This window comes from Tenrec ecaudatus, chromosome 2, assembly GCF_050624435.1.
Source record: "Tenrec ecaudatus isolate mTenEca1 chromosome 2, mTenEca1.hap1, whole genome shotgun sequence".
In the NCBI taxonomy this organism is placed as follows: domain Eukaryota; kingdom Metazoa; phylum Chordata; class Mammalia; order Afrosoricida; family Tenrecidae; genus Tenrec; species Tenrec ecaudatus.
Genome location: NC_134531.1, coordinates 37955770 through 38099948, shown reverse-complemented (window position 1 = coordinate 38099948; position 144179 = coordinate 37955770). Strand labels below are relative to the sequence as shown.

General features: G+C 42.9%; 1 protein-coding gene and 3 pseudogenes across 1 annotated transcript; all 4 read left to right on the top strand.

The window, feature by feature from the left end:
- The first annotated feature begins 34309 nt into the window (after nt 1-34309).
- LOC142439950 (L-aminoadipate-semialdehyde dehydrogenase-phosphopantetheinyl transferase pseudogene) lies at nt 34310-35981 on the top strand (annotated as a pseudogene).
- A 135-nt stretch (nt 35982-36116) lies between these two features.
- Nucleotides 36117-36397, top strand: LOC142439949 (non-histone chromosomal protein HMG-17 pseudogene; annotated as a pseudogene).
- A 5402-nt stretch (nt 36398-41799) lies between these two features.
- FYB1 (FYN binding protein 1) lies at nt 41800-143951 on the top strand. The gene is made up of 16 exons (XM_075543011.1): nt 41800-42964; nt 95465-95621; nt 110723-110769; nt 112822-112841; nt 113312-113346; nt 113920-114040; nt 117868-118027; nt 118528-118672; nt 121942-121964; nt 123516-123582; nt 125812-125949; nt 127791-127816; nt 131954-132020; nt 135303-135402; nt 135838-136000; nt 143914-143951. The coding sequence occupies exons 1-16, from the start codon at nt 41827-41829 to the stop codon at nt 143949-143951; spliced, it is 2445 nt and encodes an 814-aa protein (XP_075399126.1). The 5' UTR covers nt 41800-41826.
- Nucleotides 80526-80872, top strand: LOC142440754 (ragulator complex protein LAMTOR3 pseudogene; annotated as a pseudogene).
- Nucleotides 143952-144179: the final 228 nt, after the last annotated feature.

Sequence of the window (144179 nt, the reverse complement as noted above, 5' to 3'; positions counted from 1 at the left end):
GTAAATGTATATGATGTTGTTTTGTGGTATTAGTGATATTCAATAATTTCCACATTTTGTTGAATCACCTTTCTTTGGAAAGACACAAATAAGGTCCTCTTTAAGATGTTTGGCCAGGCAGCTGTCTTCCAAATTTTGTGACAAAGATGAGCAAGTGCTTCCCGTGTTTCATCCATTTGTTGAAAGATCTCAATTTATCTCCCATCAATTCCTGGATCTTTCTTTTTCAGCAATGCCTTTAGGGCATCTTGGAATTCTTCCTTAAATACCATTGGTTCTTGATCACATGCTATTTCCTGAATTGGCTGAGCATTGAACAATTGTTTTGGGTTTAGTGACTTTGTGTACTCTTTCCATCTTCTTTCAGTGTGTCCTGCATCATTCAGTATCCCCCCCCCCATGTTGTTGTTAGGTGTTGTCAAGTCACCAGAACAGTGCTGACCCTCCTCCATCGTCAAGTCATGGCTGTTCTGCAGCCCATTGCTGGTACACACTGTGCTCTTGGTAGTCATGCGGGTGATTGGACCAGCTTTCCCGCATCAAGCTGGGTCCGAAATGAGGCGTGCGGGTGAAAGGAAAAGAACGAGAAATACAAAGTATGGGACTGGGAGGACGACAGTCTGATGGACTGAAGTTCCGAGTATATTTGAAGTTTGGTTTTTATACTCTTCTTACGCAGGAATGGTTACAAAACAAACATCAAAGAATTTGTTTTAGAAAACATTCTGAACCTCTTATCTAAGCAGGTGTTACTTAACTAGGCACACTTTCTAAACACTTGAATAATAACAGCACTATATTCTAAGATAAGCACAAGGACATGCAAGGTTCAAAAGAATCTTAAAGGGGTCTTAAATAACTGAGTTATCTCGCAATGCTTTTAGCTGCAAGGTAAACAGAGGCACAGGAGACTAGTCACCCATCAATAAACACCTTGACCAGCAGACCTCCTACATAGTCACTATCTCCCTCTCTCAGGGTCTCCTTTTGTGGACCCTTTACTTTACCAAGCATGAACTCCTTCTCCGTGACTAGTTCCTGTTAATAACATGGCCTAAATATGTGAGTTGGAAGCCTTATCATTCTTATTTCTAAGAAGCTTTCTGGCTGTACTTCCGAATCAGATTACTCTGGCCTACCAACGTATGGTTACTCTGCTTCCCCAAGTCCATGATCCGAAGGCATCAGTTCTTCTCTGGTGTTCCGTATTCATTGTCCACCTTACCCTGTTTTACATAGGGTTCTCTAGAGAAACAAAACCAGTACACTTATAATAATATTTATATAAGAGAATAAGTTTATATAGGGAGCAGGAATATCACAGCTAGTTAGTCCACACAGCGTTGCCGAGGGCTCAGTTCACGCTCTTTCTCGGAACAGTTAATATCCTGGAGGTCCTTCAACTAGCGTGGGCTGCTGGTCAAGAAAGTAGAGATCAGAATCCGCCCGCAGGCGAGACAAGCAGGGTGGGGCAGCCACCGCAGGAAGGTGAGAAGCTGAGGAGCAGCAGCGGTCAGTAGCACAGGAGCATAGTGAAGTGGTTCCAGTGGATTCTCAAGAAGCTTGACGAAGCAGGTCTTGATGGAACCTCAAGTTCTATCAATGCACACACAACAAGGTGACACGATCCGCAAGTTGGATAGGCCCACAGCAGTGCAGCACATGGTTGAGACAGGCAAGAGAGCACTGGTTTCATCACCAGGGAGAAAGAGGTTAAAGGGCCAATCTTAGAAAGCCATTTATCTTGTCACCCTCCAATCAAACTACCACCTGAGTAAATTCTACCCTTTTTTTTTTTTTAAAAGGTATTTCCAATGAATAATTAATTTGTTGGCATTACAAAACAGTGTCATGTAATATCCATGGTCATTTCTATCCTCAAGGTCATATTTTCCAACCACGTATACTTCCTCTTTGTTTTCCAGCTTTGCATCCCAATTACTAGTAATTATCAATGTATCTTCATTGCATTCTAAAAAATCAACTTCAGAATACAGACATTGGCAAAAATATTCCATATCTTAATCTTTGGCATTAGTGATTGGTGAGAAAATTTGAATGATAGTCATATTAACTAGTCTTCCTTTAGGGCATCTGGATATTTTCCTATCACTGACAGCATTTACTTCACGGTACATTTTGAAATGTTCTTTGTGATAATGAAGGCGACCTTTAATCTTTCATTCCGGCAGAGTAGGTCAGACGATTGTCCAGTTCAAAGTAACCAGTACCTGTTCATTTCTGCCCACTAATGCCTGCTATTGATTTCATTTTTTCAATCATTTTTTATATTTTATTGGGGGCTCATACAATTCTTTTTTTTAGATCAGTTTATTAGGGGCTCATACAACTCTTATCACAACCCACCCATACACCAATTGTGTAAAGCACATTTGGACATCCATTGCCCTTGTTTTTTATTACTTCCAGTTTTCCTGTATTTATACTCCTTACATTCTCAGTTATGATTTTTAAGGGACATTTGAAGCTGTTTATTTCCATTTTGAGTCACGCTACATCTGCAAACAAAGGGCCTAAAAGATATTTCTCTATCCTGCCATGAGAGCATCTCAACGCGAGGGGACAGCTCTCTCCCCAGAGGCTTCTGTGTTTATCTTACAGCAGTCTGTCGGGCAATGTTCTACTGCCGTCGGCAACGTTTGGGACTCTTTTCTATTTCTCTTCTTTTTCTTCTTTCTAAGAAGTAGATCACCAGACCCTCCTTCTTGATTTGTCTGTCTGAAAATCCCATGAAACTAGTCCACCACCGATGACCCTGCTGGTACTGAAAATACCACCGGGCTAGCCTCCAGCATTATAGCAGAGCATGAGCTACTACAGTTTAGCAAAGTGACAGACAAGTGGTTGTGTGTGTATTCACAAACATCTTTCATCTCTCTGTGTCTCTTTCTGCCATTATATCTTTTGCTCAGAGATAGACTGCTAACTTACTATTGCTAATTGCTCTACAAGGTTCTTTGCTCAAAGCTAGGAGCCAGACTGTATTGTTTAATGATACCATTCCCTGTGTTCCTACAGCTTCTTTTCTGTCTGCTATTCTGCCTACAATCACTGTCAAATTCTATCACCTATGAAAAAACCTATTATAACTTGGATGATCCAATTTAAGATAGACATCCTCTCCCAGGCATTCCACAAAAGATTGATAACAATGTAGCTTCATGACCATAACCCAGCTAAATAGGGACAACTAGGAATCATGGATTCTATAGGTACTTTGACTTATCTATCTCAGTTTCCTATCTGTGCTTATGGTACCCTTTCACCCATATAAGAAGGATTTGGAGAATTATTAAGGACCTGAGTTCTTTGTCCCCAGCTCCATTTCCCACACTTCTTACATTGCTTTCCTGGCCTCACCTCCTACCTAGGCCTCAAGTCATTTTCAGACACACTGCAATACACAATAATTTCTCCAGCCTTGACTCCTTACGAAGTGCTTGAGATATAGGCTATGTAACGAGATATATTCCATGGAACAGTCTTTAGGTTATGAACTTTTTCAGACTTTGGGTATTTTTTTTGCCCCAAACAACCTTCACTTTCTTGAGAGCAGAGATTTTTTCCATTCCAATCTGGGGTCAAGCATTATGGTTACGTGCTCCCATATGCATTGCCTAATTTAGTCCTTGGGCTGGAGGTCTAAGTGGTAAAGTGATTTGTGTAAGGTGACACAGTTATCCTCATGGCAACAACTATCTAGTCTGGTGGCTAGAGCTGTTAGACTCTGTGAGCTAAGCAATGTTTCTGTGAAATTGTTGCCCTAGTAAAAGTTGTTGTGTTTCTGTCCCATTTGCCCTGACTCATAGGGATCCCCTGTATAACAGAATGAAACGTGGTCCACTCCTGAGCCGTCAGGATCATGGGTATCCTGGAGCCCATTGCTGTGGCAATTGTGCCAATCCATCTCACTGGAAGTTTCCCTTGTCTTCACTCTCCGTTTGACCACTCCCAAGGAATACTTCCTAATTGATATGATTCTCTCATAATCATGTTTATCGTTCCTTCTTTTCCAATCAATATTGGGGCATAAACTTGACTACATTATCTTTTTAAAATAGACAGATATTTGTATCAGATGATGCTCTTCTATGAGAATCATTGGATTCTTATTATGGTTAATCAGTTATTTGCTCCCTCAGCTAATATTCTAGACTGGTATTTTCAAGATGCTCTGCAGAGTCCTAGAGAGTCCATGGAGGTGCCTCAGAACTTTGAGATAAGGGCAATGGGAGGAGGTTCTAAGGTCCCCTCCCCTGCCTCTACTAGAGTGACTTAATGAAATATCTGGTTGCAGCGAAAACATGATTTCAAAGTATGTCTTCCCACAGTTTTTAAACATTGAAAATCTGTGATAGCCCAGTCTCTGAGTTCAAATAGTAGGTTGTTATGGATGTACTCTTAGCAAAGAAGTCAAATGCTAGCTTAATCATTTCTAGAGGCGGAATACATTAAGGCAGGAGGAGACTCCAAATATTGAGCTTCCAAGTTCTTGCCAGGACCTCCTCATATTCAGCTGCAAAACAAATACATTCACTTCACCAACTCTGTACCATGATGCTACCGAGTACTTCAAGCACTTAAGTACTCCCTCTGTTGATCAACGATATCACTGCCCTTCTTACTCACCTGCCTGGAGTACTAACAAAGAGAAATCTGAAAGATACCATATTAGAGAAACAGAGGACTGCACTTAAGGATCAGAAAACTAGTAGTCAAATTCTACTTAAATTTTTCTAAATGCCTCTGTCCATCAACGAAATAGATATGGAAATCCCTGCTTCATACTTTCAGTCGATATTCAGTACATGTTTTCTAAATAAATACATAGACGGGTGTGTGATTGAGAGGATGGATGGATGGCTGAGCAAACAGGGTGATGGATGGTTGAAAGATAGCCATCGATCACATCTAAAGCTGTGTGACATACCATTCACAGTACAGGAAAAATGGATCGTTGTAATTCATTTACGTTTACTGACCATTGCAAATAAAGAGCTCCCCAAAGGAATATGACTCAAGACAAAGGAAATTGAAGAAGCAAAATTCTCTAAGAGCCTAGTACCAAGTCTGGGCTGATCTTGGCAGGATAGTTGTTCAAGGGTAGATTTTGAAGGACAGACATACATAGACATTTGCTAAGGAATTTGGAAGCTAATGGCAGTTTTCATTTGCATCAATATTGGCTGATCTTTTGTAAGGAAAATCAGAGACTCTGAGTTCACAGTACAAGAGGTCAGAGAGTGATCAGAAAGCTTTCATTTCAAAGTTTTCCCTGTGCAGTAATGTGACTTTGCTCCTGTACCCTCACCGAATAGTATAAGCAGGTATGGAAATGCTCTGGCCTATTTCCACAAAGACCATTCCATTTCTCTGAGTTTATTCACACATCCTTAGGGCAGATGATCTTGTTTTCTGTATCAAGTTTCCTCTTGTTGCGATAGCCGATGACCACAAACTCCAAAGACGTAGTTGCTTAAAACAACACAAATCTATCTTCTCATAGCTCTGGAGATCGGGTTACGGAATGGCTCTCACTGAGCTAAAAGCACGGTGCTGACAGGGCTGTGCTCATTCCACGGGCTCCAGGGAAGAATCTATTTCCTTGTCTTTTCCAGCTCCGAGAGTCGGCCCACATCACTGGGCTCATGGCCCCCTTCCATCTTCAAAGCCAGCAGTTACCAAATGAATCTCAAGTTGCATCTCTCTAACTCTGATTCCACACAAAAGTACCCTTGCATTTACATTACACCCACTTAGATCCTCAAACATGATCTGCCTGTTTTAGGATCCTTAGCTTAATCATATTGGCAAAGTCGCCTTTGCCGTGTAAAGTAACATTACTCATAGGTTCCAGGGATTATGATGTTATCGTATGTGAGTGTGGAGCATTTTTCTGCTGGCAACACTACAGGGTGCGTTTGGTTCTATTGGAAGCAGTACAGAGTAGTTCGGCGATCAACATTAGTTGCCCATTGGAATCATCTGGGGAGATTTGAAATCTCCAGATGCCTAGGCATCTTGCCTAGATCGAGCCATTTAATTGGATGTGTGGGTCCAGTCATCGGCAGTTTTTAAAAGTATTCTGAAACCATTATCTTGTGCAGTTAGGTAGAGAACAGCCGATGGCTTTAGAAGAAATGCTGCGGACTTAATTTTGAGTACCTCTTCTTTCTTTTATGTCACTCTACCTTTCTAAATCCCAGTGTCCTTACTTCACTGTGGGACGGATGCAATGATCACCTTAGTGGTATTGGAAATATCAAATTACATAACACACAGAAAGTCCTGCGTCCCCAGGCCTGGATATGTTAATCCCATAATAAAAGGTAGCTATAATTATTATTTTGTACAGACATGGAATGAGGGATATCATTGTTGACATGAACTGTATTTTTGCTGAAAGCAGACAATATCAGAAAGATGTTTTCTTGTGTTTCATTGAGTGTGAAAATGCATTTAACCGTGTGGATGATAATAAATTATGGATCACATCAGAAAGAATGGGAATCCCAGAACACTTGATTATGTCCGTGTGGAATTCGGGCAGAGACTAAGAAGCAATTGTTTGAACAGAACAGGGGCTACTTCACTGTTCAAAGGCAGGACAGGTGTTTGCAGGTTGCATCCTTTCACCTTACGAATTGAACTAGCATGCTTGGCAAATAATCCAAGAAGTGGGCCTGTGTGAAGAAGAACGAGGGATCAGGTTTGGAGGTAGACTCATGAACTACCTGCAATAATGTGGTTCACACACGCTTGCTTGCTTAAATTAAAGAGGAGTTGAAGCATTTATGGTTGAAGTTCAAAGCCTTCAGTATGGATTGCACTTTCATAAGGAAAACAAAATCCTTCCCACCTAAAGCAACAAGCAACATCTTGATCAAGGGAGAGAGAAAAACAAAGTTGCCCTGCTTTCACTGTACTTAGATCCACAGTCAGTGCCCAAAGAAGCTTATTTTGTTGTTCGGCCCCATAGAGATGATTTTATCTTTATAGTGACCCAGTGCACCACAGAATAAAACACTCCCTTGTCCTGCACCATCCTCATAAGTGTTGTTAAGTTGGAGCCCGTTGTTGCAGCCATTGTGCTGGTCTATCTCATGGAGGGCCATTGTCTTTTCCATTGCCCTTTACCTCTGTCTCTTCTATTAACATGAATGCAGAGACAGTGGCAATAAACGCAGTGCCATTCCTCTTGATTATGTCATTCCTGGTGTAGTAAAACATATCTTTTCTGATTCAAAATGGCCAATGGCAGTCCATGGCAGCACACCAAGGCCTAGAATATTGATCTTTATGCGTTCAATTTCATTTTGAACGATTTCCAATTTTCCTAGATGCATCCCTTGAACCTTCCAGGTCCCAATGATTAAATGATGACTATAGCTGTTGTTTCTCATTTGGAGTCGTGCCCCACCAGGAAATGAAAGTCCTGACGCATTTACCCTGCAGATTTTACTCTAGCTGTGTCATTGTGGTGCATTCTACTCTGAGAAAGCAGTTCTTCCTCAGTCACATTGCGAATATCCTCCAACCCGAGGGGCTTGTCATCTGGCACTGTCTCTGACAATGGTCTGCTTCTATTCATGAGGTTTTCAGGAAGTAACACGGTTTCAGTGCCATCTGTGGGGTTTCAGTGGCTAATTCCTCTGATGTAGACAGCTTATTCCTTTTTCATATTCTGTTCTGAGTCTAGAAATTCTGCTGAAAACAGTTTACTTTAAGTAAATCTTCTGGTGTTTGAAATACCAGTGACAGCACCTTCAACATCACAGCAATTAACAAGTTACCACAGTATCAAAAAGGTATTTCAAGATCTTGAAATACAATGTTGCCTGTGTTAGGATAATGTCTATCCACATTCAAGGAAACCCAGTTAATAACACGATTCAAATTGATGCACAAAGCACTACAGCTAATGATGAAGAAATTGAAGAATTCTACCAATGCGCTCAGAATTAAATTGATCCAACATGCAATCAAGATGCATTGATAGTTCTGTCCTTCTCTCTTCCTCTCTCTCTCTCCCTCTCCGTTTTCTGCTTCCTCTCCCTCTCCCATGCGCATGCGCCATACGTTCTTGTGTAAAAAAAAAACATTGATAATTATCAGGAATTGGATTGCAAAAATCGGAAACAAAGAGGAAGGAACAGTAGTTGGAAAACATGGTCTTTGTGATAGAAATAAAGCTGAAGATAGCATGATACAGTTTTTCAAGACCAACAACTTGGTCATAGGAAATACCTTTTTCAACAACGCAGTGACTATACACATGGACTTCTCCAGATGGAATTACCCAAAAATCAAATTGACTACATCTGTGGGAAGAGACAATAGAGAATCTCAATGTCAGCAGCTAAAACCAGACCAAGGGCTTACTGTGAATCAGAACATCAATGCTATGTGAAGAAATCTGATGGTGCCCAGCTATCAAAAGATGTAGCATTTGGGGTCTTAAAAGCTTGAAGGTAAATAAGCGGTCATCTAGCTCAGAAGCAACAAAGTGCACATGGAAGAAGCACACCAGCCTGTGCAATCATGAGGTGATAAAGGGATCAGGTATCAGGCATCATCAGAACAAAAAAAATCTTACCATAGTGAATGACTGGGATGTACACTGGTACAGATAGGAACTAGAAACACAGGGAATCCAGGGAAGATGATCCCTTCAGGACCAGTGGTGTGAGTGGCGATACTGGCAGGATAGAGGGAGGGTGTGTTGGAAAAGGAAAACTGATTACAAGGACTACATGTGACATCCTCCCTGAGGGATGGACAACAGAAAAGTGGGTGAAGGGAGACGTCAGGGCAAAATATGAAAAATAATAATTTATAAATTATCAAGGCTTCATGAGGGAGGGACAAAAATGAGCAGCTGATGCCAGGGGTTTAGGTAGAGAGCAAATGTTTTGAGAATGATGAGGGCAATGTATAGATGTGCTTCACACAATTGATGCATGTATGCATTGTGATAAGTGTTGTATGAGCCCCTAATAAAATTATTTTTTTAAAAAGAACATCAATTGCTTATATGTAAGTTCACATTGAATAAAATGAAAAGTCTACAAAGAAAAATTTGACCTTAAGGATATCCCACTCAATTTTCAGAAACATTTTAAGAACAGATTTGAAGAATCAAGCACTAATAACAGAAGACCCGATGAGCTGTGGGCTGACATTAAAAATACCATCCATGAAGAAAGCAAAAGGTCCTGAAAAAGACAGGAGGCAATGAAAAGCTTAAAGTGTTTGTTGGAGACTCTGAAATTTGCTCTTGGTTGTCAAAGATTTCATTTTATTTAGATTCACAATCAATGCAATAGGAAGCAGCAGTCAAAAAAAAATCTCAGAAGATGCATTGCTTTTGGCAAATCTGAAGAGGAGTTTTATCTTTTAAGCCTCTTCTTTAACAAAAGAGTGGTACAAATGCTTAAATACTTAGTTTGATGTTCAAGTCAATGCACCTGAAAAGTAAATCTTAGTGATCAATTTCTTGAAAAATCAACAACTGCAAACCCTAAGGAGCACAGTCCTATTCTGACACACACGGGGTCACCATGAGTCAAAGTCAACACGACAGCAGTGGGTAGATTTAGGAAGAGAGTATTAGCCCTTAAGGAGCAAAGATGCCATTTTGAGGACTAAAGTACACCTGACCCATGGATCCAACAATTAAAAAATCAGACAACAGAGTGCATTGGGCAAATCTTTCACAAAAGATCTATTAGAGCTATTAAAAACCAAAGATGTCCTCTTGAAGACCCAGGTGTGCCTTATCTAAACCAAGGACTCTCCCTCTCTACAGACTGCATGCCAAAGTTGGACAAAGAGTGAGAGAGACAGAAGAAGAATTGATGTCTTTGAATTATGCTGTTGACGAAGAACCTTAAACATCAATGGACTCTCAAAAGAATGATTAAATCTGTTCTGAAAGAAATGCAGCCAGAACACTCTTTAGAAATGAGACTGGTGAGGCTTTTCTCACACACTTTGGACATGTTATTCAGGAGAGACTAGCCTCTGGATAAGGACATTATGCTTAGTAAACTAGAGGGTCGGCAACAAAATATGGTCTTCAATGAGAGGAGTCCACTGAGTCAACGCAGTGGCTACAACAATAGGCTCAAACTGCATGATTGCTAGGGTGGTATGGAATCCGAATCTAGCCACATAATTTTGAATTTTATACAACAGGCCATAGATATCCTTCAACCATAAGAAATATAATTGCTCAAATAATTTATCAAAGGGTGAAACTTAGGTGTACCCTCTGTTGTCAGACTAATCTGCTTACATTCTCTGATAATGGGTGCAGTTCTAGTGAGCTCATGCTTGCTGTCCTTCATGCCATCCTGAGAATAGGCTTCTTGGCTTTCCTCCTTTTGTTGCCACTTGATTCCCATGGCAGAGACTGGGTCTGCTAGACAAATCAGTTCGGCATCACGTGTGTACAGAAAGTCTCTCAACCTGTGGAATGTTGTGTATCTACCCCCAGTCCATCAAACTCGGAGTCCTCTGTATCTTTTAAAGCTCTCCTTATATAAGAGGGTGGGTCACATGATTAAATACACTCAGATGGACCTTCACGGTCGATTCCAGCGATCTACCTCTTGTAAAAGCAACCATTGGAAATGAAATGGAGTACAGTTCTACTCTGACACACACAGGATCACTAGAAGTCAAACCAACTCAATTGTTTGAGTTGTAGTAATTGGGGAGTTTTAGTATGAGAGTGTTAGGTTTTCTTAGTCCCCAGGGTCCCTAAGTCCAGAAACCTTCAGCATCCTATCAGCACTAATATTAATCAGCGCCTGTGGTGGCAGCTAAAACCTGTTCGACAGGAAGGGAAAAAAGTAGGCATGAGGCCACTACATCTTTGAGATGCCCCTGGTCTATGCTGCTTTGTTTTTACACATACCTGAAACCATACAAATTTTATGGTGAGAGTATTATATTTAACCCAAATCCCAAGAGTCATCCATTGTAGTATTTCATCTGTAGTTTTTTTTAAGTTTCCAGAATTTAAAAAAAAAAGGTGGAATGATTACATCATGAGTGAGAAGTCTAGTTTCATTAACTTTAAGAAACAGAAAGGTAAAAAAAAACAGATGAGAATAATCTCATATATAAAAAAGTCTCATACATCTTTTATCCTGGACTTTCTTGGCTGGTCTCTCCTGTTACCTGCTGGCAAGTCAAGGGGGAAAGTAACTGGATTAAGAAATGTTACTCTGGCAATTGAAAATGAAAGTTTCAGGTGGTTAGTATTTAGAAACTGTGGTAGTTACATAATCTGTTGTCAATTTGAGACTTAAGAGTGAAGGGGTGGAGTTTAGGCTGTCAATTAGGTCACAGCTTGATAACTTCATTTGGAAGCACTAAGGAGATGAATAGCTCACTGGAGGCCGGACACATACTCACTTCCTGCGAGATATGCTTGCTGACAAGACACATGGAGCTACACTAGAGCCCTGGAGCTAGAGGAGCCATGTGAAGACCCCTGCCAGCGCTGAGATGCCTCTACCACTATTGGATCCACAAGACTTTGCACCCACTGGCCTGTGATCTTCCTGCATTCAGTGTCATTGCATGTGTTTCATGGGTTCTGAAGAGGAATTTATAGATAATATAATTTTGGACATGTGGGTTAACATTGGACTTATGGACTTGATCTGGTCTGGGCTGGGTTGTTTCCTCAACATCAACTGCTCTTGTCTATAAAGTCCTTTCTTATCCACATATGCGTCTCCCAGATTTGTTTCTCGAATCTACCCAGACTAGCACAGAACCACTCGTGCCCGCTGGCTCTTTTTCCTCGTCCTGCAGCTGCAGTCCCGACTCTGACAGCATGTTACTATTGATGACAACTTCCCATGTTTTTGTCAGATTTGCTGGAGTGTTTTCTAATATAAAATAAAAACACGATGCATAACCCCTTTCTTACTCAGACTCATTTCCCATCCTTGCCTCCCAAAGGAAATCTCATTCATGATTTTACCACACCTCTTCTGAGCTTGCTTCTTCACTTGTCCACCGGGATCACTTCTGCCCGTTCTAATGTGTGTGATCAGACGGAAAACACCAGGACGATTTAGAGGTTGAGCATTGCCTTGGAGAACCGCTGCAGCTAGTTAGAGGCAGGAAGTGGTAGAGGCAGTGAACTGAGGAAGAAGGGTGAAAACAGATTCAAAACCGCTTGAGAGATGGAAGCATCAGGGTGTACTGGTTAGATATGAACATGTGAGACAGAGCAAGGAGTCTAAAGCTGGCTCTTCACCCAGGAGTTCGTCTTCCATGTAAATGGATCACTGAAGTTGGTTGTGCTGAATATGAAACACCTGTTGGCCGGTCCAGTGAGCACACTTCAGCAAGAGTCCAGCTAAGAAGATTAGCAGGCAAGAAGCAAGAAGGGATGTTTTAGCTTTGACTACAGATTCATGAGAAGAGGTGTGTGTGTGTATGTGTGTGCGTGTGCTTGTGTGTAGTGGGGCTGTTCACAAAGGAAACCAGCTGTCACTGAGTTGATTCTGAGTCATGGCAGCCCCAGGGGTACAGAGTGGACCTGTGCTGCGTAGCGTTTTCATGATGATTTTTTGAAGGAGCTAGGCCTTTCTTCTGAGATGTCGCTAGGTATATCTGAACTGCAAATATCCAACTAAGCATGTGAACAGTTTGTATGACCCATGAACTCCAGGCTCTAAATGAGTAGCTATAGATTAGGGGTGCATGCTCCAATATGCCCTGCTCCTCTATAACCATGCACCCTCAGCCAGTCTCTGGTGAGCACTGCTCTGCGTGACCAGGTCAGGAGAGACTTGAGTGGGGAGAGGGGCCAGGCACCTGGGTTCACCTCCACTCCTGAAACTGGCCTGCATCAAGTGTTGTTTCTGAAGAAAACCTCATGTCCTAAGACTCCGTGGAAGGAATTCACATCCATTTTACTTTTTCAAGGAGCCTGGTGGTATAGTGGATTTCCTGTTAGGCTGCTAACCACAAGGTCAGCAGTTCAAACCCACCAACCACTCAGGAGAAAGATGAGCTTGCTGCTCCCAGGGAAAGGAACAGCCTCAGAAATGGGTCTCCTCTGCCTTAGAGGGTTGCTGTGAGTCAGAACTCACTCTGTGAAAGTGAATTAAACCTTTTCCTACTGTGAGTGCATCTTCCAAATCATACAAGCTCAGAGGCAGGGAAACCTAAGGTGTTCATGCTTTCCTGAGGACAATGAGGAAAATGATCGAGAGCCAGAAGGAGGTGAGTTAAGAAAAATAGAGAAAAGTCACCTCTTTCCCATATTCAACAGGAGCCAGGTTGCACCTGGCAGATTCGAATCTCTCTCGGATATGTGCCCGGTGGCTGGTTCTTATCCGGCTTGCGTGGGGGTTGGGGAAGCTTTTCAAGTCCAGGAAATAAGCAGAACCCGCTTCTTTTCTTCTCTCCTCCAGTATACATTCTCATTCTAGCTACCAACGATTTCTGCTGCAGTATACATTCTCATTCTAGCTACCAACGATTTCTGCTGCAGTATACATTCTCATTCTAGCTACCAACGATTTCTGCTGCAGTATACATTCTCATTCTAGCTACCAACGATTTCTGCTGCAGTATACATTCTCATTCTAGCTACCAACGATTTCTGCTCACACACAGTGAGCTCACTCTGGGAATCCGCACTTTGAGAGAAGTGTGATGGGAATACAATGGGCTGCAAGACAAAATTCTGAGCCAAGTACTGTGCTAGCGGGCGGGGCATGGTCACCCTGGTGAAGAGTGGGGTCATTGAGCTTACTTACTGCTCCTTAGTCGAGAGGGTGGCAGGGCCGACACTCCAGCCAACCCCACTCCCTTGCTGAGCAAGCAGAGGGTAGCAGTCTTCCCTCTACCCGACCGTGGTGCCCAAGCATCCTCACTGGGCACTCAGATCCCAGGAGTAAAGGAAGCTCCGGGGGCCTTGTTAAAGCCCAACACAGAGCCAGAATCTCCACATCCAAGCACACTCATGGTTTTATTCTCTGAACCACTCCCTGGAGCCTTTAAAAATCCACAGCAGGGCTAGCATGGCTACTGGGACCAGATCTCCTTCCCTTGAAAGGTGGCGAGTTTGGTCCTTGACTGGCTTTATGTTATTTACTCCTTTCAGAGATAGAATGTTAACCTGAATGTTGTTAAGTTGGAGGTAAATCAGCTTTGAGATTGCTGCTGCTGTTGCTAAACACGATGTCCTTCTCCAGGGGTTGATCTCTCCTGACAGCATGTCCAAAGTCTATAAGATGAACTCCGATCATCCTTGCCTCTCAGGAGCCCTCTGGCTATCGTTACGATCTTGAAGAATGTGTAACAACAACATTGTGGCTGTGAGCTGCCATCAAGAGCCTGCCAACTCACAGTGAGCCCAATGTACAAAGAAACAAAATCTCTACCTGCATCTACATTGTGTGTCCCCATAATCAGTGGCAGATCAGACTATTGTGATCCATTCATTGGCTTATTTCTGATAATAGGTCATAGGTCATGAGGTCCTTCTTCCTAGTAGGTCTTTGTTTCAAAGCGCTACTTAAAGCACCTGTCCAGCACCATAGCAACCTTCTAGCCTCCACTGACAGACAGGTGGTAGATGTGCATGAGGTACGTTGGCCAGAATTGAACCCTGACCCCTCGAACAGAAGGCAAAATTTCTACCACTGAGCCATCAATGCGCCACAGAAGTAATCAACAAAGCCAAACTTAGTGCCATCGAGGCAATTTTGGCACATAACCACCCCATGGGACAGGGTTTCCAAGGCTGTCCTATTGATGGTAACAGGTTTCCATATCTATCTCCTGCAGCGTGGCTGGTTAGTTTGAACTGCCAACCTTCTGATTAGCATTCCAGTGCTCAACCACTATGCCACCCGGGCTTCTTACAAGAACCATAATATGTGCAAAATGCTAATATATACAACCAAGAAGCATGTATGATGGGCCAGTCCCTCCAGGTAGTAAGTCTGCTGATCAGAGAGAACTAGAGTAGGGCTTCTCAGCCGAGGGTAAAGGTAAAGATGGAATAAGACAAGATGGTAGAAAGAATGGGAATGTGTTATAAAGACAGAACTTCTGACACTGAGCAGATGGTTGATGCTGGTAGCAATGAGATAAGAGTAACTAGACTTCCCCCATTTCCCACTAAGCCCTTCCATTTACCATTTCTCCTACTTTAGGATCTGATTTGCTTGTGTCACACAATAGTGCTTCATGCGGCAGGAGAGAGAAAACATACTCACGCGCACAAAGAATGAGCCTTTCATGGCGATGGTCATCATTTGCTTAGAATTGCTCTTGTGGAGGGAACCAAAAAAATAAAGCTCTGAATAGTTCTTAAAACAGCTAGACACACTGAGATGTTAGCTCGGAGTCTGTAGCAGATGTAATGTAAGACTGGACATTTTTCTTAAGAAACATTTGGACAATTTTATTTAATTGCTCTGAGTTCCCTATCATTTTATGGAAAGTTTTAGTAACTACAAAAATAGTAAGTCCACAAATAACCCAATATTGGTTTTCTACGGAAACATAATGCAAGTAATTATTTCCAGCTTCCTCTTCTATTGACATTACCTTGAATACAATTATATGTATTCAATTATATGTAGGGGTATGTTGGGTTTTTAAAAATTATTTTTAACATTTTATTAGGGGCTCATACAACTCTTATCACAATCCATACACATACATACATCAATTGTATAAAACACATCTGTACATTTCCTGCCCTAATCATTTTCAAAGCATTTGCTCTCCACTTAAGCCCTTTGCATCAGGTCCTCTTTTTTTCCCCTCCCTCCCTGCTCTCCCCTCCCTCATGAGCCCTTGATAATTTATAAATTATTATTTTGTCATATGTTGCCCTATCCGGCGTCTCCCTTCACCCCCTTCTCTGTTGTCTGTCCCCCAGGGAGGAGGTCACATGTTGATCCTTGTAATTGGTTCCCCTTTTCCAACCCACTCACCCTCTACTCTCCCAGTATCACCCCTCACACCCCTGGTCCTGAAGGGATCATCTACCCTGGATTCCCTGTGCCTTCAGCTCCTATCTGCCCCAGTTTACAACCTCTGCCCTATCTAGACTTGCAAGGTAGAATTCGGATCATGGTAGTTGGGGGGGAGGAAGCATCCAGGATCTGGGGGAAAGCTGTATTCTTCATCGGTGCTACATCGCACTAGGGGTATGTTTTAAAGAAAAACATACCCCTCCTATTTTTATCCTTTCCTGAAATGAAAAACGTGTGCTGTGTGTGTGTGCATACACACATATCCACTCCTGCTGTATGAAGACCTCCGGTGATGTAATGATTCTTTGTTTAGCTGTGATCAGCAAGGTTAGCATTTGGAAGCTACCAGGGCCAGGTGCTCTGAGGGAGAAAGATGGAGCTTTCTACTTCCATGTAGAGTTAGTCTCTCCGAAACACACAGGGGCAGGTCTGCCCTGTCCTATGAGCTCACCATGAGTCAGAATTGACTGAATGACAGCGAATGTGCTACTGCTGTACAGTGCTTTTGTTTTTAAGTCTCGCCTTAATTTGCTGGTTCGGAAAATCAGTTGTGTTTATCCAGATTCACTCATAGCAATCCTAGTAGACGGAGTAGGATTGACCCTCTGGGTTTCCAAGCATGTGAATCTTGACAGAAGTAGAAAGCCTCACCTGTCTTCTGAGGAGTAACTGGTAGTTTCGAACTAATGACCATGCGGTTACTAGTCGCATACATAACCAAGGCTTTTGATATCACCAAGGATTCTAATCCGGAGCCTACACTAAAAATGGATAGCAATGTTTTCACTTTTACTTTTATTGCTAAAAAGTCACATAACTTAGAGGGGTATGTGAGAAACAAATGGGATTTCTATCATCATCATGCTAAGTTACCAAATAATTGATTCATGCATATAATGAATATGCATATAATTCATGCACATAATGCAAACAATATTTTTGTAAAGTATAATAGATACATAGGGCAAAATGCACAAACCATAGCTATAAATGCTCAGAGTGTAGCTCAATGATGTGCCCAGAATGAAGATACCCAGGGTCCGGCAGCCAGGTCAGGAACTAGAAGGCTACCAGTCTCCCAAAGAGCCCCTTCGAAGCCCCACGATTTTTCATTAACAGGCTATGCGCACTCCTGTGCATGGGATTTTCTCGTCCATGTTTCTCGTGGGTGTTACTGGGAAGGTTTTGCATTTGGAACTAGATAACATTCAAGGAAATACTATTTCCAGGCCTGGTCCTACCACCAGAATCCATTGGAGCCTATGTGTTCATCCTAATATTGACCAAAATCCACATCTAACAACAATTTTTAAACATTCAATGATTCAAAATATATTCCACTAGTGAAAAAAAAAACCCTGCACGATCTTACAAACAAAAAATACGTAATCAAAAGGTTTTGAGAGCAAGCTGGTATTTTCCTTTTGAGAAAAAGGTTTATAAATAATACAAGTGGAGTGTTTCTTACACAATAATAACACCAGCCCAGTCGCTATTGCTTTTCACTTGTTCTTACTCAGCCTTCCTTCTTTCCAGCCTTCATTTAGTCCTTACCAGTAAGCTTAGCTGCTCATCCAAGTCAAACAGTAAATAAATGAACTCCGTTTTTAACTAAGTTCTTCTTTCTGCACACACCTCTTCTTCCCAACATTGAAAAGCAAACTTTTAAAAATGGTATGTTTTTATATATAGGGGATGAGGAGTATACATTTCTGGGTTAAGCATGGAAAATCATAAAGCAAAACCAACTGCCCCACAAACAGGGAAACTATCCTGTCCTATAAAAATTAATTCAATATATATATATATATTTTTTAAGCTACTCCTGTATGCCAGGCAGTGTGCTAGAAGACAGAAATAAGACATGAACTAACCACATTTCCCAATTTAGGAAGTTCAAAGTCTCACAGAAGAGACAGACTTGTCAAAAAAAAAAAAGAGGACCTGATGCAAAGGGCTTAAGTGGAGAGCAAATGCTTTGAGAGTGATTAGGGCCAAGAATGTACAGATGTGCTTTATACAATTGATGTATGTACATGTATGGATTGTGATAAGAGTTGTATGAGCCCTAATAAAAAGTTTTTTAAAAAAGAGAGAGAGACAGACTTGTCTCCAACAATTAAAAATTACTAGAAAAGCCAGCGGACTCCCTAAGTAGCCCAGAGGGTTAACTGGCCTGGCTGCTAACCAAAAGGTCAGAATTCCCAGTCTACCCAGAGGTGTGTCATAAGGAAGCCCAGAAAATCTACTTCCAAAAAGTCAGCCATTTAAAGCCCTAGGGAGCTCAGTTCTTTTCTGACACAAGCGGCCACCGTAGTTTGAATTGGCTCAACTGAAAACTTGTGGGTCATAGGAAACCAGAGGAGGGGCACTCATGCCCAGTCTCGGGGGACTGAGCTAAGGAGGAGGTGATGACGAAGCCAGGCCCCGGAGCAGGAGCAATGATGAAAGACAGAAGGAGGAGGCTCAGTCCATGAAGGCAAGGCGTGCTGCTGGGTTTGACGGATTGAATGATTTAATTGCGTTTTTGACGTGACAGAGAGATTGTAGGAGTGGAGGAAAAAGCCAACAAGCCATATTCCAGACTCCCATTAGGACCCTTTCACGGTCCATGCTGGATGTTCCACATTGGCTGAGGTCTTCCTTAGTGCTTCTGTATCTACACAGGATAATAACTTCTTCCTGTGCACTTAGCTCATACCTGGTTTGGGGTTTTCTTTACATTGAGTCATATCCATACTGACGGCTGAAATGCTTGATCTTTATCAGCAAGTGCTTCAATTGCTCCTCCTTTTCAGCAATCAAGGTGGGGTCATCCGTGTATTTCAGGTTGGTAAAAAGCCTTTTTCCAACTTCTTTGATTATTTGCTCAACACACAGATGGAACAAGTATGGTGAACGGCTACAACCCTGACACGCTTTCCTGACAAAGAAGTGGTGGGAAATTTCTTTGAGAACATAGCAAATGGGAGGAATAAAGAAGTAAAAGAGCTGAACAGAATTGTAAATGGCAGCTCGAAAAGATCAAGTAGAGTGGTATAATGAAATGTGCAAAGCCTTGAGTTAGAAAGCCCCAAAGAAAATACAAACTCCACGTATCTCAAGCTAAAGAACTGAGGGAAAAAATCTAAGCCTCCAGTTGTGATATTGGAGAATTCCCTGGGCAAAATATTAAATGATACAGGAAGAATCAAAGAAGATGAGACAAATATAAAGTCTCCATAGCAAAATGAGTTGGTCAACATTCAACCATTTCAGGAAGTAGCAAACCATCAAAAGCCAGTGATATGGAAGTCACAGGTCCAAGCTCCTCTGAAGCCGTCAATGGAAAAGAAACTGGTGGAATTGAAGGAAAGCTAGTTGAAATGTTTCCACAGGTTGATGAAGCCCGGGAGGCCCTCACTCACTGATGCCAAGACCTGACCCACTGCCTGGAAGAGAAGCATGTTTGTGTCTATCCCGAGCATCAATAATATAATCTGCGAGTGAAATGCTGTTGAAAACCATTCAACAACAGATATAGGACTCCATGGTCAGTGAGCTGCCCGACATTCAAGTTAGATTCAGAAGGGACCTATGGTACAGGGTCATCATTGCTTATGTCAGATATATCATGGCAGAAAAGCAGTAGAAAGATGTTTCCTTGTGTTTGACTGACTATGCCGGGGCACTGGACTGTGTGGGCCATAACAAGTCTGGATAGCGACAGCTTCTCATACTAACAGAAGCATGGACGGAGCGGATGGACGGAGCGGATGCATGCGGGGAGAAAAGTGGTCGGTCATGCCTGTCCACGATCACCAAGCACCGGAGAAGAAGCGCCTTGACGGGCTACCTCTCTAGGCTGAGCTGGGTGCTTGACGCGCTCCCAAGTGCTCAAGCATGCTTATGACGAATCCATGGGTGACTAACTAACAGAGTAGACGATAGGCTCAAACCTAAACCAAACCCTGCGGGCCCAGGTAACTCTGACTTATGACAACCCCGGGAGTGTCCCAGAAGAGCTGCTCCCCCAGGGTTTTCCGTGGTTGTAGAAATCAGAGCCCTGGGGTGTAGTGGTTATACATTGGGCTGTGAGCTGCATGGTCAGCAGTTTCAAACCACCAGCAGCTCCAAGGGAGAAAGACTGGGCTTTCTACTTGTGTAATCAGTTGCTGTCTCTGAAGCCTACAGGGGGTCTCTATAAGTCAGGGAATATTTAGGGAAGCATATTGCCAAGCCACATTATGCTGTATGGATTCAAACCCTCCCCCTTTCTGTTTTTAGCTGAGCACATGCCATATAAACCAGGGGTCCTCAAATTTTTCCAACAGGGGGCCAGTTCACTGTCCCTCAGACCCAGTTGAACAAATTCCTATGCACTCTGCACATATCTTATTTTGAAGTAAAAAATCAAACGGGGCCAAAAACACCCGGCGGGCTGGATAAATGTCCTCGGCAGGGCGCATGTGGCCCATGGGCCATAGTTTGAGGACATGTAAGCCATCCATGGACCAGATGGAAGATAAACCTGTTACCATCACATCCATGTCAACCCTTAGTGACCTTGCAGGACAGAGTAGAACCACCCCCCGAGTCTCCAACGCTGGAAATCTTTACAGAAGCACACTCCCCTCTCTCCCTCAGACAGGCTGACTGTGTCTTCCGCCAACTTGTCATGATCAAACAAGCCACGGCCACCAGACACCTCAGAAGGAGCTGAATTTCCCAGTTCCCATTTGATACGATCCTATTTTGTTCCAGTGGCAGTTTCTTAGCATGGGCTTTCGTTAGAATGCTGCTTTGGGGAGTTTGAAGAAAGGCTAACTGTGAACAGAGGATGGTCCGCCGACCTTCAGGTGGAGGTCGTCATCCCTGACTTGGAGCTTCTCCCAGAGCTCCCTGAAGTCAGCCAGCACTGGGGGCCAGGACCAAGGACCTTTCAGCTCCCAAGCCGTGTTTCTCAGAGGTGGGGGAACTTTGTTTGGGGAGGAACTAGTGCATATGTTTGAGGGGAATGTCAGCAGAAATTCCAGGCTGAATAGACACTTTTTAGTTCCCCTCTTCCTCTCCCTGATTACTCAATATCCTCAGGGCATAATGGAAGCAAAGTGAGCCTGGTTGGGGAGGGAGGGTCGGGAGGGAGGGTGGATTACTCAACTATGTCCTTGGGGAAACCCCTGCCAGGAGCTGAGAAAGGCCACAGTCCTGGGAGGACTTCATGGACAAAGCAGACACAGGAGCCAAAAATGAGGGTGGGCCCAGGCCCTGGCCCCTGCCTCACAAGAACCACGCAACCAGGCCATCCCTCCCACCTATTCTTCAGGGATCAGGTAACAGCCACGCTCAGGTGACTCCTTTCAAATAAACGTGCGCATTTTATAGCAGGTTAGGCGTGCCACCCCAGGGTGCTGGCAGCGCAGACAGTGCAAGCGACAGTGCAAGGGGAAGGAAGGCGTGTTCTGAAGGGTGGGAACTATCTAGAGAGAGATGGGGCCCACACTGAAACTCAGGCTGATGAAAACACTGCCCGGAAGGTGCCTACCACATGGTCTTTCCCAACTTAGTGTGTGTGTGCGCGCGCGCGCGCACCAACACCTGGTGCCTCTGGTGCCCACAACAGTGACCAGATATATGGCCCTGCCGACCCGGAGAGCTGGGTGCAGGCAGCCATTGTGACAGAGTGCCCATCCATCCTGGGGGGAGGAAGGTGGAGCTGCTTCCCATGCCATGGAGCTGGGTCTGGCCAGGGTGGAGCGAGCCGGGGAATTTCCACCCAGAGAAGGGAACAGGGCTACCTTGCTGGCAACCCTGCCTCTGGCAAGCGGACAAGCCCGGACAAACAGCCGTGAATCAACGGAGAAAGCCTTTCAGAGCAGCGGTCTCTCCCTTTTTGCTGGGAGCCTGTGGCCCTGTTATAAAGATCGCTGTCTCTTCCGAAGGGTTCGCAAGGCCTCGCCCTCCCATCTGGACCATTCATTCAGCTAGACTTTATGTGAGCTGGTTCCTGGGTTGTGCAACGAGATAACCCATTCAGCTACTGGCTAAAAGAGGTTGGAGGTTCGAATCCATCCAGAAGCAGCTCAGAAGCCACACCCTGGAAGTTCTAGTTTTGAAAACTCCCTCCTTGAAAACTTCGCCCTGGACCCTGTGACCGCTTTGCAGAGCAGTCACACTGACATCTAGTGGCATGAGGACAAAGTACACGTGATTGCTTTGAAGGATGGTCCAGAAGTGGTGCATGACACTTGTGGAGCCCGGTGGCGCCGAGGTTCAAGTGCTTGGCCACGAACCCAGGAGTCCTCAGCTGCTCCACACGTGAAAAATGTGTTTCCGTAAAGATGGGCAGCCTTGGAAACCCCGTGGGCCTGTTCTCCTCTGTCCTGTAGAGTCGCCACGGAATTGACCCAGCAGCTCCCTTGCCCTGCAACATGGATCTCACGTCCATAAGAGAGAGCGGTCAGGGGAAACAACCGAACTCCGTGCCTTAGCCGGGGGTGGCCGTTCCTAAGAATAGGAACAATGCGGGAAGAGTGGGGAGAGAGGACGCCTGGATTCCTGGTAAACCTCGGGCTGTGGTCCCAGAGCCCGGTCTGCGCTGCCGTTTCCAGCTGGGCGGCCATGCACCCGTGGTTCCCGTTCTATAAAATGAGGGTAAGAGTTAGGCTTCAGGACACGGAGTGGGGATGCCTGTCAGGGTCCCAGCCTGGCCCCTGGCACAGCAGGAAATCCACAAGGGTATCTGTCATCGGGGTGACTGTATTTATAAGCCAATTGCTGCAGAAGCTGGAAATTGATGTCCGGGCACAACAGGCCACCATGATGAGAAGTCGGAGACCCAGAATCGGCAGGTTGACTCTGCCCTGAAGGAGCTCTGTGCCTTTGGACAACTGGCTTAACGTGCGTTCTTTCCCAGGAGCTTAAGGGCTCGTGTTTCCAGGTTTGTTTGTGTTTCTTTCTTTGTCAAACATCGGTAAACACTCATGCTGATGGGGATTGTCCCTAACTTTGTTGTTGGCTTTCTGCGATGACTTTGGCAGAAGTTGGTGAGAGAAGACCAAGGATAAGACTGAAAAGTACCTCGGGCCTCAATGGCTCATAGTCATTTTGCATCCCAACATGACCAGGGTGGAGGAGTCCTGGCGGCCTACTGGCTACCGTGGGGCTGCCAACCGCAAGGATGGAAGTTCGAAACCAGCAGAAAGATGAGCCCTTCTACGCCTTCCAAGAGCCAGTTTCACGCTGTCCTATGGAGTCACTGCGAGTCAGAATTGACTCAATGACAGTGAATTTTCACCTAGGTTTTATCCTGGGGTGGTAAAAATTCATGAAGCAATCTTGTGTTTTTCCTATTTCACCTCAAAGAAAACCAACCAAAATACCTGATGCTACCCAATCGGACAATAAAGTCAGTTTAGTTAAAGACAGGGGTGTCCATGACTCCCAAGCAAGCTTTTGTTTTTGTTCCATGTAACTGTTTGATGCTAGTCCACTGCTATATCTTGGAGCTGAAAGTAAGTAAGTCCCCTCACAGTAGGTAACTGAAAACCATTAAAAAACTCTTTCAAACCAAGCACAATTTCAGCTAGGTGGTAAAATGTGTACTTATCAGCCAGGTTTCATTAGAATGGCATCATCTCTTCCCTCCTGAGCCGTTTCCATTTTCCATTTCCAGTGGCTGCAATTCAGACAAAATGTGTGTGTGTCAGTGGGGCCTGGGGTAGGGAGGTGGGGGTGGAAGGGTAGAGAGGCTACTAGAGGACACTATCAAGCCAATTTTCTCTCCTACAGAGTTTTCATATTATTTAACAATTCTTCAAAAGCTAGTTTTAACCATTCTTCCTCTTAAACATTTTGATTAAAACATACTCTTATTTTAAAATGACAGATGATTCCTTTTTGTGGCACTTTTAGGCTTTGGGAAAATAATTTCACGTTTAGAAAATCATTAGAAGAGAGTGAGATTTTGATGTCTTATTGCTTTTGATTCTTGCTCCTTTATCCAAACAGAAGACGGTTGTTGTTTTTTTAACATTTTATTAGGGGCTCATACAACTCTTATCACAATCCATACATATACATACATCAATTGCATAAAGCACATCTGTACATTCTTTGCCCTAATCATTTTCAAAGCATTTGCTCTCCACTTAAGCCCTTTGCATCAGGTCCTCTTTTTTTCCCCCTCCCTCCCCGCTCCCCGTTCCCTCATGAGCCCTTGATAATTTATAGATTATTATTTTGTCATATCTTGCCCTATCTGGCGTCTCCTTTCACCCCCTTCTCTGTTGTCCATCCCTCAGGGAGGAGGTCACATGTAAATCCTTATAATCAGTTCCCCCTTTCTAACCCACTCACCCTCCACTCTCCCAGTATCACCCCTCACACCCTGGTTCTGAATGTATCATCCACCCTGGATTACCTATGCCTTCAGCTTCTATCTGCACCACTGTACAACCTCTGCTCTATCCAGACTTGCAAGGTAGAATTCAGATCATGGTAGTTGGCGGGGAGGAAGCATCCAGGATCTGGGGGAAAGCTGTATTCTTCTTTGGTGCTACATCACACCCTGACTGACTCATCTTCTCCCCTAGACCCCTCTGTCAGGGGGTCTCCAGTGGCTGACAAATGGGTTTTGGGTCTCCACTCTGCACTTCCCCCTTCATTCACTATGGTAAGATTTTTTTTTTTTTTTTGGATGATGTCTTATACCTGGTCCCTTTGGAACCTTGTGATCACACAGGCTGGTGTGCTTCTTCCATGTGGGCTTTGTTGCTTCTGAGCAAGATGGCCGCTTGTTCACCTTTAAGCCTTAAAGACCCCAGACACTATCTCTTTTGATAGCCAGGCACCATCAGCTTTCTTCGCCACATTTGCTTATGCACCCGTTTGTCTTCGGCAATCGTATCATGGAGGTGTGCAGCCAATTATATGATTTTTTGTTCTTTGATGCCTGACAACTGATCCCTCCGGGACCACGTGATGACACAGAAGACGTTATTTTTAATAAACATGTTGCCATTGATCTGGTTGGTACCGTAGGCTAGGCAAAATCATAACCGCTTCCCCCATTGCACTTGTTGAAGTTCATCTTTCCTTTTCAAGGGTTATACATTTTCAGCTCCAGTCAGGGGAGCAATAAACACTTCCCCAAGGCAGCAATAGACAGACCAGGTGTCCCCAGGCCCCTGAAGCCACTGAATGAATGACCCGCATCACTGACTCAAGGCAATAGCTGCTTGGGGCTGGTATGGGCTAAAAGAAACTTTACAAAGCGTTCTACCTGAACACTTCCCACCCCCCACCCCCCAGAACCAACACACACCGACCAAACATCCAGAAAAGCAAATGGAATTGCCTGCCTTCCGTTTGTTGCTTCCCCTGTCCAGCCCGTGGCAATGCAAAGCCAACCAGGATCATTTCACCTTGAGCCCTGCCTCCCCTAGGTCTTTCCCAATTTCCTTGCTCTTCTCAGGTCTTTATTGATCACAATTATACTTAAAAAAAAAAAAAGCAAACTGACCGTCTCGAAGTAAAGTCTGATTCACAGAGACCCTCCAGGACATAATAGAGTCTCTGAGGATGTAGCAGAGAGCAGAGTTTCATCTTTCTCTCTTGAAGCTGCTGGTGGATTCAAACTGTTGACCTTGTGGTTAGCAGCCCCATGCTGAACCCACTAGTGCACCCAAACTCCTGGATCTTGACCAGTGGGTAAACAAACTCTTAGATAGGAATTAATTGCTAGGGTCAGGTAGGGAAATTTTAGATCAGAATACAAAGCTATTTTGTGTGAGCCAAGAATTTTAAACTTGAATATGTAGAAATCATACCAAACATTTTTGGGTCGTTTTTTTTTCATGTGTGTTTGTTGGTGTTATTGTTTGCAATGGATAATTCCTGTTCTTTAAGGGGGTGAACATAGACTTTGGAGTGAGAACATTTGAGTTTAGTTCCCATTTCTACTGCTGCTAAAGCTTTGGTGGCTCAGTTTACCCTTCTATAACTGCAAAGATCTGTCTTGAAAGAAAAACAGTCAGAATTCTCTTTAGAAGCAGGATGCCGTATTTCATCTGGCATACTCTGGGCATGTTCTCAGGAGAGACCCGTCCATGGAAAACAACACCATGGTTGGTAAAGCAACGGGGCAGTGTAAACGAGGAAGGCTTTTAGGGAGATGATGAACACAGGGGCTTCAATGATGGGCTGGTATGTACCAACAATTGTAAAGATAGCACAGGTCTGGGAGAGGTTCGCTATGAGTCAGAACTAATTTCACGGTACCTAAAACAACTGCAGTAATAAGAATTAACCAGGTTTTCAGATGCTCAAAATGAAATATTATATGTCAAATGTTCTTACTTTTGTTCCTTTTTTTGCTTGTGTGATAACGTCTTTTATAAAAAAAACAGTTTTTATTGGCATTTCATCCATATAGCATACACATCAATAGTTTAATCATACCAAGATGAGGTGTACAGTCTTTACCACAATCAAGTGTAGAACATTGTCTTCTTCTTTGTACTCACTGTTATTCATATAAAATTTTTTTCAATTTTGGCAAAAATATACACAACCAAACATTCCCCAGTTTTCTTTTAAAATGTGATTAATAAGAGAAGTAACAGTAGATGAAAAATGCTAAGCTTTAGAATTATCTGCTAACTAGGGAGCTGTATGGCATACAAAAACTATATCTGCAGGGGTAATGTTAGTGTCCCTTGTGCCCTGGGTCTAGTGATTTTAATAGAGCACAGTCTTTAAAGTTGATAGGGCCAAAAAGTTCCGTTCTAGAATTAGCCCATAAGCAAAGGGTCACCCGAGCTCTCAGAAAGCAATGCGTGCATGCGCTTAAACGTGCGTGGGGGAATGCGTGGGTGAGTGTCAGCTCAAAGCAGGGGAGACCATGAAGAGGCTTGAAAAGATGAAGGGTGGCTGAGTGTGAAGAGGGGGGTGCACACCCTGGGCAGCGTGGCGTCGCAAACAGCACAGTTTTCATCAGAAAAGGTGGGACCAAAGTGAAAAGCACCGAGATGAAAGTGTGAAAGTTGCTCATCTTCTCGGCAGTCTTGTTATACTCGGCACCAGAGAGAGAGAGAGAGAGAGAGAGAGAATGAAGCAACGTGTGAAGTGATTCTATTACTTCCTCCTGGTAACTCACTATTGAATGCATTTTCTTCAGCTTTCAAAAGGAGGAGAAACAGAATGGGGAGTTGAGGGCCGGAGGAAAGTGTCTGCATTGTCATCGCCTGTTCCGTGAAGTTCCAAAATACTATCCATTTCTGCTTGAGAAAGCTCCCACCACCCTCCATTTCTGATTCGAACTTAACTCTACTTAGGTCCGACTATCAGCTCTACCTCCCTTGAGGAGCTTGTAGAAGCCTCCTTCTTCTTCTCAGCAGTTCTCCGCACACAGCAGGAAGGAAGTCTCTAGAAAACCCCACAGGTGGCCTCATCCCTCCTCCCCCAGCCTGCTCCATGGAGACCAGGCACTTTCAGTTTCTAAACTTCTTGCTTTAGAGCAGAGAAAATTGTCCATTGTCTGTGTGTCTCCATGTTGGGATGGCCATGATGTCTGTGAAAGCCAAAGGAGAAAAAGGGAGCACAACATTGTGACTTTATTTCACCCCAAATGGTATTTTGGCCAGCAAGGAGGTTTATATCAAATTTTCTATTTTTAGCAAAGTGAATTTTCTTTTACTGCTTTATATTTTTTATCTGTTTATGAAAATAGATCGTCAGAAACAGTTTTTTACATTAAACTCTCTTAAGGCTAAGGTTAGGCAATTGGAGGTGCAAGGAAAATGAAAGAACATGTATGTTCATTAAACAATATCATAAAAACCATATAAGCCACTTGCAAGCCACAAATCAGCCACCGATGGAGCTGCCAGGTCCGTGTTGGACTGCTAACCACATGGTTGGTAGTTAAACATCAATTGTTCAGACCCACTAGCGAGGCTCTGGAGGAGAGACTCTGATCCTATCAAAATTACATTCTATGGTATTTTCAATCACCTCATATGCATGTGAAAGTTGTACATGGAATAAGAAAGATCAAGAAGAATTGATACATGTTAATTGTGGTGCTGGTGAAAAAAATGTCAAAAGACCATCAACTTCCAAAAGAACAAACTAATCTGTCTTGGAAGAAATACAGGTGGAAGGCTCCTTGCAGGCAAGGATGGACAGACTTGATCTCATTTCCTTTGAGCATGTATTCAGAGAGTATGGTACATGAAAAAGACCCTCGACAGATGGATGGACACAGTGGCTGCATCAATGGGCCTGAACATAAGAAAAAGTGTGAGGATGGCCCAGGACTGGAAAGTGTTTCATTCTATTGCACATGGGGTCACTATGGGTCAGTATGGACTCAACAGCACGTGACAACAATTCTATGGTGCAGTTCGACTCTGTCATATAGGGTCATTCAAGATGAGCCACAATCAACTTAATGATATATTCACAATATCTATGAAAACAATTTCCAAATTCTTTAGAAACAATATCTAATTGGGGATATTTAGTTATTACTAATTTTATTGCTAATTTATAGCTAATTTGCAAAGTTTTTACAACTGAACCAATAGGCAACATCATGATAAAAAGAAAAATGGCTGAAGTTTTCAAGAATATTGCCTTGCTTGGATATACAATCAATGATCATGGAAGTAGCAGTCAAGAGATCAAATGATGTATTGATGTATCTGAATTATATAGTACTGGTGACAAATATTGAAAGTACAATGGACTGCCAGAAAAAGACACAAGCCTATCTTGGGAGAAGTGCATCAAATGATGCTTGGAAGCAAGGCTGCTGAGACTTCATCTCAAGTACTCTGGGCAGGTTATCAAGAGAGACCAATCTCCAGAAAAGGACATCATGTTGGTAATGTAGAAGGGCAGCAAAAAAGAGGAAAACACACAGTGAGATCAATTAGGACAGCAACGTTGGAAATTGAGTCAAATATAGCAACAATTGTGCGGATGGTGCAGGGCTGGGCAGCATTTTGTTCTGTTATACATCAGGTTACTGTGCGTCAGAACCGACTTGACAGCAACTAACAACAGCAACATCCATGGGAAAGGGCTTTGAAAAGTTCATTATCTTTCAATTGCTTGTTCCCATGGACTTTTGGAAGTCCCTTTGAACAAAATTGGAAAACAAAAATAAGTAGATTTAAGACTGTGATTATATGCTACCTTCATCCTACTTTACAGTCTCTATATTCTATTATTCTATAAGCATCAAGAGATTGAAAATGTATAGAAGAACAGCTTCACAGTTAGACATAAAATTGAATTTAACTTGATCTAGTCAGGCTTAAACCCTTGGAGGGCATGACAAAGTCAGAAGTGTGTTTATACAAGAACTGTTTGGTAGGGTAACCAGGAGGGGAAGACTGGAAGTTCTAACTTGTAGAGTGATGGCTAGGTTTTAAGCTCCTGGTCTTAGACTGAGAGTCTGCAAAAGACCTTTTCAATGAGGATGCAAAATGACATATCATTTGGAAGACAGACAACCTCCACTGACTTTTACTGCTTGCTAAACTAGCTTGGATCCTCAACTCCAATTCATGGGGGTGGGCAGGCAGAAGCACCCGGAGGTATGAGGAAAGTGTCTAGAGTAGCAGGCATATGGGATAAGCCAGTCACACCTATTGAGGTTTATGCAAGGCATTCAGGCCAACCTCCTAAAGGGAAATGGCCAAGTAGACAACCCCCAGAAAGACACCCTTATGGTAGGTGCTTTCCTCTCACTAAGTTATACCTGACAACACAGGATTATTGGGGCCAAGGCCTGCAGGCTGCAGAAGTTGTCTGTAGTCCCATTGCCATCTTCACAAGTCACAGATAAAAATATGTAGGGGGTCCAATTTCTTGACCAGTGGCACCACTGCTGCTCCCACACCACCTCCTCTTTCCCATGCCCCTGCCCAGCTTCTGCAGCACCAGCTCCTACCCCAAGAACTCAGTTTTCAATTTGTGGTGAGAGACAAGTTCCCACATCCTGTTGAAGAGGGGCCTGGTGCTGTCTCCATTCTGAGGCTCAGGCAACTGGAATCCACCCCACCTCATTCAGAGTGAGCGAGCCCTTGAGAATAGATCCACGATGGGGGTTCCACAGTGCCCTTTAAGAAGCTAAGAAAACCATTCCCAAGTATCATCTGTGTGACCAACTGTGAGGAAATTCAATTAAGTTTAGCCTGCCAGCCAGTATATTTTAATGCACATTATGGAAATAAATATGCCAGGACTTAGGGGAGTATGTGTTTGTTGGGGTGGGGGAGGGACTGTTGCTGAGGAGGAGGAAAGGCCAAGTTCCTGCTTTTACAACTCTTTGGGGAAGCTAAGTACCTCAATTATAATTCACTAGCACATAAACAATGAGACAGTATGAACCGGAGGATAAACAATGTTTATTGCTGCTTCCTTATCTGCAATGCAACTTTGATTGGGGAAAGGTTTTGTCACTATGTTTTTAGCCAGCTTCCATTAATCCTGTTTTTACAATGAAAAGTAATTAGAAGAGTCTTATTCTATTATTTTTCTGACTATAAAAAAGTTTTAAGAAAGGCTATTTTCAGATCAAAACATTTTCTTTTTCTTTAACTAGCTATAGCAGATCAAATCGTTTTGTGGTTTTTTAAAAAGAGAAATGACAACTGATGTGTGTGTGTGTGTGTGTGTGTGTGTGTGTGCAAGGGAGTGCTTAGCAAAGGGGTGGAGGGCTTAGTTATGGGAACCTATTTTCCTTAGTCTAAGAAATACAAACCAGTGAGTCTTGTATGAACAGTTGTAACTGTTTCCCCATCAAGTCTGATTCATTTTCATCAGCCTTCTTCCCGCCTCATGAGACGCACTGATGGTGAAGCAGGAACACATTGGACTGTTAACTGCAAGGTCAGCAGTTCAAAACCACCAGCACTCTTTGGGAAAAAGATGGGGCTTTCTAAAACTGCAAAGAATTGCAGTCTCGGAAACCCACAGGGACACTTCTACCCTGTCGGGTCGAGGTACTATGAGTCAGCTTCGATTCAAGGGCAGTGAGTTTGGTTTTTGTTTGGCTTCCTGCCTCAAAGATGGTAAATGTCTGTGACTCTGAGAGGAAGTTTCCGTTTTCTCAGTCTCTTTACTGTGCCCTCTGGTCAATCCTTGGCACAGAGCATTCTGAATGACATGAGATCCCATCCCCAGGGAAGCTGAGTCTTCCTATCTAGCCAGCTCCCTGCTGCAGTCTCCTTCTCTCGTCGACATGCCCTGCCCACAGCCTCTGAAGTCTTGAGCTAGAGGAGGCCTGGCTTCCTGCAGCCTCTTCTCCTTTTGCGCGTGCCCCCCTTGTAGCTGTGATGTTGGTGGACCTGGGGTTCTGCTGTGACAAAGATGGCAGTAATGGAAACCAGGATTGCACCTTGAGAAGAACTAGCATCTCATACCAAATTAGCTACTGCTAATGGAGGCCCGGTAATGCAAGAGTTCAGCCTTTGGCTGCTAACCAAAAGGTTGGCAGCTCGAACCCATTCAGTAACTCCATGGAAGAAAGGTCAGACTGCCATGCAGAGAGAATTCTGGGTTCAAACCACCAACATTTGGGGTAGCAGACAAATGTTTGACCGCTATGCCATCTCGGGTCCTCCCAGAAAGATGGCCATGCTAGGGGGAAGTGCTACTCTGTCACATGGGGTAGCTGAGAGAGGAAAATTGACTCCATGGCAGCCAACAACAGGAAGAGAATGGTGTGCTCTCTTCAGATAACAATACAAAAGAAACCTCAGGTGGGTTAAATTGACCAGTGGGTTTCAAAATAAAATGAAACTATTTTGGATAAATCATTGTTCCCTCACTGCCTTCATCGTGATAAGCAGCAAAATGATGATTACAGTGAAACGAGGTCATTGCGTACTCCTTTTCCATGGGCTCGCTCCAGGGGAGAACAGCGCCTCCAGAGACATGGCTCACTGCACTCTTGCTGGAGTGCTAACGTGATTTTAGGCTCGCTGGTTAGCCAGGGTTTGCGGTACTTGGTTCCCATTTATATTTTCATTTATAGTAAATGGCTTCAAAGTCAATTTAGTATAAACATACCCATTAAATTAAGTTTTCAAAGACTTGTAAATTTGGAAATGATCTCCAGTGGAAGCCTGTTTGTACTGCTTAGTTTATGTGGAGTTGTTTGTGGGTTTCAAAGCGCTCTGTATGACTTAAACACAGCTGAAAGACTTCTGGAAAGGGACTCTCAGCCACAAGCCTTGGCACTGTTGATACTTGGGACCAGAGAATTCTTTGTTGTGCAGCACCTCTGAGCTCTGCCCACTGGGTGCCAGTAACATCCCTCATGAGCTACAATAATAAAATTTAAAAACCTCTCCAATTATTGCCAAATGGCCCCCATAGGGCCAAATGGCATGAATTGAGGACCACTGGATTTGCTTAATATCCAGGAGATAATAAAAATAATATATATCTTGAGGGTCCAGGAATAGAGGGAATGGGGCAGGGAAATAGGGAGCTCATAGCATTGATGACTGATAACTCCACTCGATGGGGCTGAATGACAAAATTGCATGTGAATGGATATATTGAATTGTGTAAGCTGTAGCAGGGAAGAAGAAAAAACAATTGTAGGTGAAAAATTAACAATAAGGGTTCCTGTGGGGAAAGGGTAGAAAATGGAGGATTATGGGGATCTGATATCAAGGAGTTAAAGAAGAAAATGTTTCAGAACTGATTGTGGTAGCAATTCTACAATACTGCTTGATGTGATTGAACTGTGGGATGTTAGCTGTAAGAGTGCCCCCAAAATGATTAAATTTTTTTTACAAAGAAACCTGGGGGAAAAAACATGTTTTATATATGTAATAAATTCCTGTTCCCAATATGAGTGGCAAGGTAGTTCTAATTGTCCTTATGAAAATATGTAGGCTGCTGTCTAAAAGAGGAAACACATCAAGTTCCTGATGCTTGTCCTTAGTGCCGTCTCGGTATTTCTATACCTCTGAACTTGGTTCATCCTTTTTATGCAAAGTCCCGAAGGTAAAAAGACTTTCTGCAAACTGAGATTGTCAATGAGAAATTCAGAGAATGTAGCTAGAGCATTTTTATTGCCAGCTATCTTCCCAGGGGTTGTGCCAAAGGTGATAAATTTAAACCAGTGGCTCTACATGATTCAAAGGAAGGAGAAAATAAAAACATGGACGCTGAAGGGATGGATTTCCATCAAAAGACCCTCCCATCACATCTGTGTGACTGTGTAGGGCAATGTCTGTAGGCAGTCTAGACTAAGAGATATGCAGGTCCATGATGAGGAAATACACTTAGCTCTCCCTACTGGCAGGCTTCCTATCCCAGGAATCCACTCATAGCCGACTGAAAATATTCAGGGAAGAAATGGCTCCTAACAAGCAGCTAAGTGGTCAAGGCGGCCCCTCTAGAGCTCAAAGGGTGCATAAAGTGCGTTTACACGGCTTTAGGGATCATCAGCAATCTGGAGAGTATTTAAAGTATATAGGAGGGTCTACATAGGTTGTACATGAACAATACTCCATTTTTCAAGTGTATTGAGCATCCATGGGTTTGGGTAGGCCATGGGCGGGGCTGGGGGTGGGGCAGTGCTCGAACTTACCCTTCACAGATACTGAGGCTATCTCTGATAACAAAATGCTTCACATCACTGAGGAAGAGAGGTTTCAAGTGCTTTGAGATAAAACATTGTTTTCTGTAAAATATTCTCCCAAATCCTTACCATTGGAGGCCTTTCAGATGGTGAACAAAAAAAACAAAAACCAATTCCAATATACAACAGGTCCTGCAAATCACTATGTACCAACACAGGTCAATCACCTCAGTGAGGTGGGAGGAGTGGGGACTGAGTTAATGTTAGAAATATTTAACATCCGGAATTGCACACGCACCACAATTGTCATTGATCCTGCACTGGCCATTACCGGCATGTATCAGCCGACTGTCAGCCCTCAGCAAAAGAGGATCGCCGCATGATTTCCATTTATACCAAAAGTACACACACATATCTGCGCGTACACAGCTCAACAATGTCCGTGATAAGAAATGGACGGCCACAGTTGCCTCTAAAGAAGGGAATGGGTAGGGGTGCCGTCTGACATATAGTTTCCTGCAGGTCAGTATTCAGACAAAAGGGAGCTTGTTCATAAGTATTCTAGAACAGGGACGAACTCACCCTACCCTGGGCAAAGCAGGGATCTGTCACTCTAGGACTGAAGGACGAGTTCTGGACTGGAAGTAGATCTGCTTTCCTTGCCACCATGTCGTGCGTGGCACATTATCCCCTCCTTCTGCTCTGGCCTAAAGTGAAAGAGCTCCGGGGAAGAGAGTGGACTCCATCTGCAATGGAAGCAGAGGAGGAGGAGACCCACTGCGCTTGTGTGGCTTGTCTTTCTCTGACTCTGACCGCACTCCAGGGCCGTGAGGTTCGTTTTGGTGGACCATTAGCATTCAGAAAGAAATCTATGGTTAAGATGGATTGTGGGTCAGGGCATTGAATGCTGCAGTCCAATAAATCCGTTATCAGTGAGCATGACTGCTAAGGAGTCAGTATATGATAAGGTAGTTGTCGGGGTGCAGGCTAGTGATTTGCCAGAGAGGAGTAAACTGGGGATGTTTTTGGTGGGCCTTGCTTAGATAGGAATGGATTGTTTTTCCTTTCCTGACCTTACAATATCCAGTGGGAAGTTTCAGAGTGTAGAGAAAACCAAACTCAAAGGTAATAGCTCAATTGTGTTGCCCAGTGGTATCGTGGTTCCTCTGAGACCCATTTAAAAGTAGGGTGTAACATGTAAAATGAAGATTGTAATGGAAGTATCTGGGTGCCATCTCAGCCAGGAGGTCGCAGCGAGGTCCGTTTTCGGTGCATGATTTACGCTGCCGACTGCTTCTGCTTGGGGCCAGCCATGGAGGGCGTGTGCTGGCCCTCTTCCTGCGGTGCTCTTCTTTTCTTTGTCAGAGAATCATATCATGCATTTGTATTATTTCGTATTAGAACTTCTTCTGTGAAGCAAAAAGTCCCCAAATGAAGGCTCTTCAGGCATCATGGGAACAGCCAACAACCCAAACTCCCTGCCATCAAGTTGATACCAACGCACAATGGCACTCTGGGACAGGAGAGGAAGCTGCCCCTGGAGTTTCTGAGCCCGTCACTCTTTACTGCAGTAGAAAGCACTGCCTTTCTCCCGAGGTGGTTTTGGCCACACAGAGCTACCATCAATCTAGCCGAAGGAGAAGGAGCACATTGGCAGTAGATCTTTGCCAGGACTTTCGGCAGCCATGGCTGGTCACCTGATGGTAAGGACACCAGGTGCAGAGAAGCTAAATATCCCTTGCAATTATATTTGTTTGCAAAGGACTGCAAAAGGAAAACCAGTTCTGGCAAAGGACCCATTGTATCCTTATCCCAATTTCAAGTTTAACATCTTCCATCAAGGGAACAAGAGCTACAAGTTGAGTTGGATATAATGAAAACTAGCTTTCCAGTTCATGGGTCAATTCCAGAATCCCTTCATAGAGAATATTTACCAACAAACAGGGAGAAACAATCAGAAGCTGTAAGAATGATTGGATCCCAGTGGAAATGTTTTATAAATATTAGACATTGAAAGAAAGCATGGAAAATGCTATTAGTTTTGGACTAGGATTTGAATTGCAATGATTTGAATTTAATATATCCCCATTAAATCTGGAGCGTAGGCCAAGCTTGTAAAGAAACTAGTCTATTCCTTGATAAGAAGGAGGAGAAAGAATGGTCATTTTCAAAAGGCAAAATAGATGAACTCCATTTTGCTGCAAGAGCTTCTTAGGAACCCTGATGGTTCTAAGCATCAGGATGCTCCATTTCAACATGATGCTAAACCTGCCCAAAGGCAGCTTAAGATTCTGACCTTCAATGATTGACTAACATCTATTGTTCTCATGTACTGGTAGGGTAGTGGTTCCATCCACATTGGGAGAAAGATTGTGCTTTCTACTTCAGTAAAGAGTTACAGCCTCAGAGCGCTGTGAAGAAGAGCAAGAACGACCCTGGATCGACCAAACCTGCACGCTGCCGCTGTGGCCACCATGCCCAGGAGAGAGGCCGAAGTAGATGCTAAGGGCGATAAAGCCAAGGTGAAGGATGAACTTCAAGCCTATGTGCTGAACCTGCTCCTCCCACACCATAGCCTAAGCCTAAAAGGGCCCCTGCCAAGAAGGGAGAGAAGGTGCCCAAAGGGAAACAGGGGAAGGCCGATGCTGGTGAGGACAGGAACAGCCCTGCAGAACATGGAGACGCCAACACAGACCAAGCACAGAAAGCTGAAGGCGCTGGAGAGGCAATTTTGATAGCTGTGTACTTCTGGTGACTGTACACTTTGAAATACTGTTTCTTATCAAGTGCTATCAAAATGCAGAATTTTGTTTTTTTAAAAAAGCTATGTTGTTAGCACACAGAACGCTTAGTTGTTGTCTTTTAGAGGGTGGGGCTAATGTCACTCATTGGCTGTGTCCAAAACTGGATGGAGTGAAAGACAACACCATGCCCTGCTAGTTTTGAGAGACTCCCTCTGGGTTCCCAGGAGAAGGGATTCCCTGACATTGACCCACATTAGCCACCTTGGCACAGACACCTGGTGCGAGGGGGAAAAGTACAGTTTTGCTTTTCCTTCCTCCACACCTTGTTCTCCCTCTCTGCCTTCAGCACAGACTTGACTGCCATGAAACAGACACCTGTTGGGACCTTACCTTAAAACACTGGTTGTTAGGAAGTATATCGGGCGAGGTGGACTTTCCAATGACGCCGTCCTCGTGGCATCCCTCAAAAGGGCAGCGCTCCCTTTGTTCAGACGGCGGATCTTCAGATTGGTAATTCTGCTGTGCCCATTTCGTTCTCTGAATGTCAGCGTTGGCTCGGGAAAAGTTGTTAAGATAACATGCTGAATGTGAAGTGTCCACCCTCACTCTAAACTCTCCCCATTCGGAGCATCCGCTGAAGACTTCAGTGGGTTTTACAGTGGCTTTCTGGTTTGGGTAGCCCATTGAAGAAGGGGGTTTGACAGCTGCTGTATGCCGTTAACGATCGTCTGCCCGTGTCGTGCCTGAATACCATGATTGTTTGTGAAAAGTATCTTTAATAAAGCTGGATACAATTTGGGGGGGGGAAGAGTTGCAGTCTTGGAAACTGCAGGGGATAGTTCTTTACACCCTGTTCTGTACTGTCACTATGAGTCAGTATCAACCAGATGGCAGTGAGTTTTGGTTTGGGCCTGTTCCTATGACGTGTGAAGAGCCTTCGTTCTGAGACTATTTTTACTTCACAGAAGAAACACTACTCTGAAATACTACAAAATCATGATATGATTCTCTAACAAAGAAAAGTGAAAACATATATATTCATGGAAAAACAAGTAGCTAATATCAAGCTTTGTTTTTCAAAACAGTTGAAAAGTCACCTAAGTAGCTAATATCAAGCTTTGTTTTTCAAAACAGTTGAAAAGTCACCTTACCTATCTAAAAAGGGCAGACTTCAAGTTCAAGGGTTGCTCAGTTGATCTCTTTAGTCATACTCTAAATCACATTGAATTGACAAAATAGAAACAGGTGCTAGAATTATAAATATATGCTGTGGTAGGGGTAAAATTAGAAAATGGAAACATTCAGATCCTATCTTTCAGAGATTACTACTTTCAAATCTTTATGCATCCTTTTAAAACTGTTTCTTAGCAAATGAGATTTCCCAACAGCGATCTGTTGTAAGTGGGAGCACGTTTGCTTTTGTTGTGGTTGTTAAGCATGCATCCACTCTTCAGAAAGAGCAGTCAATAGAATTCTGTGGCATAACTTCCTCTGGTGGTTTGAAAGTTCTCCATTGTGTGGCTGCAAGAGGGTGCTTTGGGTCGCTGGTACCAATGTGCAGATATACTTGACTTGAGCAACCAAGGACACTTATTATCCCACTTACAGCAGCTCAGAATTGCCATTGGGAGAGTTTTTTTGGCTTGCCCATCCTTAGCTTATTGGTTTTGCTTCAGGCCCATCCCCTCCTGGTCACACAGGTGGCTGCTGCAACTTCCAGCTTTTCCCCAAAGTCCTCAGAAGTTGTCCCCTCTCGGTTTTCCTAGACTGAGAAAGGCCATGCCCAACACAATTAGCTTCTGTGTGGTAACGGGGACCCCAGTGGTCAGGAAGAAGGTGAGGTGCAGGCGCGGGTGAACAGCATTAGGGGAAGCCCACGCTGGGGTATTAGGGAGCTGTGACACGTGACTCACTCTCTCCTCCCATGCTTAGACATTTTGATCTTTCGATTGCTATGGACGGTGGTGCCGCAGATCTCCTTGTAACTGAAGTGGAGGTACATACTTAAGTACATCCCTCGGAAAGTATATCCAGAAGTAGAATAGCTGGCGAAAATATCTGTAGAGATTTTACAGGATTGCTGGTCCCTCCGCTTTAAGGCTGTCCAATGCACACTTCCAGTTGGAAGCCTATGAGGCCCCCAATAACACTCCCTGGGCAATTGAAGTGTTTTGTGTTGCTTTAATTTTTGGATAGATGTGAAAATTGGTGTCTTTTAAAATTTTGTATTTCATTAAAATGTTGTTATCGCTTAATGTTATTGGTTGTTTGTATGCCTTCCTTGTGAGCTGCCTAATCCCAGTCTGCCTGGTTTTATTTGAGCAAATAGGACTTGATTTAAAATTGGAGCACAGTAAATAAGATGCCGGGATCATCATATCGGTGGCAGATGGTTGGAGTTATCATAAATATCAAGAAGTACAATAATTCATTTTATTAGTAAACATAAAATTGCGTGTAGGTTATTAAAAGTACTTATTTTTGTAAAAGAGAATTGAAATGTTTTATCACTTTTGTTATTCAGCATGTCCAAATACTAGATCTAGGCATGGTACATATCATGCTTTTAAAAAAATCAAGTTGTGTTTCTAATAAAGGAGGTATTGTTATCCTTAGCATGAGTATAATAGAGATATGATATCTTTTTACAATAACGAAACTAAATATTATGGAATTTTTGTGAACTAGGGGGAAAAATAATCTGACCACCTGGAAAAGATCATACTCAACAGGTGTCCTTGGTCCTGCTATCTTCCTGGCAGTGACCTTCAGGAACAGCTTCAGGGTTTGAGGAAAACAGAAAGATAAAAAATGGTAAAGGGAGAACCTAATGCAACCCAAGTGGAACCCACTGCCCTCAAGTCTATGCCAACCCATAGGGACCTGAAGGACAAAGGGGAACTGCCCCGCGGGGTTTCCGAGGCTACAGGTCTTTACAGGGGCAGAGAGCACGAGCTTCTCCCTCTGAGGACAGCCAGACGGCTCCAACCAAACTGCTGACCAAACACTTGCTGGACTCTCATCACGAGAATCTACTAGGTTCTTATCCCTACTTTACAGGTCCTGCTAATAAGTCAGAATGCAAATTAATTCCCAGGTTCTTTCCAGAACATCCCCTTCCAATTTCAGCCTCGGTTTCTTCCCCACAACACCTTCATCCTCTCACAATTGCCCTTAAGAATGAAATGGGATGATACAGATGAAGCGTGCAGGGCATAATTAAGGACACACACCTATATTTTAGGGGATACTTCTTAATCTTATGAGCAGAAATAGCACAGGTGAGTGCAGAAGTCCCTGACGTGCTCCATGAGCTCCGAGGAAAGAGCAAATCTTGCCCAAGGAGAGAATCTGGTTTTCTGCTATTTGAGCGGCGTCTTGAAAGGTGAATTGTGGCCAGGGCAGGCGAAAGTGGAAAATAGGAAAATACTTTCTGGGTGAATTGTAAGCATGAAAAATAGAAATTATTATGGCCACATATGCATGTTCAATGATTTTCAAAAATCATTTCTAGGTTTTAGATTCTTAAGTATTTCTTTAAAAAATCTAGAAAACTGCAGCATTCCCCCCCCCCCCCCCAGGAAGAACAAGCATACCTTTAATTCCTCCAGATTAAATGAGACTTGAGAACCAGAGACAGGTGACTGCCTGATTGCTTGCTTCATAGTACACTTAAAGTATTATTTTTATTGTGTTTTGGGGGAAAGTTTACACCGCAAATTAGGTTTCCATTTAGCAACTTCTACACAGATGGTTCGGCGACCTTAGCTAACATTTTCCACATGTCGGCATTCTCTTTCATGGTGTTCTGGTTGTTCTGCTTCTAGAACTCTAGTTTCCCTGTCCCTTTATCATCTCATTTTTGCATTAGAATCAGTGCTGACGGGAAGGGTATATTTGAGAGCAAGACCACAGAGAATGAGGGCTAGCCTGAAAATCACTGACGCGACTAGCAAAGAGAGTCCAGAAATGGAGTTTCCAACCAGCACCGCCGCCTTCCCCTTCCCTTCCTGATTTGCCTACGGATCATACCCTCTGAAAAGAATCGTGTTGATGCGCAAACACAGGCTCCCAGCTAAGTCTAGGCAGAGTGGAACCAGTAGCGCCATGCATTTACAAGCAAGTAGAAAGACCCATTTTATTATAGTAAAGCCTGTGAAAGTTGGACCCCGGGAGAGGAAAGCTCAAAGGTTTTCCTGGGACAGAAAGCAATAGAAAAGAGGCAAGACTGCCCCTGTCAAAGGCGGAAAATTTTCGAGACCCGGAAAAACAGGAAAGTCCGGTGGAGTTGCAGCTCTCACAGGACTCACTGAACTGTTTTAAAAACAGTGTGATTCTGCCACAGCACCCTGCTAACAAGCAGGCCTTCAGTGTGGAGGGGATAAAGAAATATCTTTCATGCTGTGGTCCAGCCAGATTTGTAAGGTAGAATTAGGTTCATGATAGTGGGGGGAGGAAGCATTAAAGGGCCAGAGGAGCATGGACGTGGGTACAGATCAGAGCTGGAAGCACAGGGAATCCAGGATAGATAAACTCCTCAGGACCAATATTGAGAGTAGCCATACCAGGAGGAGAAGGGGATGGTGGGGGAGAAAAGGGGAACCGATCACAATGACCGACCTATAACCCCCTCCCAGGGGGATGGACAACAGACAAGGGGATAAAAGGAGACATCGGACAGTACAAGACATAAAAAAATTATAAATTATCAAGGTTTCATGAGGGAGGGAGGAGGAAGGAGGGGGGAAATGAGGAGCTGATCCCAAGGGCTCAAGTAGAAAGAAAATGCTTTGAAAATGATGATGGCAGCATGTGTACAAATGTGCTTGACAATAGATGGATGTATGGATTGTGATAAGAGTTGTACGAGCCCCCAATCAAAGGATTATTTTTAAAGAAATCTCTTTCAAACCACAGAGAGAGATCATTGAACGTGACGCTGATATCGAATGCACCAACCTAGATGTCAGCAGAACTTACTTGCTGTTTTATGTAGTTTCTTTTTAAGAGTCTTGTGTGAAAGAAGGCATTTCTTAATCACTTCCATATTTTTCAAGTTAAACCCACACGCACACAAATGGGGAAGGGGGACATACCAGATTAGAATCAATCCAACACGATACCCAGAGAAGCAACCAGAGGAAAGGGGAAAGGTAAAGCTGTTACTTCAGCAAGAACGAAATCGGTCTCAGACTAGCAGAAGAAAAAGTCAGTGCAGAGAAGTCACCCTCCCCCCTTCGAGAAATTCTCACAGCTTATTTTGCCATAGAGGAAGATAAGTGTTACAATATCTTGCTAGCCAATCAGCAGCGCTGCGGGCCTCAAACCAGGAAACCCTTTAAAGTATAGTATCTTACCCTGTGCAAGTAAGACTTCTGGTTGCTCAGCTAGTTTTTGTTCCTTATGCTTCTAGGATGGAAAGGCAGATGTGAAGTCTCTCATGGCGAAGTTTAATTCGGGGGGCAACCCCACAGAGGAGGTCCCCGTCAACAGCCGGCCCTTCAAAGTCTCCGGGCAAAGCTCACCGTCAGGAATACAAGCAAAGAAGAACTTATTCAACAACCAAGGAAATGCCAGCCCTCCCACAGGACCTGGCAACGTGCCTAGATTTGGGGCCCCGAAGCCACCTTTGGGAGTGAAACCTTCCGAGGACAAGCTAGACATGGACCACAAGCCCTCGTTTCTAAAGCCCACTCCTGGAGCCAACCAAAGGTTTGGAGGGATTGCAAACTCTCCCAACAGAGACCCTGAGGTGAAAGTGGGATTTCCAAAGCCTGGCGGCCCCAAGCCCATCAACTTGCCCAAGGAAGAGTCCAAGCCTGTGCTTCCCCGGCTGCCTGGGAATAAGCCACCTCTTCAGAGCTTAAGTCAAGACAGCGACTCCAAGCCACCCGGCCTAAAGCCCAGGGCTGTTCCTCCAGTCCAGGAAAATGAACAGAAAGAAGGTTTCCCAAAACTGGCCGGGGTCAAGGGCAAGTTTATGTCAGCCTCTCAAGAACCTGACCCCAAACCCCTTTTCCCCAAACCCCCCTTTGGCCAGAAATCGACCCTGAGTTCCAGTGCCTCCCATGAAGATGAGAGCCCCACTAAGAATCTGTCTCCGCAGAGAGGACCGCCAACTCCCCTAGGAGCCAAACCGAAGCCTGGCCCTTTAAAACCCGCAAGAGAAGACCCAGAAAGCAAGGACCACAGCGGTGTCCATTCAGCAAGTTCACCTTTCCCCGGAGTAGTTCTGAAACCAGCAGCACACAGAGGACCTCCTGGGCCTCTCAAAAATGCCGAAGAAAAGAAAGAAGAGAGGAGAATAGATTCTGCTAAGAACATCTTCCTGAGCAAAATGACTCAGGAGGAGTCAGCCCCTGGGGCCACTCCGGCCAAGGTCCCTAAGGTACCTTCTAAGCTGACGGTGGGAGGGCCATGGGCCCAAAGCCAAGAAAAGGACAAGGGGGACAAGACCCCAGGCGTCCCCAAGCAGAAGCCATTGCCTTCCTTGTTGACCTTGGGCCCCCCTCCACCCAAACCCAGCAGACCACCACATGTTGACCTGACCAAATACCGAAAGGCCACCACTGCAAACAGTGAGTCTTTGCTCTGTTTCCACTTTAATCTGTTTCTTTTCACAGCAGCAACTGTTTCAACTTCAGGAAAAAAGTGACCAGGCATCCGTCCATAGCTGGTATTTGTGAGTATGTGATGAATTTCCTTCGGTATTTTTTTTATCCCCCTTTGGTAGGGCAGGTATGAGAAGGTAGCTGGCCTTAGTTCTGCGTAAGACTTCTGCGAGCCAATGATTGGGTAGCCTGGTTTGGGGATGAGATACTTCCATTTGATTGATAAATGGCTTTGCGTAATGACCAAGTTTTCATTTACTTCCTTTCTTGAGTTTCATTTCTGTTAAATGCCATGAAAATGTCGATACCATGTGGTAAGCAAAGCTCGAAATAAATTACCAGAGGCAACTTTGCTCCGGCTTACCATCTCATTCAAAGGATACTTCCCAGTGACCCGAGGCATCCTTGCTTGTCACGAGCGAGCAGTTCTACTGGCCTTTCGGGCCCAGAGAGGAAGGATGCTGCCCAGCATTTCACAGTGCACAGGAATGAGTCTGCAGAACTGTCCGGCCCCACCCGTCAGGAGCACTGACGTTAAGAGATCCTTCTCCGAGTGATGTTTAGTGTGTGCTTAATTCCCCATGTGTGTCGTCGGGCCCCCTGTTCAAGTAAGAGATGAGGAATCTGTGGCCGCCCTTCCTGTGGCCCACTTCGGCTATTTTCCCTTTCGCAGCCCTTTGGGGACAAATTTTATCTCTGACTCCTAAAGCAGCAAATAAGACAGGATAATAAGTCAACATGTTTTCATTTGATTACAGAGGCATTGGTTCATGTAACATGATCAACCGTGAATGAGTTGGGGAAGCTTTCTAGTCCTGGAGAATGATAAGGAAAACAAGTTCAGCCATGTCCTGCTTATATTTGGGGTAGATCGTATGCAAATGTCATGTATTGGTGAGGGAGGGGCAGGGAAGGATGCTTCTGGGTCACCTTACCACACGAGGGAGGCACTTCTCCTGACAAAAAGATGGTCTGATTAAAAGCACATGATACCAGACCAGGCGGCATTTCATTCACGGGGTTCTCCTGAGTCAGAAGCAACCCCACAGCAACTAGCAGCAAAACAAGTCCAAGCCTAACACTTGTAAAGTCTTCGGTTTGTGTGTGTTGTATAAACATTTTTGTTGTCTTGCCTTCCTGGGATCAGGATTATTTCTCGATGGTGTCAAATCCTCCATTAGTTCTCTCAAGTAGAACCAAGTCTGAAATGGCCCCGTGATGATCTATCTACCCGAAAGATCCAGCCTTGCTACACGCAGGTTTTCCTGCTCCTCCGTGACCTTCTTATTCCAATCCTGGCTCCTAACTCAGAACCCTTATGCTTGTGAGACCTTGAGATGTCTATTTCTTCCGAGCCTCCGAGAGAAAGCCAGGAGCCCTGGGAGCACGGTGGGTCACCTGTTGGGCTGCTAACCCATAGGGCAGCAGTTTGAGAACCACCAGCTGCTCGGAGGGAGAAAGACTCAGCTTCCTACTCCTATCAAGGGTTCATCTCGGAAACCCATGGGGCTAGTTCCACAGGGTCCTATGAGGGTCCCTGTGAGTTGGAATTGACTTGATGGCAGTGAGTTTTATGAGGTTCCTTTTATGAACCATTCTCTTATTAAGCAGAATTTTAATAAGAGAGTTTTCTTTCATATCCTCCATGGTTACTTCCACCCCATGGATCTCGTGGCTGTTGTCTGCAATCATGCTTTTAAATGAATGTTAATTAAGTCATGTTTCTTCTTTGTGCAGTGGCCACCAAGGTAGGCCTGGCAAAAGCTCCGTTGATTTTCAAGGCAGTAAAGCAACTAAGAACCGAGGCAGAATTGACAAGTGGGTCAATTTTATCTTTGCCGTCTCTGTTCGTCTCCCAAAATTGCCACAACAAAAGACCACAAACCAAGTGGTCATAAGCAATAGATCTGCCCTCCTGTTTCTGGACCGGAGGCCTCTCAACTCGTGAGCATTCTTTTTCAGAAGGCGCTGGGGGAAGATCTTATCTCCCAGTTTCTGATAACCCCAGGTGTTCCTTCGCTTGTAACCCACTCTCTCTGCGGTCACATGGTCGTCTTTTCTCTGTGTCTGTCTTTGCGCCTCTTCTCTTCCTTATTGAAAGACAGCACTCAGCTTAAGACACACACCTCCAGCTTCAGTCAGGCCTCAAATGGACTGACAATGTCTTCAAGGGCAAGTTTCCAAGTGAGGTCATTTTCAAGGGATCTAGGGGGGACCACTTCAGCATATCTTGGCAACGTACCCTAATCCTTCTCCTTCCCTTCTGCAAGACTTGTCTCCTCCTGATCACCAGTACTCCCTCCGGTGCTCCCCTGTGCAGCTTGGGTTCCACATCCTCTCATCACTGTGTCCAACAAAACCCCAACAAACCCCGATTCTTAATGACATTTGGGTGCTAAGCTCCACAATAAGCCCTTTGCGCTACATCCTCCAAACATCAAAACTGCATCCCTTTCCATTTAAATTAATCTCAGCTTGGTGTCAGAACAGACAAATCGGATCCAGGCCTCTGAGTTCTGAATAACACCCGTTTAAAGCAGTCGCATTTTTCAGAAACATGTGGGGGGTTTTATTTTCATTTTTAAAATAGAAATTACCTTCTTCTTCTTAAATTAAGTAGCACAAAATGGTAAACAATGAAAGGCTTTTCATCATTTCTGTCATTTACTTGGTCTCCAAACCCCGTGCTTCTTCTGCCCCGTGGAAACCACTCTATCATTTCTTATCTGCCCATCAAGACTTATTTGTGCTTACACAAGAAAATACAGTGTCAATCCAAATGCCCCTGCACACCGACGCACACTATTTACACAGGATCTAGCATATAGCATATTGTCTTCAATGTCTGATCCTGAATTTAAAAAAAATCCTGGTTAATCTTTCTGTAGTTTAGTAGAAAACTGATTCTTTTCCAGAGCATAATAATATTCTGATAAGTGAATGGCTAGTCTGATTGAAAATTTTGCACAATTTTTAACCTTTTACTATCAGAAATAACGCTGTTAGAGAATAGCAATGTATACACAGGCAGTCACCAACGGAGGACAGAGTTCTGTCCTGGTGGCTCCATCATAAGTCGGTTCTGGTAGAAGTTGGATTCCTCTGTGCGGCTCAGCATAATGCGCCAGTAGGAGACTACATGGAAGTCAAAAAAGAAAAAAAGAAGAAGAAAAAGCATTTGTTTTCTGAGCACAATTGAGTTTATTGACCCCTAATGTCTTTACTGTCATTTATCCCAAACCATTAACATTCCTCTTAGGAAGGTTAAATATATTCCAAAATTCATGTTATGTGATAGCTGGATAGTAGGCCACATAGTTGACAAAGAAGCAAATGTCATCAGCAAAGCAAAAAAATTCTGAGATTCTACTATTTATTATAAGAGAAACTTATGAAATATGCCCATGTATACACGTAGGAGTGTATCGTATGTGCTCAATGGCGCCTAACAGTAGCAAGAAGCGTGGTTATTGCCCTCAGTTTGCAAGGGAGGCTTGAGGCCCAGAGATGTGATGTCCCCCAGGTTATGCACTTGAGATTCAAGTCTCTGTCTCCAGATTCCGAGTTCAGGCCTTTGGTCACTCATCACACTGCCTCGCTGTCACATGGATGTTTGCAAACGTTTATTTTCAACATTGTTGTTAGGTGCTGCTAGTCGGTCCTGACTCACAGCCACGCTGCGAATAACAGAACCAAACATTGCCCAGTCCTGTGCCATGCTCACGATCATTGTACATGAACCATGCACATTGAATGTAAACATGCGTGCATCAGAACAGATGTGTACAAACATATTTTAGTAGAAGTCATCGCATTTCATCCTCACAGTAGCCCGCGAAGCAGGCAGGATCGTGGGAAGGAGGAGAGCGTCTCGGCCAGCAGAGCAGTCTCTCCTAGACCAGGGCCTAACATGGAAGGGTTCGTTTCTTGCCGTCGACTGTGGTCTTCACAATCGGTAGGCCTGGGTTTTCCATGCCACTCCTTTATCAGCAGTGTAAACTTTGATAAATTGCTTCCTCTATCATCATCTAAATGTTCTCTGTCAAAGAAGTCAAGAGAATGCTATTTATTTCACATGTGGCTGTAAGATAGTAGGATAAGGGGGATACTACTTAAAGTGCTTAGCACACTGGCTGAGGTCCTGTTGTTTGGTACCGTCCAATGGGTTCCAACTCAAAGCCACCTCATCTACAACAGGACGACACACTGCCCAGTCTTGAGCCGTCCGCACAATTGCGATAGTGGAGCCCATTGTTACAGCCCCGGTGTCTGACTCTCGATGACTAACGCGGTGTCCTTCACAGGGACTGGTTCCTCCTGATAACATGACCAAAGCCCATGAGACGACGTCTCACCAATGTTTCCAAGGAGCATATTCTCGCTGTACTTTTTCCAAACAGATGTCTTGGTTCATCTGACAGTTGATGGTGCTTTTGAGACCTTTCACCCACACTGTAACAGAGGCATCAATTCTTCGACAGTCTTCCTTGTTCATTGTCCGGCTTTCACGTGCACACGAGGAGATTGAAAATACTATGATTTGGTCAGGTGCACCTTAGTCCTAAAAGTGCCATCTTTACTCTGTAACATTTGAAAGAGATCTTTTGCAGCACATTGGCCCAATGCAGCACATAATTGTATTGCTATCGGGGTGGTAAAATAAGTGCTTTCCATAATTTCATTACTTCTAATGGTACGAAAACTTTACTCTTAACCTTATAAATGTTCATCATTTTATATATACTATGAAAGTTTATCTAGGAGCCAGGAAACTACATTCAGCGTACATATAAGAAACAAATTAACATATGTAAAAATGATGACAAAAAGTTCAAACAACTGAATAGACCCAGGTTTATCAGCAGTAATACCTGAAAATTTTACCCTTATATCCCCTCCCCCCGCTTGTCAACCCAAAGTGGGTGGAGAACACTAAGTGATGTCCAGGTGATACTAGATACTGGCCACCAACAGATTTGGTCACCTCAAATGGACTGAGACAGAGAGGAAAGCTGTTGGGTTTAGCCAGAGATGCAGAGAGCCCACACAGTCGGAATTGATGGCTTCCATCTCAAGAAGCTGGTGTCAGCAAGGTCAATGGTTTCAAGGTCATTTTTTCAGGGTTTATTCCCATCCCTCCTCCCCATTACCCTGTCATCTCGGGGAAAATAAAGAAATGCGCTCAATTTGCTGTGGATCTTGATCGGTCACTTTCAACAAAGACACTGCAGGGACTGCTACAGACCCTAACGTGCCCAAAGCTTGCAGTTTTGTGTCAATCCTTAAAATTTTATCCTTCAAACGCTTCAGGCTGGGTGTTCATTTTCATATAACAAAGCATCAGGATAAATTATTTATTGTATGGTGTGATTAGAAAACTTACCCATTTGTTTATAGGAATACATATGATAAAGAGAAGAGATCATGTGCTTTAAAAATAAAAACTGATTCTATCTTACATGTGTCTCCACTGAGATTATATAGTTACTGGTTGTAGCAAAGTGGAATGTCTTACTGGTGAGATTTACTCACAGAAGACTTGGTTTGTAATAGGCATAACTATAGCATGGCTCAAATTGATGAGTGCTTTCACCAATCGCCCAGTTTTTCTAAATTGTAATATTATTTTCTTAGACCTCTACTTCACTCCTTTCTTTCCAAGTTCACATCCAACTCTTTAAACCTCCTCCTCAGAGATACCTGCCGTATTTTATTGTCTTCATCCAATAGAGTATGCATTTCAAGTAAGTTTTGTTCATTCAGAAATGCACAACCTACATGAAAGAGCTTCAAAAATGTTTGAAGAAAAGATTTCATTCCCGTGTATACTCGAGGATAAGCCAAGATTTTTCAGCACATTTTTTATGCTGAAAAAGCCCCCAGTTTTTTGTGGTAAAATAAGGTGCCTTGGCTTATTCTTGAGTAGATAGCATATATATACGCTATACTTTTCAAGAACTTTTAAAGGTGCACGTTCCCCCGATATCTCAGGAGGATTACATGCAAAAAAGAAGCTCAGAGAGGGTGGGCAAAACCTCCATTTCGCTAAGCAGGGCCAGGGCTGATCCTCATGCCTCTCTTACTCCATTGTATCTCTCATAGAATATAGGCTGTCACAAGATGATAAATCATGTGGAAGTGAAAGCCACAATATCTCTATTCCTCTCCCTCTCTCTGTCCTTTGATTTAAAATGATTTTGTTTGTTTTCGTGACAAATACCACTAGATGATCCATGAAGACTGAGACCAGCTTCCTTCCCATATCATTTGGAGCAAGAAATGATGCAAATTCTTACTAGATTTTTAGGCTTGCCCTCCCATAAAAATCCAGTTAGAATTTAGACCAAAAACTCTGCATGTGTTAGTGCTTAGCAGTGACCTTAATAAATTAGATAACCCCTGTCCAATTAACTTGTACCTCCTTGAATATAGCTTAGATGTGGAATGACTGATACACACAGCCTCTCCACTGCAGCTCTATCTACTCCCAGTTCACTTCCTTGTAAACCATAAGCTTGAAAATAACTTGTTATTCAGCTTAACAGGGAGCGAGTCACCTTGTTTGTTAATTTGTTTCTTTGTTTTCTAGAGTCATTAAAAATGACAAAAGCCCAAACTTTCCGAAGCCCAAAATATGAGCGTGCTTGTTGACACACATTTCATAGGGTTCCTTTTGGTTCCTGGACTAGTCATTGGGGTTCGATGCCAGAAGGCTTTTTCCAAAGGCCCCACAGCGCAGAGGCAGTTTCAGACCTGGAGGGACATTCCTCTGGCGTCCTGACTGGAAGTGGAAGGTCACTGAATGCATTGTGGTTCCGCTGCAGGTGGTCACACAGCCCCCAGCTCAGTGTTCTTCCTCTTTGATTCTCTGAGGTCCACACTTATGTTCAGCCCCAGCCCAAGCTGAATCCATTTCTCTTGCCTCTTTGACCCTTGAAAAGACAGTTTTCCATAAAACTCCTAGCTCTTCCTTCTATTCTAGGTTGGAGAAAACCGCTAGCTCCACCCAGGAGGCAGTTTGGTTTACGGTGAGGGTGTCCAGTTAGCTCAAATGTGTGACGCCTCCATGTACAACAGAAAGAAAGGCTGCATTCCGGCTCTGCACCATCAACAAACAAATATCTTAAAATGTCTAAATAACTAAAATTACATCAACTTAGTAAAATGTATGCAATATCAAAGATTTGGTTGCCTGTAATATAAGTAAAGATTTTGGGTCACAGTAGCTGAGTTATCTTCAAAGTATGAAATGTACCATGATAGTATGTACTAAATATCTCCTCTGCCATCAAGTACAATCTGGCTCCTACTGACTCTATATGAGATTTCCAAGACTAAATCCTTATGAGAACAGATTGCCAAATCTGCTAATGGTAGGTTTGAACCACTGACCTTGTAATTAGCAGTTGAATGCTAATCCTGCAGCAACTTTAAGATTCCATTTGATTGTATACGGTATGTAGGAAGATGATAGTAAAATGATATAAACACACTGTATTTGATTCAAATTGTTCATTTCCTAAATTATTCATGTAACCCACACAGATAAAAATAAAATTGTACAAGGAAGAGAAGTTACAGAAACAGCAATGTTTAATAATCAAAACTAAATACTTCATGATCTTTACAATGTCTTTTAGCTCAAAGAAAGTTCACTCTAAAACATAAATCTTTTTCTTGTTCAATTTATTGGTCTTTCTGCTTACGTAAGATCATTACATTTTCTTTAGCTAGGCAGATTGGGGCAAGTGTGTATGTCAATGATCAGTCTGCTCAATGAGCAGGTATAGTTAGTTGCCTTGCATAATACAACCTGCTAAAATCATTTCCAAGTCCACTCAAATAAAACCCTTTTTTGGGGAAAAATAATTGTATTTCCAGAATCTGTACTTGGCTCTAAGGGTTCATCTTTGCCTTGATGAAAACAATTTTTAATGTAACTGTTTCATATGCTAAAAGCATCTCTTTGTACATGTTGTTTTGCTGGTTGGTTGGTTTTCCAAACAAGAAGAGATTGCCTTTAGTAATACAGGAATTTCTCCGGTAATTGAAATAAAAGTATGCCTCGAGAGCAGAACACAAGCTACCTGTTTTTACAAAAGTATCTGGAAATGTCCTGTCCTTGGAAAACAAGCACAAACATGAGAGTCCGATGATGACGCTGAGACTCTGGACACCATGCTCGAACTTCAGATTATTTGCTTCTGGGTTTGTCGACAGCGGATGGAACTGGAAGGAGAAGTGAATTGCTCCCAAAGTTGGGTACATTCAGCTGTGATCTTCACTCCTCGTAAATAACGCTGCAAGAGACCCATCCCTCTTCCGCTTCAAATGCCACCAAAGAGGGAAGGAAAGATTAGATTTCGTTTCTTAGTGCTATCAAAGTTAGAACAAGCAGCGCACACCCAATAGGAAAATAACTGAAAGTGAGACATCTGCTTCAAGAAAAAAAAAATATGAACAGAAAAACCATAGGAGGCTTTTTTTTAACCTCCCTCAAAGTGAGCACTGTGCCATGTGGTATCAGCTATCTGTATTTATTACAAGAGACCACCCCGTCTGCAGCTGCGCTGCCGCGGCCACACATAACGGCTTCTCCATTTAGTGACATTCTCCGGGCGTGTTGTGTTGGGGGTGGCCTGGGTCTGTTAGGGAAAAGGAGTACGGGGAAAGATCCTTGCCCCGGATACCGTTCTCTTTCTTGGTGGTCTTTAAACAATTGTTTGGGCATGTCATTCACGTGTCCATTCAATGTTTCAATATGTCAAAGACAGCTGTGCAGGTGGTCTCATACTTCTCAGAATTGAAAGGTAGCTGGCTGAATTTTATTTGTTAAGCAACCTGTGGGATCACAAAGGGATCACAACCCACAGGTCGAAAACTGCTGGTCTAGGAGATGAGAAAGAAAACTCTCTCTCTCTCTCTCTCTCTCTCTCTCTCTCTCTCTCTCTCACGTGCACGTGCCAGATATAACAGTGCCTTCCTCCTCAGCTATTTTTCAAAGAAGTGTTAAGTGCAAGAAGAAGGAAGCGAGTCTAGAAGTTCATTTACTCAGTCATGTTTCTCTAAATTAAAGAGAGTTGTCCAGACCGAAGGTAATAAGCAAGCTAATGAGCAGATCACCTCGTTTGCTCTGTGCAGGAAGGGGCTAGGTTTCTTCCCAGCTTGGGGTCTTGGTCCTCATGGGGAGGCATGAGAGTTTTCTGGCTGAGTGGAGTTAAACCAGGTCGCCCCTTCCATATCTTTTGCAAGATCTCTGTCTACCCGTTGGAAGCCGTGGCTTTCTCCGAGAGCCCTGAGTGCTTACCTAGTGTTCGCATTGTGGGGGTGGTTAGGTGCCATCAAGTCGATCCAAACTTACAAGGCGCCGATGGACAACAGAACACAACACTGCCCGGTCCCGAGCCAGCCTCGCCGAGGTCCTTATGTTTGCACCCATGGTGGCAGCCACACGGTCAAGCCATCGCGTCAAGGTCTTCCTCTTTCCGTTGCCTCTCTGCTTTACCAAGCGTCACGTCCTTTTCCAAGGACAGGTCTCTACTGTACCGCGTCCAGAGTGCTTGAGATGAAGTCTCACCATCTGTGCTTCTAAGGAGCATTTGGCTGTACTTCTAAGACAGATTTGTTTCTTCCTCTTAAGTCGGTAGAAATGAAAAGTGAGGCAGCCCGAACCACTACGCCGATCAAATGGCATTACACCCTCCTGTTCTTTTTCATTTCATTCACATCTCCTGGGGTTCTTTGTAGAAAGTCTCACTCTTTCTTTCCTTTCACCACCATAGCCCCAAACAAACAAACTCACTGCCATCAGAACGCTGACTCACAGCACCCCCCAGGTGCATTTCCAAGACTAACTGTTCACCAGAGTAGAAAGCCCCAGTCTTTCTCCCAAGGAGCTGCTGGTGGTTTCGAACTGCTGACCATGCAGATCACAGCCCAACTCATAACAACTATACCACCAGGGCTCCTGTACCTCCACCATCAATTTATTTGATCCTTCCTCTTCTCTTCTCTCTCTCTCCCCCCTTCTCTCGCTCTCTTGATTTCTTCAATCATGTTTTGGGGCGGGCCAGTAAAATCTCTCAGTGAAACCCACAGAAAACACTGAGCTTTATGGAGTGGCACGACCAAAGTCATTGCTAGATGCCGAGCCACTGGGAAAAGGCAAGAATTCCTGGGTGGTGCAAACTGTGCTCAGTTGCTCTGTGAAAAGGTAGAGGTGCAAGTCCACCTAGAAGAAGCTCAGAAGAAAGGCCTGACAGTGTACTTCCAAAGTCATGAGTCAGAGAAAACCCTGGAACCCATGTCCACGCTGACACACATGGGGTCACTACGAGTGACTCAGGATAAGCTTGACAGCAGCTGTTTGTTTACCTTTTCTTACATAGATTTACTCTAAACTTCATTTTCTTATTCAAAGGTCTCCTCCTCGTCTCTTTGAGGATGGAAGGTGTCTGTGGGAATCAATGGCCAATAGGAAGGAAGTGGCTTTTTTGATGTTGATGTTGATAGCCATTCTGTTACTAGAAATGGACTGCGGCTGATCAGAATATACCCAGAAGCATTTGGTTGACCCACTAGCAGTAAAGAAACAAGCACAGATCCTTTAAAAAAAAAAAAAAAAGCAACCAGAATGCTGGAGGACCACAATCCTAGCCCATGTCATCACCCTTGTTCCTTCGAGGGCCACATTCACATTTGTGGAGAGCTCCATTCAGCATCAGAACTCGTGAGAAAGTCTAAGGGACAAGAGGTATCACTGAATCCTGGAGAGTGGCTTTCTTCTACCATACCTGGGATTTGAAACTTTCGGGTTCGATTCTGACTTACAACTCTACAAGTCAAACTATGGCTCACACGTACATCTCCATGAATGGATCTCCTAGGGGAAAGATGACCAGCCTGAATTGTTCTGGCCAGCGAAGAATCTGTCGTGCATTCAGAACGAGACAGAGAGCAACTAAAATGGCCTTGAGCCAGAGGTTCTTGAACTTGACGTTTCATGAGAACACCCCCAAGCTTTCCATTTCAAGATACCTCAGATAGAACCTAGAAATCGAAATATTTATTACACTCTCCCACCTGATACTAGCCATTCGTTCTTAGAACATAGTTGGGGAGCTGTAACCAGTGAGAACTTGGGCCAGGGTGGATGAAGCAGGCCAGAGATGCTTTCAAGACCATAGAACTTTCTTTCCAAACAAAAAGATGCTGTAACGCCCAGACAGGATACTAGAAGTCAGTGACTATATCAAAACATGCAAATGAGTGGGTAATCTTTTTAAGCAAATGGGCAATATCCTATGGTTGGTCTTAAAAATTTGCTTGGTTAGGAGAAGTGCAAAGGTAATACTATTCAAATGTTTAACAACGGGGATGACATAGCTCCCAGCATTCAGGGGCTCAATATTAGAGATTTGGACATCCACGGGCATGTCAGCCATTAACTTTGTTGTTGCTGGGTCATGAAAAGACTGGTTTTATAAAACCATGAACTATGTGGCGAGAGGAAGCTCATAAGTAAGTATGGCCTATGCAGGTACAGGAGAGGGGTTGAAGGCCTGGGAAAGAAGGAGCCATAAATGGAGGGCGGTAGAGGTCAGAGTCCGGAGCACAGGGGTCCCTCCTAATGTAAGTGATACAGGTAGCTGTGTAGTGACATAATTTCTTGTCAACTCGGTAGAGTGAAGGGGTGGAGTTGAACCTGTCAGTAAGGTCACAGCCTGAAGATGCCTCCTGGTGGGCGTGACCTTCTCATGAGGGCGCTGGGAATTTCCTCTCTGTTTTCCTGGAGGCAAGCCACTCTCTTCCTCTGCCTTGTCTTTTGAGGACAAGCCAAATGGAGCCACGAAGATGGCAGTCAGAGTCCTGGAGATGCGTCCACCACCATTAGATCCACAGGACTCTCCACCCACCACCCTGTGCTCTTCCTGTACCTGGCATCACTGCATGTGCTGTGTGGGTGTAAGGAAGAATTTATGGGCTAGTATAGGACTTATGGACTAATATCGGGTTTATGGACTTGATCTGGACTGGGCTGGGATGTTTTCTCAATATACAATTGCTCATTGATATAAAGCACTCTCTTATACACAGATGAATGTCTCTGGGTTCGTTTTTCTAGCCAACCATGACTAATGCAGTAGCAGAGGCGGAAGGCACAGGCGCTTCCCACTGGGTCTCTACTTGCCTGGTAGTAGACGCTGCCTCTGCGCTACACAGCATCGTGTGACAGTCTCCTCATCTGATGGCTGTTGTAACTGACAGCACCCCTCCAGAGGTTTCAGGGAAAAGGCATTCTCCTCCAGAGTTGGCCAGAGCAGAATTGTTTTCTCAGGAAAAAGGAAACAAACTGTAGGCAAGCCAGCTCTCAGCAAAACAAACCAGACAATGCGCGTTTCCAAAGGCTCCTGCTTCACCTATCCGCCTCTCATTTCCTCATTTAGATGTTCTCAATGCTGGTCCAGGCAGGAGGGTGGCTGTGGCCCAAGTATCTTCACTTACAACTGGAAACAACCTAATCTCTGCGTTGGACCTATTAGCACCCATTCCAAGGATACTTGCATTTTACTGGGGCCTGGCTGGCATTCCCCGCACCACGGGAGACCACATGCTGTGCAGGAAGCACAGGTGAACGGTCAAGTGGCAGCTATAGCAGCCCCTGGAGCAGCTCGCGGGCTTGAGCGAGAGCGACCAGCTGCCCATCGGCCTCTGGCAGCAATGCTCCCTACAGAAGAACCCCCAGAACCAAGGACGCGCACCCTGCCTCCCTCCTGTTCCTTCCTCCCTCTCTCTTCTCTGCCTCCTTCACTTTCAGTCCCTTCCCTTCTGCTCTGCGGTGGCTTGAAGGTCTGTTCAGCTCAGGATTTCCACATGGCACGTGGAATTCCTGCTCATAAGGTTTAAAGGCCACACTGAAAGCCACTGGCCCTCCTCAAGGGTCCCCTGGTGACTGGAGTGGAGTGTCCTTACCATTGACCTCAAAGCTACTTTCCAAAAATTATTGGCTCTAGTGTTTCTTTTTCAGACAAAAATTACTCGATGCCCCCGGGGCCCATACAACTTTTGTGACTTTAGCCCTTAATCCAGGATAAATGGTCAGGATCTGCCTTTGCTGCTCTCATGGGTCATTGCAGTGTCTTCAGGGGACAGAATCACCCATTTTGGGAAACACCAACCTCAAAGTTGACAGCAAGAACCCACCGTCTTCCTGACATATAGGCATTCTCTTCCTTTCCCACTTGCCCCCATTTCTGCTTCATTTAACCAAAAACAAAGCCAAGGCCATCACGTTGAATTGGACTCATAACACACCCTATATAAAGTTTCTTTGTAGGAGGAGACAGTCGATCTTTCTAGGAAAAGACATCCTCATATTTCTCCCTCAGAGCACCTGGCGGATTTGAATCACTGCCCTCTGAGCAGTAGCCCAATGCCTAACCCACAGGGCCACCAGCACTGGGCAGCCTTTCTCACTTAGGACTTCCTCTAATGCACCAGTCCCACCAAGCATTCAGCCATTCACACAGCTCACTGAACTCCGACTCTGGTCCGAAATCAGCTGCATAGCAGAAGCAGCAGGTCATGCAGCTGAATCTCAGCTCTAAGCATGAGTGGAAACCCAGAGCCTTCAGACATTGGAGAAAATCCACACTGAAAGAAGGGACTGTAAAATCAGCAAAGAATACAGCTTATAAGTAAGAGAGCAGCCATAGAGATTTAAGAAGATATGGCTGTGTGTGAGAATATCAAGTTGATGTGGCGGTAATGAAAATCTTTTATGTTGTGTTTAAACCAATAAGCAGGCATGTAATCTAGCAGCTGCAACAACTGTATACATCTTGACTCATATGGTTGAGACCGAAGGCAGGGAGAGATTGGTGCCATCTAGCATGCATCGCTGGGGGGCTCTTTTTTCCTTTAATAAATATGATTAAACTTCTGCCAAGCAATAGAGTTTCTATGATGTGCTTCATAACTGGTAGGGTATACCATTTTAGAAAGCACTTAGTATTTAGGAACTGTGCTAAGTCTCTTTTATACATTTCTATTTAATTGTGACAACAATTGTATGGTGTAGTTTACATCTGTTAGCTTCAATAACAAATGATAAAACAGGCTGAGAGAGGCTGACAATGTTCTGTGATTGAGCGAATGAAAAGACAAGCCACACTTTTAGAGAAAAACATTTGCAAAACACATACTGATAAAGAACTGATATGTACAAACAACTAAAAACAATCGCGATATATATTTTTAATTTTGCATTTCCATTTTGTTTTACAAAAAAACAATAACGAAAAATACAATAAAAATCAGCTAAAGATCTGAACAGACACCTCACCGAAGAAGAGGCTGACCCTATAGTGTCACTTTGTGTCTCTGAGACGTTATAGCTTCTATGAGAGTAGATCATCCCATCTTCCTCCCTGGGAGTGAGTTTGAATCGCTGGCGGGTTCCAATCACTGCCTTTGTGATTAGAAGCTCATTGCACAGCCCATGGAGCCACCGGGGTTACTTCTTTTGAGATACAGAAAAGACAAAGCAAGCAGGTGAGTGAAGCAGATGGCACCAAAGAGATGCCAAGCTGCATGAAGATGCCTTCGGAGCACGAGCTCGATGTGACAGCACCTTCCCCAGGCTGAATCTGGATGGTGAGCCCCTAAAAGTCAGGCTCGGGAGAAGACTTATTAAAATCCTGCCATATGCAGACGACACAGCATTGTTTGCTGACAGTGAGGAGAACTAGAAGCCCTTGTTTTGAAGATCAAGCATCGCAGCCTTCAGTGTGGATTACAACTGAAAACTCATACCTTCAACACCAGACGGTGATTGTTAGGTTTTTGGTGCCAACATGGCTTCCATAGGAACCTGTGAGCGGAGTTTAGCTTAGCTTGTGTGGAGGGCGACTGGGATAAATGGCTCTCTGAGGCTGCCTCTCTTTTCTCTTTCGCCTGGGAGGCAGGCCACACACACTCTCTCTGCTTCACCTTCCTGTTAGCAGGCCGCTGGGAGGCCTGCTGAAGACCTGCGGGAACCCCGGAGCTACTTGGACAAGTTATCAGGAGAGACCAATCTCGGGAGAAGGGCAGCATACTGGGTAACGTGCAGGGGGAGCGACAAAGAGAATTGACACAAGCTGATTGACACAGTGGCTGCAACGAGAGGGTCCAAGAGAAGGCCAATTATGAGGGTGGTGCAGGGCTGGGCAGTGTTGAGTTCTGCTGTGTGTAGGGTCGCTACAGATTGGAAATGACGTGACAGAGGCCAATAACAACAACAACCAAGGTGGAGAAAATACATTTCTGTTTGTTAAAGCCAACCCCTTGTGGTATGTCTTCACAGCAGCCCCAGATAAAAAAGGTGCTGATCAATGGCTAGAGGAGCTTTCATTGCTCAGCTGCTAGCCTGAAGGCCAGCGCTTCGAACCCATCGGTCATTCTGTGAAAGAAAGATGCGACAGCTTACTTCCATACAGATTTAGATCCTAGGGAACCAAGTGGGGCAGCTCCACTCTTCCCAAGAAGGTGGCTGGGAGTCAGAGGGGATCAATGGCGATATTGGGGGGGGGTTGTTTTTTTTTCTTTTTGAGTTTTTTTTGAGAAATATATCTGTGGGGATACATAAATATGGCATTTAATAGGTTACACGTGTCCTGATTGGTCAAGGGGCTTATACTTAGATTTGGTATTTAACTTGTGATTTCACCAGACATTTTCATATTCTACTAGCTGAAATTATGCTATTGATGTACTGTATACACTTGAGTATAAACCAACCCAAATATCAGCCGAGGCAACTAGTTCTACCACAAAAACTGCATTAAAAATATGCTGAAAACTCAGCTTGTACATGAGTATATATGGTATATTAAAATGCTCATGGTTACTGAATTTCTGTACAGTTAAATATTATCATTAAAATGGATAAGAATGTATAGCTAGAGCAAATACGTACGGCCTTTCTGTCTAAGCCACACTGCATAACGAAGACAAACAGGAACTCTCTGTCACTCCTGGTAAGAATACAAAATGGTATGGCCACCTAGGAAGAGAGTCTGGCAGGTCCTTCGCATTCTAAACAGACTCACCACGTGGTCCTGCAGTCCTTCGGCTAGGTGTTTATCCCAGAGAGATGAGCACTTGCAGCTACCTAACAGTACAGTGGAGACCTTTACGGGCACATTTACAGTAGTTTTATTTGTAGTTGCTCCTAATTGGAAGGAAGTAACCAGCATGCTCGTCACTAGATTAATGGATAAATAAAGTACGGCGCGTCCGTACAATGAAGTATTATCCAGTCCTAAGAAGAATTGAGGTTTTCAGCTAAGAGGAAGCTGAAGTAGATATTGCAAAATGGAAGATGACAGTCAGAAAAAGCCAACCTACTCTGCTGGGTGATTCTGACACCAAAGCTGCCACAGGACCGAGCAGGGCTGCTCTGGAGGGCTGCCAAGGCTGCACATTTTCAGAGGAGCAGACAGCCTCAACTTTCCCCCGTGGAGCGCCTGGTGGGTTTGAACACTTAACCTTTCAGTTAACAGTCCAACACTCAGCTCAGTGTACCACCGGAGCGCCTTCTGAAAGACGAGGCACTAGGTAGTCCAATGACATGACATTCTGCAAAAATGAAAAGTGCAGAGATATTCAAACGATCAGTGGCTGTCATAGGCTTGTGGAGGGACTGGAGAGTTGGTAAAGAGGCAGCGGACAGGGCACACTGATGGGAGTGTGATCTTATGGTAGACATCCAACCGTGTGCATTTGTCAGAAGCTATAGAAGTGCACCACACAGAGAGTGAACTCTAATGCAAAGGATGGTTTTTCATGAATAAAAACCATGTCTCACTATTGGTTCATCAATATCAACAAATATACAAATCCAAGATGGCGACCATAGTAGAATCAGTTTTCAGCGAGAACAGAAGATATGCCAGGACTCTGTGTGCCTTCTGGGCAATATTTTGTACACTTATAACTGCTCAAAAAATTCTAGCCTAAACAGCACAACCTAACAAATTCGACAATGTCTCTGGTGAACCACAGCAGGCAGCGGGCCTGGCCCTGGAATCCAAGTCTTTCTCGCAGCCCACTACCCGTGCTAAGTCTCCTCAGTGAGAAACAATTGTGTGAATGCCGGCGTCCTTCCACAGCAAGCATGCGTTCCGTGTTTAGCGTATATTTCACTTCCCCTCGGCCACTACATGTTCATAGTTTTCCTGTAAGCTCTCTTATCAACTTCATAGCAAGATTTTTTCTAAAGTCTCCAACTTATAAAAATAGTGACAAGCTTGAGAAAACAGGTCATCTCAATGCCACAGCCACGCCCTTCTTTTCTCACGAGCCTCTCAAGCCCAGGAGCCTGTCTGCAGCTTCCACACTTGCCAGTGCTTCTCTTCAATCTTGCGTATCTTTTGAAGGTTCAACTAAAAAGCATTACAAAAGAAAGGCAGCCATTATTTCAGAACAACTGCCTAGCTCTCTTTTGCCTTGGCCTCATTTTCTACACATCACGATAAATGGAGAAGAGATGAAAGTTGTCAAGGATTTCATTTTACTTGGATCAGCAGTCACGACTCAGGGAAGCAACAGTCAAGAAATTACGCTATGGCATGTTGCATTGGGTAAATATGCTGCACAAGACTTCTTTCAAGTGCTAGAGAACAAATATGTCCCTTTAAGGACTAGGGTGAGTCCAAGCTAAGTCATGGTGTTTCAATCACCTAATGCTTGATGGCAGTGAGTTTGCGTTTAATAGGCTTTTGAAAACTGGATAATACATGAAAAGATTGGAAACAAAAATTGATGTGATTGAATTGTAGTTTTGCTGAAGAACACTGAACATAGCATGGGTCGCCAAAAGAACAAACAAATTTGTCTTGAAAGAAGTACAACTGGAAAAAATTTTCTTAACAATGAAGTACAACCAGAATGCTCCTCAGAAGCAAGGCTGGCTAGACGTTACCTTAACTATGGAACTGTTATTATGAGAGACTAGTTCGGGACATATTGTCAGGAGAAACTAGTCAACTAGTCCTGTGCCATGCTCTTTAAACTAGAGGGTCAGTGCAAAAGAGGAGGATCCTCAAGGAGATGCAGTGGCTGCCACAAGGGACTCGAATATTACAGCAATTTTGAGCTGGCACAAGAGTGGGCAGTATTTTGTCATCTTGTGCAATAGGGTTGTTGTGAGTCCGAATCAACTCAAGGGCTCCTGATGACAGCAACTTTCCTTAAATGAACTCTAGTGGTGCAATGATTAGGCATGCAACTGCTAACTAAAAGGTTGTTGGTTCAAACCCACCAGCAGTTCCACAAAAGACCCGATGGTGTCTGCCAGTAAAGAGCACGGCCTTGGAAACTCCATGGAGCAGTCCTACCCTGTCTTAAGGGGGCACTCAAAAACACACAACAACAACAACAACAACAGTTTCCCTCAAGGACTCTACGGACCTAGCCTCTTTTGACACTTAGATATTTAAGACACCAGGAAATGTTGGTGGCTGAGATGATGTTGACACTGGACAGTAATGAGCTCCCTGTAAAGAAAGGTGATAGGACCAGCGTGGTTGCATTTGAACCTTCAACTAATTCAGAGCACAAGAATATCAGTGCCTCGAAGTGCTCTCATCCCCAAGGCTCCCCGACCAGGTGCGGGGTTGAGTGGTGCACATCCAATATATGAAGACTACCTCACCAAAGAACCAAACTCGTCAGATGAGACAGGAGTTTGGGGTCCGCTGTCTCCCTGGTCTTTATGAACATAGCAGCCATCCTTTTACTTTGTTTCAGTGTTACACAATTATTCTATTTTTCATAGGAATTTGACTTACCTTAGCGCTCGATTATCAGCCTTGGCCTTCAGTGCCACAGAAACAAAACAACAACAACAATAAAAAGGCCTGCTGCTGGTCACTGAGCTCTGACTCCCCCATGCATGGAGGAGAACTTCCCATAGGGCTTTCTTGACTGTAATGTTCATGGAAGCAGAGTGCCAAGACTTTCACCGACTCTGCCACTGGGTGCGTTTAAGCTGCCAACTCTCGGATCAATTCCAGGGTCAGTGCAAAAGGAGTGGGTGGGTGTTTCCCCAAATGGGTGATACTGCCCCCTAGGGCTCACCACAACAACCCAGAAAGGTTGGGAAAGCAGATGCCAACACTTTATTCCAGATTATGGGCTCAAGTAACAAAAGTTTTAATGGTCAGGGGGGCACCAAGTAATTTTTTTTATCTGAAAAGGAGGGCTGGGCCAGATACGTTTGGGAAAGTAGCTTTGAGGTCAATGGTAAGGACACTCCGCTCCAGTCACCAGGGGACACTTGAGGAGGGCCAGTGGCTTTCAGTGTGGCCTTTAAACCTTATGAGCAGTAATTCCACGTGCCATGTGGAAATCCTGAGCTGAACAGACCTTCAAGCCATCGCAGAGCAGAAGGGAAGGGACTGAAAGTGAAGGAGGCAGAGAAGAGAGAGGGGAGGAAGGAACAGGAGGGAGGCAGGGCGCGCGTCCTTGGTTCTGGGGGTTCTTCTGTAGGAAGCACTGCTGCCGGAGGCCGATGGGCAGCTGGTCGCTCTCACTCAAGCCCGCGAGCTGCTCCAGGGGCTGCTATAGCTGCCACTTGACCGTTCACCTGTGCTTCCTGCACAGCATTTGGTCTCCCGTGGTGCGGGGAATGCCAGCCAGGCCCCAGTAAAATGCAAGTACCCTTGGAATGGGTGCTAATAGGTCCAATGCAGAGATTAGGTTGTTTCTAGTTGTAAGTGAAGACACTTGGGCCACAGCCACCGTCCTGCCTGGACCAGCATTGAGAACATCTAAACGAGGAAATGAGAGGCGGATAGGTGAAGCAGGAGCCTTTGGAAACGCGCTTTGTCTGGTTTGTTTTGCTGAGAGCTGGCTTGCCTACAGTTTGTTTCCTTTTTCCTGAGAAAACAATTCTGCTCTGGCCAACTCTGGAGGAGAATGCCATTTCCCTGAAACCTCTGGAGGGGTGCTGGCAGTTACAACAGCCATCAGGCGAGGAGACAGTCACAAGATGCTGTGTAGCGCAGAGTCAGTGTCTACTACCAAGCAAGTAGAGACCCAGAGGGAAGCTTCTGTTACTTTCGCCTCTGCCTCCTTATGTCATTGATTTTAGCAAACATTTGGAGGTCACCATGAGCTCAGGACTATGGCCTCTGATGTGCTCAGTTTAAGGCTCCTGGACTGCACTTTTTTTTAAAAAAACATTTTATTAGGGGCTCATACAACTCTTATCACAATCCATACATATACATACATCAATTGTATAAAGCACATTTGTACATTCTTTGCCCTAATCATTTTTTTCTTTTTTCACATTTTATTAGGGGCTCATACAACTCTTATCACAATCCATACATATACATACATCAATTGTATAAAGCACATCCATACATTCTTTGCCCTAATCACTCTCAAAGCATTTGCTCTCCACTTAAGCCCTTTGCATCAGGTCCTCTTTTTTTTTCCCCTCCCTCCCCGCTCCCCCCTCCCTCATGAGCCCTTGGTAATTTATACATTGTTATTTTGTCATATCTTGTCCTATCCGGAGTCTCCCTTCGCACCCTTCTCTGCCATCCATCTCCCTGGAAGGAGGTCACATGTGCATCCTTCTAATCAGTTCTCCCTTTCCAGCCCACTCACCCTCCACTTTCCCAGCATCGCCCCTCACACCCCTGGTCCTGAAGGTATCGTTCACCCTGGATTCCCTGTGCCTCCAGCTCCCATATGCACCAGTGTACAACCTCTGCCCTATCCAGTCCTGCAAGGTAGAATTCGGATCATGGTAGTTGGGGGGAGGAAGCATCCAGGATCTGGGGGAAAGCTGTGTTCTTCATTGGCACCACATCGCACCCTCACTGACCCATCTCCTCTCCTAAACCCCTCTGAGGGGATCTCCAGTGGTCTACATTTGGGCCTCGGGTCTCCACACTGCACTTCCCCCTTCATTCACTATGGTGTGTGTATATATATATATATATATATATATATGCCTTAAAGACCCCAGACACTATCTCTTTCAATAGCCGGACACCATCAGCTTTCTTCGCCACATTTGCTTATGCACCCGTTTGTCTTCAGTGATCGTATCATGGAAGTGTGCAGCCAATGATATGATTTTTTGTTCTTTGATGCCTGATAACTGATCCCTTCGGGACCACGTGATCACACAGGCTGGTGTGTTCTTCCATGTGGGCTTTGTTGCTTCTGAGCTAGATGGCCGCTTGTTAATCTTCAAGCCTTTAAGACCCCAGACACTATCTCTTTTGATAGCCAGGCACCATCAGCTTTCTTCACCACATTCACTTGTTCACCCACTTTGGCTCCAGCAGTTGTGTCGGGAAAGTGAGCATCATACAGTGCCAATGTAATAAAAGAAAGTATTCATGCATTGAGGGAGTGCTTGAGTAGAGGCCCAAGGTCCTTCCACCACCTTGATATTACACCTATAAATATAAACTTATAGATCTATTTCCCCATCCTCATATATATATTTGCATGTACATGTCTTTGTCTAGACCTCCATAAATGCCCCTTGACTCCCAGCTCCTTCCTCCCTCTCCCTTGACTTTCCTCCTGCCCCACTACCATGCTCCGTCCCCACCTGGGCTACAGCTATACCTCTTCTCTAAGCAACTTTACCCTTGATCATACCCCACCAGGCCTGCCACTCCCCCCTCACTACCATTTTGGGTCCCATGTTGTTCCCTTGTCCCTGTGTTTGTTAACACCACTTCCTTACCCCCCTAACCCCCACACTCCAAGTCCCCCCGGAACTGTCCTTGAACAAACTACAAGCTTTTCTTTTGTGAAGTGTTTTATTTTGTTCTTTACCAGTGGTTTGTTTTTGTTGTTTTCTTGTCTGGTTGTATACTGTTGCTTTGTTTTCCTCTGTCTTGTTTTCGTGCATGTTAGTGTCTCCACAGGTCTGTCAGAATAGGACAGGCTGGATGAACTATCTGGAGGAAAAACAATGGGACCGACAATTCTGGACTGCACTTTTTAATAGTTAAAAACAAACAAACAGGTTCTTAAAGGCAGGCTTCTGCTCTCAGGTTATGTAATCTTCTAATGCAGTCTCCCAAACAAAAGGGTAAAGAGCTTGTCTAGGGTCCATGAACCATATACATCACCCCCTTTATTTGTACATCTTAAACCCACTTTGACAGAGGAGACCTTGCCTCAGCTGGGGGCAGTTTCTTAAGACTGGGGGATGGGGAGAGAGGGAGAAGACCATGCAGTCACTGCCACACAACCTTGGGCTAAAGTTACCCCAAATCAGCAGGGATTAGTGTGCCTCACTGGAAATTCAAGTCAAGGTGCAGGGTAGGGCAGGGGGTGCATGTACATCTAGGTGAAGGTGATTACACTTCTGTTGGTGGGTAAACTGAGCAACACAATCTCCCATTGGGAAAACCACTTTTCAGTACTTACAGAGACCCTAAGGGGAGAAGAGCCCCGGTACTACTGGTAGGACACTTTGGACCTAGGTTCCTTTCGGCCCTTGGTGACCCAGAGCTTTGCTATAGACTACTGGGCCATTACAATCTGTTCTTTTGAAGCACACAGGCCAACCACTAAGCAACTGGACTTTACCCCAAACTCACCGTAGCCCATTTAAGGAGTTGATATACAACCTTGGACACAAGCCTAAAATACCAGGTGACTGTTAGTCCAAGGTTATGAAATTGGTGGTTGTTAGACTCTGAAGATGCCCAATGGATGGTGACCCAGCGCTATTGTGTATTTGTTATTTCAATTCTCTCCTTGTTTGCTTATGACATGTATCAACCTAGTAGGCATAATTGTGTCTCTGAATAAGTAGTATTGAACATTATTGAAAGTCTTAACCCCCATTGTTTATGTAAACAGAGTAAAGTTCCTTAATAGTTTTATCTGTATACGTCAACAGCTCATGTATTTCAATCTGAAAAGCCTGACTATACTTGTATAATTTCCTTTTCTCAACAGTGTTTTAAATTCTATACCATTGACTAAATTAATGACACTATCAATAGAATTACCTTTCCCCCTGGAGATGATTAATAATGTTCTCCATCATAAAATGTTAATTATTTCTTTAACGTGACCCAGAAACATAGAGAAAACGTAGATATATGAATGGTTTTGGACTTGCACTTAATTCTAGCCCCAATCTAAGAGCAATTAGTTCTTATGACATGGCCCTCCCCAATACTCCCTTGTAAAGAGATCACTGAAGTTTTGGGTGCTACAGTTGAATGTGTTGAAGAAAGAAGATGGTGCTTGGCTATTAGAAAGAATAGTGTCTAGGGTCTTAAAGGTTTGTCTTCAAACGAACAGCCATATGTGTGAGGCGTCAACTGAGTCCATATGAAAGAAGCACACCTACTTTAAGATACAAGGATTGCAAATAATAATATCCAAATCTGAGGAAGGGGAAAGTATCTGAGCTTAAATTGTGAGTACCTGGTTTGCAGAAGGCTGTGGATGACAGGAGAAGCCCAACATCTATTTGCAATGTCTACACATGGAACAGCCTTCGCTGACTCCCCTTTGACCATGTGAATGTGCGTGTGAATGGCCTGCTTTCATACTTTCAGACTCTCAGTCATGGCAGTTGTAGCTGGGTGAAAACATAACACCTTATCATTTGATCTCCCTTTTGACCCATTTTAAAGTTGTTTCAGTTTTTAATATTTTCTGATTTCTGCTTTTGAGTTTTTCCTGTTGTGTTTGGTCATTATTGCTAGTTTGCTTGTGTTTTGTATGACTTTCTGTATATGCAATACAGGATAGATAAATCTATAGAGCTGGTTACTGGATTAAGAATTACCGAGGGGCATGGCAGAATAGTGGTCACGCATTGGGCTGTGATCTGCATGGTCCACGGTTTGAAACCACCAGCAGCTCCAAGGGAGGAAGAGCTTCCCACTCTCATGAAAAGTTGCAGTCTTGGAAGCTCAAAGGGTCAGTTCTATAAGGTTACTATAAGTCTGCATCACACGATAGCAGTGTGCATTGCATGGCCTGGCATGGGAGGGCATGGCATGGGAGGTTGGGGGGGAAGGAGGCACTAACTACAATGAGCATGAAAAAGGAGAAAATGTTCTGAAATTTGCTGTGGTGATGATTGCACACTATTCTTAATACGATGAAATGATTAAATTGTATGATATATGAATTTATGCCAATAGAACTAATTTTTTTAAAAGCCTGTATTTAGCTTAAACTTTATATCCACCAAAGATAGACTCCGGGCCTACATCAAGTGGTTCTTTTTATTGCTCGGTGGCACCTGCACAATGTCTGTGGAGTTTGATCAAAGTTTGGTGACAGCTACAGGCAGTGTTAGCAGATACTTAACCACACACAGACCAGGTGCATTCCTGTCATCTGCGAAGGCCATCTGCTCTCGGTTCACACTAGCCCTGGTTGAGAAGCGGTGACAATGCCAGTGTAGTTGTAGTGGAGAGAAAATCGTAACGACAGTAAAGGATGGGACGTGGAGTTCGGTAGGGGCCAAACCATGCAAGGTCTAATAGGCTATGTTAAGCATGTGGATTTTTCATCTAAATCTAATGGTGACCTAACCACATTTGATGTTTGGGAAGGATTGTGCTGTTGTGGGTGGAATTGAGTCCTTTGATGCTTTAGTGACCCTATGTGTACCAATGGATACACAGTCCTGCTCAGCCCTGTGCCGTGCTTACAGTAGCTGCTGTGTTCGAGCCCGTTGTTGCAGGCCCCTCCTCAATCTAGTGCATGAGTAAGGCTCTTCCTTGGGTTCACAGTTGGTCTACCAAGGATGAAGTGTTTTTCTAGGGGCGAATTCCTCCTGATAACATGAAAGGTCTGTCCACCAAGTCTTCCTGGGCCTCGGTCAGTCTCCCAATACAAATTTCCCTGGGAATCTCAGCCAACACCCGGCACGTGTGTGCTTATCACAGTGTTGCAGAAACACACCTGAAAATTACTGGTGAAGCACCATGGGAAAATGGTGAGTACATAAAAATGGAACAGGCCACGGAGACAAAACGCGAGTAGAAATCTGCCTTTGCATTTCTTCCAACAGCATTATAGGGTTTTCCTGCTTGTGCAGAGAGCAGAAGGAATAATTATACGGGGCTTGATGTACCACTGATAAGTGTCAGAGTTGTGGATAGCAACAGATATTTATTGGGAGCTAAATGTGTGTTGGGGCTTGTGCTAAACTCCGGCGATGGAGTAGTGGCAAGAAAGACATGCCTCATCTCTCCAGAAGTTTGCCTTCTACTAGAAACTATTGACAAGGAAAGAGACACATATTTCCGTGTGACAAGTGCTAAAATACAGAGTGTGGGAAGCATTGGGTGCTTGGAGACACAAATATTCCTGGGTGCTTAAGGAGGGAAAGCTTCCTTTGTAAATGATGTCTACTCTGTGGCCCAAAGTTAAAGCAGGCCCAGGCCAGGCAAATGGGAGGAGAGGAAGGAGGTGGAAGAAAAGAGCTAGAAGGGGAATGGGTAGATGCATGCAGATTGCAAAAGAAAAAGTGGGAACTCCGAGGGACCATGATGTGAACTTTTCTGTAACTTAGTGCACATGTAGGAAAAATGATGAGGGGCTCAAAAGATAAAGAAGAACTCATCTTTTTGCTCCTTCTCTTCTCTACCCATTATCCTTTGCTCCTGCACAATACCCACCCCAGTCTTGTGGTTCAGCTATACCCTGTGGCACGGTGGTCAAGTACACAGGCATTGGAACCAGTCTGTCTGAGTTCAAATCCTTGATCTGCCTCTCAGTAGCTACAGTACTTTTGGGCAGGTATGGTTCTTTGGAGACTTTTATCAGAAGAAACTAGTCCCTGGAAAAAGACATGACATCATGCTTAATAAAGTAGGTTCACAAAAAAGAGGTAGAGTTGAGAAGGATTGACACTGACTGCACTAATTGGGCTCAAGCATAACAGTCATTGTGAGGAGGGCGTAGGACCAGACAGTGTTTCTTTATGTTGTATGTAAGGTTGCTGTGTCAGTCTGGGTAGACGAGAGAAGCAAATCCATGGGCTCACATATGTGTATAAGAGAGGTTTATATACAAGAGCAATTGAACATTGAGAAAACATCCCAACCCAGTCCAGTCCAAGGCTATAAGTCGATATTAGCCCATATGTCCAATATCAATCTATAAAGTCCTCTTCAGACTCATGAAACACATGCAATGAAGCCAAATGCAGGACAATCACAAGCCAGTGGTAGAAAGTCTTTGGGTCCGGTGGCATCGTAAGTATCTCAACGCTGGCAGGGGTCTCTCTGGCTTCAGAAGTCTGGTTCCATCATTGTGGCTTGTCTTCTGCAATGTCTCCCAGGAAGTGGCAGAGAGAGAGCAGTCTGTCTTCCGCCTGGAAGGAGGACGTACCAGATTTCCCAGGAGAAGACCAAGCCCACACAGCCTAGACTCCACCCCTACACTCTTAATTCTTAAATTGACACCAGATTAGGTGACTAACACAGTTGCCATGGTTCTGAACTAGCCGGATTCCACCTCACAAAACAACAACAACTTGCATCTGCTTTCTCACTGCCATGAGATGAGAATTATAATACTATTCATTGTAAAGTGAGTCAGGGAATCAATGAATATTCCCATACACAAGTCTCTTAGACTGTTGCCTCGTTCAATAGCAGGACTTCTATAAAAGTTGTATGTAATTCTTATGGGATAGGAGAATTTTTGTCGTGCTGGGGTGTGAACAGTCAACATACCTAGGGGCTAACTAAAAGGTGAGATGTTTGAGTTTACCTAGAGAATCTGAAACAAAAGGTCTGGGACTCTAATTCCAAAATATCAGTCATTAGAAACCCTGCAGAGCACAGTTCTGATCTGACATACATGAGATTACAGTGAGTCGGGATCAACTCAAGGCAACTGGCTTTTTTTTCTCTTTACTTTATTTATTTATTTATAAACATTTTATTAGGGACTCATACAACTCTTATCACAATCCATACATACAACTGGCTTTTTGTTGTTGTTTAAGTTCATCGACTAGGTGGAAGCATAGAAGCATTTGGTCTACGATGAGAAATTACTTAAAACAACAAGAGACAGAAAGGCAGGGTTCAAGTGAAGGCTAGAGATTAAAAGACGTGCCAGGTTTCTATGAGCCCGGACAATATAGTTGTTGAGAGTTGGGCTGCTCACTGCAAGGTCAGCAGTTTGAAACCAACATCGACTCTGTTGGAGAAAGGTGAGGCTTTCTAATCCTTTAAAGATTGACAGTCTGTCTCTGAAATACAAAAGGGCAGTCCTACTCTGTCCTGTGGGGTCGCCATGAGTCGGCCTCCACTTGATGGCAGTGAGTGAGGGAAGATTATGAGTCTCCGATATTCACCAGAACCCTCTCTGAGTGTCACTCTGAGTCCGAATCCATTCAACGGCAGTGGGCTGTAAGGAGCGCTGGTGGCTAACTGTGCTGCCAACCACAAAGTGGGTGGTTCACGGCCACGAATCGCTCTGCCGGAAAAGAATGAGGCTCTCTGTTCCCATAACGATTTATACCCACAGGAACCCAAAGTGGCAATTCTGCTCTCCCCTAGAGGGTCACTATAATTCAAAAGTGACTCAATGGCAGTGGGTTTGTGTTAGTCTAGGGGAAGCCTCAAACAAATAAGCAAAGGAAAAACCCCACTCTCTTAAAATGCTCAGAACACTGTGAGGCATAGAGTCTTGTCAACACTGCCCGCCTTCCCTGAGTCCTGCAGGATGGTAATCAGTGCTACAGGGAAAAGCGGTTCCAAGAGGCTGGGGAACCCCAGTTTGAGCAATGTGAAATTCATTTTCACAAGGCTTTCAGTACATGGAGACTGTGAAAACACAAAGCTAAATATATTTTGCAGTAATTTCCACATCATATTTGACCACAAAACCCACCCACTCACCCCCTCCTTTTCTTTTTTCTTTTCTCTCTCTCTCTCTCTCTCTCTCTCTCTCTCTCTCTCTCTCTCGTCCTAAATAGGAGCCGCATTCCTGGGAAAGGCAGCAGGAGAGTAGCAGGTAGCCCTGCAGTCATAGAGAAATGCACTGGAACAGATAATGCCAGCAATTCAAATGTGGTGGTAAAAACTAGTTTGTATTGGCTAGGAAATTTGTTTTATTGTACCAAGCAGATGCAGTGCAAAGGGGAACTTGCAGTCATTGTTCTACATCTTAATTTGCTTATGAGGGGGAAGCTGAGAGAAAAGAACTTTGCAAAAATATGTCACTAGTAAAGTAGGAAGTGGGTATTCTTGCAGCTTCTAACAGCCTCAGCCACTTTGTTGTTCAGAGCCAGGGCTGCAAGCCACACCTTATCTCCTCAAGCACACACACACACACACACACACACGCGGCCTTCACGACATGACAGAGATACTCAGAGGGCTTCAGGGCTTGTTGGCGCCCCTTTGATACATTAAACATGAGGCTCAGCATTTAAAGTGAAGCCTTTGCCAAATGTGTACAACTGACTATAAAAAACCAACCACACAAAAACATTTTCTATTGTGAACCGTTCCCTAAATTGAAGGTAATCCGTAGTGCATTCAAAAGAAGGCCTGGGGACGCCATGCAGTTGGACCAAGCATTGGGCCTTAATGGAAAGAAATTCCACTCTGGGCCCCTCAGCTGTGGGCGACCTGGAGCATGCACCTTTTTGGAATCTCCAGCTCATAAGAAGAGAAGGTTGAACTACATCTCTGCTAAGATTCCCTCCAGGGGACCTTGGTGGGTCACTTGTGGCACTCTTGTCCTTCTGTGCAGGAGACCTGGGTTCATTCCTAGCAACTCCCCCATCTGGGTGTAAGTCATGCTTTGCTCCATCTGCACTGCATGCATGGAATCACCATGGGCGTCTGGCCTAACGGAGCTAGCGACAGCAGTAGTGTCCACGAGCTCAGGAGCCGTGACATGCAAGGAGCAGGTAGACGACAGGTCCATCCCAGTACCTGCTGGTTTGTGGCTCCCCCAGGACATCGAGGGGGACCTCTCCAGATACCAGTGACAGACCTGAAAGAAAACAGCAACTAAAACAACACAGTTCGGAGGTAAGCCGCAGCCCTCAGGAAACCAGAGCGGTGTCAAGCCAATAGCCTGCCTGGCCTCTGTTTAATGTTACTAAATTCAGAAGGCGGCTGAACTAGTACTGGGGGCCCTGAGGACCCGGAGACAGTGAGAGCCATCGGAATGCTGTGTTCCGTGTTGCCAGGGCACACGCTCCTGAGTCAGAGCGGACACGTTTCAAGGTCAGAAAGACGCACGGAGAAGAATGGGGCCTGTTGCCTTCCTCTTCTCAGTGCAGGAAGCCCATAGAAACCATAGCTGCTCAGGCTCTGGCAGCTCAGCTGACCCCTGCCTGGCCTTTCTGCTTCCCTCCCGGTCCCTAAGACAGTGAGTCTCACCCTTCCTCGTGCCACCACCCTTTCACACAATCCCTCATGTGTGGTGACACCCCCCCGCCGCCCAACCATAACATTATTTTCATTGTTATTTCATCACTGTCATTTTGCTACAGTTATGAATTGGGCGACCCCTGTGAAAGGGTCATTTGACCCCCCAAAGGGGTCACAACCCGCAGGTTGAGAACCGCTGTCCTAAGGCAAAGAGCAAGCGGTCCGTCCCACCAGACAGTCTCCTTGCCCAGGGGTCCCGCCTCAATGAGAGGCTAGGGAAACCACGCCAAGAGCCTAGCATGCCAAACGACGTGGGTCACAATATCAGGAAGTCCTGCTGTTTTTCTTTCGCTTTCACACAAAGCTCATTTCTGAGATGCTAATGCTTCAGCCTCTACTGTTTTCCTTTCCACAAATGAAGATTTGGGAGGGAGATAAACAAGTGTTTATCTTTTGAAAAACAGAGGCCCTGGTGGCACTGTGGTTAAAGAGCTCCTATATGAACAGTGAAAAGATCAGTTGTTCGAAACTCCCCACCACTCTGTGGGAGACAGATGTGCCATTCTGCTTCCATAAAGATGGACGCCATGGGCAGGCTTTGGGGCCTGTCCTACTGTGTCTTACAGAGTCCCTGTGAGTCAGCCTTGACTGGACAGGGATGGTGTCGGGGTGTTTCTTTCGATATGGGTGAAGTAGTAGCACTTCGAAGAAAGAAAGCAACACACGGCACCTGGGGCCAACTGAAGACATGATTGCCTAGCCTCGCAGGCTGCTGGGGGCTGCGTGGTATTCCCACGGCACGAGAGGTCACTTTGGTCGATGCTGACGTTTGTTGCAGCAGTCGTGCGCCTTTTCAGTCTTGCTGCTCCGAAGGCCAGTTGTTGGAGACTCGACTCCAACTCACCTGTGTCAAAGTGGAAGCCACTCCATGGGCGGCTGCCAACTTGGCGTTGGTGTTCGGTTTTGTGAAGTCAGTTCTGACTCATAACAGGACCGTTGTACATGGGCCGGTGACTAAGCAACGTGGGGCGCTCTGGGCCCCAGGGTGGGACAAATGTGAGGAGGCCGCCTTGGGTAGCAGAAGGCACGTTTGCAGAAGGGATGCTGTATTCAGAAAGAGCAGAGCTGCGTCTTGGTTTTGTCTCCAAACACTTAACACTTCTAAATCTCGCCTGTGGAATGGTGCTCTGAAACGCCGCTGAGTCCTTAGACGACTGCTCTTCGTCATTCTGAGCCTTCTCTGTACTGCAGGCCTTCTGTCTTCCTTGGTCTTTGCTCACTGAAATCGCAGTGAGGCTCACTGGTGCTAACGGGAGTTGTCATCAAGTAGCTTCTATGCTGCCCTCCTGGGAGCCGAGCTCGGCTGTGCTGCCGAAGGTTCTCAGGAGCTGGTTTTTGTTTCAGAAGTAGGTCACCAGGCTTTGCTACAAGTCACCTCTAGAGGAACTTGAACCTCCAACATTTTGACTAACCATATGCCCCACCGAGGACTCTCTGGGACAACCAAATACATTCCATCCTTCCTCTCAAATGTGCTCTGAGACAGATTCTTTCCCAACTAACATTCTGTTAAGTGGTGTTCAAGAAAAGCACTTGGTAGAGTCAGAAGTACGGGACTGAAGCCTCTTGAAAACATCCCACACATCAGGTCACCTGCGTGTGGAAAGCACATGAATTCCTGAGTCCGTCATGCAATTATAGAGTAGTGCATACTTTCACAACTTTTGTCATTTGTGGCAGTCACCGAATCTGGTGTCAATTTAAGGATTAAGAGTGTAGGGGTAGAGTCTAGGCTGTCAATCTGGGAATAGCCAATGAGGCGTCTGTGTGGGCATGGCCTTCTCCTGAGAATTCTGGGAAATATGGTTACTACTTTTTGGAGGCGGAAGACACATCTCTCTCTGCTACTCCCTGGGAGACATTGCAGAAGACAAGCCACATGGATGCAACCAGACCTCGGAAGCTGGAGAAGCCACAGAGAGACCCCTGCTGGCTCTGAGATGCTTACAACGCCACTGGACCCAAAGACTTCCTACCCACTGGCTTGTGATCATCTGCATTTGGCTTCATTGCATGGGTTTCGTGAGTCTGAAGAGGACTTTATAGATTGGTATCAGACATATGGGCTAATATCAGACTTATGGCCTTGGACTGGACTGGGTTGGGATGTTTTCTCAATGTTCAATTCCTCTTGTATATAAAACCTCTCCCTTATATACATAAGCATGTTTATGAATTTGTTTCTCTAGTCTACCCAGACGAACACATCATTCTTCTCTTTGAAGCCCCAGATTTTCCCCAGCTAGTGCAATAGGAGCCCCGAATTAATTACAATGGGACACCTCTACATTCCAACTTATGTGATCATTCTCATCTCACAACAGACTCCCCAAGCTGCTCACCCCTGTTTCAGGGTCCTCAACCAGTCAACTGCAGTCTCTTCAAACCCTCTCTGACAGATGCGTTGCCAGTTGTAAAGATACCCCGACTCTCTCCCCACACCCACCTGGGTCCTTTCTCTGAGACCTTCTCAAAGAGAAAGTTGACCAGTGAGGAAAAGTGAACAATCAATGTGGTGTCTGTCAATGAACCTCCGCTCTGCTCCCAATTTCCATTCCATGACCCCTATCCCAATTTCCCCAGCTTATGAACTTAACTCTCACTAACTCCCCTCTCCATTCTAAAGCTAATTATCAATTTTACTGGCCTCCGGAACCAGCTGAGCTTGCTCATATGCCTGCACACCGGTTTCAGTAAAGCGGAAATCTAGTTACTCTTCTTCGTCAAAAAAGCTGGAGAATCTACCTCTGTGTGGGGACAGAATTCCACCTGCTTATATTTGCCCGTATATATGACTGCCACAGGGACAACCAAACCTGTCCTGGGAGAATTACAACCAGCATGCTTCTTAGAGGCAAGGATGGCAAGACTTTGTCTTACATGTTTTGGACATGTGGGCAGGAGAGACAAGTCCCAAAGAACATCATGCTTGGTAAAATAGAGGGGAAGCGGACAGAGGCAGACCCTGACTGAGCTGGATTGACTCGGTGGCTGCAGCAACAGGCTCAGGAACAAGTGTAAGCATGGTGCTGGGCTGTGCAGTGTTTCCTACTGCGGTGCACAGTCGCTGTGGGTACAACTCGAGGGCACAAAACAACAACAACGCATTTGTCGTAGGCGGCACAAATCATGAGGCACTCAACTACTCGCCCCAAGACTACCCCATGGCACCTGCTCTGAAGAGGTCTGACTGTTTCCGAAAGGCCACACTTCAAAAGCCTTTGGGGACAGTTCTACGCTACGCACACAGGGCTCCCTGATTCAGAACAAGCTGATGGCAACCAACAACTGTGCATGTTTGTCCCAGTCTACTGGTGGTTCATTGCCTGCTTTCAGTCACTCCTTAGCTGCTTCTTTCCTCGGAGACATAGCATCTTTCCAATTATTTCATCACTGAGCTTTCATCACAAAACATTTCACGAGAGGAACATGCTGTAAAAAAAAATTTTAAAGGGTTGATTTTGAGAGAGATTTCCATTGCATGGCATGACATAAAGAAATCTGACTTTGTGATTTAAGCGTTTGCCTTTGAGTACATCGCTAAACCTTTCTGGACCTCAGATTTCTCATCTCTGATAAGAATAAAAGATGTTGTCTAGTGTCATACTCTGCTGTGTGATGTCTCAAGCTAAGTAATTCTCTCCTGAAAGAGCTACCCAGACACAAAATGATGGCTTTATAGGGAATCAACAGACACATCGAGAACTAAAACACATGGAAGGCCCACCCTAGTAAATTCCTTTCAGAGCTAAGGTCTGAGGGCTCTGCCTCCAGGGGCAGGCGTTCTGATTCCTGGGTCATTTGTTCCATAAGTATATGATTTGCAATATTATTTTTGTTTGTTTGTTTTTAATTTTTTTACCCACTCAGACCACTATTTCGGTTTGAGGGAAAAGGAATCTGGAGGGTTGTTTTCGTTTTGGTTTGGATTTGGGGGTGTTTTAAGAAACGGTCTATCTCGAGAAATGAAATTAACAATCGTCGGTTAAGCCCTCCATATAATCACATATGTAGTTCTCTTCCTTAACCTCCCATCCTTCCTCAACTGTTATGAAATTTCTGACTATACCATGTAGATGGTTCATACAGACACAGTAGTCGAGTGTGGTAGTCAGTGGCTGTAGAGCTGATTCTGACTAATGGCGACCCACAGGCGGTGGCCTCGTGCACTAGAGTGGAGCTTCAATCCACAGGAAATCCCTCGCTGCCATTGAGTCGCTTCTCACTCACAATGACCCTGTAGGACAGAGCAGAACTGTCCTGGGGGGTTCTGAGACTGTAGATTTTACAGGAAAAGAAAGACTCGTCTTTCTGCCAGAGTGAAGGGGGTGAAAAAATGATTTTTGTCCTTGATCCAACTTTAATTCGAATCCTCTTTGATGGATTCTCTTTCCCTTTTAGAGAACTAGTAGCCCAGTATTATACACACAACGCACTGGGTATGTTTCTGACCACTCTTCTTTTCCCTGATTTTTTTAATTGGCCATCTCCTGAAGTCACTTTCTGAGCTTCTTGTGGCCTTCACTCCCCTCCACACCTACTTGTCAGCTCCCCATCCATCCAGTTTCAAAAGTAGTGCACGGCATCTTCATGGGGCTGTTCCCACTTCATCAACAGCTTCGGTTATTTCCACTGGTTTAGCCCGTTTAAGGTTTGACTCATGTAGAATGGACAAGGGAGAACCAGGAAGAGCTGTCTAAGAATGAAGTTCTACCTGGAAGGGTCAGCTATTAGCTGGTAAGATATTATTGAAGTTAAAAATGAACAAGCCATGTTTCAAGACTGAAGAAAAGGCGTAAGAGTACATTTCAAGGCAACAGGTTACGCAAATTAATAGTGCTGTGTCTTCTTGAATCACCAGTCTCTTCACACACTTTTACAGCCTTATTTTGAACTTTGAAATAATGTACGTTCACCATTTATTTTACACCAGTAATCTTCAGACGTTCATGGGCATTAGAATCATCTGGTGTTTGTTAAAACACACGTTGCTGGACCCTGTCCCAGAGTTTGAGTGTAGGTCTGGTAAGGTAGGGGAAAGCAGACAGAATTTGTATGTCTAATAGCTTCCCAGGTGATGTTAATACTGCTGGTCCTAGGTCTACCCTTTTAGAACTAGTCAATACTATAATATAATAAAATAAATGTATCAGTTGGTGAGTTTGTAAAACTCTTTTGAGCAATTGATTGAAAACAGCTCTGCATACTTTAATCTAAGCCTTTCACCAAAGTCAATAATGTCAATATTAACTGACTCAGGCTTTGCCATTTTATTTAAAGAAGAAATCTAGTCCTGCCTTCGTTATCTAGTGCTACTATAAAAAAATACTATAAGAGAGTGACTTTAAGTACAAGTTAATTACAGTTTGGGCTAAAGGTTTTAAGTGGTCATTACAAAAAGAGACATTGACATTGAGCCGATTCCAACTCATGGAGACCCATGAATGTCAAGAGTAGAACAGCAACTGCATTAAGTAGTGTTTTCAATTCCTAGGATCTTTTAGAAGTTGGTGGTCATTGCTCGTCATAAACAAGATATCCCTTGGTGGTGTAAATAGTTAGTGCACTTGGCTACTAACCAAAGGTTGGAAGTTCAGATCTACTCAGAGCTACCTTTGAAGAAAGACCTGACAGTGAACAGCAGAAAAATCAGTCATTGAAAACCCTATGGAACACAGTGCTGCTGACACACGTGAGTCAGCCTGACTTGGAGTCGACTCAGCTGTAACTGGTGACTCAGTGGGTTAAGCATTTGGCCGCTAACCACAATGCCAGCAGTTCAAACTCACCAACTGCTCTGTGGGAGAAATATTTTCAGTCTCAGACCCCTCTAGAAGCAGTGCTATGAAGTTGTTCTGAGTTAAAATGGATTTGGTGGGACTCAGTCCTTTTTATTACTTTGCCTTTTCTTCAACCGAATTATTGACTTCAGATTAAAATAAATTTAGACAAAATGGAATTCTCCATTGGATCACTTCTTATTCCAATTCCAAGGCTAATATAAAATGTTGTTTTCTCTTGCAATTACACAACTTACATTCATATTTGATTGTTATTTTTCTCTGTTCAGGGCCCAGGAACATTAAATTCCATTATTGTGTACTGAAAAGGCTCTGATCCTTAGCATCAGTATTAATGATGAGCTTTAACTATACAAAAATTCATTATGTTCTAAGAGACACACTCTAAGACACTAATATACACTAGAGAATGTATAATATTCCAGCTGAAGGCATATACAAATAAATTAAGTGAGTAAACTAATTTAGATGATAATGCATGCTGTGAATAAAATGGAATGATAAAATAGAAGTGCTGAGGAGGTGATGAATCTATTTTGAGTTGGGTCAGCCGTGAGAAGATGAGGTTGATTGAAGCTGAGACATGAAAGGTGGGAGAGTCAAGCTCTACAGTGACATAGGAAAAGACTGGTGTGCCAGGCAGAAGCCAGAGAGTGCAAACCCCTTAGGGAAGCACAAGCTTGAGACGCTTACAGAAAAAGACAGACACGGAGGCAGGAATGGTGTACATCAATGGGAATGGTACATGATGAAGCTAACTGAATCCCACAAGTTCTGGACAGCCATTGTGGGAAATTTATAGTTGGTAGCCATGACAATTTGGAGCAATTACCAAAAGTACTACAATCTGGTCTACACTTTAAGATTTCTCTTTGACTCTTCTATGAAGCAGAAATGATAGGCAAATACAAATAAAGCCAAAAGGGAGTTGGAGGTATTAGAATAGTACAGAAGTGAGGATGGCAAGACTGCATCTCTCACACATGGAACATGTTATCAGGCGGAAAAATGAACTCAAACATAAGAACAGTGACTGGAAAAATGAGACAATGGCTGGAAAAATGAGCTCAAACATAAGGACTGTTTGGAGGAGGGCACGGAATTGGGCTGTGCTTCGTGCCATTACACATAGGGTATCTTGAGTTGGAATTGACTCAATGGTGCCTTTTAAGCTTTTCAATATAATTTTAAAAAAGAGAATATAGAATTTAGTTATAGAGCAAAGCTAAACTCAAAAGAAATATTCCTAATGAGGGTTCATAAATTACAAATTAAACAATTGTGTTAGTCTGGGTAAACTAGGGAAACAAATCCACAGAAACTCATATGTATATAAGAGAGTTTAAAAAAATTTTTTAAGAGAGAGTTTTATATAAAGGGTAAGTGTACATCAAGAAAGCATCCCAACCCAGTGCTGCCCAAGCCCACAATCCAAGATTAGTCCACGTCCAACACCAATCCACAAAGTCCTCCTCCATCCCACAAAACACATGCAATGATGCCAACTGCAGGGGGAAAGCTGAATCAGTGAACATGTAAACATCTCAGAACTGGCAGGGGTCTACACACATCGGGGTAGGTCCATGTGGCTTCTCCTTGGGGATGTCTTGCAGCCTTGCCAGCTGAAGAAGGGAACTGGCTAAGGCAGGTGCACCCTAGTCTGACCATCACAAAGCAAGAGACCTGAGAACTAGAAAGGCGAGGCTCACGGAGCCATTTATCTCTCCACCCTCCCATTAACCTCACATGTGTTTATGGGTCAGGCTGGCACGCACAATAAACATTAACTATCTCAATCAAGAATAGGACATTTCATTAAAAAATACTAGCAACAGATTTACTCCATATTTAAACACATGCAACTATTTTCAAAGGTTTCGTGACAGCCTAAGTGTACAAGTCTAGTATGACTAAATTCCCCCTCACTAAAGAATTCACAAGAAGCAAAGGAAATTAAAATTTATGGAATGTCTATCAGGGGCCAGGCACTTTTGTTAACTCTGTAGTTAGCATAACATTTTACAGGAATATTTTTATAATTTTACAGATTAAACAGACCCAGAAGGATTAAGTGATTATATTAGTGAAATGAAAGCATGATTTAAACTCTTCAGTGGTTACAAGTCATGTGGTGGCTGCTTTCAGAGGACTCTGTGTCTGAGGCCATCCCTGAAGTGACAGCAAAGAGAACCTGAAACATTCCCAAGAGTAAAATCCCAGGAGGGGAGATTAATCCTGGGAAGAAGGGGGTTCCTCATGGCAGATGACCTAAAGAGATTCTTGTATAAAAAATGAACATGTGTTGAAAGACTCATGCTATTGTTGGGACCGAGAAGCGATGGAGGGCCTCTTATTAAAGTGACTGATGACAATGCTCCTGGACATGCTTTGAGACCTGGCTTCTTATCTACTTGTGGTCTTCCAACAGACCAAGGCTGCAAACCCGGTCTCTCAAAACACAAAAGTATCCTCTGTTACTATGACCCCTACCCGGTGCTTCGATTGAATTGTTGAGCTTTGGTGGTAAGGGCATGGCCAGCAGCAATGTGAATACAGGATGAATGGTCAGCCTAGAAAAGGAACTGGCTCTGTTGTTTGAATGACACAGTTGTAGAAGTTTCTAAAACTGACACTAGTCTCGATGTGTACCGTATTACAGCTACAATATCAATTCCGTAATCTCCAGACCACGATAATACTATTATCTCTGGATTCAAGAGAGTCCTGTTTCCTATGTAATATTAAAGGGAAAACCCTGTAGGTGTAATTTCTAGACAGCTTGGTTGTTCTTTTTCCTGGCTTAGGGTCTTTTCTGATTTTGTAAGGTGTGGGAATACCACAAAAATGGTTTAGTCTGACACAGCTCCCCTGGAGGTTAGCTCTGTCACCAAATGTAGATAATGTGATCTGGGTGGACCAGAATCAAAATGATAAAATGATTCACATGAGCCTTCAAGTGCTCCTGATATGCCCAGGTCTACTGAAGGAAGCAGATCGTATTGATTGTGAACAATAAGGTGGGCATATTATTCTTCCTATTATGTTTCACTTCTTTGCAGTGAATGTGAGGACAATAAAACGACATAGCAAAAGTAATAAAACCAGCTCAATCACTAACTTTCCTACATACTATATACTCGAGTATAAACCCTCCCGAATATCACCCAAGGCACCTAATTTTACCACAAAAACTGTATTAAAAATGTGCTGGAAAACTTGCCTTAAACTCGAGTATATACGGTGCATATTACTTTACAGTACAGCGGGAGCCCTGGTGGGGTAGTGGCTACACATTGGGCTGCAACCCACATGGTCGGCAGTTTGAAAGCACCAGCAAGTCTGAGAGAGAAAGATGGGGCTTTGCACTCCGCAAAAGAATTGCAGTCTCAGAAATCCACAGGAGGTCACCATGAGACAGCATTGACTCAATGGCAGTGATAGATGACTATCACTAATTGATGTGATTCCTTCAGAAGGTGTTATTCCTTGCCTACAATTTAAATTATAGCTACTGATTCCCCCTACTCTGCTATACCTAGATAACCAATTCGTGTTGTAATGAGTGTGCGTTCTTTATAAAATTTGGATGTGATTAATTATCAAATTGTTTCCTATGTGGGTATATATGTAAGCATGAAAGTACAGGCATTTTTCAAACATGAATATAAATGAAACGGTATTTTTTTATAGCAAAAATAAATAAATAAAATATCCAGTGACAGACAGGCTCTGAAGAGACAAATCCTCAGCTAGTCTCGCTTGCTGGACCTTGCTGGAGGGTGATTTGACCGCACACATGTGGCTGCAAACTGTGCACACCCTCCTCTCAGCCCTCCTGTGCTCGGTGGCCAGTCTAGAAGAAGCCTCTGTTCAGAGAGGCCTGAAAGCGGTGCTCATTGTTGCAGTGTTGGTAAATCCCAGGTCTTTGTAGTGGGAGCCAGTGAAGAGAGTCTGCCTCGGTCACCATCTTCAGAAGGAGTTTTAACGAGCAGATTTTTGGAGTCCACAGTTTATGAGTGGTTACCAGAGCTCAAATATAAGAACAGTGGTGAAGATGGCCCCGGACCCGGCAGTGTTTGGTTCTACGTTGGGTCATGGTACATAGGGTCGCTAGTAGTCAGAACCCTCACAGAGGGTAAGGGAAGCTCAGTGCAGAGGAAGCATCGAGTTTCTGTTCATGGTAAGGGACAATGTGGCAATTCGTGCTGCTGAATTGTGTACATAAAACAACATAGTAAGTTGGCAAATATGCTGCACATATTTTGACAACAAAAGTGTTCTCAATGACTTTCTAGAGGTAGATTTGTCCATCATATTATCTATTCCCTCAACAAATAAAACTGTTCATCTGAGGATGTTTGTCAATTTCATGTCTTTGGCCCCTTTGCCCCTGAGGACTTTTAATTGCAAATAACCTGTGCATTCTAGGTTTGTTTACGAATTCCCAATGGCACTGTGGGTTAAGCATTAGGTTGCTAACCATAAAGTTGATTTAAACTCACCAGCAGCTCATAGGAGAAGGACGAGGCTAGCTTTCACCCTTAAGATTTAGGGTCTTAAAAAACTTACATGGGGCGACTAGGAGTTGGGCCAACTCCGTGGCGGTGGGTTTGGGTTTGGTCTATGTTTGTTTACCAAGCACTCCTGCCCATCAGAGTATCTTTGCAAATATACTGTGCTACCTTGTTCACAGCAGCACATGAAACACTTTACATTGGTGTAGCAGGGCTTACAAAACACCTGGGTGGTGAGGAGGACCAGTTAGCAAAAATTTAGAAGGTGCATGGGATTTGCAAAAAATATGTAATAATACAGGTAGCTAACTTTAAAACAAATTTCTCTTGGGACTTAAAAGAAATTTAGTGATTCGCTTACATATGCTGTCTTGGAGTAGGATAAATATCTACTGTAAGCTATGAGTTTATGTCAAAGATCTCTATGCAACATCATTCCTTTTTAACTCATTTTCAGTATTCTGAAAGACAGGTGGAAGGTAGAGATCCAAAGTCAATCTCTTGTCAAAGTACTGCCTAAATTGAATGGTCATGATATTTTACCAATTGAAAATACAAAAAATAATTTGAGAATGATTTCATTTGATTATTACATGTAATTGAATAGTTATGGGAAGAGTGAATTTTGTAGAATTAAAGAAATCATTTAGTGAATTGACATGCTTGATTAAGTGCTAAAGTAAAACCTGAGATGGAGGAATTTAAGATAGAGATCAACACCTTTCTTTACTTTTTTTCCTCTTCTTGATCAGCAGGTTAGTTTTGATCTCTTTACCTCTGTGCCAGTTTCTGCTTTGATAGTCTACAGGCACTGTTTCGGTGTTACTTTTCTTTCCATACTGGTGGATTTTCTGAGATGGCCAACATATTTTTCTTTTTTGTTGTTGCTTGATTTCAAAGCAAAAAAAATTTTTTCTTACTAATATAGTTACAGTATTTTTTTAACCAACTTGGTCTTCAAAATTCCCCATTCACCATGGTTTACAAATCCTTTGAAGATAAGAACAGACGACTTTGGATTTGAGCAAGGAAAAATTCCGTGAAACCAAGTTTCATAAACCTGTGACCTAGAGGTTTCAGGTCCTTATGTCTGAAGGCTGCTAAACATCTTCTGAAAGATCTGAATATATATAAACTCTTGAGATATTTTAACATAAATACTTGTTGATATGCCAGTATCGTATGTGATATTATATATTAAATCAAGTACCAAACATAATCAATGATAATATTCATTTATCCCAGGTAGTTAACCATATAGGATGCTATGTGCCTAGTATTTTTTTAAATATACACAAATGGACAAATAGCAATGCCTTTTCAATGTATGAAAATATCATCAACTTCATTTATAAACATAAAAACGTAACTTAAAATGTGGTGTTGTTTTGATTCGGTAGAATTGCTAAAAGCTGAAAAATCGTGGTCATTCTCAATGTTCACAAGGTCCTGGAAAAGTAGGCCGTCTCCTGTACTAGAAGACACATGGATGCTAAACTCTCCTTAGATGGCAGTTTTCCAAAACATTTTAGTCCCCTCTTCTCTGGAGGTCACGATTCCACATTCTCTGGACTTACCCTGTAGCGCTGGAGTTGTACTTGTGACCAAAACCACAAACCCAAGGATGTTCCTACAAGTGAGACTATCTGCTCCATAGAGACTTGCCAACCAGCAGCAACGGATAGGGTCGCTGTGAGTCAGAACCAACTAGATACCAATGGGCTCTGAACCTAAAAGAAAAGGTCTAAATCTGGCTCCTCAGAAGCTTAAACAGAGAATGGCCCAGCAATTTGACTCTTGGAGGAAACACATGATGAACACCCACGAAAATACGAAAACACAAATGCTCGTGGCAATGCCATTCATATTTGCCACACACATAAAAAATGGGCACAGCCCGAATGTCCATCACCTGCTCGATGGATAAGCAAAGTGGGGTGTGTCCACTCCGTGGAAGGATCACTCAGTCATGAAAAGGAATGAAGTGCTGAAATATGTACAATGTGAAGGAACTACAAAGCCACGGAAGTCAAAGAAGCCAATCAATGGAGACTACATCTTAAATGGTTCTACTAATATTGAATGACCAGAAGAGACTAATCAGATAGAAGCAGAAAATAAATGGGTGGGTACCCCAGATGGAGTAGAGAGGGAGAGGAATAGAGGGGAGGTAGGAAGCATCTGCTACTGGGTGTAGGGTTTCTTGTTGAGGTGATGCATGTTTTAAAACCATCACATTGCATACTTTTAGTGACTTTATTCATGTAGCTCATGTCTCAAGGAGGCTGTTTTTAAGAAATAAATTATCTCAGAACAAGCAACCATTTAGCATGAAAAGGTCAGCATGTATCCAAGGCCAATGTTCATAACAGTTAGGAAGAAAGGAGGGACAGAGATAGGAAAGGGAGAGAGAGTGGGCTAAGTGGGGGCACAGTGAAAGGACTGTGGTGGAGGAGATGGAACAAACAGCGTGGGAACTGTTCAATGTCAAACTGATGACCTGTGCTGTGACCCTTCATCCAGTCACAGAAACGGGGGTTTTAAACCAATAAATACCAGAAAGCAAAGTACAGAGTAGTACGTGCATCGTGTTCCCATTTGTGTGAAAAGTACATAGAGCAAATCTAGAAAGAAACATACAAGATTGTTACCTCTGGTTGTGTGGGCAGAGGGCCTGGGAGATGGGGGACTAGGGTGGAAGACTTTTTCCTTTGTATCTGCTTGTATTTTCTTGAATGTTTTGCATATATATTTCTTATAGGATTTGCTCATTTAAACTAGATTTTGGGTCTCCACCCCCCAAGGAAAAAAAGAAACTCAAATGCAATAAAGCATTAAAAATCCTCTAATAGGGCACAGGGAATCCAGGGCGGATGATACCTTCAGGACCAGGGGTGTGAGGGGTGATACTGGGAGGGTAAAGAGGGATTACAAGGATCCACATGTGACCTCCTCCCTGGGGGACAGACAACAGAAAAGGGGGTGAAGGGAGATGTTGGACAGGGCAAGATATGACAAAATGATAATTTATAAATTATCAAGAGCTCATGAGGGAGGGGGCAATGGGGAGGGAGGGGGAAAAAACGAAGACCTGATGCAAAGGGCTTAAGTGGAGAGCAAATGTTTTGAAAATGATGAGGGCAACGAATATACAGATGTACTTTACACAATTGATGTATATATGGATTGTGATAAAAGTTGTATGAGCCCCTAATAAAATGTTTTTTTAAAAGGGCTTAAATAGCCATAAAGCTTTGAAAATGACAATGGGAACATTTGTACAAGTTTGCTTGATATAATTGATGTATGGATTGTTATAATATCTGTAAGAGCCTCTAATAAAAGGATTAAAATTTTTTAAAAAAGAAAAGAAAGCAGAGGGGCTAGAGACACATGACACCTGCCTGTTTTCAAAGACACAGTGCATTTTACTGTAACAATGGAGGAGGAGAAGTAAAAGAAGTCATGCAGACTGAAAAAATCAAATCAAAGTCCTCTAATGGTTCAAATGTATACCATATGCAATGTTATAGGCCACACAGAGATAGGAACCGTGTGGACCTGCCCTTAAAACTTGGTATTAAACTGGAGGGGAAGATAACAAAATAAATTTTAAAATGATTGATGGCTATATCTCATTTTAAAAAATCGACTCAGAAACCAGTCAGTCTTCAAATGAATGTGATGTTTAGCTGCATTTGGCTGCCTGACTGTTACCTGAGCGAGGAAGAGCGGCACAGCTGGCTACGCTGCCCAAGGGCTGGTCACTGTGCAGAAGGCTGCTTCCTCCACAATGGCGGACAGGCATGTCTTCTCAAGCACAAGTTTAGAGAATTATGAGACTCTGATTACCCCAGGATCTCTGTGTAGATGCAGTCTGCTGTATAGCACACAATAGCATCAGAGCCTAGTGCAATTCATAAATTCCCAGCCAGATCCATGTATGAATATATTATTTCTAATTCTCATATCTTCCCTGTAAACTGGAAGTCCATAATCTCATTGTATAGTCAGGCAATATAAGACCCAGAGAAACACAGTATCCCGTGCAGTGGACTATAGCATATGCTAGTTGGGATTAGTAGTCAAGCTCAAATCCGAATGACACCAGCATAAATATTCTTTCAGTTATATGGAATACTTTTCAAGTGGGTAGGGGGAAGGTGGGGAAGAGAGGGAGGAAGGGCGAACCTATCACAATGATGGATGCATGCCACCCCCAGCACCCCCCCCCCAAGGGGATGAACAACAGAAACGTGGGTAAAGGGAAACCATGGTTGGTGTACGATATGAAAACGAAAATAATTTATAATTTATCAAGGGGTCACCAGGGTGGGAGGGATAAAAAGAGGAACTGATAACAAGGGCTCACATAGAAAGTAAATGTTTAGAAAACGATGATAGCAACATATGTACAAATACTCTTGATACAAATGATTTATAAAATGTTATAAGAACTGTAAGAGGCCCCAATAAAATAATTTTTAAAAATAAAAGATAAAGTTCAATACTTTCCCATGTTGAAATCTGCTTCAGGATTATTGGGGTCCTATGCAAGTAAAAGAGTCGCACTCAGTTTTTATGAGGCCAAAGGGATCAACATTCGAATTTGAAGGAAACTTCCTGATTCTTATTCCATTTTAAGATAGAAAAATGGATCCTAGCTGAACAAGGAGTGGGTAGGATTGGGTTTTGTTACAGTTGAGGTACATCAACATCAATGTATTAATTATGCTGCCAGATCAAGTAATATGGTGAAGGGTAGAATCATTTAAGGCTTATGATGTGTCAGATGTATTATGGATTACACCTTATTTAATATGAAAGACTGTAGTATGTGGTCATCTCACAGATGAAAATATTAAGACTCGGAAATCTAGCAACTTTCCCAAGGTCCCATATTGAGTACTAATGGATAATATAAAATTGATGGAGCATTCCTTCAAACCCTGGCCTTTCCATCTCATTGAGCCCTTTAATTCCTCATTCCACTAGGGGATTCCCTGCGAAAAGGACCGAGAAGGGGGCCCTATCTAACTTCCTCTGGCTTCCCTTTAGCACAAGGGAGGAGTGAGATACGCCTCCAGGTCCCATTCTTCTTTGCCTATTCCAATAGCAACTGTTCCTCCCATGCCACTCTAGGTAGCTAGTTCATGGGAATGGTCACATAGAGCTCACAGACCACTCTTATGATTAAAGGGGGTCATTTGAGGAGTTCACATACTACCACAAGTCAGAATCAGTAACCAGAAAGGATAAAGTCAGTCATTCACACCAGTACCTCTCCTTAGCTAGCAGTCTAGTCTCTCTCCGGTCCTCAACCTCTCAGCCACTTGGTGCCTTGGTTCCTGGTTCCATGGACCAGGAAGCCCACCTGTCACTCTGCCTCACAGTCACATACTCTTGAGGCTGCTCCTCTGTTCTGTCTCGTGGTTTCCTTGCCTGTGTCTCTGGTCTCAATCTAGATCCTGTACTCTGTCCCATAATCTGTCTGCCACTCTCTCTGGTGCCTCTGGTCTTGACATCCACAACTTCAGAGATCTTGAAAGTGCTCTTCGTCCACCTGGGCTTACCTTCCTTGTCCAAGGTGGTTCTTAGACACACAGGAATAGGTTTCATTGAGGTGTGGGATTTTCTTGTTTTGTTTTTTCTTTTAGCAGGCTAGACTCCTGAGGATACAAAGGGTATAACCTTGTCCATTCATCTAGCAGTATACTCCCCTCCAATATGGGATTACAGCCACAGGCATAGAATCCAAAATGATCGGACATCCCAAAAGAAGTAGGGCTAGAGGAGTCATTGTAATTGACCACATCCTACCACCAAAAACCAAAGATTTTAGAAACGGGAAATGTAGGCAATCATTGTAAGGAGCTTGTCTGTAAATGGAAAGGAGATGATAAAGGTGGCAATGAAGGTACAGAAGCAGTTGTTGCCATACTGATTTAGAGTAGAGGAGGCCAAACCATGTTGAAAATGGAAGATACCATCTTAAAGGATCAAACCGTCCCAACCACCCACTGCCATCAAGTTAAGAAACCCTGGTTGGCCGAGTAGGTTGTATGTTGGGCTGGTAACTGCAAGGTCAGTCATTCAAATCTACCAGTAGCTTCACAGGAGAAAACTGAGGCTCTCTGCTCCCATAGAGACTTGCAGCTTCAGAAACTCAAAGCGGGCATTTTATTCTGCCGTACATGGTTGCTCTGAGTCAGAATTAGCTCAATGGCAGGGAATTTGGTTTTTAGACTTTGCCACAGAGTTGATTCCAACCTCCTGACTGGTAGCCCAGCCCTTGACTGTAAGGCCAGAGCTCCTTGCAAAGGGCTTGATTTGTTTTTTTGTTTTGTTTTGGGGTTTTTTTACTTTATGTAATTGGAAAACTAAAAAAAAAATTGACATCAAGTTGATTTTGACTTACTATATGCCTATCTAAGGTTTCCAAGACTACCTCCCCTGGATCACTTGTTGAGCTAGAACTTCCAACTTTAAGTGAACAAGGTTGTAATTGATGGGAGTAAGCCTATAAGGAAGTAAAATCTGAGAAGAATCAAGAGCAGTCTTGGAGAAGCAGAATGACATTTTCCCAGAGATCAGGGGCAAAGGAAATGAGGCAGAATAAAGAAATAAGGAAATCGTAAGTAAGAAGAAAATGCAAATAGATTGGTGAGGTGGAATAAGCGCTCTCTTGGTTTCTACTGAAATAGAAAGTGTAGTCATCTTTGGAGAAGGAAGAAGACACGAGGGGTCTGGGAAATGTGAGGAAGTTTGAAGCAGTAGGGGAAATTGGGTTGATATCTTAGTGGTGTCTATTTGGAGAAAGAGTATGTTGATTTAGGCATGAGCAAATTTGTACAGAGATGCAAATGTAAGGAGGTCCATTAAGTATCCTATATGTTACTTACTCTAACCATCCAGCTCTTGGAAGTACCGTGAGGATTTCTAGAATTTTCCTATTAGAAAAGGCAATAACTGGAGTGCCCCGGTAGCCTAGCTGGGTGCACATTAGGCTACTAACCACCAGGTCAACTGTGCAAACTCACCAATCCCTCTTCAGGAGGAAGTCTGTCTGTTCCAGTCAAGATGTCAATTCTCAGAAATCCAAGGGGGCAGTTCTGCTCTATCCTGAAGGGTAGATGTGTGTCAGAGTCAACTCAATGGCAGTGGGTTTGGCTTGGGTTTCATGGGTCTACCGGTGGAAATGCATCCGTTTTCTGAGGTGCTTTTGAACTGGCTGAATCCAGGAGGAGGCACTCAATAATTCAAAATCAAAATTCCCCAAATTTATTCCAAACTGACTTCTGCTAGGCTAACTGTAATGGGGTCATTTTTGTATTGATTTGATACTTGCTACTCTTCAATGTGCGTGTTATAACTATTACCTCATTTAATCCATAAACCCTTGTAAACTGGTTGAGATAATATTATTCCCATCTGACAGATGGCATTGACTGAATTTCCAAAGCAGATAATTCTTTGATCTGGTAGTGCAAAACTCAGTTTTCTGGTGCCTGACCCAATTGTATAGCGTCCTATCAAAACCATCATTAGGAACACCGAATCCACCGCACGAGCCCTTTGTAAAGCCTCCGTGAGCAAAGATGTCACTCTGAGGCCGAAGACATCCCCGAGCCATTGGCATGTGCCATCGTCTCCTATGCATGTGAACGTGGGAAAATGAGTAAGGAAGACCACAGAAGAACTGAACTGGTCGGGAAAGACAAGTCCCTGGCAAAGAGCATCGTGCTTGGTCATGTGGCGGGAGGAGACCTCAAAAAGAGGAAATGGCACTCTGGCTGCAGCAGTGGGCTCAAACCTGAGAGTCGTGAAGATGGCACAGGACCAGGAAATGCTTCACTTCCTTCTGTTGTTACAGTGCTGCTCAGTCTAAACCGACCCAACGACACCTAACACGGCTCAGAATCCTAGGAAAATTGGGATCGATAAGTTATTTCTTTGAGTGGGTAAAGGATTCCAGGGCCTTGAAAATAAATTTAGAGCTCCACTCCTAGGCTCCCTTGAAGCCCCTTTGGACACGAAGCTGTGCGTACGTTGTTATTCAAAAGCCACAGATAACAGAATTTCTGGGGTAGATTTCTTGAGTTCCCTTAGAGCTCTCTATGGTAAGACAGTTATTAAAACAATAGCTACAACTGGTATTTTGATTGAGAAAAAGCTCTAAAATGAAAAATTAGTAGGATGATGCAATTATATTTCCTAAACTAATGAGTATGCCTACCTCCTGGTTGTGTCTCTTTCCCCGTCTCTCTTAATCTTGCTTCCCTTCCCTCTCCTAAATTCTATTTTTCTGTGTGCTTTAGAGTTTGGGATCCTAGAAAAACCTCCCCTTTGGGCAGGCTGTGTTTCAGAGAGCCTGGAGTGTGGAGCCTGGAGCCTGTCTTCAGGGCAGGGCTTGATCACACCAGCAGCCCTCTGACTCATGAGTGCCTCTGCTACTCATTTCCTCCCAGCTGGGGGTGCCTCAGCCAGGGCCACGTGACTTGTGCAAGCCCTCTTTGAACTGCCAAAATTAAGACAAGGACATTTCAAATTGGGGGGTGTTCTTCACGTTTATGTCTGCCTGTCTTGTTTTTGCTCAACTCTTGTTTGACTTAGAGCAGAAAGCCCAGTATCTCCTTTCTTAAACTAGGAGCTTCTGTCAAATGCCCCGTCATTCAATTACTTCATCTGGCTTGGAGTAAGGGGGGGGGGGGGGCAGTAAATTGCAAATTTGCCTGATGACCTTGCCATTGAAGTTCCAGTATTTTACATCCACTGACCACCTGGGAAATTCCTCCTGAGTCTTGAATGAGTTTTACACGTTATCTCCCAAATTTTAAATCCCTAATTCTTTTTTTTTTTTTTTTGGCAGCAAGATGATTTTTATTCCTGCACCCACACAGCCACTGCTATATTATTTTAATCACTAGAGCTGCCACCTAGTTTCATAAAAACTTATTTATTCTTTAAATTAAATTTAAATCATTTTATTAGGGACTCTTACAGATATTATAAAAATCCATAAATCAATCATATCATGCAAACCTGTACATATGTTGCCATCGTCATTTTCAAAACATTATCTTTCTACTTTAGCGCTTATTATCAGCCCCTCTTTTTCCCTCCCTCCCCAACCTCCTACCGTAGTGAACCCTTAATAAATTACACACATATATATATTTTCATATCTTACAGCATCTGCTATATCCCTTCACCCACATTTCTGTTGTTTGTCTCCCGGGCTGGTAAGAGAGTATTGTTATTCATCCATCATTACTATGCTTTCAGTTCCCCCTTTTTTTCCCCTCCACCTTCCACCCTCCACCCTCTCCCTATCTTCATGGTGTTGCTAGTCCCATTAATGTTTCTGAGGGTTTATTGGTCATGGCTTTCTTGTGTCGAAAGCTCTTATCTGTACCAATGCACATACTCTGCTCTCCAGCGGCTTGTGAGGCCGTTTGGCGGGTGGAGGAAGCATTAAAGAATTAAAGTGGTAAAGTATTAAATTATTATTAATTAAAGCATTAAACCATCAACAAAACAAATTATGTGTTTCATTGGGGCTAAACTGTCCCCTGGCTGAATATTCCCTTCGGTGTGACCCTTCTGTAAGGGGATGTCCAATTGTCTATAGATGGGCTTTGGGTCTCCCCTCTGACCTGTCTCCTTCGCATCGGTATAATTGTTTGGTCTTGATCTTCTGATGCCTGATCCTTGAGACAGTCTCCGGACTCTCCCACGTGAGTGCAGGAGAACGTGCAGAAGTCCAAGGTTTATCTTGAGAGACCCTCAGTTCGGAGAATGAATTTAGAGCCAGCATCATGAACAGAACTTATTCTTAAGGAATCAAAACCCATAAGCAAATAAAAGTCACATTCTGCTATAAAATTACTTACCAAATGATTTTCACAGGGTACAGGGGAGACATTACAGAGATGACAGGCTACATTCTCAAGCCAGAAGATATTTTTTATTAAAAACTGGGCTTTAGACCTCAGACCTTAACACAGTCACCGCCTGCATTTCAGGGACCCTAAATTAATTTAGAGTGCTCTTATTCAATATCATTAATCTTAGGACTTGTGTATAGCTTGATTGCTCTATTACTAATGGACTTTTCTATAATAATTCAATATTCACCCCCCTTGTTTCTTCACAAAAATCTAGATTTTAGCTCCTAGGAATTTCAAACCACTGATTGTTTTTTAGTACATCTGAGAAAGTCTAAGTTGAGATGAAGGTTTTCTCCAAGAAGAAAACTAAGATCGTCTTCACCTGGAATCACTTTTGTATGCAAATAGTGTCCTGGTAGTATTTGAAAGTTTTGCGAAGTAAACTGTTTTACTACTGAAAGGTAGTATATAGCAAAGACTTCTGTATACTCTCCCCAACTTGGAGATAAATAAGCCTGTTGAACAATTCATTTCATGTTGTTGTTAGCCCCAGGTGCGTCCATCCCAGACTCCCGGTGACCCCAGCATTACAGAGTAAAATTTCTCCACAAGGTTTTCTTGACTTGCCCAGTAAGCAGTTTCTGGAGTCTCCACCAGTGTGCCCTGGGAACGTCTCACCTGCGCCTGTAAAGGCAGAACCCAGCAAGGGTTTGGGCGGAAAGGCAGTGTCTATGTGCTCCCGATTCATTGTATCTGTAATTCACCTCCAGACTGCCCGTTTGTCAAAATCTTCACCACACGATGAAAAGATGTCACTTATTTTTAAATGAAGCCATTGAGAATTAGGACAGAGGGAATGGGTTAATTATTATATGCACTTGGGTTTGAAAAACCTTCTGATACATACTAATGGAACTAGAGGGAAAAAAATAGTAAATCCTGTACAACAACATTTCTTTATCTTTTTTTAATTTAAAACATCTTATTGGGGGCCTGTACAACTCTTATCGCAATCCATATACACATCCATTGTGTCAAGCACATTTGTCCATTTGTCGCCATCATCCTTCTCAGAACATTTGCTTTTCACTTGAGCCCTTGGTATCAGCTCCTCATTTTTTCCTTCCCTCCCCACCCCCTCTTTCCTCATGAACCCTTGATAATTTATAAATTATTATTTTATCATGTCTTACACTATCTGATGTCTCCCTTCACCCACTTTACTGTTGTCCACCCCCCCAGGGTGGAGGTTATATGTAGATCCTTGTCATTGGTTCCTTCTTTCTACCCCACCTCCACCCTCCCGGTATCACCACTCTCACCACTGCTCCTGAGGGGTTCATCTGTCCTGTGGGGACCCAAGGCCCGTCTGTAGACAAGTGGACATCCCTTTGTAGAAGGGTAGCAGAGAGGAGACAGTTCACTCAGGGTGCAGTGTAGCATTGATGAAACACACAACTTTCCTCTAGTTCTTAAATGCTTCCTCCTCGCCCCACTATCATGATCCCAATTCTACCTTACAAATCTGGCTAGACCAGAGGATGTACATTGGTGCAGATAGGACCTGGAAACACAGGGAATGCAGGACAAAATTTATTTATGACAAAAATGAATTGGGCAAAACAATTCTAACATAAAGGTAATAATGAGTTCAAGAGTGCAAGAGCAGAGGAGTGAGGCAGTGTGGGAGCTGTTCCTGGCAGGGAGCATCACCAGTCAGAGGGCAGCGCCTGAGCAGGGGATGGAGCACAGGAGAACAAGGAGATCTGTGGTGGGGGGACACGGCAATGGGAAACAGGAACAACATTCTCAGCCATCCGTGAGTAGAAAGCATTTTGAAAAGAGAGAGAAACATCTAAAGAAAGTTAGGAAGCCTTTTATACACTATTCTGTTAAAACCCGAGCCCTTATCCCTTGAAAAGTTACACTAAAATGCAACGCTTTCTTCAAAGCTGGTAAACATAGGTTGTGTTGTTTCCTGAAGTTTTAAAATTGTATGTGTATGTGAAAACCAACACAGTCAAATTATATTCCATTTGGCCACGCGTGAAACAGTAAGATAAAGAGGCTTTATAAACTGATGAGAAAAGAAAAACGACTGCTTTTTTAAAAACAGGCAGAGGATTTGAAAGGATTGTCAAATTAAAAATAAAAATGCCCCAAATATGAAAAACTTGTCCTTATTAGTGATCAACATCATGTAAATAAGTGGTTCTCACCCTGTAGGCCACGACCCCTTTGGGGGTGGAATGACCCTTTCACAGGGGTCATCCAATTCATAACAGTAGCAAATTTTCAGTTATGAAGTAGCAACAAATATAAGTTTATGGCTGGGGGTCACCACAACATGTAGAATTGTATTAAAGTCACACCATTAGAAAGGTTGAAAGTCACTGATGTAAATTACTAAAACCAAATGATTTCAAAGTGGCATAGCCCTTTCCTCTCAAAAAAATTATCCCCAAACAGGAAGAATAAGAAATGTAAGCTCCAGCCATAGTCGGTGAATAGAGGCAACATGCGTCATTCAAAAGCACAATATAGAAAATCAAAAGGTGACCGGAGAAAGGATAGAGAAGGAGGGCAAAGTAAAGGAGGGAGACATCAGAGATGAGCAATGCTACATCTCCAGCAGACCCTGGGCGCTTGAGGGTCCAGCAATGTCCTGCTACTCGAATGTGAGAGGCATTTCTAGCGTGCTGTGTTCAAACCCTCAGCGCTACATACCTGGAACAGCTAGTTCTGGTGCTCTGAAGATCCGTCTTCCATCGTGGTATTCTTTGTTCCTTAGGTACCAACAAAGGCCCAGCGTCTTACTCAACAACTTCTCTACCACCACCTCCACCACCCCACCCGGCCAGTCAACCACCGCTGCCAGCATGTCATCCAAGTCAGCCACCAGTTCCAAGCCTGCCTCCCAGAAACATTAAACCTGCCATTGATTTAAAGTAAGTAAGCACGTATCTGGCCACACCTGTCAGTGAGTAGATTTTCAAATTATGTTTGGCTGAGTCCTGAGTACTAAGAGACTTGCGCATTCGCTCACGAAACGATTATTGTTGTGCATCATGAAGTCAATCAGTCTAGGAAATGGACAGGGCTGTTTGACTCTGTCCCCGAGGGTCCTTATGAGTTCCACGTAACTCCATGACAATAACATTAATGATAACAAGGCAAAGCATCGTGGTTTAAGAACACATAATTGTTTTTGAGTCCGACGGAAAGCAGTTCATATTTCCTCTGCACACTATTGTATAACCTTAGAAAAGTATTTTGGCTTCTATAAAGTTCCATTTTCTCTGTGAAGTCTAGTTAGCGCTGGTGATGATACAGATGCTGCGGGGTTGCTGGTGTTTTTGTGGTAAATTTAGGTGCCTCGGCTGATATTCGGGTAGGCTTATACTCGAGTATGTATGATATATACCCTATTTTTAGTCAAATACCATAATCTCCCCTAAAATAAGTACAACTATGCCAATTATTTTTGGATCCTGCTGTTGAAAAAAAAGGGTAGTGTTCTTATAAAAATACAAGGGAGGGTGTGCTGGGAAGCAAAAATAGAAGCTGTACTTTGCATAAAAATACAATAATTCTACTTGGGAATAAGGTTTTCTTTGCTGCATTCTAGTGGTGTGGTGGTTACACATTGGGCTGATAACCAAAAGGTCAGCAATTTGAAGCCACCAGCTGCTCCTTGGGAGAGAAAAAGGGCTTTTACTCCTGTCGGGAGTTTCAGACTCCTAAACTTACTGGGACCGCTCCACCCTGCCCTATCGGGTTACTATACATTAACAACTCCTTCATGGAAGTGAGTGTGCTTTTTTGGCTTCTTATGTTAGGGTCACTATAGGTCAGAATTAATTTGATGGAGGTGAATATGTTTTTTGATTATTATTATTATTGCTATTAGTGATCCCATACGGGTGTAGGGTGTGTCCTAAATCCCATCCCTTCTGGGTTATAAGGAGGAGCCTGGACACAGAGGCAAGTAAGCATAAGTAGGAGTAAGATAGATGTCCTATGTGGATCACTAAGGAACTGAGCTCCCAGAGCCAACAAATATAAAGCCTTCCCCTGGAGCCGGTGCCCTGTATTCAGACCTCCCTCCGCCTTCCTGTGTTGTGAGAAAAGAAATGTCTGTTCTTTAATGTCACTCGCTTGTGGTACTCACGTGATAGCAGCTCTAGGAGACTAAGACACTGCTCCTTAGCATCTATGAGTTGGGAAAACGAGCGTAAAGAGGAAGGGAAGCTCTCCAAGACCATCCTCCCACCCTGACCACGACTCCTATGGACCCTGGCCCATTTCTCAGTCTTGCAAGGAATTTTTACAAAGAAAACTCATTAACTTCATGCGGATTCTGACTCATAGCAACCCTATACGACAGGGTACAACTGCTCCTGTGGGGTTTCAACACTGTAACTCCTTACAGGAGTGGATAGGCTCGTCTTTCTACCACAGAGTGGCTGATGGTTTAGAACTGCTGAGCTTGGAGTTAGCAGCCCAATGTGAACCCACTACACCACCAGGGCTCAGGCCAAGTTAAAAATGGATTGCCAATCAGCCAGGCGCATGGACTTGTTACATTGTTTTATCAGTGATTAACAAAAGCGACTGACAGTAGGAAAACCTTCTCTTATCTCTATTTCCATTTTAGTAACTCTTCCTAATGATAAAGGCTGGTTCCTCTGAGATTACGGCTCCACAAAAGGCAAACTCTCAGAAGAAAGATAAAAAGAAATGAGAGTCTGGGATGTCATATTTCTAGATAAGCTATAAGTGGAGCATCGAAGAGTTAAGTGTCAGATGAAGAAAATAGATGAAAAGTTATAGGCCGACTATAAGGTTTTGCTTTGGTTTGGTTTGACTTGGTTTGGCGTGGTTTTATTGTTTTATAATCAGAAGTGAAAATGTGGTTTATAGTGAACATTTTTTATACTGTTATCAGAGAGCTTGAATGAATTGCAAAATGAAAAAATATCTGGGTTAGACCATTTCTCCTAAATACAGAGGGAGCCAGATAAGAGGCATAGAGGAAATGAAAGCAAACCGAGTCTGTATATGCAGGCTCACAAATGTTTGGTGAAAGGGGTATTTGTGGAGTGGGAATTAGGTGGGATTATGAAAACTATAGCTGTTCCTCCTCATACCTGTGCCCCCTCAAAGCACATAGAGAAAAATGATTCCTAGGTACCCACCTGTCTTCTCTAAAGATGTTGGTCACCCCTGTCTAGTAAAAGCTTCCCCTCCACTCAAGGACTGATAGTGTGAGTGTTTGGGTATTTTTTTCTAACATTTATTTATTCAACAGATATGTTGGAGCTGCTGCTTTGTGCCAGGTATTTATAACGCGGAAGGAATATAGGAGAACGAAACAAAAATCTCTGCCCTTAGCAGAAAGGAGATAAGAGATAAAAGCAATAAAAAATGTATGCAGAGAAATAAAATAATGTGCCAAAGGAGAAAATGGGGCAGGGTGAGATGATGGGATTGGGCGGTGAGGTTCAGTGATAGATTTCTGACCTTCTTTGAATGAGAACCCAGTTTGCTTCCCAGCCACCAGATGTCCTGCAAAGCCATCCTGCCGCTGCAGGGGAGGCTAGTGGGTTGCTATGATGTTATTCAAGTTTCAGTGGAACTACCAGACTAAGATGGACTGAGAAGAAAGGCCAACAATCTACTTCCAAACACCAGCCAATGAAAATCCTACGCATCACAATTATCCAATCTACATCCAATCACGGGGGTGGCCCAGGGCTGAGCAGCATTTACTGTACACGGAGATGTCATGAGTTAGGAGCCTACTTGGAGGCAGCTGACAGCAACAGATGGTGAGAGTTTGAGAGTGAGATAGGAAATAGTGTGTTGCAATATTAGATAGAGCGGTGAAGGTGGTTTCCTTTGAAGTATGTGATAGTTATGTAAAACCTTGACTATCGTGTGAGCTGGGCATACTGGTGGAACGCTGTTCCAGGAAGAGAGAACAATCTAATCTGGCCTTGTTAGGCGCCATCATTTGGTCCCCACTCCTAGCGACCCTGTGAACAACAGAATGAAGCACATCTAGTCCTGTGCCATCCCCCAATTTTTTTATGTTTGAGCCCATTGTTGCAGCCACTGTAACAATCCATCTTGTGGAGACCCTGTGTCTTTCACTGCCCCTCTACTTTACCAAGCACGATGACCTTCTCCAGGGATGGGTCTCTTCTGACAACACGTCCAAAGCTTGTGAGATGAAGTCTTGCCGTCCTTTGCCTCTAAGGTGCATCCTGGCTGTACTTCTTCCAGAAGAGACTTCTTTGCTCTTTTGATGGTCCATGATACTTTCAAAATTCTTTCCCAGCACCATAATTCAAATGCAGCAATTCTTCTCGGGTCTCCCTTACTCAACTTTCACATGCATATGAGGTCACTGAAACTACCACGGATGGGATCGGGTACACCTGTGTTAGACAGCATTCTCTAGATAAACAAAACCAGGACACTTAGATTTGATAGATAGATAGATAGATAGATAGATAGATAGATAGATAGATGCAGCACAAAGGAATATTACAGCTAATTAGTCCACACAGCAGTACAGAGGGCTCAGTTCAACTCACTTCTGTGGAACAGTTAATATACTGGAAGTTCTTCAACTCATGAGGGCTGCTGGGTCCAAGGTCAAGGAAGCAGACTACTGAGTCATCTGTAGAGCAATACAGGCAGTCCAGCCACAGGCAGCAAATAGCAGGGTGGTCACCAACAGTCAGCCAGATGACAGGATCCAACAGTCCCAAGCTCAAGCAATGTATACACCAGCAGTGTGGTGAATCAGGTCTCGAAGGAGCCTCAAGCTCTAGCGACACGATCCATGGGTTGAGTGTCCCACAGGTAGTGTAGCTCACAAGTTGAAGCAGAGAACTGGCTAAGGCAGCCACACACTGGTCCAATCACCAGAGAACAAGAGAGACAGAGGCAGGGCTTGCCAAGCCATTTATCTCTTTGCCCTCCAATCAAACAGTGACCTCAATCACACATGCTCTTATTATCCAGGTTGGCACAATTTACCTACCTATCACAACACTTTAGTCCTCAAAGTAGCATTCTTTCTTTTCAACCCTTTAAAAAGGTCTTGTGCCAGAGATTTACCCAAGGCAGTGCATCATTTGATCTCTTGACTGCTGCTACCACAGGCATTGATTGTGAATCCAAACATAGCGAATCCTACCTTTGACAACTTCAATCTTTTCTCAGTTTATCGTGAAGTTACCCATTGGCCAGTTGTGAGGATTTTGGTCTTCTTTACATTGAGTCATAATCCATACTGAAGGTTGCAATCTTTGATCTTCATCAGCAAGTGCTTCAAGTCCTCATTTTCAGCAAGCCAAGTGGTATCATCTGCATATTGCAGGTGGTTAATAAGCCTTCCTCCAATCCTGATGCTGCATCCTTCTTCATATAAGCCAGCTTTTCTGATGATTTGCTCAGCAGACAGATGGAATAATATGGTGAGAGGATACAACTCCAATGTTCAACTTTCCTGTCCTTCTGTTTCCACCACTGCCCCTTGATCCATGTACAAATTCCTCATGAGCACACTGCAGTGTTCTGGAACCCCATTCTTCTCAAGGCTATCCATAGTTTGTTATGGTTGATCCACAGTTGAATATTTTTTCAATAAAACATAAGTAAGCAAAAACAATTAAAAAAAACATAAGTAAGCATATTTCTGGTATTCTCTGCTTTCAGCCAAGATCCATGTAACATCAGCAATTATATTCTTTATTCCATGTTCTCCCCTGAATCCAAGAACTAGGTAACTTGGTTTTTAGGACAGTGAACATGAGAAGAAGTCGTAGGAGAAGAGTTGACATATTTAGGGCCATGTGTGGTGTGATAGAGATGATAGTTAATACTTTAAAAGAAATGGCAACCACTGAAGGAATTATTTTATATGATTTATGTGTCATAAGGATCACCTTAGCAGCTGTGCTGAGAGGAGGCAGCAGGTCAGCAAAGGCAGAAGCAGTAGAGCCGTGTAGGTAGTCTTGCAGAATCACAGACAAGATTTGAAGATGGCACTAACCAGGATGGTAGCAGTGGGAGTGATGAGAGTGTTCAGAATCTGGACACATTTTGAAGAGGATAACAGCATCAATTACACTTAGGGTATCCAAGAAAAGGGACCGAGGGCGGTTCTGTGGTTTTTGGCTGGGGAAGTTGTAAGGATATTTTGCACTGGGGGAAGCTGAGGGTCAAAAGGGGGAAGGTAAGGTTGAGCATGTTTTAGGGGTGGGAAAGACTAAGAGGTCATGGCGGTGCTAGGTTTGAGGAATCTATTAGACATCTAAGTGGAAACACTGACGAGTCAACTGGACATGAGAGTTAAGAGTTTAGGAGAGAGTTGTACACAAAATTATAAAATGGAGAGTCACAGGTACATATGCCACATTTTAAACCATAGGATTATTGAAATGGCCAAAGAAGGTACACAGAGAAGAGAAGAACTAAGCGCTGCTTTTCTAGGCCCTGGAGCAAAAGAGACTAAAAATGAGTCAGCAATGAAGTAAGGGAAATCCAGCGAGCCAGTGAAGAAAGGAAGGGCGATCCTTACTGTGGCAGATGCTGCTGAAGGTCAAAGAAGTGAGGAGCCTGGGGGCCAGTAGGGTGACGTTTTCATGAAAGGGAAAGTTTAAAAAGAATGGAAGGAGAGAAATTGAAAAGCACACGTATGGACAGCTCCTTTATGGAGAAACAGGAAGGAAGGAAATGGGACAGTTAACTGGTGGGAGAAGTAGAATCAATAGAATGCCTTTTTCAAGATGCAAGAAAGAGCTGTGTATTTGTCTGTAGGCAGAAACGATCCAGTGAAGAGTGAAACTGGTAACGGCGGAGAGAGGGACGAACTCCCAGCACTAGAGCGCTGGGATTTAGTATTTGATGAGAGATTGGCACCCCAAAGGAATACATGGCTGATAACCCTTGTCATCGTATATGAGATTAAATTCTGAGTTCTAAGATTCCATAGGGCTACGGTTTACGGTAGGAGCTCTAAAACCATTTTGAGTCTTCAGATACATTTAGCCTCCATTGAGTTCTTTTTGACCATGGATTGGAAAGTACAAAAGTCTTTGTTTTGTCTTCAGGCAGACTGAAGGAAACCTGTCTTGGGATGCCCTTGATGTAAGTTGGGGTGCTAGGTCCCATGGCTATGAGTCCTGCCCATGGTGGGATTCAGATCACTTAACAACTGGTTTGCTGCCCTGATGACCGTTCTAAGATTTTAAAAAGCTACACTGAAAGGGCGTTGATTGTTTGATACAGTGGACACTGAAGTTAGAAGAACAAGAGGCACGCAACCGAGATCATGTTATAAGGAAAAATGTTTAATGGTATTTGAATATTAAATAATATCTGACATAAAGCAACAAAACTGTTCTTTAAGATATTTACATGTCGTTTCTTGACCGGTGTCCTCACTTGCAGCATTTTTCACTTTCTTATGAGATAAATCATCTGCTGTGTGATTTATCTTTAACCATCTTTTCACTGTTGGAGTAGGATATCATTTCTTTAGAGGTCGGCCAATTGGACAACAGTCATTACGTTTGATATATTAAAACCGGTGACTTCTCTTCTCTGAATATATTATGTGCCTCTTTTAAAGACCCCTTTCTGCTTCTGCTGAACTTACAGCAATTGTTCTGACCATATGTTCAGCTCTTGGAACACTTTCAGGAATTGCATAATTCACTCATAGTATCTCCTGGGGATTTGGGGCATGACACAAAGCTGAAATAAATGACAGTGTGCCAACCGCTGTTGTTTGACATTTTCTCTTCACGTTATATGTTTGTTCCTGAAGTATCAAGTGCAAGGGGATAAAATGTAGTATTTCATCCAAAATTTAGCAAGGTTTATGAAATGAATAAATAAATGTTACACACAGAGTTCTAATTTTCTATACCTATGGGTGGAATGAGCATTGCTAAGGGAGCTTAGAATACACCACTTCACTGATGAACATTTAAAAAGAGTAAGGAATGATAACTGGTGATTCTAACGTTGGGCTGCTGCCCAGCCTCTCCCCTTAGAAAGAACCGTTTACTAGTGCCGTTTTAACCAGGCTTGGCCAAACTCAATAAAACTTAGGTATCAGTTTTGCTGAACCTGTGCAAACCGGCTGTGCCCCACCCTCTGGCCATGCCACAACCAAGGTGGTCAGAGGGCCGTGAACCAATCTTGTAAGCTTCTCTCATCTGCAGCAGTGCAGTTCTCCCGTCGGGGTTCTTTCCTGCTTCTCTGGTCCCACCTCCTGCTGTGATGAATGGATCTGCCACCAGTCGTGACTTTGTAAGTTTCCGATCTTTTCCACGCCTCTGTGAGTCCTTGGATACCATTACGGCCTCAAGCTGATGTCTTTGTCTTCATCCTGACCGTCTTTAACTTTGTCTTTCTTTGCCCAATGTAAGACTTGATACCAATAGTCTCAGAAAAGGATATTCCAATTCCAGGTTTTTTTTTCCTCTAGAACAACATAGAGTTGACTCCGGCTCCTGCTGGTCCCATGTGGGTCACAGGAGAACTGTGCTTTCAATGATTGCCTTTTGGAGAGCGGATCAAGGGGCCTTTGAGAGGGCTGGATTTTCAATTAATGGCTGGACAATCGATCATTTGTGCCCTCCCAACCCCCTCATTAAAAAGCCCACTGCTGGCAAGTCAATGTTAACTCCTGATCCTGAGAGATAGCTCCATATGGTTTCCACAACCACAACTTTATGGAAGTATGTATTCTCATCTTTTTCCCCCAGAGCTGCTGGTGGGTTTGAACTGCTGACCTTGTGATTAGCAGCCCAATGCACCACCAGGACGCCTTATAGCACCAAGAGCCTCTAGATGACTGAGAAAGATTTATGGGTCTCCCAGGGGTGCACAGGGGAGCATTTCAAGACATAGGCTAGCCTTTGTTCCCTGCCGCCTGCTCGGTCTCCGTAAGATAGTGTCCCCCACAGGAACTTGTAATTACATCATTGAGGTCAGGAAGTCTTGGGAGTGTAAAAGATGGATGCTAGGTGAGAGCAGGAAGAATAAATAGCTTTGAAAGTAAGGTGGTTGAGGCCAAGCCTTCTTCACATTATGCATTGTACTGTTTCCCCACCTAGTGGTCAGAGATCAGTTAGTCACAGTTTCTGCTACAATATGTCAAGGATCCTAAGTGTGTTTAATATTCTTGATGTTCATATTCGTGTCTTTCGTAACCTGTTGATTGGTGCCGCTTTTTAAAGTTAATTCTAATGCCAACAGCCCGAGAGAGCCGAGCCAAAGGTTGAGTGTTTTGATCTACAACACAAACCACATGCTTATTAATAGGAATGAGACAGGAAAAGTGAGGTAATAAAAAATAATAAATAACGGGAAGTGACTCAGGCTAGGAGAGAAAAGGTTAAAAGTTGTGATGCGGAGGTCATTCATCATCACTTTTAGACTGTCTTGACGGGGAAACCATTAGGGAAAAATAAGAAGGTGCCACCACAATGCCTCAGAAATACGTAAAATGTCCCAGCCTGGGAGACGTGCCGTCTCAGTCCTCCCCAGTCAGACGGACTGACATCACTCAGAGGTTGAAAATCCCTGGGGCTTATGTGAAGGAGATGTGTTCCAACGCAGCCTCTGGATTTAAGAGCAAATATAAAAGGCCCTACCATTTTCTTCTTAAAAACAACATGTGAAATTGTGACTAGCAAATGAAGGTATCAAAAGGCCGACAGCTTTACATCTTTACACATTTGGAAGTGGAGCTGAAATCGAAGTCTAAAACATGGCATTCGTCAGCATGAAGCCAACCTCAATTTTCCCATTTCGGCCTTCGTGGTGAAGCAGGATAACAGAGCTGCGGTGGAAGGATCTCTTGAATAGACGTATTATAACAACTGATAAGCTTCCTTCTCTTCTCCCTCACCCGCACCCCCTGCTCCGTTTTCTGTGACTTGGTTTGTGACTGGTTGCATTGTTTGTCTCTTAATCTCTCTGTGGGCCTTTTCTCAATGCCTAGGACAGTGTTCCTGAGCAATTGGTGACAGTTTGAGCTGGGTTTATTCATGGTGCTTGCACCCATTTCTCCCCTTTTCTTTGCTTCATTTTAGTGTTCATTCTCATTATTATTCTTATCATTGTTTCATATTTATTGAGCATCTTCATGCTTTATGTATAGAGTGCATTCAGACCTACATGAGATAACACTGCTGCATAGCTATTTCATATATTGTTGGGTCTATGAGCTAATGTTCACATGTAAACTTTGCTTTGGATACACATGGAAACACGCAGGGACAAGGAGGGCCGAAGCTCTTGGTTTCTTAAGTATTTCTTCTTCATCCAAGTATTTGGGGAAGTAGATTCTAAGTTCAGTGGTCTCTTTTTGAGGTAATGCTCATAGGCATAGTGTTAATTGGTTAAAAAGGAGAAGAAGAAGGCAATTTAGTCTCTTGATATCACTGCTATTGTTGTTACCTGTCAGCATGATCCCATGCACAACTGAAGCAAACACTTCCTGGTCCTGGGCCATCCCCAGGATAATTGCTGGATTGGACTTGGTGATTCACAGGGTTTTTGCTGGCTGATTGTCAGGAGTGGCCCTCCAGACCTTTTGCTAATCTGTCTTAGTCTAGAAGCTCCGCTGACGCCTGCACAGCAACATAGCAACCAGTGACAGTCTCAGAAACTCACAGGCGCAGTTTCTCTTAGGTCACTATGAGTCAGAATGGACTCGTTGGTAATGAGGATTGTATCCTTGTTTGAAAGCGTCAACACTGCTTCAGCATATCTAGGGGTAGCAATGCAATCCCTCAGAAGGAGTTTGAACTGAAATGAACTGATTCAAGGCCCGAATAGCAATGCACAACCCCTGTGCATTGCAATGTCTTGGCCAGGAATCGAAACAGAGTCTTTTGCATGAAAGCAAGAAATCTGCCATTGACCCACCATTCCCTTTTGGAACTAGTGGGGCCTCCTAAACTCATCAAAAGAAACTGAAGACCTACTAGCGAATGGGAATGATTCTCAAAGTGTTCTAAAAATGACAGCCATCATATTAAGTTAACCAACAAAGTGGCAAGTCCTTTCCCCTAGGGCTTACAGTCTGGCAGCGGAGAACGGGACCTGGAAGCATTTACTCTATCATTTTAAAGTAAAGTAGACAGATGACCGTAATGAAGTTACATATGCGATTACAGCCCCTGAATGAGCATCAGCGAGTCGGGGATAACTTCACAAAGGCGGAGTGTTTAAGGGGAGGCTGGAAGAATAAGGCGGGCCACAAGCAGAGGGGAGAAGGTAGGATAATTGCAAAGAACACTGGAAGGGGCTGACCATGAAAAACTAAGAAACCACAAAGTGTTCAGGAAGGAGATACCATTTCAGTATTGATGTGTCAAAGAGGAGGAAATGTGGGAACCCAAGCTGGGCAAGAACAGGACGATTTGAAGACCCTTATGTACCAGGAGCGGGGCAGTTGACTCACAGTGTGAGTATTTTGCTAAGGGAATCACTGGTGCAGAAGTGACTATTTATATCTCCTGCTTTTAATTAATATTCAAGGCAAGATTAAAAATGCAAATACTGATGATTTATCTCAAGTGCTTACCTTCACACTATATACAGCTTATTATTATTTTGTGTAAACAGTCGAGAATTTTACTTACGCAAGAATCGTCATTTCAGGGAAATCTTTGACAAATGATAAACCTAATAAAAAAGAAAGCACTCATCACAGCCACTAAGGGAAGCATTTTTTTTCCCAGTCATGACCAATTTAGTGAGTTGATTAGCAGGGCCTTTATACTTGCCTAAATATGAAAGTGCTGAAAGACATGACGCTTGGCAAAGTGGAGGGGCAGCAAAAGAGAGGAAGGCCCACTTTGTCCCCGCAGCTGCAGTTGCTCAGGCAAAGGAACAATTGTGAGACTGGTGCAGGACCAAGCAGAGGTTCGTTCTGTTTTGCATAGGGTCACCTGGGTCGGAATGAGCTCCATGGCACCTAACAACTGTAAAACTGAAGATATGTATGTTAAGTGTGAAACGGCTCCATAAACTGGGCACGGGTGGGAGGAGAGGGTGGATACAGACAAAATTATTGCCTTTGGGTGCTCTGGGCTACTGTCCGGAGTTAAGGGAAATATCTGGGAAGTAGAGATGGAAAACACACATTTATGGCTGGCAATACTTCCTGAGGCAAAAGGTACCTTCGAGGCCAGTGTCCAGTCGTTATGACAGCAGGGCACTCCAGCCCATGTCTTCAGCAGGGATTCGTTTTTTGACCCCAGCATCTCCTGAGGCCACATAGCTCTTTGCTAGTTCTCTAAGTGAAGGGAGTTTTGCGCATGCGTGTGACTGCATCATTTTTGTGTGCGAAAGATCACTTGGGTAGCTGTGTGGAGAAGGGACAGTAAAGGGGGGGAGCACAGGAGACCATTCTGATGAGGCAAGTGTTCGGGACTCCCCAGTTTCTCAAACCTATCCAGAGTTATGATGGCCCCCACAGTCAAATGCCCGCGCACAGTCAATGAAGCACAAGTGAACATCTTTCTGGTGTTCTCTGCTTTGAGTCAAGATCCATCTGATATTGGCAACGGTTTCCCTTGTTCCATGTCCTCTTCCCAATTCTGCCTGATAACAACAGAAGACTGACAAAGGGCTGCTACACGTCCACGCTGGAAAAGATGATGCAATCCTGCTTTCACATCTAGGAGACAGGGAAAAATTTGAAGAGAACCTGGATTCTAATCAAGCCTATGGCCATCAAGTAGATTACAATTCGAATCACTTTTATAGGGCAGAATAGAACTTCCAAAAATAGGGTTTCGAAAGCGTTACAGTAGCATAAAACCTTGTTTCTCTTGGGATGCAGGAAGTGGGTTTGAACTAGTAACCATAAGGTTAGCATCCCAAGGGCTTCACCCGCTATGCTATGCCACCAGGGTTCCCAGCAGATTATAGGAGACATTGACGTTGGGGAACTGACAAAGCTTGATGTTTAATTGATGTGTGACTGAAGGTGAGTGATCAACGAAGAATGGCTTGAGGTCAGTATGCGGATTGTGAGTCATCCACTAAAGTCGGAAACCGAGTGGGGAGAATTGATTTAGTCTGGGGTGGAAGATGGCCACCTGAATTTCTGACAGTTTGATATGGAACTGACTGTGGAACCTCCAAATGATCAATATGAGCTTGAAGCCCAAAAGGAAAACCTTAAGCTAGAAATATGAACAAAAATCTGCTTTCATTAAGTTAAGTTAAGCTCACTTTTATTAAGATAAATGAAGCTGTGAGAGAGAAATGTAGAGTTAAAATTAAGAAGAAAGCCAGGACCAGAAAACACATGCAAGCAAACAACAACAACAATCAAAAACTCGGGAAATAAAATACCGTATATACTCGTGTACAAGCCGAGGTTTTCAGCACATTTTTAATGCAGGTTTGGAGGTAAAATTAGGTGCCTTGGCTGATATTTGGGTTGGCTTATACTCGAGTATATATGGTAAACCCATAGAGGCAACCCTGAGATGGTGGCCAGAGTGGATAGAAGGGAAGCAGGAGAGAGCTTCAAGAAGATCAAACATCATATATTGTCAAAACCACGAGGCATGATAAAAACTGTGTAGCGTCCAGTGGATTTGATCATGGAGAATTCTCGGAGTTCCTTCAGAGCACAAGCGGACAGAGAAACCCATAAAAATGTCTATATCTCCCAGGGAGGAGGTCACATATGGATCCTTTTAATCAGTTCCCCCTTTCCAACCCACTCACCCTCCACTCTCCCAGCATCGCCCCTCACACCCCTGGTCCTGAAGGTATCATCCACCCTGGATTCCCTGTGCCTCCAGCCCCCATATGCACCAGTGTACAACCTCTGCCCTATCCAGCCCTGCAAGGTAGAATTCGGATCATGGTAGTTGGGGGGAGGAAGCATCCAGGATCTGGGGGAAAGCTGTGTTCTTCGACGGTACTACCTCGCACCCTAATTAACCCATCTCCTCTCCTAAACCCCTCTATGAGGGGATCTCCAGTGGTCGACACTTGGGCCTCGGGTCTCCACTCTGCACTTCCCCCTTCATTCACTATGGTATATATATATATATACATATATATATATTCTTTTATTTTTTTGCATGATGCCTTATACCTGGTCCCTTTGGCACCTCGTGATTGCACCAGCTGGTGTGCTTCTTCCAGAGAAGGGGGAGAAGGGAGGCTCCAGATAGGGCAAGATATGACAAAATAACAATCTGTGGATTATCAAGGACTCATGAGGGAGGGGGGAGCGGGGTGGGAGGGGAAAAAAGAATGTACAGTTGTGCTTTATACAATGGATGTATGTATATGCATGGATTGTGATAAGAGTTGTATGAGCCCCTAATAAAATGTTTTTTAAAAAAAGAAAAAAAGTAACAGAAACAATCTGTAAGCATTAGAAATATTCAATACACTATTAGGCAGCTATATGACATAAGCGCACACACTATGTTCTCATTGCACACTCTGTTATGCATGAAAAATGGCTGCTGAAGACACGAAAATAAACTGAATATGCTAGTGAACAGGACCAAGTTTCCTATCAATTGTCAAAGGAGAATTCAATCTACCATAAATGCCATTTACATACTGTTTCAATCAGATTTTTGGTCCACGTTATTAGTGCCTAAAAGATCATAGAAGCATAGATTTTTGAGTGGGGAAATATCTTAGGAATTATTTAGGGTTGTAATATGCATTTGCTACTAAGTCACTAAGTGACGAGCGCTGATTGGGTTATTGTGGCCCTCAAGCTCCTTGGTTAGATGAGTTTACCTGTAGGGACCTTTCTTATTGCTGTAACGTCATGCTCTCCTTTATCCCTTGTTAAAGAAGAGGAATACAACATTCACAGAGGGTGACCGCTCACTGTCAAGTGTTAAATTTCTAGTAAGATTGGAGTTAGGTTTGGGAATATGTGACTATGTCCTTGCAACACTTAAACGTCTTCCTACAAGGACAACAGATAGAAATGTCTAGTATATTGTAAGTGTTGGCACCAAGTCAGCATTCTAGAGGGCATACACTACATCTTCTTTTCTTCTCACACAACCTAACACAGTTAAACATGGCCGGACTAAAGGCATCTTGTGGAATATTTATTAATTAATAAACCACAAAGGATTGGAAATCTGATTATGGAGTGGCACTGTGTATTGAGTGTCCACTATTTGATAGTTATTATGAAAATGTATTCAATGGATGTGTGTATGGACTGTGATAAGAGTTGTATGAACCCCCAATAAAATGATTTAAAAAAGAACAAACAGAAACAAAAAAAATGTGTATAAATGCAGAAAAGTGTGTGGGTTAAGAAGTTATGTTTTCTTAACCAAGTTTAACCTAATAGTTGTTACCGTATATACTCGAGTATCAACCAGACCAAACATCAGCCGAGGCACCTAATTTTACAACAAAAATGGCATTAAAAATGTGCTGAAAAACATGGTTTATACATGAGTATATTTGGGTGTTTTTTGTTGTTGTTCAGTGAAAAAAAAAACAAGTATATCTGGTCAAGGGGGAAATGAGAGAGGAAGATTTCAAATAGCCACGGAATGTTTTGAAGAACCATTGAGATGACTGATATGAGGGCTGACTAGAAAAAAATAATTAGTGAGATTATAAAATATTATTGAAGATGCAATTGAAATGCATACCAAGTAGTAGTAATGGCCAAAGTTGATAAAATTGGGAAATGTCCCCAGCTATGCTAATCAATCTGAGAAAAGAAATAGAAAATATAAGTGGTTACATAAATTGCTTCCCAAATTCCAGAATAGAATCATTGATGTAGTGCAGTGTTAACAAACATACCACTTTCCTGCAGAAATGGGTTAATTGTATGTTTGTCTATGAACAAGCAGGCTGTCTTCAAACTCCCCAATTCAGCGACTTCTGAAATTCTAAATAAGAGCAAATATTAAAGATAAAAATGATCTTTCATTCCATTTCATCTGTGAGTAACTACTTGTTGCATTTTTTTTCTTATTTTCAGAAACTTGGCAAGTGAAGAAAATCAGGACGTCAGTGTAATCTCTGATGGTAAGGGCAGAGTGATGTTTCATCATTATCACTGCAGACCCAGAGGGTAAATTAATCGTTCTCCGAGGCTAAAGGACCAGTCATGATCATGTTTCTATTGTCCTTAGTGGTCCACACAAGACTCCTCTTTTCCTTCATTTTATTTGTTTCCTTTGATCTTCAGGACCCACTCATTCCCCTCCCTCTCCTACCTCACCAATAGCAAGCATTCTAATGTACCAAATGTGTATCAGTGTGTACATATCCTTTGCATACACTCCTTTGTATGTACAGATTTTAATTTTCATTAATAGTGTTAGGCTCATTCTGGTTTTTTTACACGTCACATAATGCACCTCATTAGATCATCCATGTTGATCTGTGTCCACCTGTTGTTGCTTTTGCTACCTGCAAAGGATTCCATAATGTGCATCCACATTTCACCTGCCTCCACCTCACTGATAGCACGAATGACATCACCATGATACCTTCTTGTGCATATTTGCGTGTGGATTTTTTTGTAGACTTTCTTTAACAGATATGTGTATCCAGCTGTAGAATGGTGGGTCACGGTCATAGTGGGCTTCTTTTGACTGAGTGGAAGTACAGCGCTTCTGCATTAGCAGCATCGCCTACACTTTATCCACAATACAAGAAGGTTTCAATAGGTGTGCCTTTGTCCAATGCTTAGCATTGTTCAGCTTTCCAATTATTTTCATTTTTATATCTCTTCTCACTGTTGAGTTTAGGTACCTCTTCATTTCCTTGGTTAGCCTTTGGTGTTCTCACCTGTGTAAACTGCTGGTTCATCTTCTTTGACCATTTTTCTCCTTGGATTTGATGTTAGGTGGTTGACCTTCACAGGTTCCTCAGATGTTTTACACAGTAGTCCTCTGTCTATTTCAGACACGCTAAATATATTCTCTGACTCTGTCTTTGCCCGGTTAACTTAGACCATGCTGTCCTTCATTAGACACAAATAGAGTTTGATCTAGGCAAATTAATTAATTTTTGCCTTCTCGCTTTTATGTCTTAAGTTTTGTTTAAGAAGTCCTTCATATCTCTAGAATATAAAAATACACACTTATATTTTTATAAGAACTTCTATTTGCATCCCTTTGCAAGCCACCTTTGAGAAATTTGTAAAGACCAAGGCTTGTGGCCTCACAGAGGAATCTAGTTTTCTCTTTACCATACTATGAACAATCTGTTCTTTTCTCAAATATTTATCATGCCATCCTTACATTGTGTTACATGTATGTATTTGTGGATTACTACCCCTGAAGGCTCTGCTCTATTCCATTGTTCTATTTAGTCCTTTTTGTATTAAAATCATACTATTTTTATATTATTTCTCTAGGCTATAGATCTACACCTAGTAATTCATTAACATGGTATTAAAATCTCAGCAGCCAAACATATCATTTACATATAAACAAATAAAATAAAGCTATCAACCTAAGTGACTGTGTAAGTTTTCACCAAAAATGCAGTAAAATAGTCCTGATAAAGAATAAGGGCACATGAACTTGCTTTATTTGATGTAGTAAGACAATCTTGGGGTCCCAGGTCAAGAGTATGCCAGCAGGTGATATTGCTGGTAGTTTTGCTTTGCTGCCAATCCCTCCACTCCACACAGGCCCATACAATGAAATGTCCATGCCTTTCAAGAAGTTAACGAGGGTCTTATATCTCTTGGGTTTTTCATTGCTTTCTGAAATTACTACATAAGTAAGTTATAAATATTTGAACAGTCAGAGTAAGCATCGATAGCACATCAGCAATTGTGTATTTCCTTTCCTTTGATAAGTAATATGCCTGCTGGATTATGATCTGTTTTCATCAAGTTACATCTGCGAGTCCTGTATTACTGGGCTTCTTAGCTACAGTCCTCAGGAGAAAGCGGAGGCTTTCTATTCCCATAAAGAGTTACAGTCTGGGAAACGCACGGGGCAGTTCCACCCTGGACTGGAGGGGGCTCTATGAGTCAGAATAGACTCCATGGCAGTGAGTGTGTTTGGGTTTTTAACTGCAATACATTAACATTTTATTCTCTTTATTTAATCTTTTTAGGTCCTGGAGACATTGAAGAGGTCAGTTTGTTGTTTCTTTCATTTCCCTCTAATATGACACTGCTCTCACAAGCATGTTTAACAATCATGGTCATTCGCTTCCTGTGGAGACAAACCAAATAAATGAAACCTCTGGGGAGTAATGATATTTTTCACTTTGTATTATGATTTTATCTAAAGTTCTTGAGATATTGTACGTTAGTTATCACATCAGCGCACAGTAATGTGGTGGTGCAGAGCGTCCAGTGAAGCCTGGCTGCCCATGTGCACTACAGCGCAGGAGAGAAAATGAAATCTTGTGCTCACTTGTTCAGTCTATTTCTAAAGAGATAGAAAACAATTAAATCAGGCCAACCTTACAAATTCTTGCATGTATAATTGGGGGCTATTTAATAAATGGATTTATTAAATATTTAATAAACTATTTGATAAATTTGTGTCTAACCTTTGTAAGCCCTAAGATTAATCATCCCCCATGTTTTTTTTGACAGGAACAAGAGAGCGAAGGGGAAACATATGAAGACATGTATGAGTTGCTTTCTTGACCACGTTACATTCCTTCTAAAATAACCATGACAGGAACCCTGGTAGTGTAGCGGATTATGCGTTGGGCTGAAAACCCTGGGTCACTTGCCAATCGTGCTGTGGGAGATGGCTTTACCCATATAATATCTTGCGTTGATCTTAGATATCTTCATTTTTCTACTCAGTACCTGATCAAACAGATTTCACCAATAATTTCATCACCAAGGGTTGCATGCATGCAACTGTGTATGTGCACATGTAAAAGAGAGAGAGAGAAATGAATTTTATTTCTGCTGCAAGAACGAGGTCTTTATAAGCATTGCCTGACTGGCACAAATTGTAAGGGAGAGCAGAGCCAATTGAAAGTTAACCTCAGCTACATGCACCCCATTGGTTTCGAGAACATTCTTTTGGCAACTAAGCCAAGTCACCATTGACCTTTTACCATCTTGCATTGTACTCATCTATGCGTTGGATACCCTCTTTGCTTGTGGGTTGAAACTTCTCTGCCTAGCGAGCTCCACTGCATCAAGACCCGCAGACACGCCAACAGTGTAATGATTTTTTTTGACAGAGAAGCAGCCAAGGAACGAGAGAAGAAGAGAGAAAAGGAGGAAAAGAAACGGTTGGAGCTAGAGAAAAAGGAGCAGAAGGAGAAAGAAAAGAAAGAACAAGAAATAAGGAAGAAATTTAAAGTAAGCGCTTGCTTGCCGATGGCTGAAAGTAGCCTCTTTTAATAACTTTCACACAAAACAAGGGCCACCATTCTTAAAAGCCTTCCATGTAAGCAGCATCGTTTTACTGTTTCCTAGGCAGCCACTACCTCCATAGCAGCCATCTTTTCCTCCAGCACGTTCCCTTATCCCTTCACTAAAAAATGTAATATGGTGATATGCCAAATTAAAGATGGTGGCTCATACGTAGTGAGTACACCGAAAAATATAGGATGGTTAAATTAATAAGCCCTTGGCTGCTCAAACCATCTTCAAACCTTACCCATTTCATCTTAGCCTACTGAGTGTTTTCTGAATGGAGGGTCACACTCCTAGCATGCGTCACAGTGACGCAGGGGATGCCGGCCTCCTGGATGAACTAGACTTATACTCTGATTCCTGAGGGGCAGACTTGACCTACATTTTGGCTTCTATTTCAAACTTCAAGCACTTGTTGACTTCCGATAGCTGCTGTTTCTTATCCCGCTCAACTGCCTGGGCTTTTTCACTTCTGTGTTCGCTGATCTCTGGTAATTGTGTAACCTCTACAACTATACGACAAATAACACTGCGCTCTTCTGTCTTAGTCACGCTTGGCTGTACTATCTTTGCTTTTACTGTTATTATTGATCATTTTATTGCGAGCGCTTACAAACCTTACAACAATTCATCATTCAATTGTATTCAGCACACCTGTACAGATGTTGTCATCTACATTTCCAAAACATTTTCTTACTACTTGAGCCCTTGGTATCAGCTCCTCATTTTCCCCCTCTCCCCTACACTCCCACCCTCATGAATCCTTGATCAATTATATACTATTATTGTTGTGCCATGTCTCACACTGTCCATTGTCTCCCTTCATCCACATTTTTGTTATTCTTCCCTCTGGGGTGAGTGGCTATATATCCAACTTTGAGATGGGTTCCCCCTGCATCTCCCTACTCCACCCCCACCATCCCTCTACTCTCATGATATCACTATTCTCACTACTGTTCCTGAGGATTTTATCTGTTCTGAATTCCATGTGTCTAGAGCTCTTATCTGTACCAATGTGTGTATTATGGTCTAGCCAGATTTGTAAGGTAGAACTGGGTCATGGTAGTGGGGGGAAGGAAGCATTCAGGAACTAGAGGAATGATGTGTGTTTCGTCAGTGTTATACTTGCACCCTGGTTGAATCATCCCTTCCTTGTAAGCCTTCTGTGGGGAGATGTCCAAATATGGGCATTGGGTCTCCACTCCAACCCCACTTTTTCACATCAATATAATTGTTTGTTTGGGATCTTTTGATACCTGATACCTAATCCCATTGTCACCTCGTGATCATACAGGCTGGTGTGCATCTGTCATGTGGGCTTATTTGCTTCCCTGCTAGATAACTGCTTGTTTAGCTTCAAGTCTTTAAGATTCCAGACACAATATCTTTTGATAGCGGGGCACCATCCACTTTCTTCACCGCATTTGCTTGTACACCCATTTTGCCTTCAGCAATCTTGTTGGGAGCATGAGGATCAAAGAGTGCCAGGTTATTAGAAAAAAGTATTTTTGCATTTAGGGTGGCCTTGAGTAGAGGCCCAAAGTCCACCTGCTATCTTAATACTTAGTATATAAATATATGTTAATTGGCCTCTATCCCTTTCATTATAAATGAGTATATTTACATATACACATGCCTATAGATATACCTCTAAATGCTTTTTGCCTCCTACATCTTTCCTCTATTTCCTTTCACATTCCTTCTGCCCCACTATCATGCTCACCCTCCATTCGGCTCTCCATATTTCCTCTCGAATGCATTGCTATATTTTTTATGACATCACACATTTGGTGAGGTTCTGGTATATCAGATAGATTTATGGTAATTCTATGCATTACAAACCTATTCTTCACTTTAGAAAGAATTCACATCGGGGTTCTTTGAATATTTCATTTTTTCAGAATATTAAATGCATGGTTTCCATTCTAAAACTTAGATGGTACATCATGCCCTAGTGCATTCACTTTATTAAAACAAAAGATTTAACAGCATGGGCAAGGCAAACAAAGTCTGGAGTGAATCAGACAGATAGGAATTCAAATTTTACCTGCATATCCAAACTGTGTGATCCTGGCCATATTACTTCATTTTAATTTCCTATTTTATAGTCAGAATAAATAGTAGCTCTCCTGAAAATTTGTCATTGATTTAACTAAAATAAAACACATAAGGGATTTTATCTGTTATAGAGTCTCATTATACTTTGGAGAAATTTACCATGTAAAACTTGAAACTATAAAGTGCTAACCCATTTTACTTATACAAAATACATGTAATATTTTAATTAAATTTCTAAAATGAAACTATAATCCACTTTTCATGAAAAGATTGTTTATACTGTTGGAGGAATTATGGGAGGTTTCTCTTTTGCTTCTTTTGGAGAAATCAGTTTGCATTAGTTGACTCATTCGTTAATTTTTTTTATAAGAAAGGGGATATAAAAAGAGGATATGCCACTAACTTTGGACTAAAAACCTGTTAAGACTACTGCTTTCCAACATATATTCTTTCCACAAGACATTAACAGATTTCATCATAAAAGCTCCATAAATGTCAAAATAGTTACCATACATATTAATTAAAAAACATACATTATTTTACATTTTAACAGAGCTGATATTGGGATATATTTTAACATTGTTGAAATATAATTTAATTCACATTGTTTTCCAGGTTTTTTTTCTTACTGGCACATGATTGATGGTATGTCTTAAAATGTATGGCATCATAAATTCAATTAAATAAGATGGACCTACAAAAATCACCATGCATATTTGCATATCAAAAGATGCAAGATGACATTCTGATGAAAAGATACCAGTTTTGCTCTATGTAACCCATACTATCCCATGAACTACTTTTTGCTTAGATGTCCTACTTTTATAGAACTTAGAATAATTGATTGTGGTCAAGAAACCACTACCCTATTATGATATTACTTTTTAAAACCTCATACACCTCATGTTTGCTGTTTTGATTTACAGTTATTTCACAAAATGATATCCTTTTTATCACAAAGAACATCACTCTCCTCCAAGTTGCCAGATACACAGATACCCAAAGAGAAAAATATATATATTTTCCCAAAAGTACAACCCCACTACCACCACTCACCTTTTCCTTTGAATTGTTATGTGATTCCGAGGCCAAAAGAAAGCAACAGCATCTACCAAGCGTCTACCAGCATACCTCATAAAAACATACTGCATCCACATCGTCTCTGCTGTTGCCAGGTGCAGGCAAGTCCATTTGGACCCGTGAGGATGCCATGTGTTACAGAAAGAACTGCCCCCAAAGGAGGTTCTAGACTGTCATCTTTATAGAAACAGATAGCCCAGTCTTTCTCCGTGCTCTCTAAACAACCAACCTTTCAGTTATCGATCCTGTTGCACCTCCAGGCGTCCTTATCCATTGTTGTATGTAAGTGGTGTTGTTGGGTAATTAACGGCTGCCTTCGCAGGCTACCCCACTTGTTAAGGTCAGCAGATCACTGTGGTTCTCTCCTAAGCCCCAAACATCGATAGTCTTTCGGGTCTTTGCGGTAGTCTTTCGGGTCTTTGCGGGTGCTGCGTGGCCTCTGAGTGTGGCCTCCTCCTGTAACCATAACATCCCGCAGAGACACTATTCACCGTTATGTTTTAGTTCAAGCCCGAAAATGTTGCAAATAAGCCACTTGGCAAGTTGTAGACATATTGAGTTTCACCACTGCCCTCCTTAAAGATGTTCTGAATCGTCCGAGAAGCTGATGTGTCTGTTCACTTCCTCTGCAGCTGACAGGTCCGATTCAAGTCATCCATCAAGCCAAGGCTTGCTGTGACGTCAAAGGAGCCAAGAATGAACTGAGCTGCAAACAAGGAGAGCAAATTGAAATAATCCGCCTGACAGACAACCCTGAGGGGAAGTGGTTGGGCAGAACGGCAAAAGGATCGTGTAAGTGCAGATCTCCCCTGGACTTTGTTTTCCTTTAGAGCCAAAATCAAAAGTGCAAACTCTCCCGGAACTACTCATCGCCATCGGGTGACCGACAGGTTACAGGTTGGGCAAAGAAGGGGGATTTTAATATGGTAAATAACGTTTCCGCATCACCTCTTCGGTGCTTTCTTTTTGAGTAGGAACAATACAGATGCCTGTATTATATCATCCCAGGAGAGAGCATGAGGCATTAGGCTCTCTCATTGTTATTCATTGGGTGGGAGAGGGGAGCAATAACTCATCTGAGTCCCAAGACAGAACTTTGTCATAATACACTACGTCTCCGTGGTGGCTCTTCAAGGCAGACACGCAGTGAAATAAATAAAGGGAAATTTTAAAGAGCAAATGTGCAAATAGTATCGTATTCACAACTTTACAAGACCTAATCTACCCTTAAAATCAGTGGCCATCGAGCGAATTCCGACTCATGCCTACCTCTGAATGGTTCCTTTTGGCAGATGGCTATATTAAAACAACTTCGGTGGAGATCGACTACGATTCCTTGCAAAGGAAAAAGAACTCGCTCTGTGCTCAGTCGTCGAGGCCCGTGGATGATGACCAAGAAGTATACGATGACGTGGCGGAGCAGGCGGACGTTGGCAGGTGCGTGAAAAGACCAGGTGTAAGACTGACCAGACGGTCAGAGACGGTGTATTTGAAGAAGCTACAATTTTTACCTTCCATCTCTCGCATTGATCTCCATCACAAAACAAAATTACCAGTTACAAGAATCTCTAAATGCATGCCGGGTTACTTGAAATCCATTGTCTTTCATTTTACCATCGGTTGCATCGAATGCGACATGGGTGATAAAGGGCCCTTTGTCAGTGTCCGCCAAAAGTCATTCCAAGTCATTCGTCTGTAACGCTCTCTTCTAATTATGGCATGACCAAATATGATGTGGTGAAATAGGAAACAGGGAGCATCATAAACCTTTTTGCTCTAAAGTCTGAGTCTGAAAGTATTTGTTGTTTTTATTTGAAAAGACAACAGAAAAAGAATGTCTTGGACTATAATTCGGCTTCATACTTCAAAAGTTAAATCTCAATTCCCTATATTGAAAGTTTTAAAAAAGCATGGTGGTTACTCATATCAGATTTATAGAATTTAAACAACCAGCCTAAAAACTTTTCTCTATAAAGTCGTGAGAAATTGAACTCTTGTTCTTCCTACATCCCCCAAAAGATCCAGCTCCTTCAATCATCTCGGTTGCAGAAACTTCAGGGCACCCTTGACACCCATTTCTCCCCCACCCCATCACCAGCAATACAAAACCCACCTCCCCACTGTCAGATAATCACTAGATCCACAGCTTCTGCCTTAAACCCACATTTCTGCTTTTCTACTGCCACCCTCTGGGGGGAAAATTGGGAATCTTCTACACTCCCCCAATGGAATCTCTACTTGGCTGATGCCAGGATCACCGAATTGAGTGCTTCTCAGCTTCTCAGCATGTCTCTTATGTGGCTCTATGTCTGGTAAGACCCAAACTGCCCTGTTTTCCTGGACAATGAGGTAGGCCCACTGAGGACATGCTTGGCTGTTGCAACAATGTCAGTTTGGGGTACGCATCTGGAAACATATGCTTTCAGTTTTCCTTCATATTTTGTGGCTGATGAGTAGCAAATAGTTGAGCAATGCTGGTCCATAGACATATTTTGAGAAGCGTTGATCTAAACTGAGCATATCACTCTTCTGTTTTCTACAGTCTGTCATTGCAATGAAAACCAAAACCATGAGCTCTGCATGATAACTTCTAGCTACTTCACTGCCTTCATCTCTAACCTCCCCCCAAGCCCCCACCCCCACCCCTCCCTTGGCTATGCTCCTGTTCTTCCATCTGGCTGAAACGCTCTCCTTTCTAGTCTCCACCTGGCTAATTCATCCTTCAGGCTTTCCATTAAGAAACCCTAATCATTTTCTAGTCTCAGTCTCAAGCTGGTCTTCTTATACTAAGCTTTCAGGGTGCCCTATTTTTCCCCTTATTACAACTTTATATACATATAAAGTTTCCTTGTCTCATCTACATGTGAAAGGTGGACATTGATTAAGAAAGACCGAAGAATAGATGTATTTGAATTATGGTACTGGCAAAGACTATTGAAAGTCCTGTGGACTGCCAAAGAACAAACAAATCCATCTCGGAAGTAGTCCAGCCAGGAGGTGCCTTAGAGGGAAGGAGGGCAAGACTTCATCTCACATGCTTTCGACATGCTGTAAAAAGAGACCATTGCCTGGAAAAAGGACACTGTGCTTGGTAAAGTAGAGAGGCAGTGGAAAAGAGGAAGGGCCTCCACACGATGAAGTGACAAAGTGGCTACGACAATGAGCTCCAACATGCGAATCATTGAGGCTGACACAGGACCAGATGGTGGTAGTGTGGTTGTGCATGGGGTCACTATGAGTCACAGCTAATCACTGGCACCTGTGTTAGGCCAGATTGGCTGGAGAAACAAATCCAGTGGTTCTCATGTCTGTATAAGAAAGCCTTATATCAAGGAATAATCTTATATCAAGAAGGCCCAGTCCACCCCAAGTCCATGTGTTAGATGCTCATCCATAAGTCCCTCTTGAGATTCACACAGTTGCAGGCCAGTAAGACAGAAGAGTGAAGCAGAAAGCAACAACAAAATTACCGGTGAGCGGGTGCAGAGTTGTATGGATCCAAGGTTGGCAGAAATGGGCAGGGTATAGACTGCTCTCCAGGTCAGGCAGCCCACAGGGGCCTCCCCTAGACACCGGCTGACTTCCTACAGGCAGGAGCGTACAGTTCCTCGTTGCCCTTGCTTAGCAAAAGAGCACACTCCAAGGAAGTGTCATCAAGCTGCAATTTGATTGATAGGTTGAACTCCACCCCTACAATTACATAAAAATTCAAGTTGATATAAAATCATCTAACTACCACAGCAGCACCTAGCACCAACAAAGTTTCCTTATTACAACTCTCTGTATACACACACAGCTACACATACATACATACATACATACAGGTATATATACAAGGGGGCTTCAAAAAGTTTGTGGAAAAATGGAATTAAATGTAATGAAATTTTTCCCATGAATTTTTGGAAGCCCTTTCGTGTATGTTCATGTGTGCATGTGTGTGTATATATATCTGTGTATGCACAATTGTGTTTATATGTGTGCACTCATGTGATTATATGTATATATAAATATCTGTGTGTATGCACATGTGTGTTTATATATTTTGTATATATAGCTAGATATATAAATACACACATACATGCATACACATACACATACATGAGAAGGCTTCCTAAAGTTCATGGGAAAAATTCCATTATCTTTTAATTCCATTTCTCCATAAACTTATTTGAAGCCTCTTGTATTTATACCTGTAGAATTTGAGTGTTGACTTTTAGTTTTAGTGTTACATTTTGGTTGCTATTTGTTTCCATATATGTTGTGATATATATCTATATACACCAAATCATTTGCCATGCCAGTGCTGTTCATGTGTCCAATTCATTGACCCATTATGATAAGAAACACATTTTTTCCTCATCATATAACATGTTGATAGCTTTAACTACAATGTTTTCTCTCTCTTTTTAAATGCTGAATAGAAGATTTGTTTAAGCAAAAATACATATAGTCATTGCCAGGTGTAATATGAGATGTGACATGTTCAATGCAATTTTCCTTCCTGGATAACGTTTTCCTTCCTATACCTGTCATTTTGGAAAACATAATTCCAAAGAAACCGAGGCCCAGTCCCCACCACACACGGTTCCTAAGAATGAGGGGTTGGATGTGGGCCTGAAATATCTCTTTACAACTACTCAGTTTGCTAAATAATTAATATGCTAATTTTATTTACTTGTGTGTTTGTGTGTGTGTGTTTTCTCTAGCCATAGTCAGAGTGGAAGTGGAGGTAAGTCGTGCGCTTTTATCCGTAACTTCTTTCTGAATCCTCTCATGTCCAGATACAGATGACGGGGGGCATTCATTTTCCAAGAATGAGGTGCGTTCTAAAGTGTTAGAAAGAACCCTGGGCCAGGTAACCCTGGCCCAGATTCTAATCCTAGCTACTGAGTGATCTATTTCTTCCAAGGTCAAAGTCAAGGTCGCATCTTTCTTCTAAAGTTGGCCATGAGTCCTAGGGTTGCCCTGGTTTCCACAGGCTCCAGAGAGTCTCAGCGTATGCCAGTGTTCTGAGCACAGTCCTGAGTAGTTTGCCAAGTCATCAAGACTATTCTTCTGTGGATGAGAATGCCTATGGGCACCTTGGCTGTGGCTTCTAGAAAATGTGCACTGCCATGGAGCCAATGCCTGCTCCTAGTGACCCTATGGTACAGGTGAGAACTTCCCCTGAGGGGTCCCGAGACTATAACTCTCTACTGGAGTAGAAAGCCTGGTCTTTCTCCTGCAGAGCAGCTGGTAGTTTTGAATTGCTGAGCGTGTGGGTCGCAGCCCAATGGGTAACCACTACACAGCCAAGACTCTAGTTTTCTCACCGACAAAATGAGGGAATTGCAATAGTGTCGTGCAACCCTAAAATTCTCATGCAAAAAAGTCAAATGTCAAGTTCATGGTATCCATTCTTACCCATAGAAAAACTCAACAAACCTTGGTAAAATTCATGCATGCCAGATAGCAGGAGGATAAGATGAATCAAACAGAAGGGAGGGTATACCATTTAAGAATATGTATTTATAAGATCCCCTTTCATTTTTCTCTTTGGTCCAGCTGCCAACCATGTTTATAGCCTGACATGTCATTTGCTTTTCTTCACATATGAAGGGATTTCAAAATGTTTGTGGAAAAATGCAATTAAGAAATAATGTGATTTTTCCCTGAACCCTTTGAAGCCCCCCGGTGTGTATCGTGATGAGTTATCTTTTTCTCTCTCTTTAGTTTGAACTAAAATCTGGATTGTCTTCTAAATCCTTTTCTTTGCTCACAATAAACACTTTATACCACCCCTCTTCCCTTCCCTTTTGCACAAGCTTTATCTCCCTGTCCCCCATTCCTTTCAGCTCAAATCTACGGTCCCTCTGATCATCTCCATTCCTTCATTATAATGTCAGCTCTGAGAATTCACGAGAAGGGGATCACCAGAGCAGTTACCTGTCTACTCTCTATGTGAGAGTAGGAAATAAAAATGTGTTGCTTTACTTTTGTTTGTTTTTTTAACATAAAGGAGAGGTGCTGCCTACAGTTAAAGGAGGCTTTTACTAAAATGTGGGTGTCCTTGACATGACTGGAAATGCCCCATTGGGCTGCAATCCACATGGTCCTCAGTTCAAAATAGCCAGCCACTCGGGGGGAGAAACACTGGCTTTCTACTCCCATCAACTCTCGGCAACCACAGGGGCGCCACTCTGAGTCAGCACGGACTCTATGGAAGTGGGTTTGGAGTTTAGGGTTACATGACAGAATGGTAAAATTAACAAAAGATTTTCTCCTCATCCTCCAAATGAAGGAACATGCCCCGCTCCATCCAATGATGACATTTATGATGGAATTGAAGAGGAAGACGCTGGTGAAGAGTAAGTATAATCAAGGACTTGCCTTCTTTTCCTATTATTGCGCACACTGAGACTTCAGCTAAAAAGAATATAGAGTTCTTTATCACCTTGGTCAAAAGTATTTTGAATGGTTAACTAGCAGCAATAGTAAAGAAGGGAATATGATGACACCACATCTCAAATGAAGTGGTAGCTTGTCTGAAAGATTCTTAACAATTCTGCCAAAAGAGGTAAAGTGAAAAAGAGGATAAAGAATTGCAAGTGTTGTAGATATTTATTTAAATATATTCACAGTTATTTGTCAATAAACATTTTCCTCAATAGAGGGAAAAACCAGGAGGCAAAGAACATTTATAGAGGCCAAAATACAGGCATGCATATATGTAAATATACATATATATGTATAATGAGAAGGGAATAGAACTATGTACTCATATCTATATGTTAAGAATTAAGGTTGCAGGTGGACATTGAGCCTCAACTCAAGTACTCCCTTAACACAATTCAGCATTCTATGAGCGCACCTTCCTGACATGATCCCTGAAGGCAAAATGGGTGCATAAGCAAATGTGGTAAAGAAAGTTGATGGTGCCCAGCTATCACAAGATACAGCGTCTGGGGTCCTTTTTTTCCCATTTTATTGGGGGCTCATACAACTCTTATCATAATCCATACATACATCCATTGTGTCAAGCACATTTGTACATTTGTTGCCCTCATTCTCAAAATATTTTCTCTCCACTTAAGCTCTTGGTATAAGCTCCTCATTTTACCCCCACCCTCCCTGCTCCCTGCTCCCTCATGAACCCTTGATAATTTATAAATTATTATTATTTTCTCATGTCTTACACTGTCTGACATCTCCTTTCACCCACTTTTCTGTTGTCCATCCCCCAGGTTATAGGTAGATCCTTATAAACGGTTCCCCCTTTCTACCCAATCTTCCCTCCACCCTCTGGTATCACCACTATCACCACTAGTCCTAACAGGATCATCTTCCCTGGATTCCCCATATTCCCAATTCCTATCTGTACCAGAGTACATCCTCTGGTCTAGCCATATTTGTAAGGTAGAATTGGGATCATGATAGTGGTGGGGAGGAAGCATTTAAGAATTAGAGGAAAGTTGTATGTTTCATTGTTGCTACACTGCACGCTGACTGGCTCATCTTGTTCCCGCAACCATTCTGTAAGGGGTGTCCCATTACCTACAGATGGGCTTTGGGGCTCCACTCTGCACTCACCCTCATTTACAATGATACGATTTTTTGTTCTTTGATGCATGATACCTGATCCCCTCAACACTTCATGGTCACACCGGCTGGTGTGCTTCTTCCATGTGGGCTTTGTTGCTTCTGAGCTAGATGGCTGCTTGTTTACCTGCAAGCCTTTAAGATCCGAGACGCTATATCTTTTGATAGGCACCATCAGCTTTCTTCACCACATTTGCTAATGTACCCACTTTGTCTCCAGCGATCATGTTGGGAAGGTGTGCATCATGGAATGCCAATTTAATAGAACAAAGTGTTCTTGCATTGAGGGAGTACTTGAGTGAGTGAGGGAGCGATGGAGGATGATGTAAGATATGGAAAAAATAATCTATAACTTATCAAGGGTGCATGAGGGAGGGTGAACAGGGGAGGGAGGGAGAAGAAATGAGGAGCTGCTATCAGGGGCTCAAGTGAGAAGAGGGTGCTTTGAAAATGATGATGGCAGCATATGTGCAAATGTGCTTGACACATTGGAGGAATGTGTGGATTGTGATAGGAAATGTAAGAGCCCCCAGTAAAAGTGTTAAAAAATATTGTCCTCAAATATCTTCAGAGAGTTTATTAATTGCATAGCTATCTGTTATCTGATCACCATAAATGCATACTACTCAAATGAATTGAGATCATGAGCTTTGTAAGTCAGAGTCAATTTTGAATATTTACTTCTGTACTTCTTTAGGTGGTAACAAACTTTTGAAATGGCATGTGTTGAAAATTTAAGATTGACTTATTCCTTGCTTTTTTAATCATGAAAGAAAGTAAAGAACCAAGAGAAATTTTACTAAGTTTAAAAAAAAATGACTACTTTGGCATTCAAGCATCATGACCTATAAGATTGCTACCATCGTTTTGTTGGATTGATGAGTTGTTTACTATATGATGACCAATTCATCTGACTCTATAAAACCTGAAAAAGCAACCCCAATGTCTTCCTGTGCCGTTGGTGATTGCATTCTGATCAATACCTGCATGCTCCAAAGCTCACTGCTCCAGATGGAAGAGAAGAGTAACACGTGGTCCTGGGGGATCTTGAAGATGTTAAAGGGAAAAGATGACAAAAAGAAAAGTGTCCGGGAGAAATCAAAAGTCTCTGATTCAGACAATGATGAAGGTTCACCGTAAGAGTTGACCAACCAAATTTAGTGGACAATAACTTCACTAATATTCATTTAATAATCAAATGCTACTAATATTTATAACCAATAACCAAATTATGTAAGGCTCACAACATTTCGATGTTACACTCCATGGGGCATCTTGGCCTCTTGCTACCACCCCTTAAAGAACTCACGCATTCATGCGCAGTACAAAGTGTTTGGAGAAATCATCCCATGGTTCAAAACTATGTCTTGCTTTCCCCATCGGCATGCATTCAAACACATGTAGTTTATACAGAAACACACATGCCCTCTCTCATTAACACAGTCATACACTCTCACATTCTTTAAGCCTGTGGCTTTACACCTAAAAGTTCGACATTTTAATGCCACATGTTAGCATATATTTTATATGGACTACTGTTTAAAATATGCGTTCACTTGTAAACACTAATTTGATAGAAATGTATTTTCTCTAAATATAGTATTTAAAGTCTTTGTAACTTTGTTTCACAATCATATCACTTCTATTTGTATTACATATAATACAAATTTATAATTATATATTATAAAATCTAAAATTAATTTAAATATCTTATAGGTCTAAATGAAAATTAAAGCATACGTGTTCGCTGTCTTTCCCCCAAATAACCCTTTATTTTATGTAACTTCTAGTTTCTTGACACTGGAAATTCTTACTCTTTTATCTGTGTCCAGTGGATTTGCCATATTTAACTGGTGTTTGAACTATTCTGACACATAATGACCCATGGACTTTGTGGGTTTTTGAGGCTGTACAGGAGCGAAAAGCCTCATCTTTCTTCTATGGAGCAGCTGATGGGTTCAAACTGCTGACTTTGTGGTTAGCAGGCCCCAACACATAACCCAGTACATCACCAGGGCTCCTAGCCAAAGTCTGTGTAAGATGTGAATCTCACATATTATCCCCCGTTGTAAAACGATTTGTAACATGCCAAGATGATGCTCAATAAACAATGCATTTGAAATCATAAGAAAATATATCAAGAAATATTTGCTTTGTGCAACATTATTCAAAAATAATCCTTATGTCAACAGAAATAAACCAAAGGTTGTTTGTACTGCTTCAATTACATTTCACTCAATTCTGATTTGGGATCACTTGGATGGATGTTTTTTCACAATCTAACTTAATTAGCCGTTTCTTTCCTGTTCTTCTAATGATTGTGTGTGTTTGTGTATGTGTGTGTGTGTACATGAATGTGTGTTAACTAGATGTAGGTAAAAAATATTGAAAGCAAAGGTCTTTTTCTGTTGCAACTAAATGTCACACAATGCTGATTTCAAATCACTTCTATTAATAAGTTCTCACTCTCTAGTCTAAGTGGATCCTCCTCTCTCATTTATCATTCTCCTGTATCTGAGTACCTATAAAGGAAATATGGTCATACAAACATTCCTGTGACCTTTGTTAATCTAACTCTGCTTCTGTAGTCTTTGATTTACAGAAACAGCTTCGAGTCAGCACTAGGCCACAATGGCTCCAAATTATTGGGTCCATTGAGTTTAGTCTACTGTAATTATAAGCCCAAATGCAGAATAAATCTGAAAACATCTGTCCAATGAATTTTGGCAAAATACACCAACTAAATGCCTGGACTCTATATTCATTTGTCAAGCATTAGAATTCAAACAAAGTCTTACTAAATTCCAAATTGATGGACAGAAATGAAGATTTCATGGAGAAATGAAGGATGAGAAAGGAATGATGGTCAACAGCTTCACCTTCGAGCTGTTTGTGAATCTTCTAAATAAAGAACTCAATGTTTTTGTTCATATTTGTGTAGCTCATATTTTCATAACTGTATCCTCTTTCTTTGCAGTTTTCCTCCTCCCCCTGAACAATTAGGTAAGTGGTAAAAATGAATTTATTTTACATCTTGTGTCTTATAGATTGCATAGTAGAAAACCATTGGAATTAGCCACTGTGTTAAACAGGGTTCTATAGAGAAACAAAACCAGAATGCTAGTAATTGTGTAATATATATATTTATACAGATAGATAGCTAACATAAGAAATAAGCAGTTAATTAAATTATAAAGCAATACAAATGGCTCAGTGCATCTCACTCCCATGAGAAATTTAGGTGTGAGACACTTGCAGTCCTTCGAGTCTTGTGGGCCACCAGGTAGTCCTCTGTAGAGCAATTCAGGCTATCCAGGCACAGACAACAAACAGCAAGGCAGGTCACCAACAGTCAGACAGATGACAGGGTCTTACAGTCCCCAGCTCAAGAGATGTAAATTCCAATAATGTGGTGAAGCAGGTCTTGAAGAAACCTCAAATTACAGCCACGCAGTCCACAGGTTAAGTGTCCCACAGGCAGTGTAGCTGGCGAATTGAAACAAAGAACAAGCAAGGCAGCCGCACACTGGTCCGATGATCAAAGAGCAAGAGACAAAAAAGGCAAGGCTTGCCAAGCCATTTATCTCTCTGCCCTTCAATTAATCCTACATGTGTTTATCAGCTAGGTTGACACAAAAAACTATCTCCGTCACAATATCGGGATTATATCCTTGATGCTATAAAAAAGTTTTTAAAATCACATCGCTTGAGGAAAATCCCTTCATTTTGGGTGACCCATAGTTCTCAGCAATAAAATGGAAAAGGGAAGTAAGAAGAAATTGATGGATTAAAACTGTTCTTTCAGGGCCACCACGGAGATAGTGAGGCATTGGGGATGACTGCGCTACCTCCCAGAGCCACCCACTCAGTTCAACCCGAGTCTTCCACTTTGTCTGCTTGATATATTCGCCTCCAACACAAAGATTTCTGAAAACACACTGCATAGCACGCCACTAGTCCCAAACACACTGCCGTCTAGCTGATTCCAACTCAGAGCCAATCTATGTAGGGTTTCTGAGTCTGTAAATCTTTCTGAGATGCAGACAGTCTCATTTTTCTCCCTTAAAGCAGCTGGTAGGTTTGAACCACTGACCTTGAAGTTACCAACCCAATCCCCACCCCTCAGTGCCACCAGGGTTCCAGCGTCTAAAGATCTAAATTTTAAAATGTTTAATCTATATTTGTTAAATGTTCCACTGCACATTGTAACCCAATGTATTTGTATAGATTTTGTCCATTGGTTTTGACTCCGACTGAGACGTGTCTTTAAAATATTTCTTCAATTTTTTGGACAAAATAAAATATGGTACCACATTAATGTATAGGGACTTTCATAAATTTAATTTAATTTAATTAGCAAACCAAGTCTAGAAATACTTCAGTATTCCAGAATGTTCATCTGATAGAATTTTCCATTATTAACTGACAGACGTGTATTGATACATGGTGATTCACTTAGATCCTAGTCTACACCATTTAAAAGGTATTCAAGAAATGCAATTCCACAATGAATTGGTATAAAATAGAACACATATAATCAATTAAGCTTAAATCCTGTTTTATTCTCATCTATGTTTTATGTGCAGAGCCACAGGATAATAACTTGTATTCATGCAGACACCAATGACTTATCATACATCTTCAAGTATTGATTCTTATATGTACTTGTCTTTATCTGCACTGAGGATGCAGACCTGCTGCATCTCAAATGTCCAGCAACCATAAGACCCAGGAATGAAGCATGATTCCCTGGCCTCAGCCTTTCTTTCACAGCTAAGTTCGCCAGTGATTTGAGTGGATGCACTAGATGTTTGCAGAGTGTTAGCAAAGGAAGCGCCATTATAATGTATGGGTAGTCAGTCGTCAATAAAAACAACAGTCTCAAAAGGAGAACTGTTTTCCTTTCTCCAGATCATCCAAAACCCAAACCAAACTGGTTTTCATCAGGTTGATTTTGAACTATAAAGTATGGCATAGCACTACCCCCTTTGGGTTTCCAAGACTTTAAATCACTACAAGGACAGAGGCAGCCTCGTCTTTTCACTACAGAGCAAATGGTGGGTTTAGACCATTGACTTTGTGGATAGCAGTTCAATGTGCAACCCACTACACCATCCGGGCTCCTTTAAATTACCCAAGTCCAGTCTTATGTCATTGACCCTGGACTCAGTAGTTCAGGTCAGATGCTGTAGTCTTGTCACCTCCACCTCGGCTACCATGGCTTTGCCTAGCACTTGCTCTGCTGTTGGGCCTTACCTCACCCATGGGAAGTCACCTACACAGGCTCTCCTGAGCCACTACTAAATCTCAGCCACTTATCAGCATGCTTCCTGGCCCCTTCATGGGGTACATGTAGACCTCTCTTACCTTCCCTTCCACAAGAAAGTTTTACAGATAGTTTAGCTCCATTGCAAGTCTTCTGCCCGGAGGCATCTGGCCCCAGCTGCTGTAGGACAATCCCTGAACAGATCTTCTGCAGTGAGCCCTGCACGGGGAGCACACAGGCCTGTGCCCTGCATGGGCAAGCACTGCAGCTCTCTAACCTCCACTGGCAAGGCTCAGCTCTCACTCCATGACCTGGCTAGCCCACCACGACCACCTCGCACCTGGGCCAAAATCCACCACCTCTGTCCCTCACCATTCTGTCAGACCTGCAGCACTTTCCTAGACTCTCTTATGAATGAAGGACACTCTCAGCCAGGGACGCTGGGTCCTTGACCCAAAGGATGTGCCTCACTCCATCCAGACTCTTCTTGCTGGTCCTGAGGTCCCCCTGAATCTCTGTGCAATTGACCCTTCTATAAGCCCACTTTTGGTCAATTTCAAGTCATAGGCATGGTACCAGAGCCATGAATTGACCGATTCTCTCAGTAGCCGACAAACCACTCAATGTGCATAACGAATTGATCAATCCCCTCAATGGACTGTAAATCACTCGAGTCATATACTCCCAGCCAATCATTTTGTGGGAGTTACAAGACCATAGCTAGAAAGACCATATACATGATTCATTGTTCCACAATTATAGATGTGTCATGTCATTGAGCAAGTTTCATCCTGTGAAGTTAATTAGCTCTATTAATCCTGACTGGAAGGAGAATACAGAGATTTAAAAGAAAATCAATATCCTGATACTACTAGAAAACATTTAAACTAGGTATGTTTCATTTCTTTTTTTTTAATTAATAAATCTTTTTATTGGGGCTCATACAACTCTTATTACAATCCGTACATGCATCAATTGAGCAAAGCACCCTTATACATTCGTTGCACTCGTCATTCTCAAAATTCACCTGCCACTTGATTCATTTCTTAAAGTGTTCCTACTTAAAAAAAAATACTGCCTCCTATCAAGTTGCTTTTGAACCAATAATTGGCTCAGAGAGGCAGCACCCCTCCGGGCTTTACTGAGAAGCCTAGAAGGAAGAAGAGAATCTCCGGATTGGAAAAATCATTAAGCAGGTTAAGATAATTGCAACTTTTCCGCCAATGCTCATTTTCAGTTTCTACTGGGATCTGAAGTGTCTTGTTAATAGAAATAATCTTTCTATTTGAAGGTGAGATCTTAATATCACTGTAAGAAGTTAATGAAGAATAGTGCATAAAAGAGAATTCTACAAGATGGATAGATGAATGGATGGATAAATGAATGTATGTATGTATATCTGGATGGATGGATGGATGGATGGATGGATGGATGGATGGATGGATGGATGGAATTATGGACAGATGGACGGGTGGGTGTCTGGGTGCATAAGTAGAGATCTAAAACTCTAAGTCTCATAAGAATCTTGATTTCAATTTCCATTGCTGTTAGCAATCTGCTACTCGGGCCATTCATCCCCCTTGTAGATCTTCAGATAATTGTTGTCCCCGTTGTTGGTTTTTTTTTATGTGTTCATTTTCGGATAACCCTGCTATAATCATGGCTACTGCTTTTTTTTTTGAGGGAAATTTAGAGCACACTTACTGGGAGATAAGGACATTTTCCTTCTTGTAGGATGAGGCAGGGCTTCCAGGAGGAATGTACCCAGGCTCCAGGAAAACTTTGGTTTTTCATAAAGTTGTCTTTCTATGAAAAATATTATTAAATGGTCCTATCACAGCCCAAACTAATTTATTTCAATGTTTCTATTTTAGACGTGGGTGAAGAAGTTTATGATGATGTGGATGCCTCTGATTACCCTGCTCCATCGGCAAAGATAAGGTCATTAAAATGCTTTCATTCAAATAAAGTAATGAAAATGAGACTGCTCAAGAAATTTCGATGGATGAAGCACCCAGTCGGGTGCATGCCTCCAGCGTGTGATCGTGCACTCTCTGTACCCCTCTCTGAAGCCGCTTCCTCCTTGTCCCTAGTTCCAATGCTTCCACTGGGTTTTCGTCAGATGGCCCTGATCTTGCCTCCTGAGTCTTCTCCTTCTTGCTTTCTTTTTTCAAACATTTTATTGGGGGCTCGTACAACTCTTATCACAATCCACACATCCATCCGTTGTGTCAGGTATATTTGTTGCCATCATCATTCTCAAAACATTTGCTTTCTACTTGAACCCCTGGTATCAGCTCATTTCCCCCCTCTCTACCCCTCCCTCCTTCCCTCCCTCACGAACCTTTGATAATTTATAAATTATTATTAATCTCTTTCTTGCTTTCTTTCCTTCTTTCTCACTCTGTGTGTCTCTCTCTCTGTGTGTGTCTCTGTGTCTGTCTCTCACCTCCTATGCCGTTTCTGTTCACTATCTCCTAATCCTCTGCCAAGTGACCTACTGATACTTCTATTCATGTGCTCACTCAAAATATACTACGTCCTATTGACTCATCTCCTTTTATCTTACTCTCTTTCCTAAACCTTCTTTATCTCAGATATACTTCTTTCTTTGTATCTCAGCCCTCGCTGGCCCTGCTCGAGACTCCTTCATCTTCAATAAGATTCTTGTCCTTTGTGGTGAAAATGGTTTTATTTGTCAGAGGACTTTTGGAATGTTACTTTTTCATAAATGCTTTCAACACGCAAAGATTTCATTCAAAGTTTTAAAAAATGGAGTTCCTCGTGAACCGTGACAGTCTTCAGGGTGCCTAAGGTTTCCAGTAAATTTTAGGCTAAAACTTTATGGAAACCGGTTGCTACAAAAGACGTTCTTTTTGAAAGCTCTTTGAAATAGAAAATAACACAGTAGGATACTCTCTTTTACTCCAGAAGCTATGAGACATGATCTGATGTATACTTTGGGTGAAAGCAGCCACATCTCTAGCTTTTTCAAGAAAAAAGAACGATGGCTAGGGAGAGCCGCGCCTGATTAGTTAAGGGGTGAAAGCCACATAAATGACGCACAACATGTACCGTCTGAGCTGGACTGGTAAAATTGCATGCGTGAACTGCAAGTATTTATTTTTCACCGCCATAATTTAAATGAATCTAACAGAACAAAAGACAGTCTCAATGAAGCCAATGGAACATGGCTGCCATTCGTGCATGAAGACCGAGTTCTACAGGTTGAACCAACTGTTCATCAGTCTCCCTTTCCAGTTCCAGGAGAGGAGGCTCCAATGTCCTTCAGTGATGGGTTCAAGCTTGAATAGTCCTCACCATCAGGAAGTCGCTTCCTAATGTTCTATCCTTGGAAATGTTTAGAGCATTTCCCTGTTTTCTATTAAATAGCAATATCAGCACATTAAACTCGTTTTGATTCAGGCTGGGCCCTTAAAAGCAAAGAGCCATTTGCTGAGTGGACCCCAACTCATTGAGCCCATGTGTGTCAGAACTGTGCGCCAGAGGGTTGCACGGCTGGTCTTTCTGACACCGGCAGGCCTTTTTCCCCTATAGTGCTTCTGGGTGGGCTTGAACTCCGAACCTTTTAGTTAACAGCGTAGTATGTTAACTGTCTGGGCCACCCAGGGATCTACTGCTTTCTTGCATGTAGCTTATTTCAGAATGAAAAACCATTTTATGTCTTCTTATGTAATATTCAAGTTTTAAATAAATGTAAATGAATACTTGTCCAAGAGAGCTTTGAGGCATTCCTGGAATGTCCATGGTACCAGAAGGCAGGAGACACTAGCAGCAGATGGAGGACCAAAGACAGGGTGTTTCATAGTAAATGAGATGAGCTCCAAGGAGCCCTGGTGGTGTATTAGTTACATGTTGGACTGCTAGCCCCAAGGCCAACAGTTCAAAACCATCAGCATCTCTGAGGGAGAAAGATGAGGCTTTCTATCTCTGTAAAGAGCTACAGCCTCAGGAACACACAGGGGCAGTTCTGCCCTTTCCTCTAGGCTTGCTGTGAATTGGAAACAACTTGATGGCAGTGAGAGATAGTTTTGAGAGATAATTTCCAAGATCTCAAAACCAAAGCTCAAACATTCTAGGGAAACCGTGGCAGGGAAAAAAAAAAACCAAAAGAACTTGACCATAGAGCATCTAAATAAAAACTAGTATCGGGTTTTTAAAATCTTTTAAACGTATTGATAAATAATCCTCTTTTATAAAGTTCCCTTCTGTAGAGATCCATGGACCTTGCCCAATCTCCATAGTTCACCATAGTAAACGATTCTCAACTCCTGTGAAAATTAGCATCACCTGAGGAGCTTCCTGCACTCCACGAACAAGCCTCAAACCGTTTGTGGGAAGTTTTCCTTTTCTTTCTGTTTCACGATTTCAGGAATTTGGAAGCCCCTCATATGTGCCAGTACCTGGAACTCACTTAGACTAGTTGAATGACAGTTTGTAGAGATTAGGCAAGGGCATTGGCATTTATGCAATATACTAGATTTGCATGCCTACATGTTTCATTTTTATTGTTGTTTTCAATAGTAAATCTATCCATTGATCCAAACTCTTGTTTCTTTCCCTCTCTCTCACACACACAGTAATGAACAATTAACAGTACTTAGTAAAAATTATCTATCAGTCATGGTCTGTCATCTTTCTCTATCTAAAATGTTAACTTTTGCCTATTTTCCCCATCAACCAACACGTCCTGCCTCCCAACTTGACTCCATTTTAAGTCCATTTGGAAAACTAGCAAGTAGTAAAGTTTATAACAATAAATATTAGATTTTTAAAAAGCGATCTTTGCTCGAAAGTCCTCCATATGGCATTGGGCAGGCCACATACTCAACTCTGAAAGGTTTGGAAAAGAGAGGCGTGAAGGATTGCAGGCTCTGAGACTGCCGATACAGTAGCCATGTTTAAGCGACCTGTCAGTGCTGCAAGATGATTCAGCATAATAGATTCTCCCATAGTCATGCTAGTCTGGGCTCTGAAGAAGCTCTCTGTTAGGAAAATGTCATCATTTGTTAGGCTACATGGTTCTGGACGTCTAAGAAAAAATATTCCTCAAAAATAAAATTTAACAAAAGTGGTCCCTTAAAAAAATTAACCCAAAGACAGTAAGCCCAAGATTGTATAATTTTTTCTCTATTAGACACGGTTCATTTCATATTTGTGAAGCGAAATGCTAATTGTTTTATCTGTGTTTTATCATCCTAGTCAAGGAGTTAATACTGGAAAGGCCAAGGCAGAAGAAAAAGACCTTAAGAAGCTGAAAAAGCAGGAAAAGGAAGAAAAAGACTTCCGGAAAAAATTTAAAGTATGTCAGATTTATCTCAAAACACTGATGATGGGCTCCACAAATAGAATTTAAGCACCAAACGCACATTTCAAAGTGTAATGGCTAATATCACAAGTTGTTTTCCACATTTTCTAAAGATATCTTTTAAATTAACCTTACCGAAAACTAAGTGGACGTGCATGTCAGTATATACACTTTTCACAGTCACCTAAAATTGCCTGTCCTTGGAGCCTTGGTTCAAAAGTAATCTAAAAATAGTTCTTCAATTAGGCTGGTGAAATTATGAGTGACTCCTGCTCTTCCAATTGTCAATGGTCTTACATTATCTATGGGACACAATGAGCTCTTATTTAGTAAAAATAATTCTAAATACATCTGTCAATAAATGAAATATTATAACAATATGCATCAGCTTAGAATGTAAGGACTTTTCTTTTTTTGTTTGTTTTTCAGTATGATGGTGAAATTAGAGTCCTGTATTCAACCAATGTTTTGTCCTCCTTGACTTGTAAAAAGTGGGGGGCCAGAGATCTACAGGTGAAGGCTGGCGAGTCCCTTGAGGTCATCCAAAACACAGATGACATGAAAGTTCTCTGCAGGAATGAAGAAGGAAAATGTGAGTCACCACTTCCATCACCTAGTTTTATTGTCTCTTTTTGCTCTTTGCTTTGTGAGTTGTGGGAAACATTCGGAAACTACTGGTTTTTCTGGGCTGAGAGCAGTACTTTATTTTCCCTTCTTGTCAGTCTCCAGGAGAGGGCTTCAGAAAGTCTGTGGACAACATGGAAGTATACATATGCACGTATCTGCTCGCTGCCATCAAGTTCATTCTCATAGCAGGGCAGAGCAGACCTGCGCCTTCTGAGAGGTTTAATCATTACAGGAGCAAACAACCTTGTCTTTCTCCCACGGAGTGACTGGTGGATTTGAACTGCCACCATTGTAGCTCACAACCCAGTGCATAGCCCACCCAGCCACCAGAATACCTTACATATGTTATACATATACATATGTACACGTATGTACACACTTTGATGCCAAGGTACTGTCAAAGTCGTCTTTGTCAAAACGCAGTGCTACAGACGGCCAGCACCCAAAGAGGCATGGGTGTGTACTAAATGCGTGGTTGCCTAGAGCCACCATGGACTTGCTGAATCATGAGCTCTGAGAGTCAGAGGAGATCCGTGATCATACCTCCTTCCTTAGCGTGTTCTGATTTGCACTGAAATGACAATGACTATGTCAGAGTAGTAACCCTCACCCTGCCCTGGTTCTGAAACTACATAGCATGCCCTCACCTATGCATTCCAGTTTTCCTGCTTTGAATGTTCCCTTGAGTTTAGTGCCTATTTGAAAACACTGAACGCAACATACTTTCTAAAGCAATGCAATGCGGTCCCTGTATATTTGGAATTGGATCTTCAACATGGCTGCTGCTATTGATCACAGATGCTCCACGTCCTCTTGGCTGTTTGCATGGAAACCATGGATGAAGAGTCAAACTTTACTGAGAAGAAGGTGACTCAGGGACAGGGACTGAAATGAAGTTTCAGGAATAAAACCTTATGACTCAATAGTGGGAACACGGATCTAAAGTTCTCACGGAGGAGGTGCACTTGACTTTTAAAAGGAGAAAATGGAATGAGAACAAAAGATAAAAGGTAGGAGCAGTGTACTATTAAGACTTGAAGTTCACTGGATATAATTTGCAGCCAGTGTTCCAAGCGACAAAGATAATCGGGAATAGATGCAGCATCAGAAACAAAGACTCAGAAAGAGACTCCATTTTCCTAAGAATCACTGGGCCTTAAGGGTGTAGAAGAGGAGAGGCCATTCAGGGGAAAATTCACTGGACCCTCGCTTCCTACTGGGGCAATGCTAGCTCCTATCATGAATATCATAGAGTTCACAACCTCTTCAAACATAGCATTGTCTAAAAAGAAGGCAGAAACATTTAATAAATTTCTGCTAGAGAACAATCAGGAGTTCTACATGACTTTATTTTTCATCAAGTATGAGTGCACTTTATGAATTGATAGTGCTATGCCAAAGACAAAAGAAATCAGTTGATTATATTGATATCACTATATAACCACTGGTTTTTGTCTCAAGACTTTGAGCTGAATTTTTGCCTTCCGATGGCTTCCTCCAGATGTCAACCCGGAGATAAGGATGTGCGTGTGCAAGTAGCTTATCTGGGAAATGGTTCCTAGAAACATCAAAAGAGAAGTGAGGCAGGGAAAGAGGGCAGCCAGGAAAGTATTGTTCTCAAAGAGTCCCCTCTGGGTCCTTGAAGCTTAGTCCCGCCTTCCAAAGAACTCTGATGCCGGAGCTATTTCTTCCAGTGGGAAGTGGAATTGAGATAGTTACACACCAGCTTCTGTTCCTCAGGGTTTGCAGCCTAAGCAGGTGGGAGTCAGACAGGATGCTGATCAAGCTATCAAAGAGAATTCTGGAAGTCAGAGAAAAGCCCGCATGTGAAAAGATAAATCCAAGTACTTTCAACTGAAAATTGAACCAACAGGCACTGAAGTAGGAAGAGGGAGGGCCTATGGGAGGGGTGCCAGGAGCATCTGCTACTGCCTTTCTGGTTGAGCATGATCCCAAGATTTAATGATCACATCTGCTTCGTTTCCATTTCCTTTTCTAAACTTTCTGTTTCTTTGGACAGAATTCTTGGCATTGTCAAAATTTTCTTACTTTCTGATTCATTCCACAATATCTCTATAGGATTGGGGGTGATGTTTATATACGTTCAGCCCTTCCTCATCTAGATCTTTGAAATAGCCTGCCATTGGTATATACTCTCCGCCAACCCACCCACCACCCAGTCACCCAAATGTTCTTTTTCAAAATACAAACCAATCTTCAGGCTAATGTATGAAATCCTTGACAATCTAGCCCCAGTCTCATCCACTGTAGTCACCCACCCTGCACCTGTCATCCCAGAAATACCAACGAGTGTCAGGTCATTCCCTTAATGAATTGTGCCAGCTTCATCTGCCGTTGTTATTTCAGCCTCCTCGGAATGCCTCTGATTGTCTATGAAGAACAACTCAGTTGTCAACTACAACTGAAAGCATCCCCACACCCTATGCCCCAATCACTCTATCACCCTTAGCCTCTCCCCAAGACTATCATCCTGCTGTTTTAGTTGCTGTCATTGTTGTGGTTTTATCGAGCTACTATTCTGATTAGACGCTGAGCTTACGAGTGTCTTCAATAAGAAATTCTCATTCTTGCATTCCCAGCACACTCAGCACCTCGCACCTTTTTTGCCATTTGCTGAACTTAATGTAACCATTTGGACATGGCATTGGATAACCAGATGGAAGTCAGACACAGGGGCGTTGGTGTGACTGATTGGAAGAGAAAAGGTCTCTCGCTTCATGCAGCCTCTGAATCTTTCCCTTTTTTAAATTTCTGTGTCTTCCGATTCTCAGCAAAACCACTGGCAGTCCAACCCCATGGCGTCCCTCACCCTCCATTAGTGTGTAGTCCACCAAAGAAAAGAAACCGTCACTGATTTAAACCTAACGCCGTGGCATGAGAGGCTAACGCACAGTTCAGTGAAGTACGGTCAATTCCACGGGCGTGATTCTCACATTTGACCAAGTCTCACCAAGTTTCCTGTGAAAGCACCTGCTGTGTGGAGAGCTTTCGTACTGTTGGCACATCCCCAAATGTTTAGAATTTCTCACTAATATTTGCGCATACTCCACAACTCAGTGTCTCAAAAGCTGTGAGTTTTCCCACCTCCTGTCACTGGAGAAAAATGTTCCACGGTGTGTTGAATGAGGCAAGAGCTGAATTATCCTTTGAATATCAAAGAAAGGGGGACTTTAAAGTAGCTTTAGAGTTTTCAAATCCCGTTGATCATTTCTTTGCTTCTGTTTTTTTCCCATTTATAAAATAATGCCTACTGACTGAAAAAATTTTCAAGACACGTTATTTGTTTATTTGGTTTTTGGTCTGGTTTATTGTTGTTGTTTTTGGCAAGCCATCTCCCTGATTTGAAGTCCTGGAAATAATGAAAGAGGAAAGGAGGCAGATGAAATTGTTTACAAAACTAGCATAATCGTGTCTATTCAGTATTGTGCATCGCATTTAATCTTTCTTTCTACGACACTCTGGGCATTTCCCTTTGGAATTGGCCCTGGCTCCACTGTCTTTGGTCCAGCTACATCATTTGATCGTATGGCTTAACTACCTAAGGCCGACTTGAGTGCTTTTAAATTTTAGTTCTGGATTTACTCAGAACAAATGAAGCTATCCAGACATAATATGTTTTAAAATATTGAAAATACTACAGAAAATAAAGCATAATTTCCAATTATTCCAAGGTGGTTTTTTTTTTTTTAACTCCCTTGATAACTTTGCATTCCCAGTGCCCTCCTGAAAGGTGAGTCATCCATCCTGAGACACATCTGCACTGTAGCAAGCAACCGTTTGGGAAAGAAATTAATTGGCACATATGGGGGGTGGGTGTTACTTTTTCAACTGGCTGTCTCCTACCACATATTTCAACACATTTGTTTCAAGCCACTGTGTTCTGCTCGATGAGCTTGAGGGTGCCAAGTAATAGCTTCATATTGTCTGAGAGCCTCCCTGCTGTGCCGGCAATCTCAATGTGGGAGTGCTCCTGAAATACGGCAAGGCTACACGGTACAGCAGCACTGTGCATTTTTTGTTTGTTTGTTCTTTTGTTTGTTTGCATTTTTCATTGACATTCCCTACAATTAACACACGGGAAACATAGGAGCGAAGAGAAATTTTTCTGTCTTCAAAATAAATCAAGGTATAGAAACAATAATGCCTAGATTATGTAAAAAATCATGGTAAGTCATTGGTTTTGACACTGTTGTGAGTCATCATTTGAATAGAATGAGGTTTTAACTGAGAGTTTTTGAAAAGAACCAGACAGCAAATCCACTGCTGCATTAATAGTTTTTAAACCTGTAAAAAAAAATTCTCTGCAAGAATGTTTTCAGAACTCACAAGTCGAACATTGTCACCTCATTTGGGGAAGCTAAAGTAGAGCAGCGCGGAGCCAGGCCAGGCCCACACGAGATGCATGGACCGTATCTCACACACACTCACACACACACACACACACACACACAATTAAATACAACAAAACATCTGGGGTGTTCATCAACAGAGAAAGCTGACCTTAAAATTCTCAGATAGGCAAGATACAGAAGTGAATGTAGCTGGAGTGTGAGAATAAAGGGATGTTCAAATTGAGATAGCTATGCTGTAGATATTGAGTTATTAGCTTTGATCATCTCTGTTTTAGACCTTGGTCACACATGATGTTTTACCCAGGTCTATAAAACCGTAAGGAAAAAAAATTGTTTTTTAATGACAAATCTGTAAGGGAGCATTGGTGGTAGTTCTAGGGGTTAGGCTCTCTGGTCCCATATACTCAGGCTCAGGGAAGCCCTATATAAGGTCCCTGGGAGTCAGAATCAATTCAATGGCAGTGGGTTTGGAGTTTTGTTTTGTCAGAAGGGGATTATGAAATCTCAGCCACTTGAGTTTAAAAGTGGGTTACCTAAAATCATAGGACAATAAAATCGTTCAGCTTCCCGAAATGGCATGTGTGTTCTCTTTGTTTTGATGCTTATCTGTCTTCAACTATAAGGATTCTGTTTTCAAGATAAATAGATTCGATGCAGAATGAGTCTAGTCTCTTCCCATTAACAGTTTCTTATGCATTTCTCTAATCTTCTGTCATTTCATTTCAGTCCTTTACAAAGGACTCTTAAGAAGTCTTTGGGGGTAAAGGGGAGACGATGCCAAGGAGCCCAGGAAGAAAAGGAATGTTTGGAAACGGACTGTGGTAGCAACTGTACAATTCTGCTGCTTGTGACGGAACTATGGACTGAATGATATATGTATTAGCTCCCAATTAATAACAAATAACAAAAGAGAAGTCTTTGGATATGAATGGTTGTGAATAGTTACATGCTTTGGCTATCAAAGGTTAAGCGCTTGACTACAGCAGAAAGGCAGTACCTCACCTAAAGGTGTCTGGGAAGCAGCCCTGGTGATCTGCTTCTGAGAGGTCATAGCCTTCCAAGCACGTTCCACGGGTGCACACAAGGGGGTGCACAGCAATTGATGACAACAACTGGTCCTGGAGTTACTGTCGCTGGTGAAGACTTCAGTTGGCCTCGGTCATTTGTCAATTATTATTAATACAAACATGACTCAATCATAGGAATATTTACTCTTGTATTTTCTTTGCTAGTTCATTTAAGAGAGAATGACAAAGCACCCATTTCTCAAAGCAGGATTCATCTGTTTTAGCTCATGAAAAAGAACGTTTCCTTTTTTTTGGCCTCTAACTGATAGAAGTAACCATGGATTTGTTACCGTGACTGAAACAAAATCAATGATTTACTTTAAATTTGTTAGCGGTACAAATGTCTCTTTTGAAAGGCACGTACAAAACTGAATTTCCTAGAGATGCACATGTCCTGTTTCAAAATGATATTAAATTGTGGAAATGTACTTGAATTGAAGATGAGTATCTATTAACAAAATGAATTAAATATGATATCAAAGGCTGCTCAGGGTTCACAGATACCACTTTTAGTTGTCTTATCTTACCACTTGTCACAACTTTTGCTGTCATTAATATAAAAGGATAATGTAATATAATCCAATTATTAGTACTGTGAATCAAATATTGCTTTGCTAGGCTTTCACCTTTTGACACATTTTGTGACTTCCTTACTAAAAATATTTAAAGATCATTTTTTATCTTTATTTGTAAAGTTATTTCAGTTTCATTGATATATATTTCACATACCATACAATTCCATGGTTTAAATAGATCAAAATGGCTGTGCCTTCATCACCACGATGTAAAGATAACTTTAACTCATCAAGCATACAATAGATTTCAGGAGTCAGCACAAAATCCCTCATTTCAAAGGTTGGTAATATTTAGATATCAGGTGATTGTTTTTTAAGAAAACAGTCATGACTTTTTAAGGAATGTCCTGTACACAGAACATAGAACATGCACAAAAACTCTACTGTCCTGCATCCAGTACACCTGTTTTGTCCTTAAGAGGGATTCACAGAATCCCTCATCCGTGGTCTTTCAGTAGAGATGTTGGTCCAGGAAAGACAGTGAGGGAGTGGCAGGGAGGCCGTATGTGACCACCTCCAGCTTCAGAAAAGGGGAGAAGACAACTCCACATCTGCCTGAGGATGAGTCCTGTGAGGTCAGTCATGCCTCCACCTGCTAACATGTTCACCCTATGCAGACACCAAGTAGCCCTCCAACACTACTCCTGTGCTCGGCTTGATAACCTAGTGCAGTGGCCACATGAAACTCACAGACAATATTCATGATTGCCGTGGTGTATTAGGAAACTTAGCAGGTGACCATAAGTTAGGATCAGGAAACATTAAGGATATAGTTTCCTCCACAACAGTGCCTCTTCTCAGCCATGCCAGCTACAAAGTCTCTCTGGTCCTCAGCCTCTCAGTTACGTAACCCCTTGGTTTCGATCCTTGTACTGTGGATCAGGAAGCCAGGTGTTCTGCCTCCTGGTCTTGGCATAGCTCCTCTGTCCAGCTCTGTCTCATGGTCTTAACACCACTGTCCCGCTGCTTTTCTTGCCACCACTTCGGGCAGGGATCTCACGCGAATTCTGCTGGTCACTCTTCTTTCTTGATGGTTTCTGCTTCTGAAATGGCTCACTTTTATACCCTGCAGATTAGCAAAAAAGGGATCAATTCACGCATTGGAATCCTCGTGTCTTTTTTTCAGACTACCACTCCAGTCTCTGGGTAGGAGTTAAAAAGATAGAACAACCAAACAGTAATGTTTCTTCACCAGAGACCAGACATTCAAATGTCAACAGTATATGCCATGACAAACCAGGAGAGGGAGATACTATGCACTGAATATCAGAGGGTTATTTTGTAACCACTTACAATGCATACTCCTCCAAAGAACCAAAGTGCCTAGCAATTGAACACAGCTCTGATTCTACTCAACACAACTTAGAAAAGGTTAAGTATTAGATCTGATGGCATTTTAAGTACAAAAACGACTCCATTAGGTATAATCTCAGTTGGAAAGTAACATTGTGTCGTCCATTCTGACTCATGGTAACCTCATGTATGCAGTTCCCATCGGTAGAACGCCAAACCCGCTCCCAAGGTGACTGTAGATGGTGCACAACCTTTTGACTAATAATAAGCACTTATCTGCGCCCCTCGGGGTCTTGGAGGAAACCTACTCATAAAATCTTCTTAAAGCTGGCTCGTGTGAGTCGTTCCTTGACGAAAACGGGCTACGCTTTGAAAGAACTGTGTGCCGTGACTCGCAGCAGACAAGAGAAGACAGTTTGCTATTGTCGTTGTAAGAACAATGGATACAAGCAATAAAAAAGGGTCACACTCAGAGATAGATTCACTCTCTTTATGTTTCAGTTCTTAAAAGAAATATGAACGGAATTTCAATCCTGCGTGTTAACATGGTGTTTCCTTTTCCCTTCATAGATGGCTATGTCCTTCGCAGTTACTTGGAAGACACGTAAGTTCATTTTCTTCTACTACTACATGTGTAACAAAAAGGCTGTGCTGTTCTCTACAGATAATTCCTAACAGAGCATAACTAACAGAACTTCCTGGCCTATCTAAAACACACTGGAAAACAATATGGTGCTGTCAATATGTATGCTAATACCGATAGTAAAGAACAGCGTTTCCAGAGTGGCAATCTTTTAAATAGACCAGAAACTCTCTTCATTCATGAGTATATGGTT

What these genes read in the sequence shown, in the direction of transcription:
- FYB1 (XM_075543011.1), top strand. Translation starts at nt 41,827, where the DNA reads ATGGCGAAGTTTAATTCGGGGGGCAACCCCACAGAGGAGGTCCCCGTC. An exon ending in GGGGAAACATATGAAGACAT is followed by an intron (nt 113,347 to 113,919) that starts GTATGAGTTGCT and finishes TTTTTTTGACAG; the next exon opens with AGAAGCAGCCAAGGAACGAG. An exon ending in TAGTCAGAGTGGAAGTGGAG is followed by an intron (nt 121,965 to 123,515) that starts GTAAGTCGTGCG and finishes CTCCAAATGAAG; the next exon opens with GAACATGCCCCGCTCCATCC.